General features: G+C 39.9%; 1 long non-coding RNA gene across 1 annotated transcript; it reads left to right on the forward strand.

The window, feature by feature from the left end:
• The first annotated feature begins 31,689 nt into the window (after nucleotides 1-31,689).
• Nucleotides 31,690-110,670, forward strand: LOC137095955 (uncharacterized). Its single transcript, XR_010909099.1, has 3 exons — nucleotides 31,690-31,769; nucleotides 77,455-77,528; nucleotides 110,268-110,670. It is a non-coding gene; the product is annotated as an uncharacterized lncRNA (long non-coding RNA).
• The last annotated feature ends 33,509 nt before the right edge of the window (nucleotides 110,671-144,179 follow it).

Raw genomic sequence — 144,179 nt, forward strand, 5'->3', positions numbered from 1 at the left:
TAACTAGACTTGGGCCACCCCTGGACTCAAGGGTGACATGTATTTTATTTGTAACACTAGCTTACAAATAAATCTGAAGAGTTTTGATTGTACCTGAGAGCTACTGAGTTCAGATCTGGTGGTGAGAAAGTACCAAATATGAGCAGGGTCATCTTAGTTTGATATGCTTGCTTAAATCTTAATGTTGCTATCGACTCCATGTTTTTGTCTTCACAGCAATCCCATAAGGTTGTCTAGGATGAGATATCATGGCTGGTCCATTGAGCTTCCTAGCAAAAAGGGGTTTGACACTGGATCTCATTTGGCCCAACCTTCCAGCCCAGTGGATATCCTGGCAAGACGAGACTCAGGAACCTTTGTAGAACTGTGGCTGAGACCATTATTGCCATTATTGGACAAGTCAGAGAAGGAGCACAGAGGGCTAAAGTCCGGTGGGATGAAGACTTGCTTTTTAATGCCAGAAGTTAACCATCTGACCATGCTGCCCTTCGTGGATTAGGGAAAGTCCCCAGGGAAAAGCTCTTAGATTTTGATGACACCTTGGCCTTTATGTTCATTTACTGTCTATCGCACTCATAGGACTCATTGCAGCTATTTATTTTAAAGATTAATTACAGACATTTTCCCTTCTTCTTAATGATGAAACCAGCAGGAGTAGAGAGATATGAGTGAAATAAATGGGAGGAAAGAAATAGGACGTGGGGTGTTACTGAACACAAGATCACAGTACTTGAAACATCCTACTGAGATCAGAAGAATTGTGAAGCATACAGTGGTAGTACAATAGCTATTCATTAACTGCCTGTATCAGCGGGTCCGGAGATTAGAGCTTAATGCAATGGTGAAGTAAGTGTCCATATCACAGTAGCCATGGAGGAATAGCGAGATGTAATGAAACTGAATAGCTAGCCATTGAAAGTTGAAAAAATATATTGATTTTTCAGTGCTTGATCACCCAGGAGGCTTTATCAGGTATGAATACTTGGGAACCATCTGCTGACTCTGTAATGGTATTTTAGGATTTGTGACAGACACCAGGGGGAAAAAATAAACTATATGTTTGAAAATAACACAGAGTGAAGACAGATTCCCTCATAATAAATCCCATTGCTGCCCATCTCTTTGCCACAACCCATGTTTTTATGAGCTCCAGATGAGACAATTACTCTTTTAACAGCAAATATAAATGTGGCTGTATTGTTTAATTTCTGCAGCCATCTTTTAACTAGGATATTGCTGTGGAATATTTCCAACTTTCTTTGGAAAGGAGGGGACAATGTTCCAAGGCCAGGGCTACAGATGTATTTCAGCTTCAGAATTTGAACAGTCTCCTGGAGCTCACCATCTCATTCCCTGACCTGGAATTGACAGAGCCTCTGGATATTATCTTTAACTTTTGAACCAATTGTCGACATTTCTAAACATCCATTTGCACAATTCGCAGAGAAACTATGAAAAATAACAGGCACTGCAAAACCCTCTCAACATTGTCTGACGTACAGAACACTCCTGGACATGATTGTCGCTCTCTAAACAACGCCATTGTTATTGAAATGTGCCTCTGTTCCACTTGTTTTACTACGGAAGATGATTATGAAATCTCTTCGGGTTCTATAAATCAGCTGAAAGATGTAATAACATGTTTCAGCTGTTGGAATGGATGTTTGATTACAGCTCTGAGGCGCTTTTTTCATCTCGTTTCTAGTTTAATTCCTAATCCATTCTGTGATTTAGAAGACCAAAAAAAATCCACACAACAGCAGCAAATATTCATTCATGTTTATTATTGAATCTCTGGGAAGGTTGCATGGGAATCAAGTTGCATTTTAAATGATTCAGAGGAAGAAATATTTTATCTATTACAGAATTGGATAAAATAATAAGCTACGCTGTCATCTGAAATAACATTCAGCAAACATTCAGCTTTAGTCCCTGATATGTAATAAAGGAAATGATGTTGCCGAAATGTTTAATTTTAAAAATCAGGAGGTTTTTTTTTTACTGAAGAACAAACATTACAATTTCCTTATTTTTCTTTTCCACTTAGTAATTCAGCAAGTTTCTCTCTCTTTTGTTAATTAAGTGGCATTTGGAAGTAAAGTAATAAAAATGAAGACATGTAAATGGAAGGAAAGTATTTATTTTCCTTATTAGGCACTCTTAATGGCAGTATACAAAACATCCTGAATATCAATTGACATGATGACAGAGAAAAAGAGAAAGCTGAGTACCACTCCTTGGAGGATAATGTCAAGACTCCCTTTTCACTTTGAGATTTTCTTTTATTTCAAAGGTTTGTTTTGTTTAAAAAAAAATCTGAAGACCAGAAAGTACACATCAATCTGTTTTATTCAGAGTCCTTGAAACGGGGGAAAAAAGGTTGCTTGTTCTTTAAATATGGACAATTCAAAGGGGAAAATATAGCAAGCCTCTACTGCAGTGCTGCACAACCTGTGGCCCTCCAGGTGTTTTGAGCTCAGCATGTCCAATGGTCGGGAATTCTAGGAACTAAAGTCCAAAACATCTGGAAGGCCACACGTTGTGCACTACTGCTCCCTACTGGCTCAATCTATCTGCTTACACTCATGATGGCCAACCTATGACACGCGTGTCAGTACTGACATGCGTAGCCATTTCTACTGACACGCACCTGCTGGATATTATTTATTTATTTTATGCCATTTTTTAAAAAATAGATAGGAAAGAAAGTAACTTATTCCATAGAGAGAACCCCAGGCTGCAGTAAGCCTCCATAGAATCAATTCCGCGCATGCGTGGAAAGGGGCCTCTTCCCTACTGCTCGCAAAAGCAGGCCGAAGCCCTGCCCACTCTTCATTCAAGTAAAAGCCCTGGGCGGGAAAGGCCACGCCTCTTCCCTGTATCTCCATTCCCATTGGCTTCCTGGAAAGAAGGCTCCGCCCATTTCAAACATTCCTGGGTCCACCTCTTCAGCTGCACATGGTTCCTTTCTTCCTGGTTACACAAGTTTTCTCTTTTTGCAAAGGTTTATTGAATTATTACATAAATGAATATTATTTTGCATTGTTTCCTAAATATTAAGGAGTTACATATTTAAATTAAATTAAATGATAAATAATATTACTTTTCTATATTACGCAAATATTTCAGAATGTCTTAAATGAAATGGTAAATTGAATTTTTATTTGACATTTAATTTAATGCATTTTAATTTAATGCATTTTAAACATTTTTTAATATATGCCTTAAATATATATATGCCTTAAATGAAATCGTAAATTAAATATCAAAATATTATTTTGCAACGTTACTTTATTATTATTGCATTATTATTATTAGAAATACATTAAACAGCATATTAAATGCTAGAAATACATTTACATTAAATTAGAAATAAATAATATTTTGTTGGGTTTTTAAAATTATATTTTTATTAAACACGCCAAAAAGGATATTATTTACATAAAGAGAGGTAGAACAACGTGATAAGAGAGAAAGTGGGAATTACAATTATATATTTTTTGTTATTTAAACTAAATATTGCGAAATTATGGTTTTTTTCTTGAAGTGACACACCACCTGAATTATGCTCAGTTTTTTGGCAAATTTTGACACACCGCGCTCAAAAGGTTGCCCATCACTGGTTTACACTGAAAGGAGCTCCATTGACCATACTGAGATTTCCTTCTAAATAAACTGGCCTAGGCAATTCAGCCCTTCTGTTGAGTACTTGACAATATGGATATCAATCCGTTGTTCCCAACTGCATTCTTCTGCAGTCTACCCCTCTCATTTCTCAACCCATGAAAATGCAATAAGTAGGATTTCTGGTTTCTTAATGTGGGCCTTGGTTCTTAGGGTGTATGAAGGAGCAAGAGATATTATGTGAAAGTTACAAAAGGTGTTCAGAGTGGCTTTAATTTTTTTTCTCTCTAGAAAAACCTGACTTGATTTATTATGTGCCTCACAAAAAAAATAATAATAATGTAATCATAGCCCCCCCCCCCCAAAGAACAAACAAATATTGTAGTTAAAGCTGAAATGATCTGAGGTTTTGTCCTACATCTCTTTGTAATGTTCTTATTTGAACTTTGGGAGGAATTAAATGGAAGGAATAAACTACTTATAGTGGTTGGCCCAAACAAAAAGGAAATGGGTAAGATCTGATTATATCATCCAGGTTGCTGCCTGTACATCACAAATATCCTGTGGAATATGCACAAAGGCACTTGTATTATGTTTGCTTCAGGGAAGTGTTTATATTTGGGTTAAATATTAAATTTATTTATTGTTCTCAGAAACTTGCTGACTGAAAGGTCGAAGGTTAGAATCCTGAGAGCTGTTAGCCCCAGCTTCTGCCAATCTAGCAGTTTGAAAACTTGCAAATGTGAGTAGATCAATAGGTACTCCTTCGGCGGGAAAAGGCAAAGAGATGCTCCTTGCAGTCGCGCTGGCCACACGACCTTGGAGGCATCTACAGACAATGCAGGCTCTTTGACTTAGAAATTGAGATGAGTACCACCTCCCAAAGTCGGACACGACTAGACTTAAAGTCAAGCGGAAACCTTATAACTATTTTAATTTCAGCTGATAAAAATACATATTTTGAACTGTGATCTTATGTCCCTTGTCTATTCCAGACAAATAGAAAGAATAGATATTGTCCTTTGGTTTCAAGCTCAGTTATGACCACTGCCTCTCTTTCAGCGGATATATTTATTGGTTATTTTCAGTGCTCTCTTTTTTGACCTTTATTTGAAAGACAGTCTGCCAACTGTTCAAAAACCTGCCAACTGCCAAAAGCTTAATTGGGAAGATTATGGTCTGTGTGTAACACAGATTATTAAAGCATCCTTGGACCTTTCAGAGCTTCCCCCTTGATTTGGTAATAGCTCATATGCGTAATACAAAACAGATCATTCACATTTCTTTCCTTAAAGATAATGGGGTGCCCAACACCTTTTTAAAATCACATTCAAATTATTATACATGGCCTCTTGAAAAAAAATGTTTCAATTACAAAAGCAGCATATGTGTTGCAACTCAAAGCAGGTGTCATTAAGAATACTATTTACCCATAATTAGTGCTGATGTTCACAGGGAGAAATACATGTTTAAAAATACAGAATGCTTGGAATAATCTGATAAAGTAAACTTACAAAAGGATAAATGCTCATGATTAGAAGAAAAAGGCTCTTCAAGGTTGATCTAAGGGAGCATGAGTTCTCACATCATGGCACCTTGGGTTATGCTAGCACCACCCCTCTTAAATCAGTAATATCTGGGGGCCCTTGGTGCTTTTTATGGTTTCATTAATCTATGGTCATATCATCTTGTTTTATGCTCACTATGTGGCTGTGTATGGCAACATGCTGAAATATAAATACTATTTTAACTATCTGCATCCACATTCAATATTACACGGCCATTAAATGAAAAGGTATCCTATTTGGGAATTTGCTAGGTCCTTCAACTCTACTCTATGGCAACCTACAGTGGAAGTATGGCCCTAGAAAATTCCTAGAGGGGATACATTTTCCGTTAATTTTCAGCCATGAAAGGAGTTAGCCTACGTGTTAAAATCTATCCCATAAATAGATTCAATTCTTTAGTTAACCCCTTTATGGTATGGAAAAAACCTGCATAGGAGTTAATCAGGGTGTCAAACCTATTTGGGGTACATTTCAGGGCCTGTGAGACCTCCTTTTCTGCCTCAAATCAAACCTACACCACACTCTGACATGGAAGGTTAATTATCTTGTTGTTGTTCATTCGTTCAGTCGCTTCCAACTCTTTGTGACCTCATGGACCATCCCACCCCAGAGCTCCCTGTCCGCCGTCACTACTCCCAGCTCCTTCAAGGTCAAGCCAGTCACTTCAAGGATCCCATCCATCCATCTTGCTCTTGGTCGGCCCCTCTTCCTTTTTCCTTCCATTTTTCCCAGCATTATTGTCTTCTCTAAGCTTTCTTGTCATGATGTGGCCAAACTACTTCATCTTTGCCTCTACTATCCTTCCCTCCAATGAGCATTCGGGCTTTTTTTTTTCCTGAAGTATGGACTGGTTGGATCTTCTATCTCACGGACCAAGGCACCCTCAGAACTTTCCTCCAACACCACAGTTCAAAAGCATCTATCTTCCTTCGTTCAGCCTTCCCTATGGTTCTTGTTCCATGGGCAGTTCTTACTGTTGCTACTTGGTCCTTATATAGATCCCTCAGGAGAGAGATAAGGTGATTTGGTATGCCCATACCCCCAAGAAGTTGCCACAATTTATTATGATCCACACAGTCAAAGGTTTTAGAATAGTCAATAAAACGGAAATAGATGTTTTTCTGAATTATGTTGTATGATTACATTAAAGTTTTGGATTTAAAATCAGAGTAGATTCAACATAAGCCTGGTATGGAAACTACCAGCCACCATTCATGTTTACAGATTTGAAGCAAGCCGCATTCATGTTTGTCAACATGCTTGAATATTAACACTAAGATTCATTTTTGCTATATCCCAAGAAAGAAAGCATGTTGATCACTTCCTAAAAGTGTACACAACAAAGAGACTCTGGGTAAAGTTATGTTACTTATCACATTTGCCTGGTGAGACTCTTTGATTAGGTACACATGTAATAGCATGCTTGGGTCCTGCTTCCCCAGAAGCCATGACCATTTGCATTTTGTAGCGGATTGAATCAAGCCACTATCTAATTTTTCAAATGTGTTTTCCTCCAATGGTGAAAATGTGATGGGTTTTAAATTATAGAAACTTATCAATCTGAAGCTCAGTGAACTGAAAATCCAGGAAGTGGACTGTTTTTAAATTCTTTGCTGGCATCAGAGTGACACAGAGATAAAAGCCTATTCAGATTTCACAAGTAAAGCCAATCTTTTCCCCAAAGAGTTACAAGAATGACTGATATAATTCTGAACAGAACTGGCAAGTGAAAGGAGAAGGGGTTTTTTATATATATAAAAGCAGCAAATTATAGCTTTTGTTGTATATAAAAGCTCTGCACCACAAGATGTTATAAGTGCTCCTCTGTTACTGCATCAGTAAGTCACCTTCCTTAATGAGATATCACACTGATGCCCCAGATTCATGTGATTATTATTGCTATTAATTATTTATATAGCCCCTCAATGTACATGGTGTGTTACACGAAGGAATAAAACAGATCCCTGCTGTAAGCTTACTGCTGAAAAACTAGACAAAAGAGAAACTGTAAGGTGGAAGGGAGAAAATGGAAAAACAAACAAATAATCATGGCCAAGGGCATTTCAGTACACTTTTCAGAACAGTCTTGCACTAATGCCACTTATGATCAGACCTGGATGTACTTGTCATGAATACGAAGAATAGTCAAGGAATAAATTGTGACGGCAAATTCTTAAAGCACTATAGGGCAGGAACTGTGGGATTTCCCCTGAAGTTAAGTGAGACAAGAGCTCTCTGGCTAAGAATTCTAAATGTTGTTATTTATGTGCCTTCTTGTCAATACCTACTTATGGAGGCCCTCTTCTAATGTTTTATAGGCATGATTTATTATTCAGAGGGGGTTTGTCATGGCTGTGCTCTGAAGGTGAGAGAATGTGCCTTCTCATGGATCTTCCCCAGAGAGCTTCCAAGGCTGAAGGAGGGCAGTCTTAGTGCAACACTCAAAGCACAATAAATACCACACCCACTTTAAAATGCAGATCTCAAGATGTCATAGGTGTTAGAGTTTTTATCATTTCTTAAGTAACAAGTAGTGCAAGGATCGGGACAGCAGGCTGTGGGAGCCAGGCCACCTGGCAAGCATTGAGTAGTTGCAATCAGGGTGGGGTAACTGTTGGGATAATAAAGGAGTGAAAAAAGAGTTACTCCTTGGTGATGTTGGTGGGTTGTGGTGGTGTTAAAAGGAGTTTGGTAGAAGTTGGTGATGTTGGATGGTTGGAGGTTTTCATGAAGGTATTGGAGTTCTGAAAAGCTTGTGGTTAGGGGAAAAAATTGGATTCTGTATATATGTTTCTGCTGCAAGACAAACGTGAGAGTTTGCTCTTTGGTTGGAGGGAGAAAGCTTCTGTGTCTGTGTGTGTCTACACGTTAATCTTCATCGCAACAATAGGATGGAACCATGAATAATCAGGTGAATAATCGTGCTATAATTCCAGTGTTAAAGGACCTCAGGTCTGGGATAATCAAATTTCTCAGTCACTTTCCAATATTTTCATAAAAACTGGAAACATGCTTAAAGGAAAGAATAGAGGTGGCTTGGACGGGGGGGGGGGGGGGGGGGAGAATTAAGGTTATGAAGAATATATGTAAGGTTGAGTTTTTAAAAGCTTTAGGAACTCAGACTTTATTTACTGATATAAAATAAGACTTTATTTGTTTAGAAATAAATTACAACCCATTAAGAAATGGCTTTATTTCCTCATACGATCCTACCTCAGGGTTTTACCATCTCCCAGGAGCAGTCTTCTTTCAGATTTACAACCCTCACAGATAATGTTAGATGAGTATATAAATGAGGGACTCAGTGTAACCTGTCACTTATCCCATGGCAGAAAAAGCCCTTTTTATTCAAGTACAAACCCTGCAGCAAACTTCACCATTAAGATATATAAACATCTTGAAGCTGCACCCTCAAGATATAATTATGCTGAGCAACCAATAATGTAATATGAATAAAAGCAGAAATAGACTTCTCATTTGTGAAGGAGCTTTACTGAATATGTTGTTGTTCATTCGTTCAGTCGTCTCCGACTCTTCGTGACCTCATGGACCAGCCCACGCCAGAGCTCCCTGTCGGCCGTTACCACCCTCAGCTCCCTCAAGGTCAGTCCAGTCACTTCAAGGATGCCATCCATCCATCTTGCCCTTGGTCGGCCCCTCTTCCTTTTGCCTTCCACTTTCCCCAGCATAATTGTCTTCTCTAGGCTTTCCTGTCTCCTCATGATGTGGCCAAAGTACTTCAACTTTGTCTCTAGTATCTTTCCCTCCAGTGAGCAGCCGGGCTTTATTTCCTGGAGGATGGACTGGTTGGATCTTCTCGCAGTCCAAGGCACTCTCAGCACTTTCCTCCAACACCACAGCTCAAAAGCATCGATCTTCCTTCGCTCAGCCTTCCCTAAGGTCCAGCTCTCACATCCGTAGGTGACTACAGGGAATACCATGGCTTTGACTAGGCGGATCTTTGTCGCCAGTCTGATGTCTCTACTCTTTACTATTTTATCGAGACTGGACATTGCTCTCCTCCCAAGAAGTAAGCGTCTTCTGATTTCCTGGCTACAGTCTGAATATACAAGTCTGAATATACAGTCTAAATATACAAGTAAACAAAACATAGGCCATTTAAGAAGAGAGAAGAAAATCAACAGGTTTCCTATCATTGAGTGTGTGTGTGTGTTTTTTTTTTTAGCTGTCCAGTGATATACAGGGAAATGTTAATATTCTAATAAGAATATTCATTAATTTTCAGCATCATTCGTATATCAATTTTAAGGGATAGAAATAATTTTCTGCTTAGACATGATGTGAGATCCTGCATTCCTGACACATGACAAAATAAATCAAAGTCTCTGGTTAAGACTATTACAAGAAGTTTAGCTGTATATGAGTTTTAAAAAGCTGTAGGAACACATACTTTACTTACTGATATAAAATAAGACTTATTTGTTTTAAAATAAATAATAATAATAATCTTTATTTATACCCTGCCACCATCTCCCCGAAGGGGACTCGGGGCGGCTAACATGAGGCTAAGCCCGAAGATACAATACAGCATAATAAAATACAAAAATGTCATCACAATAAAATACATAAAATAACAAGATAAAATAAATAGTGCAAAAACAGTGCAAAATAACATAAAGTCGAACACAATGGGCAGACCAAATGCACAAGATACAATGATAAAATCCTGGTTGAGATAGGAGTGGGAAAAGTGTATTTGTGAGGGAGGAGTCCAAAAAGGATGAATAGTGGGGTTAGGCCTTCATTAAGGATGGGGGAAAGTGCATAATGAAGACGGCAGTGTAGATGGAACAAACAGAAATGGGATGTATGGTCGCTCCAGTCCAAAGGCACATCAGAAGAACCAAGTTTTCAGATCTTTCTTAAAGGCTGCCAGGGCGGGGGCTTGCCTAATCTCACCAGGTAGCAAGTTCCAAAGTCAGGGAGCCACAGTAGAGAAGGCTCTCTCCCTTGTTCCCACAAGTCATTCCTGTGATAGAGGAAGGGGCGAAAGGGGGGCCTCCCCAGAGGATTGAAGGGATCATGCAGGTTTGTGGTAGGAGATGTGGTCATGAAGGTAGGCAGGTCCCAAACTGTTTAGGGCTTTATAGATGATAACCTGCACCTTGAATTGGGCCCAGGAGATGAATGGCAGCCAATGGAGCTTCTTAAACATTTAGAAATAGGCTGCAATTTATCCATGAACCAGTTCGTAGATTAACATCTTCAAGGGAGGTCCTGCTCTTGGCCCCACCAGCCTCACAGGTGCAGCTGGTGGGGATGAGGGACAGGGCCTTCTCGGTGGGAGCCCCACGGCTGTGGAACTCCCATCTGAGTGAGATCAGGTTGGCCCCCTCACTTCTGACCTTTAGGAGACATCTAAAGAACTGGCTGTGGAACCAAGAGTTTGGCCCATCATAAGAACAATGAAAGTGAAAGTGCAATGACCCAGAACTGTTTATGACAACTGCTATGTCTCTGTGTGATAAGTGATGTTATTTTATGTGATGTGGTTAATAATGTTTAATGTTTTATCAATTTTAATGTTTTATACTGTTTTTATCGATGGCATTAAATTGTTGCCAACACTGTGAACCACCCTGAGTCACCTTCGGGGTTGAGAAGGGTGGTATACAAATATTGCAAATAAATAAATAAATAAATATGAAAAATACTCTGGTTTCTATTCTCCTGTTTCAAAACAACTCTATAATTGTAGAGTGGACCTTGAACAGTACCTGCCATACACCCCATGTCCCAACATCTCACTTCAGCACTCTTATCCATTCTTGCCTTGCTTCACATTGCTGCACAAGCAGCAGTGCAAAAGAGAGAGGAAAGCAAAGGAGATGAGGGAGGCAAGGTCATGTGGGTGATCATGTCTGCCCACCTCAGTTATGGAGGCTACAGAGAGATCACCTTCATCATAATTAATTTGAAATAGGAATTGGATTCTGTTTCCAAAAATTACTCAGAGACCACCTGTTTCTCAACACGTGGGAAAGCCTGCCTTTAATGTACTTATTTTCTTATTTAATAAATCAACTGACAGTGTAATATATATATATATAAATCTGTTAGGTTGGTTCAACGGGACAGCAACACTCTAAAAAGCCCCAACGAAACTGCACCAAAATTGCCATGCCCATAACACAACCCACAAGGTACAAACATATCTACTCAAAATGAAAAACAACACAACAACACACTCACAAAACAGCAAAACAACAAAACTCAAAAAACCCCAACGAAACTTAACCAAAATTCCCATGCCCATAACACAACCCACAAGGTACAAACATATCTACTCAAAATGAAAAACAACACAACAACACACTCACAAAACGGCAAAACAACAAAACTCAAAAAAAACCCAACGAAACTTAACCAAAATTCCCATGCCCATAACACAACCCACAAGGTACAAACATATTTACTCAAAATGAAAAACAACACAACAACACACTCACAAAACGGCAAAACAACAAAACTCAAAAAAACCCAACGAAACTTAACCAAAATTCCCATGCCCATATCACAACCCACAAGGTACAAACATACTTACTCAAAATGAAAAACAACACAACAACACACTCACAAAACGGCAAAACAACTGAGCATGCGCATTGGCGCCCAGCCGCAAGTTCCCTGGCGCGCGCACACAGCCTTCCGGCCAACGTTCCCTCTGCAGAAGCCATGCCCACTCCAAGCCCCGCCGCTTCCCGCACACACACCCCCACCGCACGCACACACACAACCCCACGCTCCATCACTCCCCCCCACCGGCGCACACACACGCAACCCCATGCTCCATCATTCCCCCCGCCGCCGCACACACACATGCAACCCCATGCTCCATCACTCCCCCCGCCGCCACACACACACATGCAACCCCACGCTCCATCACTCCCCCCACCGCCGCACACACACGCAACCCCACGCTCCATCACTCCCCCTGCCGCCACACACACACACGCAACCCCACGCTCCATCACTCCCCCTGCCACACACACACACGCAACCCCATGCTCCATCACCCCCCCACCACCGCACACACATACACAACCCCACGCTCCATCACTCCCCCCACCGCCGTACACACAAACGCAACCCCACACTCCATCTCTCCCCCCGCCGCCGCACACACACACACAACCCCACGCTCCATCACTCTCCTGCCCCAATCTTACCTCCTTTTACTTCAGGCCACCTCCAAACCCCACCCCGCCCCTTCCCGGCCTGTCAAAATCCAGGAAAGACAGGAAGGAAGGAAAGAAGGAAGAAAGAGAAAGGGAGGTAAAGAAAAAGGGGGAAGGAAGGACAGTTAGAGAAAGAAGGAAGAAGAAAAGGAAGATGGAAGGAAAGAAAAGAGAGACAGCAGAAGAGAAAGAAAAAGGGGGAAGGAAGGAAAGAGATAGAGAAGGAAGAAATGAGAGACAGAGGGAGGGAAAGAAAAAGGGGGAAAGAAGGTAGGAGAGAAGGAAAGAAAAAAGGGAATGAAGGAAGGAAAGAGGGAGTGAAGGAAGGGCAAAGATGTAGAGAAAGAGGGAGGGGAGAAAAGAAGGAAAGAGAGAAGGAAGAAAAGAGACCAGAAGAGAAAGAAAAAGGGGGAAAGAAGGAAGGAGAGAAGAAAAAAGGGAATGAAGGAAGGAAAGAGGGAGTAAAGGAAGGGGGAAGATGTAGAGAAAGAGGGAGGGAAGGAAAGAAGGAAAGAGAGAAGGAAGAAAAGAGACCAGAAGAGAAAGAAAAAGGGGGAAGGAAGGAGAGAAGGAAAGAAAAAAGGGAATGAAGGAAGGAAAGGGAGTGAAGGAAGAGGGAAGATGTAGAGAAAGAGGGAGGGAAGGAAAGAAGGAAAGAGAAAAGGAAGAAAGAGACCAGAAGAGAAAGAAAAAGGAGGAAGGAAGGAAAGAGATAGAGAAGGAAGAGGAGAAGGAAAGATGGGAGGGAAGGAAGGAAGGAGAGAAAGAAGGAGAGAAAGAGGGAAGGTTGGCCACAGCAACACGTGGCGGGTAAAGGTTGTTATTTCTATTATTATGATTATGCTATTATTCCTATTAGACCCTGGAGGAATGGGAGAGGTGTCAGGTCCCAGAGGCAATGCATTGCATTATTGTGATTGTTATGATGGTGGTGAAATAAAAGGAAATAAAAAGTGAAAGAAGGAAGCAAACAGGGAGGGAAGAAAGGCAAAGGAAGAAAGGGGGAGGGAATGAAGGAAAGAGAGAAGGATGAAACCAAGTAGTGAAAGAAGGAAAGAAAGAAAGAGGTAGAGAAGGAAGAAAGGAGAGAAAGGGGGAGGAAAAGGGGGAAGGAATAGGTAGGTACCTCTCTTTCATAATAGTCCAGATATCTACCTCAACTTTGATAAGTGTTACTATAGGCCACAGCAACGCGTGGCAGGGCACAGCTAGTTCTTTATATACGGCAATGTGATACAAGTCTACTTATAATTAAGCTCCACTGAATTTATGTTTGTTTACAACATTGTCTAAAAGAGACTTCCCAGTCTAATAAAATGGGGAGCCTGGTCTGTGCAGATTTGCCTGTGCAGGGATATTTGGCTTGTTCTTCATGTACAGACCTGTGGAGGTCCTGAATATATCAATAGATATCTTGAGCAATGATTAATCAATTTGCCCCAAGGAACTTGGAAATTTTTTCCATTTGATGTTTGATATTTTGTCTCATGTCTATTATAACAGGCTGTGTTTTTATTTAATTTTAGTTGTTAAGTCATAATTTGTGTTTAGATTTAGATTTGGGTCGTTTAAATGTTGTTAGTATGAATGTATTGTTGTTGTATTCAGGCATTGAATGTTTGCCTTTAATGTTTGGAATCTGCCCTGAGTCCCTCCTGGAAGATAGGGCGGAATATAAATAAAGGGTTTTTTTTTTATTACATCAGTCAAAAATCAGTGTCTTCACTTATGGGGAGAGTACACAGAAACACAGTAAATGACTCACTTCTCCCAAAATGGTGGCTGCACATTTTGCCCCATATCTTAGCTTTGACAAGGGCTAGAGATTTGCTATAAAAATTAAGACTTGAAATCCAGGGCAGCAGATGATATCAATGGGCATCAGGTATCCTATCGGATAAAACCCTGTCAACCAGCCAATATGCAACATTATATACAAAACAAAAATATAATCCAAAAAGATGACATTCATAAAAAAATTAAAAACCACAGCAGTACAACAATCAAAAGTAAAGCATAAACTAAAACTATAACAGGTATCAGGTAATGCAAAAATCTTAGACAAATACAAACGCACAGCTGCACAAATATTCAGAATTTTAGAAGTCATTGAGAATAAATAACTACTTTGCCAGCTGTCAAAAAAGAATTAAGGAATTAAGTTGCACCAAGATGACATTTCACTGAAGGACATTCTGCAGTTAGGCAGTCTATAAATGTGTGTGTGGTGGTGGGGGGGGGGGGGGGGACTGATATGAAAGTGCGCATCTTCAGTGTTTCAATACCTGCTCCTATTTTTCCATTTCTGTTCTTCACTTCCTGGCAGGAGCTGGTGTGGTATGTCTGTAGTGAATCTTACGAATCAACGACAGCAGGAAAAGGAATCTGAACTGAAACATTAATTCTATATAATAAAAGCGTACTGCATCTTTCTACGAGGCATTCTTTCTGGACAGTGCTTTCGTGCAACTTCATCTACTCCACAATGGTTATGGTTAAAGTTCTTTTCCTTTTCCACATTTTCTTTTGCACTTTATTTAGTCCAGCACTGTGCATGGTTATATCCACAATTGCATAAACCAAGAAAATTCATTTCACAGAAAGAAAAAATAAAGGAGTAAACATGAGGGAATATGAATGAAATTTCATACTAGGACAAGGTCTAAAGTGACATGAAATGAAAGGCAGTTTGAACATCAGGAGTAGAAATGCAACCTTAAAGTCAATGCTAATATTATGTAAACCATTTAATGGTTTTGGATTGTTTTGTCTCCCACTGACAGCTGACCCTCCTAATTTGTGAGTTTATCATTTGTGGATATAATTATTAGTGTATTTTATCAACATATTCTCTCTAGGACATCTAGAACTGTTTTTAATTTGCTTTAGGTATTGTATTGTTGTATTGTGTTTTGAGGCCTTGGCCTATGTAAGCCGCATCGAGTCCTTCGGGAGATGCTAGCAGGGTACAAATAAAGTAATAATAATAATAATAATAATAATAATAATAATAATAATAGATCCTCCAGGGTTACTCTAGGGTCAGCATTTGCCAGAAGTTGACCATAGTGTCACCCTGGGGGACATAGGGATTCTTAGACACATCAATTCTCTAGGAATCTATAGGTCCTCCAGGGGGGTTCTGTAGTCAACTTTGGAGTGTCCTATATCTCAGGGATGGAAGCAAGAACAGGAGTAGGCCATTTTGGTGAAGCCTGATTAAAGACAATATGAAACTGAATTCTCACAAATCCTTACCTTATAAGTGAATTAATTATGAATAGTTAGACTAATCTATTTTTGTTGGATTAATGAAAATGCATTCAGAATATCATCATCATAATCCCTACCACCATCTCTCCCTTTCTCTCAAGATTTGGACTGAAGGAGGCTTAAAAATTAAAATATTTTTGATAATTTCAGGAGTATATGTAGCAAACATGGTTATGGATAGGATTGTGGTGAAATTAAATGTGAGAAGTAATGGCAATAATAATTCCACTATTATCACTGACTTTTCATAAAACTGTAGAAACAACATAAAAACATCCTGGCACCAGGTAAACTTGTAATGTGATAAGAATCTCTAATTCCAATTCAAAGTTCTGTGATAGACAGTGACTTCCAAATGAATGATAACGCTGCAGTCACTTGGACTAATTTCTTTTTAAAGTATCTTTACTCCACAGTGGCTAATCTAAGGTCAGTGACTGACTTTAAGGTCACTGTGTTGATTTCTATGCCTCAGAGATGAATCAAGCAGGACCTTAAACAGGACATGCAAGGCCATTAGGTAACTGACCGACTGGTAGGTTGATGTGTGTATGAACTATGCTGCAAAAATTCAGACATTAAGATTTCTTTCCTGTCTTGACAACAAATCTGAACTAAAGGGAGATCACAAAGTTTTTCTATCAGACATCAGCACTTCTTCAAGTGGCTTAAGCCATATACTTTAATGCTTGAAAATATGAGCAGTGCCTTATTTCAATCTCGATGCAGTGATTTCCTAGACTGACTGACTGCTTAAAATGTATGTGACTGCTGAGGGAAGGATTCTGTCAGCTCTGCCTTTTTACTCGCTTTCCAATAACACCTTTACATAAAACATACTTTCTTTCAAATATTGCAGTAGCTACCACTAACTCTCTTGGAGGGTGGATTCAAATTGATCTTCAGTTCATGAATTTTTCCATCCTCTACATATGTTATCTACATACACATAATGGAAGCAAGGAAAGGATAGCATAAATAAAATGTAGCACTGGCATCAGACTCCAGAACAGGGGTTGTTCTGCTTCTTTAAAAGTCCATGATGAGAAATGATCTTATGTATTGCCGAAGGCTTTCATGGCCGGAATCACTCAGTTCTTGTGGGTTTTTTCGGGCTATATGGCCATGTTCTAGAGGCATTTCTCCTGACGTTTCGCCTGCATCTATGGCAAGCATCTTCAGAGGTCTGCTGGAGCTGGGAAAAAGGGGTTTATATATCTGTGGAATGACCAGGGTGAGACAAAAGGCTTTTGTAAGTTGGGCTAGGTGTGAATCTTTTCAACTGACCACCTTGATTAGCATACAATGGGCTGACAGTGCCTGGAGCAAACTCTTCTTGAAAGGTGATTAGATGTCCCTGCCTGTTTTTCTCTCTGCTGTTTTAATTTTAGAGTTTTTTAATACTGGTAGCCAGATTTTGTTCATTTTCATGGTTTCTTCCTTTCTGTTGAAATTGTCCACATGTTTGTGGATTTCAATGGCTTCTCTGTGTAGTCTGACATGGTGGTTGTGAGAGTGGTCCAGCATTTTTGTGTTCTCAAATAAAATGCTGTGTCCAGGTTGGTTCATCAGGTGCTCTGCTATGGCTGACTTCTCTGGATGAAGTAGTCTGCAGTGCCTTTCATGTTCCTGGATTCTTGTTTGGGCGCTGCGTTTGGTGGTCCCTATGTAGACTTGTCCACAGCTGCATGGTATACGGTAGACTCCTGCAGAGGTGAGAGGATCCCTCTTGTCCTTTGCTGAACGTAGCATTTGTTGGATTTTCCTGGTGGGTTTGTAGATTGTTTGTATGTTGTGTTTCCTCATCAGCTTCCCTATGCGATCAGTGGTTCCCTTGATGTATGGCAGGAACACTTTTCCTCTGGGTGGATCTTCATCTTTACTCTTGTGGCTTGTTCTTGGTCTTGCAGCTCTTCTGATGTCTGAGGTGGAGTATCCATTGGCCTGTAGAGCCCAGTTGAGGTGGTTCAGTTCATCTTGGAGGAGGTGGGGTTCGCAGATTCTTTTTGCACGGTCTGCCAAGGCTTTAATGGTGCTTCTTTTTTGACTTGGGTGATGGTTGGAGTTTTTATGTAGATATCTATCTGTGTGTGTGGGTTTTCTGTAAACGGTGTGACCCAATTGTTGATCAGGTTTGCGGATGACTAGGACATCTAGAAAAGGCAGTCTTCCTTCCTTTTCTTTTTCCATAGTGAAATGATCTTATGCTTAGGAGATCTTATGCTTAATGATCTTATGCTTAGGAGACTACTTGAGATAAGAGGCATCATCAACAAGCAAAGATCCAAGTCAAAATCCTTTCAAAATGTATATGATCTGAATAATGTACTGTATAGCATTATAGGTTTTTCTTTTATTGTCGTTGTTGGAATATATGCATGCCTTCAAGTTAGATAACACTGGCAATCTGCAAGGCAACTGGAAGTTCTGGAATTTTAGTTCTGTAAACTGATATCACTATCTATATAGAGTAGAACCTCGATTTAAGAGAGCCCTAATTTAAAGGTATTTTGAGTTAAAAATGCCATTTGGCCTGGGTTTTGCTTTGACATACAAGCAGTGTTTTGAGTTGAGCACTAGCACCAGAGGGAGTGTTCGCATGAGAGTACAGAGCTTTAGGACTTCAAAGAACCAGACTGCATGCCTCGTGCCTCCATCCACTTGTCCACTTAGGGGGCTGGTATCTGCTTTGCTCTTTTTCATTTCGAGGAACTTTGGTTTAGTTGATTTTGTGTGGTTTTTATTCCTGATATATTTAGCTTCATGAAGAGAAATAGGGAGAGAGAGCAAGAGAGGAAGGGAGACTGGAATGAGTACAGTGTGAAAAAAATGATGCTTCTACCCCTTCAATTTGTTCTTCCTTGCCACAGCTTTGTACTTCTACCATTTTAAAGTTGATCTTTCTTTTTATTGTTCCATGTGGATGTGCATTTACACATTATTGTTATTTATAACGTACATTTTCTATTTAAAAACATGTAACAAAAATGGAGTGGGGGGTTCGGTGGGCCAGAACAGATTAATAGCATTTCAATGCATTTTGATGGGATAATTTGCTTTGAGATAAGACCTATTTCAGTTAAGAGCTCAGTCATGGAACAAATTAAACTTTCAACACAAGCTATTACTATACCATGTATTGTATCATGAATTCCATATTCATGGAGGATGGATTTCTGGAAATAGAAAACTGTGAATAATAGTGAACTTTGCTGAGATGAAGGATTTCCACAAGAGGTTAATATAAAGTCACCCTGGAGAAAACTCCTAAAGAGGTATCCTCTCTAAGTATTTGTTAGGTCCTCCAACATGGTAACTTCTGGTGGAAACATGCTACAGAGTCAACTGCAAGATGTTAGAAAATTCCTAGAAATGACACATTTTATTGGATGCCATTATGTGTATTTGCTATGTGTTGTGGAGGTTTAAGTAGTGAATTTAACATGGAGGTTACCATTTCAGTAGCAGAACGATAGTTATGTATTTACTGGCAGAGTTTTACATTTATATGCAGTCTTTCGTCCAAAGTATACACCAGGGGTCCTTAAACTAAGGCCCGGGGGGGCAGATACGGCCCTCCAAGGTCATTTACCCGGCCCTCGCTCAGGGTGACCCTAAGTCTGAAATTATTTGAAAGCACACAACAACAACAATAATCCGATCTAATCTGCCAAAAGCAGGCCCACACTTCCCATTGAAATACTAATAAGTTTATATTTCTTAAAATTGTTCTTCATTTTAATTATTGTATTGTTTTTAAGTGTTTTTTGCACTATAAATGAGACATGTACCGTGTGCATAGGAATACATTCATGTTTTTTTCTAAATTATAATCCGGCCCTCCAACACTTCGACCTGGCCCTCTGTTGAAAAAGTTTGAGGACCCCTGGTATACACCGTCATTTTCTCATTTTGTATCCTCACAACAATCTTGAGAGGTTGGTTACAATGAGATCAGGCAGTTTGCCAAAGGTCACCCAGTCAACTTCATGGCTGAGTGATAATTTGACCCTGAGTCTTCTGAGTCCACGTCCACCATTTAACTACATCTCACTCTTTTTATCACAGTATTGAACTATACTGAATTCCTAGTTATATACAGAAGCATTCTCCTACACCTGTTGGGTTCAGTCTTGAATGCACTTTAAATTAACCCCCTCCCCCAAACATTGAAAATGTGCATAATGGAAGGAGGAGAATGACATGCCATGGAGAAATGGCTTTGGGATTCCAGCTGCTGCAAAACAAAGGGAACTATTTCTAACATAGCACAGCTATTTTTGTTCATAAGTTCCATGTCAACTGAAGAAGCTGGATTTCCTTTGCAGAAGGGAGGTGTCTTTTTCACAATCTCCACCTAACCGTCTCCCCCGTCTCCATATCCTAAAGAAAGACTCCCAAGTGCCTCCATTCAAATGGACTGAAAACAGAGCCAGTAGGGGAAGAGTTCCCGCAGAACACATTGTTGTCACCGCTGACCTATTCAACAGTAGTGACAGCAACCTGCCTTTGTTTTCTACTCTTCTAAACAAACTGATGACAGACTGGGTCCTGTGACAGAAATATCACGAATTAAAGCATACACAGTGGGAGCAAGCAACAGGGTTGGTACACCGACAGAAATAGGGAGAGATGGTCAATAAAAGGGGATGGGAGACAGGATCAAAAGGGCCTGGCTCACAATGGGCTCTTGGCTCAAAAGAGGAGCACACAATTGCATAGGTCAGAATTTACAAAAGGGAGTATTCCCTAAATGGCACCTTCAACGCAGCAGGGAAGGATGTGGGAGTGAGAGTAGGACAGACAAACAATCATTGGGGGTGAGGGGGGGGGGTTGTAAAGGAAGAATATTATTTCAGTCTGACAAATGCCTAAAAGGAGTGACGCAATGATAGAAAATTTGCTATGCAGCTCTGTAGCCTTCTCAGCCAGCCACATAAATTCCAGACACTAAATCAGTTTGGAAAACAGGTTCTTGGGCAATTCCTGTTCCAATATAAACCCACCATCCATTATTCCTCACTGACACACGTACATACACAGGCACAGACATGGAAGCCCTTTTGATTTCACATACTCTGCTTGGCCTAGTAGGAGCTGCCTTTCAGACAAGTGAGGCACACAACAAATGTTATGTTACAATGAGATCAATGAGCTTATACTTAAGGTCAAGTTCATGATGTGTCACAATTGTTAACTACCTCTAATCACAGACTTATGAAGAGCTTAGAATATGACTTGTGAAAGAGGAACTTGCTGCATCCAGATTCCATGTCTGATCACCCAACAAAGTATTACTACTTCTTGTACTTCCTGTACTTCATAAAGTAATTCAGCAGATTATTCATTATGAATGTATTACATTTACTGTGATTATAGTATAGTGCCCTTGAAAAATATGGATGAATGCCCTCCTGTTGCCCCATCTATGAGTGAACAACCCTATCTGGACTCTTCCTTTCAGTCACAGCATAGCACCACAACTGTGAAATATACTAGGCAGGTGTGGAAAAGTAGTACCTCGCTGAATCCCTCTTCTTACAATCTTCTGTCCCACTCAAAGAATTTGCTCTAAATCTCAGCAATGCAGGGGAAGCAGCAGGAGTCTCTTTAGTTTGGATAGAATGGAGGAAGGTGGGAAAAGGAGGTTGACTGCTTATGCTATAAACTTTCTCTCAGGGCTCATCTACATAGCCAGAAAATGTAGTGTATCACATTAGCCAGGGATATCCAAATGATGCACCCTGACTAACGCAGAGTAACCCAGGAGTAAATCTTTCAATGTTCACACCTGAGTTAAAAAAATGGAAAAGATCAGGATCATTTCAGGAACTCAGGCAATGGAGACATGATCCCAGATGTCATCCCCACAGCCATCCTGTGTTTCCCAGGCTCAGGCAGTCAAGGAAGTGGGATAGCAATGCCACCATACCCTCTCAGTTCCTTGTTTTGGCCCCCAAAGACAGAGAAAGCCTCCTTACCAGTGCAGGGGCCCCTTCTCTCCTCTCCAAAGCTCCATGGTATCAACCCTGAGGCTGTTACTCCACCAGAGGGGCATAGGATGTCATATATCTATGTTGTTATATCCTGTTGCATTAGAAAGCAAATCATATTGTTTCTCAGATTTGATCAAATGCTGTTCTTTCTTATCTTTTCTCCCAAAAGCATCCATTTTCAGATTTATCACTTAAGTAAAGATCCTGCCCACTCAATTTTGTTTTTTGTTTGTTTTTGTTTTTTTTTAAAAAAAAAAAACCTTGGGAAAAAACTTTGGGGATACAAGACTTTCCCTTCTAAGCCTGTGACTCCCAAGTAGGCAAAAGACTATTTGTTCTACAAACGTGACTGAGGCAGTCATTTAAATGATATTGGCTCATAGTTACTCACATGAGCACAAGTAGTTCTTTACCCTGGTTGAGATCATCAGGATGTATGATCTGGGAAGAGAAACACCACTTTGGATATTTAGACTTTCCCTTCCAATCCTGTGACTCCTGAGTATAGAGGAGGAATTGATATGGGAAGAGAAACACCCCTTTAGAGGTTTAAACTTTCCCTTCCAATCCTGTGACTCTTGAGGAGAGAAATTACCATGACAGGCTCAGTAGGATTTCAGGAGAGAAATGTCAATGCTTGGTAGAAGACCACCACAGGAGTGTCCCAAATTTACTCGGTGTCTCTGATACACTGCACCACTTGTAATCTGGAATAGTTGCCTTCCAGGCATGTAGATTGGAGCATGTATTTAACAAGGGTTTGGGAGAACTGAAATTAAAGAATAGGTAAAGAGTGTGTGTCCCATTTGAAATCCTGTGGCTGCCTCCTACAGAATTCTGGAGTTTGTAGTTTAGGGAGGGATCGTTAAACTGCTCAGCCAGAGAAGTCCTGGGTTTAATTAAACTACGAACCTCAGAATTCTGCAGGAGGCAGCCACAGGATTCCAGGTGAGATGCACACTTTTTACCTACCCTTTAAGCTCTAGTATAATAAGGACCAGTTCACCCAATTATTACCATTCCCTGGAAATTTGTCAAAAAAGAATAAGCTATTGCTGTGAGATGAGCTGCATCCTTCACCAAATGACTTACCTTTGATTTCTTTCATTTTAAAAATAACAAAAATCCTCTTTCCTGGCCTTCAGGAAGTATGAGGAGGCATTTGTGGCCAAAGAGGAAGATCAGTTAAAACATTTTAAATATTCAAAAATGTGAGCAGAATCATAGAATCATAGAATCAAAGAGTTGGAAGAGACCTCACGGGCCATCCAGTCCAACCCCCTGCCAAGAAGCAGGAATATTGCATTCAAATCACCCCTGACAAATGGCCATCCAGCCTCTGCTTAAAAGCTTCCAAAGAAGGAGCCTCCACCACACTCCGGGGCAGAGAGTTCCACTGCTGAACGACTCTCGCAGTCAGGAAGTTCTTCCTAATGTTCAGATGGAATCTCCTCTCTTGTAGTTTGAAGCCATTGTTCCGCGTCCTAGTCTCCAAGGAAGCAGAAAACAAGCTTGCTCCCTCCTCCCTGTGGCTTCCTCTCACATATTTATACATGGCTATCATATCTCCTCTCAGCCTTCTCTTCTTCAGGCTAAACATGCCCAGTTCCCTAAGCCGCTCCTCATAGGGCTTGCTCTCCAGACCCTTGATCATTTTAGTCGCCCTCCTCTGGACACATTCCAGCTTGTCAATATCTCTCTTGAATTGTGGTGCCCAGAATTGGACACAATATTCCAGATGTGGTCTAACCAAAGCAGAATAGAGGGGTAGCATTACTTCCTTAGATCTAGACACTATGCTCCTATTGATGCAGGCCGAAATCCCATTGGCTTTTTTTGCCGCCACATCACATTGTTGGCTCATGTTTTACTTGTTGTCCACGAGGACTCCAAGATCTTTTTCACACATAGAATCATAGAATCATAGAATCAAAGAGTTGGAAGAGACCTCATGGGCCATCCAGTCCAACCCCCTGCCAAGAAGCAGGAATATTGCATTCAAATCACCCCTGACAAATGGCCATCCAGCCTCTGCTTAAAAGCTTCCAAAGAAGGAGCCTCCACCACACTCCGGGGCAGAGAGTTCCACTGCTGAACGGCTCTCACAGTCAGGAAGTTCTTCCTAATGTTCAGATGGAATCTCCTCTCTTGTAGTTTGAAGCCATTGTTCCGCGTCCTAGTCTCCAAGGAAGCAGAGAACAAGCTTGCTCCCTCCTCCCTGTGGCTTCCTCTCACATATTTATACATGGCTATCATATCTCCTCTCAGCCTTCTCTTCTTCAGGCTAAACATGCCCAGTTCCCTAAGCTGCTCCTCATAGGGCTTGTTCTCCAGACCCTTGATCATTTTAGTCGCCCTCCTCTAGACACATTCCAGCTTGTCAATATCTCTCTTGAATTGTGGTGCCCAGAATTGGACACAATATTTCAGATGTGGTCTAACCAAAGCAGAATAGAGGGGTAGATTACTTCCTTAGATCTAGACACTATGCTCCTATTGATGCAAGATCTAGACACTATGCTCCTATTGATGCAAGATCTAGACACTATGCTCCTATTGATGCAGGCCAAAATCCCATTGGCTTTTTTTGCCGCCACATCACATTGTTGGCTCATGTTTAACTTGTTGTCCACGAGGACTCCAAGATCTTTTTCACACGTACTGCTCTCGAGCCAGGCGTCACCCATTCTGTATCTTTGCATTTCATTTTTTCTGCCAAAGTGGAGTATCTTGCATTTGTCACTGTTGAACTTCATTTTGTTAGTTTTGGCCCACCTCTCTAATCTGTCAAGATCGTTTTGAATTCTGCTCCTGTCCTCTGGACTATTGGCTATCCCTCCCAATTTGGTGTCGTCTGCAAACTTGATGATCATGCCTTCTAGCCCTTCATCTAAGTCATTAATAAAGATCTTGAACAGGACCGGGCCCAGGACAGAACCCAGCGGCACTCCACTTGTCACTTCTTTCCAAGATGAAGAGGAAGCATTAGTGAGCACTCTCTGTGTTCGTCCACTTAACCAATTACAGATCCACCTCACCGTAGTTTTGCCTAGCCCACATTGGACTAGTTTCCTTGCCAGAAGGTCATGGGGGACCTTGTCGAAGGCCTTACTGAAATCCAGGTACGCCACATCCACGGCATTCCCCGCATCTACCCAGCTTGTAGCTCTATCGAAGAAAGAGATCAGATTAGTCTGGCATGACTTGTTTTTGATAAATCCATGTTGACTATTAGCGATGACTGCATTTGTTTCTAAGTGTTTGCAGACCGCTTCCTTAACAATCTTTTCCAGAATCTTGCCCGGTATCGACGTGAGGCTGACCGGACGGTAGTTGTTTGGGTCGTCCTTTTTTCCCTTCTTGAAGATTGGGACCACATTGGCCCTCCTCCAATCTGCTGGAACTTCTCCCGTTCTCCAAGAACTCTCAAAGATGGTTGCCAATGGTTCCGAAATGACTTCCGCTAGTTCCTTCAGTACTCTTGGGTGTAGTTGATCTGGCCCTGGGGACTTGAACTCATTAAGAGCGGCCAGGTATTCCTGGACGACTTCTTTCCCAATTTGGGGTTGGATGTCCTCCAATCCCTCATCCACTCCATCTTGCTGAGGTTGAAGACTCTCTTTTTGTGAGAAGACCGAGGCAAAGAAGGCATTAAGTAGTTCTGCCTTTTCCCTGTCCCCTGTCAGCATTGCCCCATCTTCTCCTCGAAGAGGTCCTATCGCCTCCTTGTTTTTCCTTTTTCTACTGACATAAGAATAGAAGCCCTTTTTATTGTTTTTAATGTCCCTGGCAAGTCTGAGCTCGTTTTTTGCTTTAGCTTTGCGGACCTTTTCCCTACAGGTGTTGGCTATTTGTTTGCTGCTCTCGAGCCAGGCGTCACCCATTCTGTATCTTTGCATTTCATTTTTTCTGCCAAAGTGGAGTATCTTACATTTGTCACTGTTGAACTTCATTTTGTTAGTTTTGGCCCATCTCTCTAATCTGTCAAGATCGTAATCTTAGTGACTCTGAGGATGCTCTTGGGGTGCTCTCCAGTCCTTGGGTCCCACTTTCCCCTCTTTTGTTTGTAAAGCACTAGATATGTTATCTGAAGTTTTTATCTCTTTCAGTTCAATGTCTCAATTTCATGGCTTCTATTTTGTCCACAGAGAATACAAGTTAAAATCTAACTACTAATAAGTTTAGTAAACCTTTCTATGATGAGTTATCTTGCCAATGTGCCAACCTCTCTATTCAACTATAAGATAGCCTAGAAAAATAAAATGCAGAGGAGCAGCTGAATAGCTCCCTTTTCCTAAAATATAAATCTGACAACAGTTAAACACTGGATTTGAGACACTCTGCAGAAGCAGAGAGAACTTTCTGTCTTTTCATGGTATATTAAAGGTCACACAATTATTATAAATTCTTGCTCTGGCAGCTCTAAGAGCAATGAAAATCAGTCTCAAATTTCCAGCGAACAATGAAGTCCCCACAGAGTTTTCAGCTTCTCCAGGAAATCAGGCTATCTCAAGCTGTGTTGACTTTAAGGATGTCCTGAATGCCCATCATAAAACATTTGCTACTTGCTGCACACACACTGCACTTGCAGTCTTTCCACAGCTAAAATTAAGCTTTATATTTCATTGCCATTTGGAATATCATTATTGTCGCTGTTCTACTAGATATAAAAAGGCAAGCTGTGTTCTGTTAAGGGAATGAGACAGCAGACGGACACGTTTTCCTTTTACTTATGAAATGACTTCCTTGTGCAGACAAAATTAAACTAATACACTAACATCTGTTTTAAAGAAAACTACCAAAGAATTATGGAGTTTTTGAGTTTTTGAGTGTTTGGACTAGAAGCCCAGAGTTTGAATTCGTGCTCAGCCATGGAAACCCCTTGGGTGAACCTGGGAAACCCTTGGGTGAACCTGGGGAACTTAGAGTCTCTTCGGCCATATAATCCAGTTTCCGAATGCAGATTAGTGACATTGAACAGATTATATGACAGTGTAAACACATAATCCAGTTCAAAGCAGTTAATCTGCATTCATAAATTGGATTATATGGCAGTGTAGATCCATCCTATGTCACAAAAGAAAGTGGCAACAAACTTCTTCTGAATAATATTGCCCTTCCCCTTAAAAAAAATCCAAACATATTGCATATGTTGACCAATGGGAGCTCGTACCTAAAATATAACGCGCAGGACCAGATTGTTCATCCTTTTCTGGATCAGTGTAAAGATAGGATGATGCAGTAGATAGATCTTTGGCTCGAGGATGTGGACAAGATACTTGGAGAAATGAGGCCAACACATGCATCCTAGACCCCTGCCCATCCTGGCTTTTAAAGGAAGCCAGAGGGGGATTGGCCGAGTGGGTAAAGGTGGTGGTTAATGCCTCGCTTTGGAAAGGCAACATTCCAGCAAGCTTAAAACAAGCTATAATAAAACTGCTCTTGAAGAAACCATCACTGGACCCTACTCAATTTGACAACTATCAGCCTGTTTCCAATCTCCCCTTTTTGGGCAAAGTCCTGGAACGTGTGGTGGCCTCACAACTCCAAGCATTGTTGGAAGACATGGATTATCTGGATCCGGCACAGTCTGGCTTTAGGCCGGGACATGGAACCGAGACAGCCTTGGTCGCCTTAGTCAATGATCTATGCCAGGAGCTAGACAGGGGGAGTTTGTCCCTGTTGGTTCTGCTGGACTTCTCAGTGGCCTTCGATACCATTGACCACGGTATCCTTCTGGGACACCTCTCTGGAATGGTACTGTCTCTTGGAGGTACTGTTTTACAGTGGCTCTGGTCCTTTCTGGAGGGTCTGGTCCTTTCTGGAGGCATCCAGAAGGTGTTATTGGCAGGCACCTGTTCTTGTCTTGTGGGGTTCCTCAGAGCTCAATACTGTCTCCCATATTGTTTAAAATCTACATGAAGCCACTGGGGGAGATCATCTGGAGTTTTGGGATGCGGTGTCACCTGTATGCAGATGACGTCCAACTCTGTCACTCCTTCCCACCTGCTACTAAGGAGGCTGTTCGGGTCCTGAAGCGGTGCTTGGCCGCTGTGATGAGGGTGAAAAAATTGAAACTGAATCCAGACAAGACAGAGGTACTCCTGGTCAGTCATAAGGCTGAACAGGGCATAGGGTTACAGCCTGTGCTAGACAAGGTTACCATCCCCCTGAAGGCGCAGGTTCGCAGCTTGGGTGTGATCCTGGACTCATCACTGAGCCTAGAACCCCAGGTTTTGTTTTATGATGTTTAAGCATTGAGTTTTTGCTACTGTAAACCACCCGAGGGCTGAGAAAAGCAGTATGTAAATGGAGTAAATAAATAAATAAATAAATAAATAAATTCTTCTTGCACTAGGCACTTAAAGAAGGATGAGAAAGGGAACCCTGAGTGCAAAGGGTGCACAAAATACAAACATAAAATAATGTTGAAGGATACATTTCCATAGTCAAGTCTTCTTCTTGAAGAGGTGCTAACATTTCTCATTGATACCCATGCTGCAGATGGGTCATCTGACCTAGGGCCCTTGTACACCGGCCAAAATGGAGTTTAAAATGCCAATTCTACCCTAAACTGGTGTCTGTTATCAATAATTGACTGGATGAGGGCAAACAAATTTAAACTTAATCCAGACAAGACAGAAGTACTCCTGGTCAGTTGGAAAGCAGATCAGGAGATAGGGATACAGCCTGTGATGGATGGCGTCACACAAACGCAGATCCACAGTTTGGGGTTCCTCCTGGTCTTGGCACTGAACCTGGAGGCCTGGTATCAGTGATGGCCAAGAGGGACTTTGTACAATAAAAACCTGTGTGCCAACTGCACCGTTCCTTGAGAAGCCAGATCTGGCCCTGTTGGTCCATGCCTTAGTTGCCTTTTGTCTGGATTACTGCAATGCACTCTACGTGGGACTGCTTCTGAAGAATGCTCAGAAACTGTGCTTGATTCTGGGTCTGATATGGCACTGGCATACTTTGTCTCAAATAACATGCCCCCTTCAGTTAGAATAGATGGACCTCCAAGAATGCCTTTAGAACGTAGATAGGGCAGACTGGAAGTCCAGGTATCTGAGCAGTTAGACTGATTGCCCCACATCCACTTGGTCTATCATGGTTTTGGGGGGCTGTCTGCATCCACCCCAGAAAGTGCGCATTCTGGGGTGGGTTGTCCACAAGTTCTCTCAGGACTAGCCCTATTCCCTACTCCCCCCCAAGCCCCCAGACGCTTTAGAAAAGTAAAAAAAAAAGCTTACGTAGTCTCCATTAGAAATCCCAGTGAGCCAGGAGAGCGGAGGGAGGGAACGACTTTCTCCACTCCTCCCCCCACTCCCCGCTCTCCAGGCACATCATTTCTACATGCCAGGAGAGCTTGCCGGGACTTCTAGTAGAGATCACATAAGTTTTGCTGAGTTTTCTAAGGGATCTTGGAGCTTGGGGGGAGGGGGCGTGGGTATTCCCACAGTTTACAGGGCTTATTTAGCCTACTAAACTGTGGGAATACTGTCTAGACAGTATTTTTTCTGCAGTCCAGACTGTCCGGGTCTGAATTGTCTGCAGTCCAGACCCAGAAATAGTGCATTTCTCCCATACCTTCCAAGAAGGCGCAAAATAAATGCACTATCAAATTAATTCGTTATAAACCAGGGTTTCCCCTTCCCCTCACTTCCCTCCCCGTCTGGATCTTAGTCCCTCCCCCCCCCCCCCCCATACCCATGGAAGGAATAGCCAAGAAGCTACATCTTGCCATCTTCCAGACAGATTTCCCAGGGCTGGTGTCTTCCTACCTTCCCTGCCTTAATTATTTTAGTACAACACTGCTGATCACTTATCGCAGGCTCAAGGACAGTGTCCTCCCAGCTCTTAATTCCTCCTGATCCAGAGGTAGTCCCTTTCCTTAAACAGTATAAAGCATATAAACACCCAGCAGCCCTATAATTGTGAGCTGTTACTTATGATTATTCAAACAACAACAACAACAACAACAATAAAACAACTTTATTTATACCCCACCACCATCTCCCCAAAGGGGACTCGGGGTGGCTAACATGAGGCCAAGCCCAAAAATACAATACAGCAAAATAAAATACAAAGAAACAAAATTACATCAAAATAAGATACATGAAGTAACAAAATAAAGTAAAGATTAAACAATAATTTATTGAGTCAAATAATCCTCATGGCCCATTAGTCTTAAAGGTTATTTAAGACCATGCTCTAGTTGGTATGCATTGTTGTTGAGGCTTCTTCCCTGTTTTTTCTCTTTTTCTTTTTCTTTTTTTCTTTTTTACTTTCTCCTCCTCCTCTTGTGGTTTGCCCATCCTAGGACAGTTTGACATCACAGAGACCACGGGGCATGGAGAGGTGGGTTCCCCATGCCCCATTTGCCACAATCCATGGCAAACCCCCCTGCTATCACCTGCAATTGTGACATCCACATTTAGAGGGCATGCTTATCAAGTTTGCAGATGACACCAAATTAGGAGGGATACTAATACTCCAGAGGACAGGATCAAAATTCAAAATGACCATAACAGATTAGAAAGCTGACCCAAAAATAAATAAATGAATTTCAACAAGGACAAATGTAAGATCCTACACTTAGGCAGAAAATAAAATAAAATGCAAAGACACAGAATGGTGATGCCTGGCTTGACAACAGTACATGTAAAAAAGATCTTGGAGTCTTCGTGGACAAAATATTGAACATGAGCCGATGGTATAATGCAACAGCTAAAAAAGCCAATGGGATTTTGGGCTGCATCAAAAGGAACAACTAAAAAAGTCAATGGGATTTTGGGCTGCATCAAAAGGGGCTGCATGGCCACCTGTCAGGGATAATTTGATTGTGCTTTTCCTGCTTGGCAAGGAGTTGGACTACATGGCCTATGCAGTCTCTTCCAACTCTATCATTCTATGATTCTATGAAGTCCTGAGAATCTGTTGTACTTTGCCTATATGAAAAAGACAATTGTAGTTCATAAATTATGGAATTATAGAGTTGGAAGAGACCTCGCTGGCCATCCAGTCCAATTCCCTGCCAAGAAGCAGAAAAATTGCATTAAAAGCACTCCCGACAGTTGGCAGCAGGAAAGAGAAAGACTACATTACAGGTGGGAAAACTCAATCAAGGAAGCCACAGCTTGGAGTTTGATTTACCTGAGCACAGTTTTTAATAACAAAATGATTTGAGGTCTTTCAATCACATGATCACCATAAGTCAAAGTCCGCTTGAAAGCAATTAGCAACATCTTGCTGATAACTTTTAGTTTACTTTCAGCAAAACTCAGAGTGACTCAAAGTGGCACCTGATTTAATGTTGATCATTTTTTTCTAATTGTTACATTGAGTGTCTGTCTGGACAATGTTCAGAAGTTATATGTCTGTTAGCATTGTCTAGTTTTATTTTTTTTTTAGTTAAATGTCTATTGGGTATTAAGTTTATAGTAATGGCTGTTCTATTTTCTGTGTTGTGTCATGTTTTGATGTAATCTGTTATACTTTGCTTTGTTGTCATTGAATGTTTGTCATATGTGTCGGAAACCGCCCTGAGGCCCTCCAGGCAGATAGGGTGGTTATTCCAGACAGGAATTCTGTAGAGATGTGCATTTTTTTCATTTGTCGTCATAATTCAGATCAAATTAGTTAAATTCGTACTTACAAGGCAATATCCAATACATGGGCAGATATTGCCTTGTAAATTTAAGAATTGAAACTTACCCCATGCTTTTTGTTTAGTTTTGTAAATCTCAGAAAGCTCCCAAAGTCAGTTTCATATTTAGTGCAAGGAAGCAAAGCAAAGCCAAAAACGCAGCCTTTTCTCTGTAAATTAATGGAGTCTCGACATTAGGAGTGGGGAAAAGAGGGAGCACTATTTTCTGGGAACAGCACAGAACTCTGGGAAATGTAGTTTGGGAAAGGAGGAGCTCTATGCCAGATAATTCAAAAAGGCCCTGCCCTAAACTACATTTCCCAGAATGCAGCAGCTCAGAAAGCACCAATCAGGATAGTGGAGAGAGTGATTTGTCCCTCCCTAACAACAGCCAGCCACAGCCTGTTCCAATAAATGTTGACTCTACAAAGAGGAGGACTGACTGATAATTCTCTAGTAAGTAAGTAAATTTATGTGCTGGAAAAAAAATCACTAAATTGATGGCCCTTGGGATGTCAGGAGAGTTTGTATCATGCCTTTCTGCCATGAAAAAGGGGTTTGGTCTAGATGGCCTTTGATGGTTTATGATATATTTTTATTTTTGTTCCTGGGTTAGAAATGTCAGTTCCTAATTGGTTCTATCATAGAAACGTGGGGAAAGTTTATTAAATTGCAAAAACTTTGTCTTTGTGGGAGGCAGGCCCGTAGCCAGGATTTCGTTTCGGGGGGGGGGGGGGGGCTGAATCTTTTTCAGGGGAAGTTCGGGGGGGCTGAGTTTCGGGGGGCTGAGTCTGAGTGAAAGAGGGTCTAGCCTAGCAAACCTTTTGTATCATTACCCCAATACCCTCATGCATATGGGATATATTGAGTATGGTTATCAGATTATGATATGAATAAAAATAACAGTTTAAATAATGCACCAGTAAGGCCTTTTCGCGAACCACCATGAGAATTTCGGGGGCGGCTGAAGCCCCCCGAGCCCCCCCCCCCCCCCCCCGGCTACATGCCTGGTGGAAGGGACATTGTGCTATAGCACATTTTGCTTTGTTGAGTTTCCACCAATTTAACATAGTTTGTGCCACAAAAAACAAAGTTTCTCGGGTCCAACAATGACTTTCAAAATAAGGACTACACAATTAAACAGGAAACAACACTTTGAAACTTGTTGTTGTTCATTCGTTCAGTCGTCTCCGACTCTTCGTGACCTCATGGACCAGCCCACGCCAGAGCTCCCTGTCGGCTGTCACCACCCCAGCTCCTTCAAGGTCAGTCCAGTCACTTCAAGGATGCCATCCATCCATCTTGCCCTTGGTCGGCCCCTCTTCCTTTTACCTTCCACTTTCCTCAGCATAATTGTCTTCTCCAGGCTTTGCTGTCTCCTCATGATGTGGCCAAAGTACTTCAACTTTGTCTCTAGTATCCTTCCCTCCAATGAGCAGTTGGGCTTTATTTCCTGGAGGATGGACTGGTTGGATCTTCTCGCAGTCCAAGGCACTCTCAGAACTTTCCTCCAACACCACAGTTCAAAAGCATCTATCTTTCTTCACTCAGCCTTCCCTAAGGTCCAGCTCTCACATCCGTAGGTTACTACAGGGAATACCATGGCTTTGACTAGGCGGATCTTTGTTGCCAGTCTGATGTCTCTACTCTTTACTATTTTATCGAGACTGGACATTGCTCTCCTCCCAAGAAGTAAGCGTCTTCTGATTTCCTGGCCACAGTCTGCATCTGCAGTAATCTTTGCACCTAAAAATACAAAGTCTGTCACGGCCTCCACATTTTCTCCCTCTATTTTCCACTTGTCAATCATTCTTGTTGCCATAATCTTGGTTTTTTTGATGTTTAGCTGCAACCCAGCTTTTGCGCTTTCTTCCTTCACCTTGGTTAGAAGGCTCCTCAGCTCCTCCTCGCTTTCGGCCATCAGAGTGGTGTCATCTGCATATCTGAGGTTGTTAATGTTTCTTCCAGCAATTTTCACCCCAGCTTTGCATTCATCAAGCCCCGCACATCGCATGATGTGTTCTGCATACAAGTTAAAAAGGTTGGGTGAGAGTATGCAGCCTTGCCGTACGCCTTTCCCAATCTTGAACCAGTCTGTTGTTCCGTGGTCAGTTCTGACTGTTGCTACTTGGTCCTCGTACAGATTCCTCAGGAGAGAGACAAGGTGGCTTGGGATGCCCATCCCACCAAGAACTTGCCACAATTTATTATGATCCACACAGTCAAAGGCTTTAAAATAGTCAATGAAGCAGAAGTAGATGTTTTTCTGAAACTCCCTGCCTTTCTCCATTATCCAGCGGATATTGGCAATCTGGTCTCTCGTTCCTCTGCCTTTTCTAAACCCAGCTTGAACATCTGGCAACTCTCGCTCCATGTATTGCTGGAGTCTTCCTTGCAGGATCTTGAGCATTACCTTACTGGCATGAGAAATAAGGGCCACTGTACGGAAGTTTGAGCAGTCTTTCGCATTTCCCTTTTTTGGTATGGGGATATAAGTTGATTTTTTCCAGTCTGATGGCCATTCTTGTGTTTTCCATATTTGCTGGCATATGGCATGCATCACCTTGACAGCATCATCTTTTAAGATTTTAAACAGTTCAGCTGGGATCCCGTCATATCCTGCTGCCTTGTTGTTAGCAATGCTTCTTAAGGCCCATTCAACCTCACTCCTCAGGATGTCTGGTTCTAATTCATTCACCACACCGTCAAAACTATCCTTGATATTATTATCCTTCCTATACAGATCTTCTGTATAGTCTCGCCACCTTCTCTTGATCTCTTCAGCTTCTGTTAGGTCCCTGCCATCTTTGTTCCTTATCATACCAATTTTTGCCTGAAATTTACCTCCAATGTATCTAATTTTCTGGAAGAGGTCTCTTGTCCTTCCTATTCTGTTGTCTTCTTCCACTTCCATGCATTGCTTATTTAAAAATAGTTCCTTATCTCTTCTGGCTAACCTCTGGAATTGCGCATTTAACTGGGCATATCTCCCCTTATCCCTGTTTCCTTTTGCTTTCCTCCTTTCTTGGGCTACTTCCAGTGTCTCAGCAGACAACCATTTTGCCTTCTTGGTTTTCTTTTTCTTTGGGACGTACTTTGTTGCCGCCTCCTAAACAATGTCGTGGACTTCTGTCCATAGTTCTTCTGGGACTCTGTTTACTAAATCTAGTCCTTCAAATCTGTTCTTCACTTCCACTGTATATTCGCTAGGAATGTTAGTGAGATCATATCTAACTGGTCTGTGTATTTTCCCTGATCTCTTTAGTTTTATTCTAAATTGAGCAATAAGAAGTTCGTGATCTGAGCTACAGTCAGCCCCAGGTCTTGTTTTCACCGACTGGATGGATGTCCGCCACCTTTGGCTGCAAAGGATGTAGTCAATCTGATTTCGGTGTTGACCGTCTGGTGAGGTCCATGTATAAAGCCGTCTTTTAGATTGTTGGAAGAGAGTGTTTGTTATACACAGCGAGTTTTCCTGGCAAAATTCTATCAGCCTGCGTCCCGCTTCATTTTGTTCTCCCAGACCATGCTTGCCTGTGATCCCAGATGTCATTTGACTTCCCACCTTGGCATTCCAGTCTCCTGTAATGAAAATAATGTCTCTTTTTGGTGTATTATCCAGTAGGTCCTGCAGATCCTCATAGAACTGATCTACTTCTGCTTCTTCAGCAGCTGTGGTTGGGGCGTATATTTGTATCAGTGTAATGTTGAAAGGCTTTCCTTGCACTCGAATTGAGATCATTCTGTCATTTTTTTGTTTGTATCCAAGCACTGCTTTAGCGAATTTCTTATTAACTATGAAGGCTACTCAATTTCTTCGATGTTCCTCTTGTCCGCAGTAGTAGATCTGGTGGTCATCTGATGTGAAGTGGCCCATTCCAGTCCATTTCAGTTCGCTGACCCCCAGAATGTCTATCTTTAGTCTTGACATCTCACCAATAACAACATCCAATTTGCCCTGGCTCATAGATCTTACATTCCAGGTTCCTATGGTGTGTTGATCTTTAGAGCATCGGATTCGTCGTTCATCTCCAGTACCGTCGGCCGCTAGCCTTCCTTTCGGCTTTGAGCTAGCTGCGTCATCACATCTGGGGCTAGTTGAACTTATCCTCTGCTCCTCCCCAGTAGCATTTTGGCCATCTTCCGACCTGGGAGTCCCATCTTCCAATGGCATACCGACATATCTCTGGTTGTACTGGTCCATTTGGTTTTCTTGGCAAGGATACTGGGGTGGTTTGCCATTGCCTTCCCCAGGGATCACGCTTGGTCTGACCTCTCTGCCACGACCATCCCGTTTTGGGTAGCCCTTCACGGTTTCGCTCATGACATCATTGAGGTGCTCAAGCTCCAACGCCACAACAAGGCGGTGATCCTTTGCTGGAGACTTTGAAACTAGGAACAGATTTTCTGGATGGTCATCAGTCAGGAGTGGTTTGATGGCATATTTGCTAAGATTTTTGTTCCTGGGTTATAAATGGCAGCTCCTAATTTGTTCTATTATAGAAACATGGGTAAAGTTTATTAAACAGCTAAAACTTTGTTGTTGTCAGAGGGACATCATGTTATAGCACATTTAACTATATGATCTTGTTGCATCTCTACCAATGTAACAAAGTTTGTGCCTCAAAACAAAGTTACTGGAGCAGAACAACTACTTTTAAAGTAAGAACTACACCATTAAACAGAAAATAACACTTTCAAACCAGGAACAAATTTTCTTTATTATTAAAATATGTTGTTTATAAAAACTCTGAAAATTTGCCAAAAATCCATGAATAAGTGAAATATTTTTAAATTGGGTGTGCTAACAATGGCAAATTTGCTCTACTATTCTAGCAAGTTTTACACCAAGATCTGTAAAAATGATGGAGAAAGGAGCCACTGAAATTTCCCCAATTATAGTAATTTAATTATACACCATTACTATTACAAAATAGTAACGAAATTTTGCTATTCTCGTTGTAGCAACTAACTTTTTATTAATGATACTGTAGAAACACTTTAGAAATGAAGGACCAGCATGCCTCCTCCATTTTATAATGAATTTTGAAACATTTTTAATTGATCACACATCCTTAGAATTCAGCTATCCAAGGAACTCAGTCCTGTTTCCAAACAGGTTGAGTACCTTGGAGGCCCTTCCCTACTAGACCTTTATATCTCTGATCTAACTGTAATAGCTGCAGCATCTGGAATTTGGGGTTTAGTAGTTTATTGAAACACAGCTCTCTGACTAATAATAATAAGGTAAAGGTTTTCCCCTGACATTAAGTCCAGTCATGTCCGACTCTGGGGGTTGGTACTCATCTCCATTTCTAAGCCGAAGAGCCAGTGTTGTCTGTAGACACCTCCAAGGTCATGTAGCTGGCATAACTGCATGGAGCACTGTTACCTTCCTGCCGGATTGGTACCTATTGATCTACTCACATTTTCATGTTTTCAAACTGCTAGGTTGTCAGAAGCTGGGGCTGACAGCGGAAGCTCACACCACTCCCAGATTCAAACCTGTGACCTTTTGGTCAACAAGTTTAGCAGCTCAGCAGTTTAATCCACTGTGCCACTGAGGGCTCCTAATAATAATAATAATAATAATAATAATAATAATACCCTTCAAATCCCAATATTCCACAGGATGGAAACCACAGCAGCTGAAATAAAATCATACCACTATATTTGTGTGGTGCTCCATTAACATCCAGAGTAAATTCACTACACGACTGACACTTCGGCTGCCCCTGTCCAGGATAGTAATTAACATAATCTGTCACATCTAATGCTAGTCAAGAAATAACTCATCTGATTTTTTAAAATCCAAGTACCAAGCTGGGTTCCATGTCTGAGCTGTTAAGACATGTTTCCCATCTGGTCACTGGAATAAATACAATCTCTAATAGCTAGCATTGGGAGAAAAATGGGAACAAGATACTCAACCCATTAGTAATGTAACAGTTCCTTTGGGGAGAGAGTAGCCAAATATTCAGGAAGAACTGAAAGATATAACAAGCTGCCAAATGTGGGTATGAATATCCCACAATGATGACTAATTCTGAATAGTTTTAGAAATTTAAAATTGGGGAGAAATTTGGATGAGAAAATCTCTCTTAAGGAAGCTGAAATAAAGGGAAACTGATTCAGAGAGGAATGGAGAACAATCGCAAGCAGCCTGCTGTGGTGTGTCAGTAAGGGTATCACAAACATGTGCGCTTTACCTATTTCTTTTTGATGCGATGCCATTGTCATGCCTCAGACTGTGGCTGAAAATTGTTTGTCTAGCAGTTCTTGTAGGTTTGATTCAATAACTCTTATAAGAGGGCAGGCAGGATATCAATGCTGTTTTATTGCCTTTTTCTCTGCCTACAATAGCAATGCTCCAGTCATACGGTATTATAAAGTGCCGTCACTGGGGCTCAGCGTCTATTGTAGTCAGGTTTCATCACCCCCATCACTGCGAGATGGGGTTTGTAATGGAGAAAGGCTCATTTTCTAAAATGTTAACTAGCAGGAGCTGATTGGCTGGCACTGGGCAAGGGGAGACAAGATTGGGATGCTCTATTAACCCACTGACAGGCATGGGATGAACTAGGAAGACATTGCTAACAAGAAAATGAGCCGTTTGCTATTGCTTCTTGACAAAAATCACTGCATGGCATGTTGAAGTTTTTGACCTCAGCCTTGAAATCTGTTATTTTAGAGGAAGCCTTTTGGCCCCTTGAGTATTTCCAAAGTAAGAGGTGTCAAAGATATGGTCTTTTCTTTCATAACAAGGGCAAGGGGCAGTGAAGGATAAGGGTGACCACTGTTAAAAGAAAATTAGCAAGTTATTCTGTTCTGGGCAATGGAATTTCACTGAGGTTATATTAAGGAGTCCTATACTACTCATCAGAATTAGCTGGCAGAGTCAATGTGTTGATGCAAAAAGTGATTAGAGTTTAGCAAAACCAAATAAAGACCAGTTAACATTTTATGTGGTCAGCTTAGTGTCTGTCAGTGTTTGCTGTGGCCAATGTGAAAAGATGGCCAAAATCACACATAGTGGACTCATGCTGGGAAATTTTGATCAATCAACAGCAAAAACATTTTTATTATGGTCCAAAGACCCTTATTACAATGTAGCATACAGGTTATACAGGTAATGAGAGTAAGAACATCTAGTTGATTGAGCACACAAATGGATAAAAATTGCAAACAGTAAAAACTGCTTAAAATACATGTTGGGTAAAAACAAGGATAAAAGACTACAAGAAGTGCTGGCGTGTTTCAGCCTCAAGGTATGCAGGTAATGAGATTAAGAACAGCCAGTTGATTGAGCACACAGATGGGTAAAATTTACAACAGTTAAAAACAGCTTAAAATACATGTTGGCTAAAAACATAAGTAAAAGACTACAAAAAGCGCCAGTGTGATCAATCACAGAAATGACTCTATCATCTCTTTACACCAGTGGTTTTTAACCTGTGGGCCGTGGACCACTAGTAGGTTGCAAGGACGAAAATCTGGTAGTTTCCTTCCTCTTTATTTATTTTATTTTATTTTATTCCACTCCTTTCGCACCACCTGCCACTCCTTCCCCATCGCCGACCATGACATATGTTCTGTATCAGAAACTAGAGCTGATGTGCTCTATCCAGTGCAATTTTCTGAATCAGCATCCCAAACCGAATCTAAAGTTGACCAAAAACTGATTCGTAACCCTTTGGGTACTAATGTTAGAGAGTGGTCCTTGGTCAAGTGGTCTCTGGTGAAGTGGTCCCTGGTCAAAGTAATCCCTGGTCAAGTGGTCCCTGGTTTTAAAAAAAAAGAAGGTTGCATACCACTGCTTTATATCATATGAGCTTCCCAAACAAATGTTGTATGGAAAACACAAGTACCCCCTAAAATGGAGAGTGCCCTTTGAAGGCTGAAAAATAAATAGTAACATATCTTAGACCTGTTCCATACTTTACCTGAGGAATTAGTGCAGTAACATGCAAGCTTTTGCCCCACCCATCTATGTGGGTAATAATTTCTTATCCAATCAGCAGTCTTTTGGAATGTCAATACTATATTATACCTGTCTGGTTGAATAGTCTCATCATGCTTTAATTTGTTACTTCAGGTAGTAGATATAAAGTGGAATTTGATACTCTTAAAGCAGAACTTATTCCCCCTCCCCACCCCCCAAAAATAATGATGATAAAGCACTGTTTTTGATGCTCCTCAACTCCCTGGATTTTCTGGGTTAAATGAATAGCAGAAAGAATGTTGAGTGTTTCCAAAGTCATAAAGAAAAATGAGGAATAGTTATATAGGAAGATGATCAAACCATTTTCCCCTCATAAAATTCTATATAGGCTGTCCTTTTCTGGTGTCACAAACTCATAACGGGGTGTCTTTAAAATCTCATTTTTCATAACATTGTCACCTACCTTTGCAGTTTGTCCCATCTAATTCCAGTTATTTGAATCCTACTTATCTCTTGGATACTCATAAAAGATTTGTTGCAATGGTCCCTCCAGTTTTTGAGATATAAATTACATTGGAAAATTGTTCTCATTTCTCTTTTCATATAAGATTTCTCCTCCACCACCCGCCGTCCATCCAGTATATGCTAACTTCTTTAATCTATTTTGCTTCCCTTCTTGAAAAGGATTCTTAAATCTGCCATTATATGATTTCCATAGAATAGATCCTTTTAAGGTGAAAATGCAGCTTATATTTTAAAGGTAAGAGTCCTGAGTTTCACATTCTAGGTTGTAACAGTTAAGTAAACAGAGATTATCAACACACTGAGTGAATATTGGGTGTATTTTATTAATAGCCCATTCTTTATTTCTAATTTGCAGATTAATGGAATTGAAACAATGAAAATAGTAAAAAAGGGGCATTTCTTAAAAATCCCAAGAAAGCAATCATACATTTCCCTTGAGCTTGAGTTGGATACATCAGAAGCCCTGATCTTTTGGGAAAGAGGGAAGCCCACTTAGTCCCCGAAGTATGATGATAATGACAATAATGACAAAAAAGAAACCAAAAAGGAGAAAGTTGGCATGCACATAATATTGTCATTATACACACACACACATGCTATCATTCTACTTCTCTCTCTCTCTCTCTCTCTCTCTCTCTCTCTCTCTATATATATATATATATATATATATATATAATACACACACACACACATACACCCATACACATGCATACATGGCTAAAATTAAACTAAGACTAAAACACAATTACTAGAATAATAAGATATAAAGATAAACAGAGTAAACACAACTGACTTAAGGCACATCTATACAGACTCTTTACCTGGAAGGGACACCAAATCAGGTCCATGGTAGCTGCATAGCAGTTCATAACAAATGAACTGTGATAACAAAAGTCATAGGATACCCCAGAGTTTCCCTTAAACTCTAAAGCTCTTCTGAATTTTTGACAAGTGTACAGTGTTGTGTCATTTCCAATTCAGAAAGTGTTTGTGGTTGTTTACACCAGCACCCTGCTTTCCACAGGCTCAGGTAGCTCAGGGACAGGAGATGACAGCTACCTTGCCCATCATTCTGGGCCAATGGATATAGAAATGGCAACGTGCATTGCTCAGCCCCTGAAGTAACACTAACCTGAGTAATGAGGCAATTGGAGAAGGGTAGGATGACAGGGGGAAGCAATTCTTCCTTCCCACCTCCCCTCTCCCCCATTGCTTCATCACTCTGGCTGCTGTTATTACAGGTGCTAAACAACAAACACTGCCATTTGGGCCCAGTGGACAGCACAAATCTCAGAATGACAGGGGCAAAGCAAGGGTGCTGGTCCCACAGTGCTGAACTGATTCTAGAACCGCTGGGTCAGGTGGCCACTATCCAACCCTGAAGCTGGCTCAGCAGAATGCAATGTGTATGCTAACTTACTCCAGAGCTGGTTCAGTGATGGTCATGCAGGGCATGGCAATGCTAATCTAGAGTACCACAATCTGGTTCATCATCAATATTTCTGGCTTGTGTTGATGACCTCTCCAGCCCAGGCTGTAATGAAATCATAGAATCATAGAATCAAAGAGTTGGAAGAGACCTCATGGGCCATCCAGTCCAACCCCCTGCCAAGAAGCAGGAATATTGCATTCAAATCACCCCTGACAAATGGCCATCCAGCCTCTGCTTAAAAGCTTCCAAAGAAGGAGCCTCCACCACACAGAGAGTTCCACTGCTGAACGGCTCTCACAGTCAGGAAGTTCTTCCTAATGTTCAGATGGAATCTCCTCTCTTGTAGTTTGAAGCCATTGCTCCGCGTCCTAGTCTCCAGGGAAGCAGAAAACAAGCTTGCTCCCTCCTCCCTGTGGCTTCCTCTCACATATTTATACATGGCTATCATATCCCCTCTCAGCCTTCTCTTCTTCAGGCTAAACATGCCCAGCTCCTTAAGCCGCTCCTCATAGGGCTTGTTCTCCAGACCTTTTATCATTTTAGTCGCTCTCCTCTGGACACATTCCAGCTTGTCAATATCTCTCTTGAATTGTGGTGCCCAGAACTGGACACAATATTCCAGATGTGGTCTAACCAAAACAGAATAGAGGGGTAGCATTACTTCCCTAGATCTAGACACTATGCTCCTATTGATGCAGGCCAAACCAAAATCCCATTGGCTTTTTTTGCCACCACATCACATTGTTGGCTCGTGTTTAACTTCTTTCCATGAGGACTCCAAGATCTTTTTCACACGTACTGCTCTCGAGCCAGGCATCCCCCATTCTGTATCTTTGCATTTCGTTTTTCCTGCCAAAGTGGAGTATCTTGCATTTGTCACGGTTGAACTTCATTTTGTTAGTTTTGGCCCATCTCTCTAATCTGTCAAGATCGTTTTGAATCCTGCTCCTGTCCTCTGGACTATTGGCTATCCCTCCCAATTTGGTGTCGTCTGCAAACTTGATGATCCTGCCTTCTAACCCTTCATCTAAGTCATTACTAAAGATGTTGAACAGGACCGGGCCCAGGACGGAACCCTGCGGCACTCCGCTCGTCACTTCTTTCCAGGATGAAGAGGAAGCATTGGTGAGCACCCTCTGGGTTCGTCCATTTAACCAATTACAGATCTACCTCACCGTAGTTTTGCCTAGCCCACATTGGACTAGTTTCCTTGCCAGAAGGTCATGGGGGACCTTGTCAAAGGCCTTACTGAAATCCAGGTACGCTACATCCACGGCATTTCCTGCATCTACCCAGCTTGTAACTCTATCGAAAAAAGAGATCAGATTAGTCTGGCATGGCTTGTTTTTGATAAATCCATGTTGACTATTAGCAATGACCGCATTTGTTTCTAAGTGTTTGCAGACCACTTCCTTAACAATCTTTTCCAGAATCTTGCCTGGTATTGATGTGAGGCTGACCAGACGGTAGTTGTTTGGGTCATCCTTTTTTCCCTTCTTGAAGATTGGGACCACATTTGCCCTCCTCCAATCTGCTGGAACTTCTCCTATTCTCCAAGAACTCTCAAAGATGGTTGCCAATGGTTCCGAAATGACTTCCGCTAGTTCCTTCAATACTCTTGGGTGTAGTTGATCTGGCCCTGGGGACATGAACTCATTTAGAGCGGCCAGGTATTCCTGTACGACTTGTTTCCCAATTTGGAGTTGGATGTCCTCAAATCCCCCATCCACTCCATCTTGCTGAGGTTGAAGATGACTTTCTTTTTGTGAGAAGACCGAGGCAAAGAAGGTATTTAGTAGTTCTGCCTTTTCCCTATCCCCTGTCAGCATTGCCCCATCTTCTCCTCGAAGAGGCCCTATCGCCTCCTTGTTTTTCCTTTTTCTACTGACATAAGAAAAGAATCCCTTTTTATTGTTTTTAATGTCCCTGGCAAGCCTGAGCTCGTTTTGTGCTTTAGCCTTGCGGACCTTTTCCCTACAGCTGTTGGTTATTTGTTTGAATTCTTCTTTGGTGATTTCTCCCTTTTTCCAGTTCTTGTGCATGTCTCTTTTGTGTCTCAGCACAGTTAGAAGTTCTTTGGACATCCATTCTGGCTTCTTCGCACTTGCCCTATTTTTTCTTTTTGTTGGCACAGTTTGCAACTGCGCCTTGAGTATTTCACACACACATACACACATGTATATATATACTCCTACCATTACAGATTAAACTATTTTGAACTTATGGTATTTCACACTCTTGCAATAGCAACATGTCCGATAATTAGGATATACTAAATAACATACTCTAAGTGTATTGTTGAAGGCTTCCATGGCCGGAGTCACTGGGTTGCTGTGAGTTTTTTGGGCTGTATAGTCATGTTCCAGTAGCATTCTCTCCTAACATTTCACCTGCATCTGTGGCTGGCAGTGGTTTTGTTGGCAGTGAGGCAAGTGAAATGTCTGTCTATCTATCAATCAATCATCTATCTATCTATCATCTATCTATCTATCTGTGGAATGTCCAGGATGGAAGAAAGAACCCTTGTCTATTTAAAGCAAGTGTGAATGTTGCAATTAGAAAACTTGAAGCAGCCATGAAGTTTGCAAAGTCAATCAGTGAAAGTCTGCATAGAGGTAGCCTAGCTTTTGTTGGCTGGAGGCAACAACAAGTCCTTCAATCAGCACCAAAAAAAAGCCCTGACAATTGCCCAAAGATGGAAAGAAAAAGACCACAATACAATAATTAAAATGAAGAACAATTTTAACAAATATAAACTTATTGGTATTTCAATGGGAAGTGTGAGCCTGCTTTTGACTGATGAGATATGGTTGTTGTTGTTGTTTGCTTTCAAGTGTGGTCAAAGGATTTCATGGCCAGAATGACTGGGTTGTTGTAGGTTTTTTCGGACTATATGGCCATGTTCTAGAGGCATTCTCTCCTGATGTTTCGCCTGCATCTATGGCAAGCATCCTCAGAGGTAGTGAGGTCTGTTGGAACTAGGAAAATTGGGTATATATATCTGTGGAATGTCCAGGGTGGGACAAAGAACCTTTGTCTGCTGGAGCTAAATGTGAATATTTCAACTGACCACCTTGATTAGCATTTGATGGCCTGGCAGTTTTTTGGTTTTTTGGGAATCTTTTGTTCAGAGGTGATTAGCTATCCCTGATTGTTTCCTCTCTGTTGCTTTCAAGTAGTTTCAGACTTAGTTTGACCCTGAGTGAGGGCCTGGTAAATGACCTTGGAGGGCCATACCTGGCCCCAGATACCCCTGCTCTAACCACTGCAGGAGTCTACAGTATTCCATGCAGCTGTAGACAAGTCTACATAGGGACCACCAAACACAGTGTCCAGACACGAATCAAAGAACATGAAAGGTACTGCAGACTAATTCAACCAGAGAAGTCAGCTATAGCAGAACACATGCTAAACCAACCTGGACACAGAATATTGAAAACACAGAAATTCTGGACCACTCTGACCACCATTATGTCAGACTATACAGAGAAACCATTGAAATCTACAAGCCCATAGCCAATTTCAACAGAAAGGGGGAAACCATGAAAACAAACAAAACCTGGTTACCAGTATTAAAAAAAAAACCAGAATCAAGACAATAAATAATGAACACCACTCAGAAACAGAGGAACTCCAGACAGCAAACAATCAAGGGCCAGTTAACACCTCCCAAACAAAGGGTGCCTGCAGACAACAAGGCCAGGCTATCTCTATGGAGATACCGCACAGGTTGGCTTTGCAAACTTCATGATTACTTCTGACTTGCTAATTGTCACCCTGGCTTTAAACAGACAAGGGTTCTTTCTCCCACCTTGGGCATTCTACAGGTGTATATACGCACTACTAGCCTCACTGCAAGTAAAGAAGATGCTAGCCACAGATGCAGGTGAAACATTAGGGGCGCATGCTTATGGAACATGGCCAAACAGCCCAAAAAGCTCACAGCAGCCCATACTCTAAATGAGTGTTTTCCACATCTGTAGAATGAAAGGGGGATGACAATTCCAATTGTACTGTTTCCATTTATGTTGTCATCAGCATCCACATTCTAGAAAAGTAAACAAGGTTTGATTCAACAACTGACACCCGCCCCCATTCCAGATCACTAAAATTGCCAAAATGATGACAATACTTTGATAGCAACTCTGCAGATGTCCATTAGAGTTGAATCAGCAATGTACTATTTATGAAGAGAGATGCTGCAATAATGGCACCATCTATTCTTCCCAAACAATGCAGCTATTTATCAAGTGATTAAACTGTAGTAACATACTCGGATTTTACAAGCCTATTTCCTCTTGGATCTTAAAAAGGTTTTACTGCCTCAAGTTTGGCAGCATGATTCCTAATAATTTTGATTTTATTACATTATCATATTTTTTAGATTTATCTCCATGTTTTGCATAAGATTCAAATTGTTGCTCGGTTTATAAAATAAGATATATTTATCTTGGTCAAAAATCACATTAAGATAATTATCTTGCCCTTTTGGCAGATAATTTTGTTTGCAATATATTGAAAATACTTGTTTTCTTCAACTACTCATTCTTGTTAAAGTAGCTATTTTTTTTTACTCCTGTGGTCATGGCATCTCTCTCTTCCTACATCTTCCTGCCTCCCAGCCTCATCTCTGCCTGCATAATTTGTCAGCCCATATTTTATTTCCACTAAGAATTATTTATTTCCATGTGCAATTATTTTTGGTGGTTTGTCTAACTTGGGATTCAACAACCTAAACAGAGCCAGTAAGCTATATGCGTTGACTTTCTCAGTTCACAGCAATGGCAGCAAGGCAGTAAAAACAGGACCTTTGTCTTGGTGCACCAACATATATGGCAGGTGGATGACTCGGTGGATCACAGGTTAAGGGCAAGTCCCCTTTAGGAACATAATGATACGGTTTTTGCTGAAAGAAAATGTTTGCAAAAAATTCCCTACGTATGGAAAAAACCATGAAAAGGTGTACCAAAATTCACATAAACTTGCACAGTGGAGAGGGAACTTTTTATGAACTTCATTCTTGTGTGGAAGGCAAAATAAGTAGGATTTTCATCCTTAGTACACTCTCCAATTCCAGGTATAAAACTCAACCAGATGGATGGTTACATCTTTTTTCATCATGGGTGATGGGACCTCTATCTTCCAAGACAGGCCATTTAACGCACAACAATGAGTCCACTGTTGCCTCATGCTATTTGATGTCCAGGGCATCATTCACACTCGTTTAAATGGGAGAATGGGCAGGAATGTGAAAACATTGAATACTATTATGTCCTCCTTGTTTATCCTTGTACTACGTTAGTAGCTGAACTGTGATAAGGGGTGAATGGTGGTGAATGGTTGTGGATGACCATCTGAATTAGGCTTCTTGAGCCTTTTAATTCCATTTTGTTTTGTTTAATAGTCAATAATCTTCTTCTTTCACTTTCTTGTTAATTTTTCTTTTTAACAGATCAGTATATGTGTTGTAGTAGAGCTTTTAAGTAACATTGCAAGCAGTAGTATGGGCACTAGAAGGGGAAAAGGGGGTACTTGTGAGCAGGAATCGGACGAGGAACAACGGAGGAAAAGGATCTGGGATATACTTATGGCACCCACTGATGAGGACTCATTTTAGGGATTTTCTGGGGATGAAGGGTCCATGAGTAAAGGAGATACAATGGATGGGAATCGGGGAATAAAGAGGGTTATTCAGGAGCAGGAATCGGATGAGGAGCAACAGAGGAAAAGGATCCGGGATATACTTACTGCTCCTACAGATGAGGAATCATTCATGGGTTTCTCTGATGGGTTGGGGAGTGATGAAGACAGAGATGACACGTTGGACTGGACTAAGGTAAAAGAGGTACAAGCTGTATGTGCGGAGCCGACGTCTAGTGATACATTTGTAGGGTTCTCTGCTAATGAGGACTGGCAATCAGGGAATACATCTGAGTCTTGGGGGGATCTAAGTCTTGACAGAAGATGGAGAAGTTGGAGACATGGGAGTAGGAATTCACGTGTGGAATCAAGAACAGCTGCAAGGGATAATGATGGGGCGGAGGTCAGCTCATCCTCTGATGATGATGTGTAAGATAAAAGTAGGCTCTGAAATGGGGAATCTTTGCAGAAGGCAAAGTGTTGGTATACGCTCGTGCATTGGGTACTGTCTGGACTTGTCGCTGCCTGTTCCGTGTTGGCGTTGGGTTTGGGATCTGCTGGTTGCTGCTCCTGTTCGTGTGTACTTCGGCTTGGCTTGGATTCTCTTGAGTGTGGATTTCCCCTTTCCTTGACTACGACACTGCTTCCGTGGACTTTGGAACTTCACTACTTCGGATTCTGCTTGATACAACCCTGGACTTCATTTGTCTACGCTTTCTTCCCTGCGGCTTCTCTGTTTTGTTAACCGTTTGCATGCTGTGCTTTTTTGTGTGACTTTCGGAAGTACTTTGTTTAATCTGGTTCTTTTCTCCAGATAATCCGGATTATAACTTTGGTTTACCTTTTTGAACCAGGACTGGTTTTTACCTTTCAGTTTTGACCAGAGACATTGAGTTAAGTGTCTCTGAGTCGTTTTCCTTTGCTTAATAAACTTTGTTTTGGAAATTAACTCTGAGTCTGGCCCTTTAAAGCGTCTGTGTTCCGACAATATGCTTTTATTTTTTCCTAACTCAGTTGTCCTTAGCTCTTCTTGCTACTTAGTGTTGTTGTTACTTAAAAATTATATGTAAGTGAGGTAGTCTGAATCACCATAAAAAGGCAGAACATTGCCTGGAATCAATGTAAAGTACGAGGAGCACCAGGAGTGCTATCTGCCTTCCCTATAAGGAACGGATCAACAGAGATTGGAGGCAAAAAACAAAACAGCAGTCTATTATAACACAAGCAAGTTGCCTTGTTCAAAGAAAAAAGTCCACCATCTTGCCACTATTAAAGTATGGATGCATTCAATATATCATTTTATTAATTCTTCATACAAGATAATTTCTAAACTCTGCTTCTGCAAACATTGGGATCTCACTTTGTTGTGTTGATATCTCCATGTTATACATGTTTGTCCTGATTGCTACTCACTCATACAAACGTGAGTAACAGGAGACAAAAAGCTGTAATAAAATGGCCATGATCGTAATTTTAATTTTTTATTTTAATTGTATTGATTGTATTTTACCTGTGTTATAACTTCTGTATCCATGACACAAATATGTAATTGTTTTCTTTTTTGTATTCATATGTATTTGGCTTGTTTTTAAATTCATTGTATTGTGTAATGTCATTGATCACCTTGAGTTCCTATGGGGAGAAAGGCATTATAAAAGGGAAGGGGAGGGGAGGAAGAAAAATTGTTTCAGACAGCCTATACCAACAGAAAATAAAGTTTGTAATGAAATGTAATCAAAGAAAAGTAATGGTGAAGAAATGCCAGGCTGAATGAGGTCAGTTGTCTTCATTCTAGTACTGTTGTGGATTTAAATCTTAAGTCTTATATCTTCACAGAACTTGCATAACTAATACAGATCTCACTACAGAGCCCCCCCCCCTCCCCCGACTCTGGAATGCTCTCCCAAGGAAATAAGACAAACATCTTCTTTGTTAATTTTTAGGAAGGAGCTAAGAACTTGACTATTTAAGCAAGTCTTTGAGAACGGCTAGACTGTATCTATTGGACAGGATTTGAATGACCATGAGACTGTAATCATAACTGCTGGATAGCTCGCCAATAAGAATAAGTGGTTTAAGCAGTGATATATATCTAAATTGTTTTAAAGGGCAAATAGCTTTTAATTGTTATTTATTCATACCTATGTTATTTTAAATTATACTGAGTTGATAACTGTTTGTTGTTGTTGTTTATTATTTTTCCTATACTATTATTGTATCTGTTGCTTGTTGTAAGCTGCCCCAAGACCCTTCGGGGAGAGGGGGCAGAGTATAAATAAAAATTATTATTATTATTATTATTATTATTATTATTATTATGCATAGTAATGTGGCTAGTTACTAGATAACTATACAGTGCTTTTTTGCAGCACTTGCTCAGATACCTTGTGGCAGCAATTTTGTAGAAACTGACTAAATATAGTGGCACCTGTAGCACATATGCGTTTGAGATGAGCACATTCCATTAATATTACTCCAGATTTGACATGAAAAGCATATCATTTCATTCTCCCACCCCCACCCCATCTCTAAACAACTCATTGTCTTTTAATGCTAATGTACCCTTTCCTATGAGAAGTGGTTGATCATTAACATTAATTACATCATATTTTACTTTTGCAATACCTTATCAATCTTTTTCCCTGATCCTCTAATGTAATGCATGAATCTCAAATATGTAGCAGCAGTTAATTTTCAGAGTTTAAAAGGATTTAAAGACCAATAGTACTATTATTTTCTTGTCAAAATACTCTTTGATATTAGAATATAATTTATTTATTGTGAAATAAAGAGGGTTTTTTTACACAAACAATAACACATTTAAAAGAATATCTATCTACCTATAACACATATAATAAGAAATCCAAATTCTTGATATGTAGGAGTCTACTTTCCAAAATACTTTAATCTTAGAGGCAGCCCAATCAATGTCTTCTTTTTACAATGCTTGCCATTGTGCTTGGAAGTATATCAGTCAGGGTGGCTCTCCTATTCCACCCTACAATAGTAAGAAAAACTGTGTCTGTTGAACTTGTCCTTACCCCACTATTAAAGCCATGGGAGTTCTTTCAGGTTAGGAGCTGACCAGAAGTTTCTATCCTCCTGTAATAATGGGTTACACTCCTCGCTCTTTATTTCACATGGGTACTGCTTCATAGTTAGACAAAAGAATGCATAGCATTTTGCAGTAAATGCTGTAAATAACCCATGCCATCTATATATCTAAGCCTTTTCTAGGAAGAAAAAAAGTACAAGCCTATCTCAAAACAAATCTTAGAGTGCTGTAATAATACTAGAATGACATGTCTCTTAAGCTGTTTACAGCTGACAGACTGAGCAAAGCGTCTTTACAATGAAGACTACAGTCTGCGTTGACAGCTGTGCTTGGTTCATCTCTGAAAGGCCAAATAAAAGTCATAATTTTACAAGGTGCCAAATTCTGCCCTCTTGAAGGACATCCTGTTAAGAAAAGTACAGCACACATTGTCCTCCTTCCTCCTTTTTGTCTTCAGGCCACTAAGTGATATCCCTGAGAAAAAACAGTTCTCTGACTCCATAGTTCTGTAATTGCCTGTGAACACATATCATTTCAGAGGGATGTGAAGAAAGAGCGCCAGTCGCAGTGGCTATAAGTGTCCGCTCTCCATAATTTAAGGACATAGAGGCAGCATGTGGTGGGCAGTTATGCATGAAAAGTACAAAGAGCAAACAAAGAATACATCTATATCCCCCAAGGACGGAAATGGGAGAGGCTTTTCAAAATATTGAGAATAAAAAGGAAGTGGGCTTTTGACCAGGAAAAAACTTATAATAAAAAGAATAGAAAAGGGAAAACCATAAACTGGAAAGGAGGCTGCATTTTCAAGCAATTTTTGAAAAGCCTCATATTTACCTTTAAAAAAGGTTTAAGAGAAAATAGAGAGGGGGTGAGGTGATAAACTCATTAACATGTTTTATATTATAACATGTGCACAACATAAAGGAATCTGTGGGACAGTTCCTTATGACGTGGAGGCGATGACAACTGTTGCCTTTTATGTCAACCCACTCTGGGTTTCAGGCTGAGCTAAAGTACTGGACCCTATCTCCAAAATAGGTTCAGCGTCTCACCTAGTTTCTTAAATTTCAGAATAAAACCCAGAGTAGATTTTTTAACTGTTCCAATTGCATCAGGGTCATTAGCTTCCTCTGTTTGAAGGTGAGACTTTGGATGGAGAAGTCTGCAGTATTCATGTTGGATCTTGATTTAGAATTAGTCTAGAAAGTGTTTTTATTTCCACTACTGCTCCCAAAATTGGGGAATTGGGAGGAAACAAAGAGAAATTGGGAAGCCAGAATTAACAGATTTGCTTATCCCTTGTAAAAGGCCAGTTCTTTAAATACACATTTCTTGCCAAACTGAGAAATGGGTTTCTCTCTCATAAGGCTATGTGTGCCTTGCTTGAAGGACTTTAGTTATTGGGAGGCTTTACCATACCATAAACAGACATGGGTTAAAAGCTTTTGAAACCATGTTTTGCAGTTGCAAGACTAGTCACGTAGAAATATTCATTCTATGGTGAATTGTTCAACTGCATCCCAACACATTCCAGATAGCTAGACTCAATCAAGGAAGCCAAACTTGAGTCTTCAAGGCTGAGGATAGTGTGACTTGGAGGTTTCTCATTCACGTGATTGTCATATGTCAAGGTCAACTTAATGGCAGTCAGCAGCAACAAGTCCCACAAAGGAAATAAATATCAATATTAAGAAAATTAGTATTGGAAACCATGTTTTCTTTCATGTACAATGGTTCCACTTTAACTGTCATGGCAACATGGGTTTTGCAGTTTAGGAGTATTTATCACCATGGCAGTAGAATCTTCTAAACGTAAGTATGAACAGGCCATTATCTCAATTAGCAATGAAACAAAGAGGAAGGTAAATGAAGCACTACTTAAAATATCTGTCAAATACCAAAATGGCAACTCAGTGGTTCCCAAACAGTGGTGTGTGACCCTCAGGAACATGGCAATAGTGGCTCAAGAGGAGAAGCTCAAGAAATATTTCAGACTTTAAATTCTTATTTATTTATAACTTCATGGAAGCAATTTCTCATCAGATTCTGCAATGGCCTTGCCACATGGTCCAAACCAATTTCACATGATATCCCTTTCTTAATGCTCCTGAACCACCAATAGGAATAATTGTTTCACTCCCTTCTGCTAGGAAGGAGCCAGTGGAGTCTCCTCTCTAACTACACCAAACATTTTTATTTTATTTTATTACATCAAGGGGAGGGGGGCAATATCCATCTGTAGGTGTAAAGGGAACCATAGAAGTAAAAATTTTGAGAATCACTGTAATAATGAATTAGGTCAGAATGAAACAGCAACCAAGAAGATGCTAAATGTCATTTAAATTGCTATTAGCACAGGAAATATCATGATTCAGTGCAACCTTTTGGCTATTTTGTTTATTTTTTTACTGTCATAGATTATGTAATATTGCTAAAGTTTTTTCATTTTGTTTTTTAAAAAAAGTAAAAGAGAAAGAGAGAGAAATGGGCATGCCTTTCTCATGTAAAGATAAAGGTTTCCCTGACATTAAGCCCAGTCATGTCCGACTCTGGGGAAGATGCTCATCTCCGTTTTTAAGCTGAAGAGCCAGCATTGTCCATAGACACCTCCAAAGTCATGTGGCTGGCATGACTGCACGGAATACCATTAACCTTCCCACCAAGGTGGTACCTATTGATCTATAGTATTCACATTTGCATGTTTTTGAACTGCTAGGTTGGCAGAAGGTGGGCCTAAAAGCAGGCATTCACCTTGCTCCCCGGATTCAAATTGCCAACCTTTTGGTCAGCAAGCTCAACAGTTCAGCAGTTTAACCAGCTGTGCCACCAGGGGGCCTCTTCTCGTATGAATAAACTCATAATTCTTTTTTTCAGCATTGAGAAAATTTTATATGATGTTGGGAAAGGTAGAAGGAAGAAACTCTAGTAGGCACCCCCCTTCCTATGACAGAAAGCAGATGGGATAAAAAAGAGTTCATTTCCTGTCCTCTTGGTACATCTTTGGCATCTGTGCCATTCAATTCACACGTCTTTCACATGTTGTGAGTTTAATTTCTGTGGCAAGGAGATTGCTCCTAAGAATGTAACATTTCTGTGGAGTTTAGAACCCTAGTCTTTCATGAATGAAAGTCCAAGACAGGGGAGAGGCAGGAATGTACAAACATTGCTAGCTAAAGATAAACATAATGGTAATTGGACTTCTACTGTTTGATTATACATCAGTGACTAAATATTTCCATCTCTGGATATACCTATTTTCGCTGTTTATAATGTAATGACCTTTTGTTTTGTTTTGTTTTGTTTTTTTACTGTGGCCACTCCACAGATCCTCTTCCTAGGCACTTGACAATCAGTTTAGATGCCACAAATTCATTTCTGATCTTTTTTGAGATAGATTAACTTCTATTTCTCTTTTTTCAAATCTTATAGCTATTATTTGCTTTATACTGGACAAAGATCAATAGGTACGTGACCAATAAGTACATGATGAAAAAAAAGATTCATAGAAGTAATGCTGAAACAATCCAGCTAATCCCCAAATACACAAGCAAATTGCCCCTGAGTAAAATTTGCCAGTGCTGTGGAAGGAAATGCATCCTTGGGGAGCTGTCAAGCATATGGAAAGATTTGCATGGCATCAGAAATCACTGTGCCAGAGCATGCAAAGTGAGGCTTCAAGAGGCCCCAAAGGCACATTGGCAATCTTCTGCACATCACCAGCTGATGTGCAATTTATTCATGGGGCTGGCAAGCCATGCCAGTTCCAAGCCAACCATAAACCCCAAGGATCTGTGGTGTGCTGAGCTCAGTGTGAGGGCCTTTCTCCAAAGTTCAAAATTGCTACAGGAAATGAAGATTTTTCTTTGGGTTCTTCTGATTCCATACTTGGCCAATATAAGGTTCTTGACTGGCAACTAAGGGCAATCAGACATCTTACCAAAGAGAGCTTCTTTCATTCAAGGCCAGGTGAAGAACAAAGCATTCCATGATGATCCCCAAATGTCTCCTATAGTATGTGGATAATGGTTAAAAACTTGATAATTTCCTCTTCTTTCAAGGAGGACGTGTGATGATTTATGATGAAACATGTTGAAGGACTCCAAAACTATGGGAGGAGGGTTATATTAGCAGGCAGACTATAATTAATTTTGACTACTTACAAGTATGTTTTAACCATTAAAACAATTGCCCTATTAAAGCTGGCAACAATCTGTGAACCCTGAAAGCAGTAGCAAAATGATGACCTCCCCCCCCCCCCCCATATCCCCAGGAGACATGTTTCTGTATTCATTGTGGTTATTGAAAGCCACACACAATTGAAAACTTTACTGACCGAAAGATGTCTGGTGTGGCTTACCATAGAGTTTCACTGAAGGGCCTAACAAATGCCTAGACACAACACCTCTGTGGTCTCAGGTCAACTTCCACTCCCCTCTATGGTGTGACTCTATATGGTCAACTTCTGGTGGATGCATCCCATAGAGCAGGAGTCCCCAAACAAAGACCCATAGGCCAGATGCAGCCCTCCAATGTCATTTACCTGGCCCCTACCCTAAATGTTAGACTTAGGGTCGCCCTAAGCCTGAAATGACTTGAAGGCACACTACAACAATAATCTTAATTAACTTCAGTATCTCATCAGCCCATAGCAGGCAAACACTTCCCATAAATATACTGGTAAGATTATGTTGGTTAAAAATGTTCTTCATTGTAAATACGTTATTGTTTTCATGGATTTTTGCACTACAAATAAGATATTTGCTGTGTGCATACAAATTTATTTGTGTTTTTTCAAACTATAGTTTAAAACAGTATTTTGTTTCAGTATTTTGTCAGATGGGGGTAAATGAAACCAGGTACTGATCCCATGGATAATGGAGCCATACTGTATTATGCTTTTGATTTATAATCTCTGAAGGTTCTCAATTACATTGGAATCTTCAATTTTGCCTGATCATTTTAAGGACCTTTCCCCCTCCACCAAACACCACATGACAGAAAACTTAGCTGGACTCAGCAAAGCAAAATGCTAATTCTCTGTGTAAGGACAGAGGGATCACTGGTCCATCTAGTATAAATCCTATGCAATTCCCACACATGGGAGAAGAGGTTCGCCTTTTCTTCTGCCTCTGCAACACATTCCAAAGGACAACAGTGTTGCACTCTTTCAATTTGATCCTGCTGGCTCTTTGTGCCTAAGTACAAAATAAATATCCTATGAGAAATGGTCCTCAGTCCCTCCACACTGTCAATTGTGTTTCAGGGTCGCCACGTATAGCAGCAGTCCATAATCTCCACATTTGTAATCTCTACCTGGTCATTCATTCCCATCATTTATTTCAACTGAGCTTAACCTTGCAATCTGACTGTCTCTGCATGCTGGATTGAGCATCCTTGCACACAGAGTAAACCTGTTGCGTTTGGACAGATGGCTTGTCTGGGTCCTTCTTTCTGTGATGTTTCCTTGATGTTTGGATCAAGGACAGCCGGGTGTTCTATTTGCTTTGTCAGGAAAATGTTTTCAGAGTTCATTAGGATGGCATCCATTCTAACACTTGGCACAAAAACAATTGATGTCCTTGATGTGGGGAAATAAATATATAGGCAGACCTTCCATTAGTTTGAAGAAGGAAAGAAAATGCTTCAGCTGAATATCATTCAAATTTGTGAATTACGGCTGATATCCGCCTTTCTTTAAGAATGTCTAGAACTGTGTGGCTGGCAGGTACTCAGTATCAGCTGATACTATTGAAGTACTTAGAATGTATTGCCATTTACAGCTTTTGTAATAATCTTCTGCAAAGAAAATGCAATAGTTATGAAAATAGCAGCTAAGAATATCTTTGTGTTTACAGAATTAAATGGCAATCATACAAAGGTGTCTTGTTTATGAATTGTGATGTTGCACAAATGAATGCACAACCAAATGTGCATGTGGATTTTCAAGTGAAATGTGCATCTATGTGCAGTGGGCATCCATGTGTAAGCTCGCTGCATACATAAGTCCACTTCTGAAATCTTTAAATGAATATGCCTGTTGTGAATCAGATAATTATGTCCATCCAATGGTTTCCCTACAGAAAATTATTATTTTCAGAATATGTTAACAATAGTAGCACTTTCTAAGTTTAAAACCTTATGGGCACAATTTTAACCTCATTTCAGAGAAAATCAGTTGGCCATTTGGCTAATTACAAGTGGTACCAGCAATAAAGTGGTGTGTTGTGGTGTGGAGTGCTTCTCCACAACATCACATGGAGTATTTCGCATAAATTGTATTTCCCTTTCTCCTTAAGTTACCTCCTCACAAAAATCCACTAAATTCTGAGGCCAATTCAAAAATTTGGTGCACCTTCTGAGATTGAGCAGCTATTGACTCCTCTTCCTTCCATGTTACAACAACTCTCTCCTCTTTCTGTAACTTGTCAACATTAACTGCCACATAAACCTCCTAAGCTGTGCAGGCCATCTCATACACCCATTACACCTTATGTTAAGGAAGAACCCTATCTTATGACTTAGTGTCCTTTCTCGAGGTATGGCAAGATTGCACTGCACTGTTTCCCCTTTGTAGGCAAGTCATGTCCTGCTTTAAGGTTTACAGTTATGAACATTGGAGTTTAAGAATTTGCTAAAAGTGGAGGTGCTCGCCCATTCTGAAGAAGAGCCTTTTCTGAGAGCAAGATGTGAGCACTGACCAGCCTAGCAGGAGGTGTCTTAGGAAAGGTACCAGCCAATTTGCTATAACATTAGATACTATTTATGCTGGTATTGGCACAAAGTGACAGTGGTGTTCCAGTGGTTGTAAGGGAGCATATTCCACCACGGATATACTCATACATCCTTGTTATATCAATTTGATACCACTTTTATTGCCAAGGTGTCATCTATCAAACCCTGAAATTTGTAGTTTGACAAGGTATTTAAAAATCTCTATTCCATTCCCATAAATTGTATGATTACAGACCCATGGCTGAGAATGGTAAATACCCCATGAAACTACAAATCCCAGGACTCCACACTGATGTTAAAGGGGAGCTATAATTGTTCTTGGCAAGGTGCAGCTAAGTTCAGTATTGAAAGGAGCGATTTTTTCCTAACAGCACTTCAAAGATTTGCAACCAACTGATGTTTCAAAGAAATGCCAAATTGTATCCCATATTATTTCCAGGACACATTGTATCCCATCATGATTCGTGTTGTAGCATTTCTTTCATTACTATCATTACGTGTTTTTCCCCACTCCATTTTGCTATAATCTTTTTACAAGGAAAAAAAGATACAAAATTTCCTGTCACAAAAAACCAGAAATAATGATAAGGAAAAACAGATAAAAGAACAGTGTGGGATCCTTTACTTCACATATTAATACATAATACCATTGCTGATCATACTGTTGATCAGATCTGCCGTGATGACTTTAGGCTTCTAATGAAGATTTCTGTGTCAAAATACATTAAATTTGAGTTTCAGTATTGGAGTTGATTGGAGTCTTATTATTCATGTGGCAATACATGTAATTATTAAATCATGTAATATAGTATTTTGATTTTTCTTCATTTCTAATCCAGTGTAACATAACCAGCAATCTTGTGATTCTCTCTTGCTTGCTTGCTTTCTCATCACAAAGAAAAGACCAACATCCCTTCATTTTATTCTACAGTCTCTCAAAACGGCGACTTTCTCTCATGTCTTGCCAAATCTTGAAAGTGTGCAGAGGGGGAAAAAGAGCACCTCCTCTAGAGAATTTTCTATGAGAGAGAGAAGAGAAAGAGAAATATGCACAAAGTATCCTATAATTTAGACATCTAGAAACCCTTAAGGCTAGCAGCCCATAGCCTTACAGCCTAATCACACCAGAGCATGGATCCACTCTAAATCCAGTTTCTGCCTCCTGCAGAATTCTAGGGTGTGTAGTTTAGGGAGGCCCAGAACCTGTCTGGCTCAGTAGTTTAAAGGCTCCTCCCTAAACTACAAGCCACAGAGTTCTGCTGGAGGCAGAAATCAGATTTATAGTGGATCCATGCTCTAGTATAGTGGTTCCCAACCTGTAGTCTGAAAGAACTAAAATATGGTCTGCAGTCTACACCACTGCAACAAGAGTGACTGGTCTTGCAAAACCCTCTTATAGTGCCAAGGCTTCTAGAATCATAGAATCACAGAGTTGGAAGAGACCTCATGGGCCATCCAGTCTAACCCCATGCCAAGAAACAGGAAAATCGCATTCAAAGCACCCCCGACAGATTGCCATCCAGCCTCTGTTTAAAAGCTTCCAAAAAAGGAGCCTCCATCACACTCTGGGGCAGAGAGTTCCACTGCTGAATGGCTCTCACAGTCAGGAAGTTCTTCCTCATGTTCAGATGGAATCTCCTCTCTTGTAGTTTGAAGCCATTCTTCTGCGTCCTAGTCTCCAGGGCAGCAGAAAACAAGCTTGCTCCCTCCTCCCTATGACTTTCTCTCATGTATTTATACATGGCTTATTAAATATGGTTCTCTGTAGGCAAGCAGATGGCAACTACTGGATGGCATATGTGCTGTATCAGAAACTAGAGCTGATGTGGTCTATTCAATGCAATTTTCTGAATCAGCAACCCAAATAACCAAACTGAATCTAAAGTTGTCCGAAAACCGATTCATAACCCTTTCGGTACTAATGTTGCCGAGAGTGGTCCCTGGTCAAAATGGTCCCTGGTCAAAGTGGCCCCTGCTCTAGTATGATAAGGACCTTTCTTTATCCATCAATCCAATGTATTTAATAACCATATAACATATATAATATTATATATATATATATATATATATATATATATATCCAAAACCCCTTTATTCAATCTCTATTTTGTAATATTTCAATATTTTCTCCATTTTTGTTATAACAAAGTTAGCTTCTTCTAGCAAATTATGGATCATTTATTTGGACAAAATCTGAGGTGTATGAGTAGACACTCCTGTCCCTTCAAACAAAGGAGCTTTCCACTTATTTTCTGAATTCCTAACTTTATTGATTATCTTAATTATTGTATAAAGCCACCTATATGAAGGTTGTTTGCATTTCTGTAAAGAATTCATAGGAAGGGCTCATTTTTCATAACTATACAACATCAATTTGCATAATTTATTGGGTTTTCTGATTTTACTATCTGTTTATTATCAAGAATCGCCATAAACATATTAATGAAATGATCAAATCCACAAAAGTTTAACCAGAAACTGTGGAGGGGTGACTGCAAATTGAGAAAACCCACATATAATCTTTCTGTCAATTGATTGAGGTACAATTTTAAGCAACCATTTCAATCTTTCTTAGAATTGAATAATCAATTTCTGTCTGGAATTTAATGCAGAGTTACTTATTAACAAAATCTGTACAACATTGAAACAACTTTTCAACATAGCTTTTCATGCAAAATTATTTACAGGTTTTAAAAGGAAATGGCTCAACCCATATGAAATGTCATGAATTTGTACTTGAAAATGTTGTTTGATTTATTGGTTATTTTACAGAGTATTATGTAAGGAGCTGTTGGAAGAGGGAGAGAATGGGATACTGATTGGTGAAATGTTTGGGAAGACTCCTTTAATGTCTGGGGACAGAACTGTTGCTTAATCTGAGGTTCTTCACCCACAGAGAGATCTGCTTCTATGTGTCTGTGCTTTCTAGTCACTTGTCAACTTATGGTGACCATATGGATTTCATAGGGTTTTCTTAGTCAGAAATACTGAGAAGTGGTTCCCATTTCCTTCCTCTGAAATAGTACTAACTAGGGCAGACCATGCTTAGTTTCCACAATCAGAGAGAATATGATGTTTCAAGAGTAGATAAGCCCCTGTCTGGATTTTAGAGCTCCAATGTCAGGAGAGATGGGGGAAATTGTTGTGGGAGGAAATGGCTTTTGGGGAAAGGAGTGATGAACATGTTCCTTCTGCCCTGCCAGCTGGAACCCAATAAACAATAACTTGCCCCTCTTGTTACAGTCCCTTGTTTCTATTGTGAATGTTTCTCTGCAGCAATAACAGACAACCCCCTCCCCCCCCCCCACCCCGATCTTGTGCTGCTATTCAAAGTGGGTTCTGCTGGAATACTGGGCATTGTTATTGAAGAAGTTTCCCTAAGATGATATTGGGAGTTGGATAAAACCAGTCTCCAGTACCAAAGAAACCAGCTCACATAGTGGATTTCTATTGGAAATTTGTACTATTGGATTTCTACTGTTCATCTTATGGATACAAAATCTACTGTTGTATGTGGTAATGAATGCATGTGTTCATTTGTTCATTACAACACAAATCTCCTGTGTGGAGCATAATTAACTCAGTATAGTGAGCATTTTGTTAGAGCCTTCCTCCCTTCTTGTAATATGTATGTATGTGTTGATATCATTTACATCTATATTTATCATTTGTCTGCCTGCCTGTTTAACTACCTGTCTTCCATATCATATCCTACTCTGTCCTACCACCTCCAATTACAAAAGCCTCATGGTATCAGTCATTGTGCCTTGAGTAATAACTGGAGAAGATGAAAAAGGAAAGAAAATTCCATTCACAGAGAGGCAGAGTTCAACTCTGAAGCTTTCTGTGAATCACAGGAATGGCCATGCACAGAGACAAGATAATAAACTACAGTAGACAGTTATTTAATCTGCTCCAATAAGTCAATGCCTACATCAAACATCATTGTGTAAGGTCCACCTATCTGCCCAATTCCAGACTTTCCATTTTGAAACTACAGAAGGATTAGCCAAGATGATATTAGAACAACTCGGTTTCCTGTGAGGTTTGTCAGGATAATTGAAACCATGAACATATTGTTCCAAGTGGCAAGAATCAGGGGGATCACATGGAAATGTTTGATTTTACAGCTCTTCAAGTTTCAAGTGGCTTCTGCTAACAAAAGCACCATTGATATACATGTAAAGGAATGGCAGGCACTGAAGTGAAACCTATTTTTAGCAACAACAAAAAAAAAGAAGTTTTGCTGAAGTGGCTAAATAGAAGTATGAGGACATGACAGTGGCTTGTTTTGACTCGATAACATATGGAGTACTTGTAATGCTATGTTTGACAACAAGTATTTGAGAGAGAAGTGACAACTTCTTAAAAGTGTGATGTGGAGGCAGTCCAAGGTTATGTCAGTAGTATGAATTTGATGGCATTTTAAGATATACCTATATTGTCCTGTTTCTGCTATGTCAAGCTCACAGATGGATATATTCCTCCTCTCCTTGTACAGAAGATTGGCAGGTGTTACATAGAGGAGGATAATGGGCCTTATAGAATACTGAAGTTGGAAGAGACTACATATGAATAAGGACAGCTTACACATTCTGTTCATCCACATGGATGCAATCACATTTATGAACATCACCAGCACCTTAGGAATCTATTTTGATTCCTTCACACTTCGGAGAAATTGTTGTTTCCCACAGTTTTAATTCCCTTCCAGTTGATATATACAGCTAAAGGAATTCTTTTGCTTTTATGTTTTCATCAATGTTGTATTTCTCTAGTGATCACATGGGTATATCAATAGAATAGTCATGAAAATAAATAGTAAACACTCTTCAAAGGTGCTGCCGTCTGGACATTTGGAGTTGAGAGATGCCCCAGGTTCAGTGAGGCCATGTGAACCCGATGGAAGAATAGCAGAACAAAAAAAAATGCAATCATTTTTTATAAAGGGATTGTTCCAGAAAGCAAGTTCACAAACTTTCAAAATCTGTCTTGAAAATGCAGTTTAAGAGGTAAGTTAGAGATAGATTTCTCTACCTAGTCTTTAAATTCTGGAAGCCCTATTATATTAACAGCATGTCAGGTCCTAGTTTATGAAATGAGGATAAATACCCACAATTGTTCTTTCAGATGTAGAAGCAATATGCAACCCTTGACATAAAAACATGTGACCCTGTACACTTTTGACTCTCTGGATACTCTAAGGCCCCTTCCACACCACGGTATAAAATCTATATTGAATTAGGTTATATGGCAGTGTGGATTATCAGTCTTGATATTCTGGTTTATATGGTTGTGTGGAAGGGCCCTAAATTTGTTTTAGAACTTGAGATCACCCTTCTTGGACTTGCTTCCTTTTCTGTTTATTAAGAAGAAGTGATAGGAGAGATAGAGGGTAATTTAATCCTTCAAATTTCAAACACTTTGGCTATGGTTCCATCCACCAATGGTTGCAAGCCTTAGTTGACTTTTCATTTAAGTAAATAGTGTTTCATAGGACAAAGCCTCCCCATTCTGGGGTTCAGTAATGTTTTTAGTGATGGATGATAGGGAAGACATAACATGGAGAATAACGTTGGGGGAGACAGATAAAATTTTTCAGACTTTCCCCTTCCCCTGCCTATTAACCATGGTGGGCCTACAGATACATTTAAAGAGAATTTTTCAGAAGAATGAAAACAATGTCATTTTGAAGCTACCCAAAATAGAACAGTAGCACAATGGATACTCTCAGATAATGAGATTTGTGCTACATTGTTGTTATACATGGTTTAAGCATGTCTTTACTTTTAAGAAACAGTTAATGTCTTTCCACAGGGAATGCTATGTGGAAAGATATGAAATCATTGATTTGTTATACTCACATGAATTCAAACTAGAACATCCCATCTACTCTCTCTAAGGGCCCTTCCACACAGTCATAAAACCCAGAATTTCAAGGCAGAAAACTCCCACAATATCTGCTTTGGACTAGGTTATCTGAGTCCACACCGCCATATATTCCAGTTCAAAGCAGAAAATATGGGATTTTATTCAGCTGTGTGGAAGGGGCCTAAGGCTAATGTTATGCAAAATAACTAAGTACACTTCAGCACCAAATCAAAATGCACTAGATATTAGGCACATACCCTCCTACTGTCTCTAGTTGAAAGGAACAGTCCTGATTAATCCTCTGCCTTTCCATTTTCTTGACTGCTCTTCAATTGTCCCAATTTTTCTCCTCTCACCTTCCCCCTTTGTTTTTTAGATTGCTTCAGTTGCTACAACTTAAATTCACAGTACAAAAGTAGTTTGCACTCAATTAATTTGGGACAGAGGAAAGGACAGCAAGGAATCCCCACCCCATAGGTTCAGGCAAAAACAAACTGCTGAAGTCTTTCCTACCTTGTCTTTTTTTTTTTTACTCCTTAATTACATCTGTTATCTTGACCATACTGTGATGTTACTTACCTAGCCACAAATGTTCAGGTTTTCATCTGAGAAATAGGAGCCCCTGCCTGTGCAATGCTGCCCTTTGTGCTGGCTAGACTGACGGCCGACAGGTCAATGGTTCAAATCTGAAGAGAGTAGGTTGAGCTCCCTCTGTCAGCTCCAGCTCTCCATGTGGGGACATGAGAGAAGTCTCCAACAAGGATGGTAAAACATCAAACATACAGACATCCCCTGGGCAACGTCCTTGCAAATGGTCAATTCTCTCACACCACAAGTGACTTGCAGTTTCTCACATGAAAAAAAAAATTCTGAGAAATGTTGAAGGTTACTATGTAATGAAAATATCTTTAATAGATTGGGAGTAGGTAGTGCTAAGAGAGGGATTCATTACCAGTGGCACTCTATGTTTGAAATTCCCAAGACACCTAGTGCCTACATTATGGTATTCAATAGCAGATGAAACAATTCTTACTGTTTCAGTCACTGTAAGATTCAGAACCAAAGAACTGGAAGTGTCCACAAGGACCCTCCATCCCAACTCTCTGCCATGCGTTTGGTTTAGTCTTTTAAAATATTTGTGCAGTTTTAGATTTTTTTTGTTGGTGATTTTACTGTGATTTTGGTTGGCTTTAGCATATACTGCACTTTTTTACCCGCTGCTGCTGACTTTACTTTCTCCTATATATATGGAGGTAAGATCAGTCCCCTCGCTAATGGTGTTCCGAAGAAGATTAAAAACTTGGATGTTTGAACGGGCATTCGGTTAAACAGTGCAATGAATGTGATGATTACAGGAATGGAAACTGGACGACGGATTGGATCATGACTCTAGTTATGAGATGCATTGTGTTGTCTATTGTTGTGTCAATATTGTATATTATACTTTTATGGTTTTAAATTGTATATCGTTGATTGATTCTTATCCTTGTTGTAAACCGCGTTGAGTCGCCTGTTGGGCTGAGAAACTGCGGTATACAAGTAAAGTAAATAAATAAATAAATAAAATATATAATGATGCACTTATTTTTCATGTTTATGAATTCTGATTTTACTTTACAGCAGAGTTTCCCAATCTGTGCTCCTCTAAATGTTTTGGACTTCAGCTCTCACATTCCTAACAGCTAGTAAACCGATTGAGATTCTGGGAGCTCAAGTCCAAAACACCTGGAGTAGTATGGTTTGAGAAACACTGTTCTACAGTACTCGAGATAATTTTGGGTGGTCTTAATGTGTAGTGAAAAATGCACCACAAGCTCAGTTCATGTCCTACAGATATAAATCCTTGAGATGCTAACAAATGTCAACTGAAATGGAATTAGGGAGAGGGAAGGGAAGGGAAGGGAAAGGAAGGGAAGGGAAGGGAAGAGAAGAGAAGAGAAGAGAAGAGAAGAGAAGAGAAGAGAAGAGAAGAGAAGAGAAGAGAAGAGAGAGGAGAGCAATTGGGGCAGGGAGTTAATGGAAAGGGAAGCAAAGGAAATAGAAGGGGGAAGGGGAGAGGAAAGGATAAAGAAAAGGAACCATATCCAACAATAACTATAATGTCAATGAATCAATTACCAGTTTCTACAATAGGCTCTTGGAAACCTGAGCTGTGGGGTACTGATGACAGCCCACATAAGGCTGTCCTCAGTGCCTTAGAGAGCAATAAGCCACAAGACTAGATGCCTCTCCACCATCACATCCTGCTTAAAGTTCATGCTAAAGTTTTCCCAACTGGAGCCATTGAGGGATCTCCCAGCGCTGCCACCCAGGTGGTATCCTCCAAGATCAGGCTTAATGGAACACCACGACCCACCCCTGTCTCTGCGCTGCACAGGGTTCCTTCAGCACGACGGTCCCTGACTAATTAATGGCAGAGCCCCCCGAGGGGGAGCAAAATGGGGGGAGCTCCATTTTCAAAGCAATCAACCTGCACTTCAATGAAGATTTCTCTCATTTTCCCCCTTTTAAAAAAAGTTTTAATATACACACTAAATTAAGCGGGGGGGGGGGGGGAGGAAAAGGAGGGGGTATTTCATCTTTAATCTATTTACTTCTGAATATTTAACATACAATTCTGGCACCAATCACCAGATTTAACTGGAAAATTACTCACTAATCTGTTTGCTTATTTGGAATAATTGGGTAGGCTGCCAAGGAAGAGGATTTCCTACCCTGTTTAATATCTCAGTTAGTAGTCCAATTTCAGCTTGGCGGCATAATTACTCTGACAGAGCTGTAGCCACAGGGCCTGTGAGTGGGGCTGCTTTTTAAACCGTAAATTATGGAGGATTAGCATTTATGAATTTTAAATCAGGGCTGTGGTAGGAGACACTAAAGCTGCTTAGAGATTGCAAACCACGGCATTCAGGCACAAGTTATTAACACTTTCCTACCCAGCCCTTCCTCCCTCTTCCAAAACCCACCCCAATATTAATGATCAATGGGATAGTGTTTTAATTCCACTTTTGTTTTCATGGTGTTATCATCTTATACGGCACTATACATCCTTGGGCTTTGCATAACAGATAATGGCAAGATGGGGGCCCACCCAAGGATACTTGTGGCGATGGATACATGGATCCTTCAAAATTTGACTTGTGTTGATTCTTAAGACCGTTTTTGTCCTGTTTCGGCATCCATCTTCACATTTTCTATAAATTAAGAGAAAGCTGCATGGAAATTCATTTTCAATTTGTGTGTCAAATACACATTTATGTTTGCATTTGGTTCTAAAACATACCTCTATGCATTTTATTCTTTGCATTTTTGTTTTAAAGTTTATAACAAAATTCACCTCTGGTATGTATTTTAACATATGCATATTGTTATTAATTCTTTTTTTCTCAGCTGAGAACTTCAGCACTTTAGTGTGTAATTTGAAAGATAACTGGATGCAAATATTTTGGTGTGTTATGTTTGTGTAAGTTGCCTTACAGAAGAAATTGGACATGGTTGTCTGATACAGAATCTGCATATTCAGTTCAAAGTAGAAAAGACAAAGTTACCCATATGGTGCCATTTGCACATGCTTGTGCACTGATGCACATGTGCATTCTTCATGATTGCTCACTGGTGTATATTTGATACCATGCATGATTGTGTATGATTGCATACTGGTGCAAATTGCGCATTTGTTTGTTCAATATTACAGTTCAAAAATGAGGTCACAGTGGGCAACAAATCAGTAATCTTGTGAGTGTATATTACGCTATCTCCTTGATGTAAGGTCTCAGTCAACTGTGTTCCAATCTGTATGCAAGTCCAGGAAGTGTGAATTGGGGCACTTCTAGACAGCACCAAAATTCAGGATTCATATCTGGGATAAACAAACCTGAGACCTCAGAGCAGTTCCCCACCCAGACCTGCCAGTCTCAGAAGTTCTTACCCCACTGTCCTCACTGCCTTTCTGTGTCTTGTGATAAAATGGAAGGTGGACAGGGAACAGCACATAACAGCAGATTTCTCTCTCTCCAATTGCTTATTAAATATTATAAAGTTTAAAATAAATACTTCAACACTTCTCCTCTGTTTTGTAACCAGCTGGAAATCAGCCATGTCTCCATGGGAGCCTGAACAGCCGATCAACCAGCACAGGCGCAAAATAGTCTCCACAGAGAGTAGAGGAAAATCCCAAACTTTACATGACTGCAGGGCCAATCAGTCATGGGAAATTGGCTTTTTTTCATCTGGAACTGGAATAAAGGAGGACCTTTTTGAATCAGGTTTTTCCTCTGTTTCTGTGATTGAGAGCACATTTAGCACAAATGTTATCTGCCCTCCACCCTTTAACTAGTTATTTCCTGAATTATAGATACTGCGTGGAAGCACCCTTGCTTAGTTCACTTTAAAGGGAAGAATGAAGTCCTCATGTTTGCTTTGCCAGCACCTTCTAAATTCAGTACTTTCAAAGACTGATCATCCCTATTTTCCTGTTCATTTATTTCCTTTCACAGAAATAAACACTATTGGGTTGACTGAAATTTACTATAGTGTTTCACAGGCAGATAGCAACATGGAACTAGCCTTACTGAATATAGTCATACAGTCATTTTGCAGCAGTCCTGGGGTAATTACAGTGGAGGGGGGAATCCGCTCATTTTAATCTGAATTTTAAAAGAGCTGGAATGGAATACTATCCTCCAAATTGGCCCAACACCTAGATGCTTTTGAAATTTTTGACTAAAACGCAGAATAGCTCCATTCTCCCAATGGTATAGTTACCAAAACAGCAAAACAGCATCTTCAGCCATGTATTATTTTACTCACCCCTTTATCCTTCTGAACCACACCTATACATGTTTCTGTTGTTGATACACATTGCTCCTGTACAATTTTCTTTCAACCCTCACTTCCTGTGGTGTGGCCACACACAAACAAAATCTAGGCTTCTAAATTCTTAATGGTTCTATGGAATGCCTCTAGTAGCAATGCTTTCCACCTCTGCAATACAAGGTAAATCTGCCAAAGGTCTCTCTTCTACCCAAGTCTTAGAGACTTGTTCTTCTTTTCATCATTGTACTCCTCTTAATTGCTTCTTCATTTGTTTCCCCAACATTTCTTCTTAAAAGGAGAACCTGTCATTTGGTTTCTAGGACAGCTAGTGTTTAAACAGTGACCTATATTTAAAACTTACAGACATACGTAGCTGCTGAAAAAGTGAGCTGCTGCTTTGAACTCTGCCACACTGCTGGCTCAAAAGCTGTAACTACTGAGCTTGCTGCTGTTGTCTTTGCCCATCGGGTCTCTGGATGGGGTAAATCCTCCCTTTGATGTATGCATTAAACTTCTTTTAAGGCCAATGAGAGCAATGTACATGCACAGAATGTGCTATGCCCTGAAGAGAGAGATTTAAAAACACTCTGCCAAATGCTGCACTACTTTGAACATCGGGAATGTTCTTTGTGGGAAAGACCATAGATCTTGAATGTTGCAGGATGTGCAACCCAGTGAGGAGCATGTACGTTTCCCCTCCAGGCTATGATTCAACATGCCACCTTCAGGAACAACTTGAGGGGTCACCGGCACTTCCAAGTGGATAGTAAAATGTGTGTTGGTAGGATGGTGGGTGATTAAGGAAGAGAAAAAGAGAGAGAGTTCAGTAAGTGGCCACAAATTAGATGTGACATTGTTGCACTTAATGTACGTATGTTATAAATACAAATTGTAAATCAGTGGTGGCCCCCCGTCTCTGGAACACCCTTCCAAAGGAAATAAGACAGGCCCCATCCCTCCCCTCCTTTCATAAGAGCTTGAAGACCTGGTGGTTTCAACAAGCCTTTGAAAATGACCAGTTCTAACTCAGCCGCACACATTGTCTAATATGGCCTTATTCTTCCTAACAGTTACCCAGATTCTTTCCTCTAATCGGCCCCGGAATGGACAGCCACAGACCTAATATTATTGTTGCCTGCCATAGCATTGCACTTAATTCCCGGGCCCCCTAGAATTTTTGGGTTTGCACAAATCTTGGTCTGACCTTTTAAATTTTTAATTGCCTTGAACAGGCAGGATTATTTTTAATATATGTGTGTTATGGTGACAATTTTTATGTTTATATTTTGTTTGTTAATCTTATGGTTATGTTGTTTGTACTCTGTATGTTTTTGTGATATTACTTGGGAACCGCTCTGAGTCCCCTCAGGGAGATGGAGAGGTATAAATAAAGTTTTATTATTATTATAAATGGGGGAGTGCTGTGGCAATTATTAGAATTGAAATAGGTGATGAGTTGAATTTAGCATATTTTCCCCTTGCAATAGCCTGTTGAAAATTAGTCTTCCAATGCTGTTAATTACAATGAGTGACAAAGACTACTTTCCATGTTGCCTATCTACAGAAATCTTTTCACACTTGAGATCCTGCATTGTCCAGTTATTGCTCTCCTCTTACCACTTCCAGAATTCATGGTGCAATGATAGCCACCCTGAATGGCATTCTGTGATTAGCAGAGAATGGACAAATTTGGAAGAGCAGAGAATTATTACCCTATACCCCTTTGCCAGCCAAGATCAGTAACATCTTCTACTGAGATTTCCCAGGGCATCAGCAGATGATGCAAATAGTATTCTCATCCCCTCACACTCTCTTCCACAACAAACATATGTGTCTGGGAATGGGCAGTATTAGTTCTTGTGGAAGATGGAAGAGAATACCAACTCTGTCTCAACACTGACAAGAGGTGTATGTCCCTGTTGGTTCTTTTAGATCTCTCAGCTCTGTTAGATATCAGCAACCATGTTATCCTTCTAGTTTTTGAATGGTAGCAGTAATATGCTAGCTGTTATGCTTTTCCTTAGCAGAATAATTACTGTACAACACTTTGGGGTATTCAAATATGGGAGAATGGGAAAATATTTGTTTTCTCCAGCTGTAGGAAGAAAATTGTGGTAATAATTCATTCTCAGATGTGAGGATAGAATGGTTGAAGCAAGATGTGTGTGTGTGTGTGTACGCGCATACGCGCAGAGAGAGAGAAAGGGATGAGGAAGTTGCCTGCCAACTGCGGGTAATCTTGAATGGTGCACACTTCCATGACCCATTTCAAACCAGCTTCAGAGCTGGATACAAAGTTGAGACTGATACGGTTGCCTTACTGGATGATCTCCATCTTAACACTGACAAGGGATTGGTGACACTGTTGGTGCTTTTAGATCTTTCAGCCCTGTTTGATACCAGTGACCATGGTATCCTTCTGGAACACCTGAGGGGGGTGGGAATTGGAGGCACTGTGTTGCAGTGGTTCCAGTCATACCACTCAGGCAAGGTACAGATGGTGGTACTTGGGGTAGCTGCTCCTCAAAAAGGGAGCTGTTCTGTGGCATCCCAGAAGGGGCCATTCTATCCCTAATGGTTTTTAACATTTACATGAAAGCACTGGAAGAAATCATCCCAAGGCATGGGCAAAACACTGTTAGTATAGTAACACCCAAATATAACACTCCATGTCATCAAAAATGGTCTTAGCTAAGGATAGCACTGTCTCCTCTGAATTAATGCCTGGAGGAAGTAATTATCTCTGCTGTAAGGAATAATTCCTATAGTGGAGGTAATTTCAGCAAATGGAGAACATCTGACTCATTCAAATTGTTAAGCTGATATTTTGTTATTAACTGCCATCACATCAACTTTGACTTATGGTGACACTATGACTGAGAGACTTTGAAGTCATTCTATCATCAGCGGGTCTTGCAGACTTGGCAATACGACTTCCCTGATGGAGTCTATCCTTCTGGAATGTGTACTGCCTTCCATGAATCAATATTATATTTTTTTTCTCCTGAGTGATGTTTTCTCATGATATGACAGTTTTAGAGTGCAACTATAATGTAGAAGTAATGTAGTTTGATACCACTAGACTATGAAATCATGGGAATTGTTGTTTGGTGAGGCACCAGCACTCTTTACACCTCATCACACTGGGTCAAATTGCCGCTTTGCAGCACTTTGGGGACGGGGCCTGGTGAGCGTCAGCCCCTGCCCCATTGATGCTTGAAGTTCTGAGGAAGTGTTACAAGATGCTTCCTTGGCCATGACAAAAGGTAAAGTGTGTGTTGTGTAGCTCTAATGAGCTACCTGCTTTTTTTTTTTTGCCCCCTTTCCCCCATCTGATGAGGGACAGGGCACCTACACACCTTGTCCTGTCTCTCCATCTAATGGGGGGAGGAGTGAGGGTGAGCAGGGTGCTGTGAGGCACCCCACATGCCTGCTGTTTCACCAGCAAGTGCTGAAATGACATGGAGGGAGTGAAATGTGAAGATGTCCTTTGGCAAAGGAGGTTAAATACCTTGAGAATGACAAATATTAACCTTCTACATGAATAAGTAGAAAAGACAACAATATTGATAAGCGGAAGGCAATATTCCCATGGCCTTACATCCACTTTGTGAGATGTCCTGATCTAAGTGCCAAAATTGTGCCAAATTGACTTAATTCTACTGTGTAGGATGCACCCTAAGTTTAGTCATCTTCACTTTAAGGGAGAGTGCAGGCTTAATTTTATTTAGGACTTGTTTATTGGTTATATAGTATTCATAGAACTGTTCTGTAGCACCACGTTTTTAAAAAGTTGTTTTTCTTCCTGTCAGCTTTCTTCATTCCAGCTTTCACATTCATAGAAATGGGAAATATTATGGCTTGGACAATCCTCACGTCAGTATTCAATTATGTAGCTTCTTCTTAGCTGCCCTTCCAAGCCCTAGTCTTCTGGATTCTTGGGTGCAATCTCCATTCTGATTACTGACTTAAGCAAGATATGAAAATCTTTTAAGTGGACATTTAAAGAGATAATCAATTTATATATCTCTCATCTAATGCAAATATTATTCTCCTCTTTATAAAAATTTCCTCCTAATAAACCAGATAAAGAGATAGCAATTTTACCAAATAACATTATTATTCTTGCTAATCTGTAACAATTCACATAATTAATCAAGCAATTATTTTAGTTCTTGTCACTAAAAAGTTATAATAAAGTCTTCTCAAATAAATTATTTACAGTGAGGCAGATTTTACAAATGTTAATGGTACTCCTCTTTCCACTTCTTCGAAACATATTTCATTACAAATATTATATTACCTCTTCTAGATATCTAATAGCTCCAATAAAGGCACCAATCAATTGTATACACACACAAAAACAGTAATCTCCATTCACACACACATACACACAACTTTTATCTGACTTGTCTCATAGATACTAACATCACATTTTCCAAACCCTTCTCTTAAGTTTAATATAACCCAAAGAAATCTTTATATAGAAATTTATATTTTTGGTAGAACAGGCATCCCATATCGGATACCAATATAATGTACATATTATCCCAAAACAAGTTCAAGTTGGCCCTTTAAATTCTCCCTTATAAATGTTTATATACAGCATAATCTGAAGTTTTCTTCTAGTTCTCAGCTATTATAACAGTTGGGCACAAATCATCCAAACAAAAAAACTGTATGTGAGTCATTACCTTCAGAGATCATTCATCTAGTTCTTGGTCACTTTTTTCTCTTTCATTTGTGCAACTCTCTGGACAAAATGCTGCCCTTCTCCATCTTTCTATCAAACAATTTCAGGTAATTACATCACCATCCAGTTAAACTTTTTTCATATATGGTATGATTTATGGATTATAATTAAAGAGATTTTTTAATTCTGCAATGCTGTCATTAACTTGGTGAGTTTCCTTCTTTCTGGATTTGGAAGAGAGAAAATCTTGAATATTTCAGGACCTCATTACAAAGGCCCATGGATTCGCCACAATGCATAGAGAATCCATGGGCTCCCAGCTGTCCCAAATTGCCCCACATTGCGCAACCTGCCTTTCCCCCCATCCCATGGGGTGAAGCATCACTACCCTGCTTCCCCCCATTGCTGGAAGAGCCGCTTGCTCTTCCATTCCTGGATGGAGCTCAACTGGAAGTACATGTGTACATGTAGTTGTCTCCATCTTTAAAGGGAAGAACAAGCAGTGTAGGATGAACCCAGTAGCCTGTCTGATGAGGTCACCAATGTCTTTTTTGTCTACTTAAAATGTATGCCAATAATCCATGCTCATTATTGCATTTTCTAGTAATATATTGCCATCTGAATATCTTAAATTGTTGATGTTCCTTCCTCCAATTTTCACACCTCCTTCTGCTGAACCAAATTGTGCTTTTTGTATCATATCTTCAACATATAAGTTAAGCAGATAAGTTGATAAAGTGCAGGCTTACCTAATTCCCTTGCCAATTGTAAGCCATTCTGTTTCTCCTTATTCTGTCCTTAATGTTTTGTTTTGGATGCAAGTTGCAGCCCACATGGGTGATCAACAGGGGCACCCTCGGGCACCTTGACCACAGGAGGATGTCTCTATTGTGAAGCCAGTTCATCACCACTGGGCAGGGGTCCAAAGTCATCTACTCTCCCTCCCTGTTGCTACCAGCTACAGCAGTGACAGAAATTCATATTTGCTGCTCAGCAGTCTCTTCCTGCTTCTGTGCCACATGACTGGCAAAGGAACTTGGTATGAGTGAAGGAAGAAAGCCAGTGAAATGGCACAGAAGCAGGAAGTGAGGCTGCCAATCAGCAATATGTAGCTCTGTTGTTACTGTAGCTGGCAGTAACAGGGAGCAAGAGGGCAGAAGAGACAGCCATCCTGCATCTATGGGATGTGATGTGGCTTCCTCCTTGCTCTCATAAGTGAAATATGAGACAGATCCAAAGGAACACTGCTTTAACAGGTCAGTAGTGATGATGCCACCCAACAGAATGCCAGGGAAGCTGAAGGACTCTCCTTCCTCTGAGAAGTGAATAAGGTGTTAACAAATCTTTCAGGTTATGCTATTGTTTGTGACATGTTAACACTAAGGAAATTAAAAGATCAGGAAAATAATTAAGCAGAGTTTGTATGCTTCTTTCCTTTTTTTGATGGGTGCTTTTCAGCTGCTCATTGTACAGGGATGGAGGAGCATGGAAATTGTGAGTGTGTTGTCATGTTACATGTATTCTTTCACTAATCGCTGTCAGAGAGAGCTGAAGAGGATATGTAGGGCTGCTAGTCTCTGTGGAAGACCCATATCCTCTGAGACAGCTAGTTTCACTCTCAGCCTTATAGCGACACTTTGAATAATTGAATGCACATATGCAAAGAGAATCTTTTTAACCACCAAACGAGAGGCCTCCTATGACACTCTTGTTTGTACCATGCTCTCATTTCTGTCCTTAAATGAAAGCAGTGTCCAAATTTTGTGGACCAGTTACTAAGTTTAAAGTTAATATTGTGTCAGTGTGATTTTGATACTCTGTAGTTAAATTCTTCAGTGTTTACTGAACAAAATTAAGATAAAACTAATCTTACAATGCATCTATACTTATAGTGTACATTTGTATAAGTCTAGAAATTTTACTCAACGAATCATATACTACAGATATATATCTGCTATATTGCTACTTTTATATGTGTGCATGTGTAACATATATATAATAAAAGAAGCAATATATGGGTACATATATTGGAGCATCACCCTTTCTTCACACATTCTTCCCAGTTTCCCAGTTGTTCTTTATCAAATTGTTTTGTGCCTCCATGTTTTCACAGGATCAAACAGTTCTACTTTACTTCATGAGCTGCTGGCTTTGTTTTTGGGCAAAACCCTCTTTTACTATTGCTCTGTTACATGGTGATGTCATTTTGGGTGAATAACTGTGACCAGAAATGCAGTGTTGCCAGCAAGTGTCATAGCTAGTGTTGAGATGAAGTGGAAAGGTAAGGGATTCTTCGCCCAGCATCTGAGTCAGGGCAAACATAGATCCACAGCATGAGCAGTCTGACACTGAGGAACCCATCTCTGCAGAGCAGGAGCTGCAGCCCCAGGAAGGTAGGGATACAGGGTCAGGGAGAATCAGGGGCTTCAGGAAACAAACCAGGAGCTAAGTATTACAGGTAGTCTACAATTAAGAACTGATGCCATTCAACTGAGGCGATCCAGTCAGTTGACTGAGAGGAGGGCCAACAGATAGAATTACTTAAGAAAGTGGGAGAAGTAGCTGGAGGTTATATCAGTTAGGTGCTGGAAGTAATGTCAGTGAAATTGTTACAGCATGAATCTCAGCTGGTGAACCTTGACTTTGGTATGTGGAACATGTTTTGGCTTACAGTCGCTGTTGGGGTTCAGCCTGTGTGTGAACCTGAACCTGATTCTCTGATTGTATTTCCTGATGCAACTGAACAGGCTACTGAACATGAATTTGTCCCTGATGGTTTGGAAAATGTTGATTCTGAGGTCAGTGGCTTGGAAAGTGAAACTACGCATCCTGATGGGAATGTTTCTGAATCAAGCGGTGATAGCTCTCCAGAGGAGCTAGCACCTGCCTTTTTTAATGAGGATAGAAAAGGACAGATTTGGAAAAACAGGAGTGAATAGCAGAGTCTGCGAAGGTCAAGCAGATTAAAGGAAAGGGAGGCACAGGCTTCAAAGCCTGGAGGCGTGTCCCGAAACAGTTTCTTTAGTTTTAAATGTCTCTCCCCGGGCTCTCTCGTTAGATCAAGCATCGTTTAGACTGAGGCATTACCTTGGCAGATTTCCCGGTTCCCATGGCCTGCATTCCCAGAGGCTTCTAGTTTCCAAGTACGGTTAGTGAAATGCTAACAGGTTCCAGGTTTTTATAGTGTTGCTTTTGGAATTTTGATCTAGTTCATAGATATTCCTGACTGCTGAATTTTACTGTGGCTTTTTGGGCTTTGTAATTTTTTCTATTTTGTAACCATTTTTCATCAATAAAAAAGGATTGTTTTTTCCTACAGTCAAGTGTGGTGGATTAATATCTTATGGTCTTGTTTCCTGATCTGGGTTGCAACAGTCGCAGTGTTGAAAAAATTATTTGACTTTGAACATTTTGAAAAGGACTTTGGACTACTCTTGTATCTCACCCTTATTTTGGCTGACTAGATTTAGTGAGTGAGCACTGCAGTGGATGTAGATAGCCATTGGATACTTCTGCGATATAATTTCATGTGCACCACTAATATGACCACTTATATTAGTAGCTCCTTCTGATGACCAAGTGAAAGCTCAATTAGTGCAAAATTCAAGCACTCCGTTACCAGGATATGTTTTTCCTGTGGATAAGAAGAGGCATCTAAGTTTTCAACCCAAATGGTTCAACAGATTTTCATGGTTAATCTACACATTTCATGTTCAAGGTGCACTCTGTAAGTACTGTGTGGTTTTTGGAAGTAGCCATCAGAAGCTAGGGGCAATGGTTGCTTAACAATTTTTATGTTGGAAATATGCAATGCAAGTCTTCAAAAAAGAGAGTACAATCAGAACAACTTGTGCTTGGCTGAGAACTTCTTGCTAATTCACAGTGGAAAACGTCCTGATGTAATCCATCATCTTAGTAAAGGAAATAAGAAGAAAGCAGAAGGAAACAGAAAGAAACCTCTGCCATTTGTGGAAACTATTGTTCTTTGTGGTCAACAAGAACTGGCTTTAAGAGGGGGCAATGATTCAGGACCTATTACCTGTGAGGAACCTTTGCACAATTATGGTAATTTCAGGGCCTTGTTGAGATCTCATGTCAGATCAGGAGACACTGACCTGAAAAGTAATGTTGAAGCTGCAGCTATGAATGCCCAGTATTGCAATGTAAATTGGAAGAAGGGTAGGTAATGATAGTATGAATAGGTTGTTGTAGGTTTTCCGGGCTATATGGCCATGTTCTAGAGGCATTTTCTCCTGACTTTTCTATGCATCTATGGCAAGCATCCTGACGTTTCGCCTGCATCTATGGCAAGCAGGCAAAACGTCAGGAGAACATGCCTCTAGAACATGGCCATATAACCCGGAAAACCTACAACAACCCAGTGATTCTGGCCATGAAAGCCTTCGACAATACATAGTATGAATAAATTATCAAAATTTGGTTGAGCTAGTGGTTGCAGTTCTGGAGGTACTCTAATTGTTGCTTCTCATAGACTTATCATGGGGATTTGGTTAAACAGTTAAAATTCATGAGTAAACCAGTTTTTTTAACCTGAAAAAATTGGGGGTGGTTTGAACCCCTAAATCACCCCCTTTGCTCTGGGCTTGCCTCCAACTAATTATGTGGATGGCCAAGGGGCTCCAGGGATGCTCCTTGCCTATATTGGAGTTGCTTAAGTCCTTTACATCGCATGTATCCAGTACATGTCAACATGGCCCCAATATTGGAAAATATCAACAACAAGAAGAACTACTACAACTACTATAGTACTACTGCATACTCCAGAATTCTGACTGGATAGCAAAAAGCAAAAAGAGTTCGCGCTAGTCAAGCTACGTGATAAGACAAGTGAATAAAATATTGCTTATACTCTTAGGATGTGAACATACCTCACAAGTTATTTTCTTTCTTTTAATTTACAAAATGAAATAATTGTTTCCAGGAAGACATTTCTAGCTTTTGAATTTAAACCAAGAGGAATTGTATATGGGTGACCTATAATTTGTGAGGGCACCAGATTCAATTATGGCTCTGAACCTACATTCTGCAAAGAGATTCCACCAAAATGGCTCAAAGCCCTCTATTTAGCGTTATATTTTTTATTTGGTTTTAAAGCTTGTGTCCAGAAATTGTATGTTAGGAAATGAATTCAAAATATGCAATGAATTGCGAGAAAATACATTTTTCTTGACTTCACTTTAAAAAAAATATAGAGCACCATAGTGTGATAATTATATAAATAAAATAATCCTCTCAACTCCCCACAATTTGTGAATGTCAGGTTGCAGCTACCACAATATTCCCTATTGTGCCTGTAAGATTTCTTGCTGAGTTCTTTGGGGAATATGCTAGAATGGGTGATAAATGGGAGAGGGCCCCTTCTAGAGTCCTTGCTGTGTTTTGTGATAACTCATTATATTTCTTTCTTTACAAATAGCCCCATTAACGCTCTGGAACTGAATGGAATCATAAAACCTGAACCATCCCGCTACCATTGGAGAGAAGCTAGAGGTATTGTTTTATGAATTACAAGGCTGCCAAAACTGATTTATTCAAGCAAAGCCTTCAGTGCTGAGTCACAGATGTGTTTGGGTGTGCACAGAAAAAGAAAATATTTCTTCCCCACCTGCCTACAATAAAGGCAATATAACTTAGCTATCACTTTATTGAATTATACGGTGGGTGGGTGGGTATGTACAGTTTCTCCTAAAAATGGCAGGAGAAAGCATTGAAGCTCACTCCCCCCTCCCATTTGCTGGACCAGAAAGCCCCAGTTAAACCATTTATAGGCAAATTTACAAAATAGCAGTGAGAGTGCTGAGCTTTTTCAAAGACTTTGCAGCCTCAATAAAACCTTCTATGTTCCGAAATTAAATGTCACTCTTAGTCTGATGATTCTAAACAAGACTCCTATAATCCTCTCTGTTATGGGGCTATTTATTTTTGTCTGGGAAAAACTTCAAAGCAGCCCATGACAGATAATAAAAATCAAAATTAGCATTCCAATGAGGATTTTTTAAATATATAAAAAAGAATTACTTTTACAGTTTCTCTGCAAAGGAGAACTAAAGTCAGTTTCTTCAAGTATATTTTTAATCTTACTCATTCATCATTTTTCAACTAAGTTTTTTTAACCACCATTGGGCAGAAACAGATTGTCATGAAAACCAATTTCGCCCTCTAATGTTTTTCTTGAGAAAACTTCAGACAGCCAGAGATGTATTAAAACAATCCTGGACAATGAAGTAGCAGGGCTGAGTGAGTCCAGAATATTCACACAAGTGGCCCTTATGCACCATGTCTTGTGAGCTGCAGAACCAGGAGAACCAGCCCTACTGTTAAGCAGAGGGAGGCAACCATCCCAAGAGGCTGTTTAGGATGTCACAACAGGGTTGTCTTGTTGTCTTTTTTCAACTGAAAAACAACAACCTCCCATCAGACACAGTACTAAGATTCCAGACAGTCGGACAGCTTAGTCATGTGACCGGTAACTTTATCAACAGGTTGCTCTATTTTCCTAGTTTCCAGCTAGTTTCCAATAGACCTCACAAACTCTGAGGATGTCTGCCATAGATGCAGGTGAAACGTCAGGAGAGAATGCTTCTAGAACATGGCCATACAGCCCGAAAAACCCAGTGTTCTAGCATCTTAGGCATTCTTGTTTCATCCCTAAAATATCCTTCTCCCCATTTCAGTTCTTTGTGACTTTTTCATTTCAACAAGACTTCAGACTCCTTACTTGTACATTAATAACAAAATAGAGAAAATATGAAGAAAAGATCTAATCTGGGGTACCCAAGAGGATCATTTTACCATACAGACAAGTTAATAGAATGATTATTGGACAGGCAACTATCAGCATAAGAAAAGCTTAAATTCTATTTTTGATAATAAAGAGTTAGGAGAGGCATGTATGTTTGGAAGAACAGGCAGAAGCCAAAGCAATAGATGGAAGAAGAGGAGAAGATGGGATAGGGGACCTAAATACCTCAAAGGCATCAGATCCCATCTGATCTTGGAAGTTTAGTAGAGTATTTGGATGGTAGACTTCCAATGAATACCAGGTGCTGTGTGCCACTTTTCAGAGGAAGGAAATAGAAAACCTACCTCTGAGTACTCGTAGCCTAAAAAACCCCTATAGAATGTATTGACAACTGGGAAATAGAGGGAGAAAACGTGGAGGCCGTGACAGACTTTGTATTTCTAGGCGCAAAGATTACTGCAGATGCAGACTGTGGCCAGGAAATCAGAAGACGCTTACTTCTTGGGAGGAGAGCAATGTCCAGTCTCGATAAAATAGTAAAGAGTAGAGACATCAGACTGGCAACAAAGATCCGCCTAGCCAAAGCCATGGTATTCCCTGTAGTAACCTACGGATGTGAGAGCTGGACCTTAGGGAAGGCTGAGCGAAGGAAGATCAATGCTTTTGAGCTGTGGTGCTGGAGGAAAGTGCTGAGAGTGCCTTGGACTGCGAGAAGATCCAACCAGTCCATCCTCCAGGAAATAAAGCCCGACTGCTCATTGGAGGGAAGGATACTAGAGAAAGACTTAAAGTACTTTGGCCACATCATGAGGAGACAGCAAAGCCTAGAGAAGACAATTATGCTGGGGAAAGTGGAAGGCAAAAGGAAGAGGGGCCGACCAAGGACAAGATGGATGGATGGCATCCTTGAAGTGACTGGACTGACCTTGAAGGAGCTGGGGGTGGTGACGGCCGTCAGGGAGCTCTGGCGTGGACTGGTCCATGAGGTCACGAAGAGTCGGAGACGACTGAACGAATGAACAACAACAGAATGTACTGGTTGCCATCAGCCTCAAAGGCACAAACACACACAGACACACACAAATGCAGTTAAAAAGAGAGGGGGAGGTAAAGTAGAAACTCAGCATGCTAGGACTTTAGACCATTCAAAGCAGAACTTGGACAGGTGATTTTTCTTTCAAAAATCTGTAACTCCACACTTTTCTAGCCAGTGTGGTCACTGCGTTCCATTGGCTACCAGATTCTGGGAGATGTTGTCCCTCCTCCACCCCAACAAGTTATCCAAGGTATGGTACAGAATCCTTTAGTACTTTTTTAACTATAATTTTATATTATGATTCTGATAAAGAATATTGTCCTTTTAGGGCAAAAAAAAAACTGTAGTGAGTCCTATAATAATGATTTCAGAGTTGGGTGGAACAAGATGTGTGGCCTCTGACAAAAAAGCCTGGCTGGTGGAGACAATTTGTTGTTAAGGCAAAAAAGGGGTATCATTTCCAGGTCAAATGTTGAAAGTAACATGAAAGTTCTGAACAAAGAGGAAAGTCTGTTTGTAAGTCCTCTTGGGAAAATATTTAGGAATTACTCAAGCAATGTACTGCAAAGACAAGGAGACAGTGGAGAGAGGCTTCCATAGAATTCCAATTAGTGTGATAACAATTGTGTTGGATGAGGTGGCCCCCACCAAAATCAAATGGTTGGGGGAGGGAGGGAGGCTGCACATGTTAGTGAGTGAGTCATTGTGAGGCCATTCAACTGCCTGCAGTCAGCTTCTCCATTTAAGATGCCTGAGGCATATATGGTATACTGGTGAATTACACTTTATTTTCCCAGTTGTAAGGCTGACACACCATGAGCAGCAACCACCAAGTTTACAGATCTCCAGTGTTTAAATGTTCTGCATTGCTCAATTGTTTGGGAGCCCATGCAGTCTGTCTCCTTGTCACATCCCAAGCAAAGCTGATTTTGTGATGCCTTTGTTATGCAAATATGATACTAAAAGAGTCCTCAGATCCACTAAGGCGAAAAGCACACTTCTATAGAATTGGAAAAGCTCACTTCTGTGTGGCAAGCTTTTCAGATCCTCCAGCCAATCGCCTTTTCTATTTACTAGCATTTTGATTTTATTTTTTCCCCCCACATTTCCTTTCCATGCACAGCCAAACCAAATTTGGGTAATCCCATATGGGATACTTATACTTCAGCATTTACTCTCCATTATATTGTAATTACTGGGTAAAAAGAAGTTGTTTTCATAATCAAAACAGAGAAGAAGGAAACTTTCTCTCACACTCTCTTTCTTGGCTGCAACACTCTAAAAGCTACTCTGATATTCTAAAAGCTAATCTGATATTCTGATCTCACTCTTACTCTCAAGTACATTCCTTGAAAGCGAAGGGCAGTCAATCACTTAAATGCTAGTTTTTACCCATTTAAAGACACAACGATCACTCTTGGCTGTGTTCACTCAAATCACTTTGACCCAAATTAAGCTATACAAAAAGAGGAAAAGGAATTCTTATGAGTCAAAGGAACCTTCTCAACTGTAATTGAATGTGTGTGTGTGTGTGTATGAATGTATACATTCTCTTACAATTACTGCTTCTATTCCATGCACCCTCCAAGGAACTTTGCAGGACAGGTCATAATTTTTTTTCAAAGTAGAATAGACAACATAGTCAAAGGGTTGGGTCTCATATTAACAGTCACAAAGCATCATACCATGGAAAACTCACCTTTTCTTCCAAGATAAGCTTTCTGAACCCCTGAAGTTGATGTCCAAGCTAGTTTGGAAGAAAGTCACCAGAGTGACTTATTTGGGATCCTTTTCAGGAAAACTCTTCAACTTCCTCCATTCATTCTACATGGCCCCTGAAAGAAAAGAAACATGACATTTTTTCTCTGTCAAAACACAAGCCTAGCCTTTTTTTTCTTTCATTTCCCATGTAAGTCTTCTAGCCAACACTAATTTGACTGACAGCATCTCAGTATTACTTCTTGCTGTTGGATATGATGCCCTCCACATTTTAGCTCTTGTGTCCTTTTCTTCACAAAATACTTGACTAGTGGTAAGTGAAATCCTGATTTTTTTCAGAGCATAAAAAGTAATTTGTTTCAGGAACTACATTCAGCAGTATAAATGTATTTCCTGAACCCACTTGTTCCCTAAATGTTTGGAAAGACTCTTGTCTGACTTAGGAGGTTTAAGAGAGTTCAATAACAAAACAAAAAAAAACTAAGCCCTGGGCGCTCATGCTTGTCCTTATTGGCTTTTCTTCCCAAAAGTCTTCCTCTCTTATCTAGCTGAACAACAGTCTCTCTTCATCTAAATTACAAAAGAATAAAATGCAGGTTGCTTACAAATGGCACATGGAAAGAGAGAAGACTTAGTCATCTGAGGGATTATCATGTACGTTCTTCTTGGGAAGTGGAGGAGCCTAATTACAAACAAAAAGGCAACCAGGGTATTGCTATTTCAGAAGGGATGGTGGGCTTGACCAAACCTCCAGTGGCATCTCATTTAGACTCAGTGGTGCTTCCATTTCACAATAAAATGACATCCAGTAATGAGAAAGATAAGATACAGTTCCTCAAAGAAAGTCCTCTCTGCCCAGACTCCATCCCAATCCAGAATACTTTAAGCCATTTGAGCAATAGCAATAACTATCAGTAGGCTGATTTGATGCCTCTTTAATCTCCTCCCCCTCCCCCTGCTCCACACAAAAACAATTTCCCTTTTTGAAAATTTGAGCATGGCTTTCCCAAATGGGTTAGGCCTTCTGAAGACAGCATCAAACCTTCTTTTCCTTGCTTCCCATGTCAGCCTGAATCCTGATAGTTATGAAGCATAAAAAAGAGAGTTCAAAGTAAAATATAAATTACCATCCCCTTCAAACACAAGTAGAAGTCTTATTAAGTCTCCAGTGCTTGAATCACGTCCCATGTCTGTTCTTTAGACCTTTCTTCCTTTGTGAGGCATAAATGGACACATCTTATTGATTTTCTTTCAACCTGGATCACCTCTATTGCTGTGAATATGGCAGACAAATCCTACTCATTCTCCCACAGGGAATGATGAAGAATGCAGACGAGAAGCTAGGGAAAGACTTCTCACAGTGGGGTACCAAGAGTCATTACGCAAAACCCTGAATCTAACTGCTTGTAATTCTAAGTCTTTTTTCTTTTCATCTCCTTCACACAAAAAAAAATGTTTTAACACAGAGTGTTTTTTCTTAAATTTTTCATGAACACTATTTTGGCTGTGGGATGAACTGCTATGAATGTTTTTGTTTAAAGGGAGTTGCATCAAGATGGGACAGGGAGGGCTTCCAGCCCCTTTTAACAGCCAAAAGACCATTGTGATCAAATAGGTAAGCAGATTCCCCTTCTGGACAAAATGTTAGGATCTCATCCAAACACTGTTTGAAGCTTAACATAAAAAGCAAGTTCGAACTTTTTATATTCATCTAATGTAGACACATGGAGTCCCCAGTGACACAGCAGGTTAAACCCCTGAGCTACTGAACTTACTGACCAAAAGGTCAGTGGTTAGAATCCAGGGAGCAGAATGAGATCCTGCTAATAGCCCCAGCTTCTGCAAGCCTAGCAGTTCGAAAACATGCAAATGTGAGTAGATCAATAAGTACCACTCCAGCTGGAAAGTAACGGCACTCCATGCAGTCATTCTGGCCACATGACTTTGGTGGCATCTACGAACAACATCAGCTCTTCAGCTTAGAAACGGAGATGAGCATCACCCCCCAGAGTCAGACATTGACTAGAATTAAAGTCAAGGGGAAAACTTTACCTTTACTAATGTAGACATACAGACCTATATATAGATAATATAGATTGGATTGACTTACCTTTTCTTTTTCTCCCAAGGATAATGGTGAAAAATAAAAATAAATGTAAAAGTAGAAATGACTGGAAGTGCATGGAAGAAGGATTTTGTGCATAATCTGAATTATGTGATTTCTTTAAATCAACTGAATGGCTATTACAAAATCTTTTTTAAAAAGATGGTAAAATAAGGCATGCTCCAAGCTTTGCTTCCCAAAGAAACAGCAAAAGTTAGAAGTGAAATACAGTGGGATGTTTAGAAATTAATCACACAGGCTGTATTTGGGCATATTCCATTGACAATTTCTGAAAGTAGATATATTAAGGGCAAACTGTTCTGCTGTTGTAAATTTAAAACATGATATGCAATGACTAATTTCAAAGCATCCCCCTCCCAACCTTGTTAAGTGAATTACCCAAAAAGATGGATTTAACAGACTTTGTTGTGCGTTAAAGGATTTAAACTGCACCTATCGGTGGAGTTCTCCAGCAAAGCAATGCCAGCCTAATCAAAACCGTGGCTTTCTTTCATGTAGCCATCTACTAGGCTGAGCACCCCTACATTGCAAGGAAATGAGTTTCTCTGACAGCCCTCAATGTGTATACAGCACTTTTAGCTTGTCAGCGCACAACAGATCCCTTATAAAATTAACTCTTCAACATTAACATCAAAGGAAGAGCAGACAAAAAATCTTTTCTCCCCATGCTTATTTTATATTTTATTTTATTATGAATTAGCGTAAATGTAATGCTAACTTGAATGCACCAGATGTGTGACACCAATGCAATATTCTTCTTTGGTGTTAGTGCATTTAGCATCCATCCTGGTTCATCATCTCCTCAAAAGCAACAAGGAAAAGTGCCTTCGGAGAATGTGGAGGGAGGGAGGAAGTCGTCAGTCTATCCGCATATGATTCCATCCTGAAACTCTGGTCCTTTAGCGCAGAGCTTGGAAATATTGCTTTTGGTGATTATAACATGGCAACTGGATCCTGGTAGGGTAATTCTTGGACTGGCTGTCCAAAACAGAACATTTCTGGGCTCTTGCCTAGCTACAGCATAGTCCTAGTTTCAAGGGCAGCAGAAAACAAGCCTGCTTCCTCTTCCTTATGACACCCTTTCACATATTTATACATGGCTATCATCTTCCGCTGTCAGCCCTAGCTTCTGCCAACCTAGCAGTTCGAAAACATGCAAATGTGAGTAGATCAATAGGTACCGCTCCGGCGGGAAGGTAACGGCGCTCCATGCAGTCATGCCGGCCACATGACCTTGGAGGTGTCTATGGATAATGCTGGCTCTTCGGCTTAGAAATTGAGATGAGCACTACACCCCAGAGTCAGACACGACTGGACTTAATGTCAGGGGACTACCTTTTATCATGTCTCTTCTTAACCTTCTCTTCTGCAGGCTAAACATGCCCAGTTCTTTAAGACACTCCTCATAGGGCATGATCTCCAGATCTTTGATCATTTTAGTCGCCCTCCTCTGGACACCTTCCAGCTTGTCAATATCTCTTTTGAACTGTGTTGCCCAGAATTGGACACAGATTTTCAGGTAAGCTCTAACCAAAGCAGAATACAAAGGCACCATAACTTCTCTCAATCTAGACACTATACTCCTTTTGATGCAGCCCAAAATCTCATTGACTTTTTTAGCTGCTGCATCACACTGTTGGCTCCTATTCAACTTGTTGTCCACGAAGACTCCAAGATCGTTCTCACATGGACGGTTGTTGAGCCATGCATCACCCATCCTGTATCTTTGCATTTCATTCTTTCTGCCTAAGTATAGTGCCTTACATTTGTCCTTGTTGAAATTGATTTTGTTAGCTTTGGCCCAGCTCTCTAATCTATTAAGGTCAAATTGAATTCTTATCCTTTGGAGTATTTGTTAATAGCGATCCCTCCTAATTTGGTGTCATCTGCAAACTTGATAAGCATGTTGAACAGAACTTGGCCCAGGCCCAAACCCTGTGGCACTCTACTAGTCACTTCTTTCCAGGATAAAGAGGAACCATTGGGGAGCACCCTTTGGGTTTGGTCACTTAACCAATAACAGATCCACCTAATAGTAGTATGGCCTAACTCACATTTGACTAGTTTGTTTGCAAGAGGGTCATGGTAGACTTTGTCGAAGGCCTTACTGAAATCAAGATATGCTACATCCACAGCATTCCCTGCATCTACCAAGCTTGTAACTCAACCAAAAAAGAGATAAGATTAGTCTGGCATGACTTGTTTTTGAGAAATCCATGTTGACTTTTAGTAATCACAACATTTCTTTCTAGTGATTGCAGACTGCTTCCTTAATTATCTGCTCCAGAATCTTTCCTGGTATTGATGTCATGCTGACTGGACGGTAATTGTTTGGGTCCTTTTTTCCCTTCTTGAAGATAGGGACAACATTTGCTCTCTTCCAGTCTGCTGAGACTTCTCCTGTTCTTCAAGAATTCTCAAAGATTATTGCAGTGGTTCTGAAATGACTTCTGGAAGTTCCTTCAATACTCTTGGATGTAGTTCTTCTGGCCCTGGAGACGTGAATTCATTTAGAGTTGTGGTATTCTTGAACTACTTTATTTGTTTTGGGTTGCATTTTTCCTATTACCTCATCCACTCAGGTTGAACCCCAATGTCCTTTTGGAAGAAGACTGAGACAAAGAAGGTGTTGAGTAGCTCTGCCTTTTCCCTATCCCATTAGCATTCTCCTCGCAGAGGTCCTACCATTTCCTTTTTCTTCCTTTTTCTACTGACATAACCAAAGAACCCCATTTTATTGGTTTTAATCTCTCTGGCAAGCCTAAGCTCATTTTCTGCCTCAGCCGTACAAACCTTTTCCCTACATACTTTGGTTATTAGTCTGAATTCCTCTTTGGTTATTTCCCCCTTTTCCATTTCTTGTGCATGTCTCTTTTAAATCTTAGCTCAATTAAAAGTTCTTTGGACATCCATTCTGGTTGCTTTACACTTCTATTTTTTTCCCCTTGCTGGCACTGTTTGCAATTGTGCCTTCAGTATCTTGCTTTTAAGAAACTCCCATTTATCATTTACTCCCTTCTCTCTGAGTATTCCTGTACATGGAATCACTCCTAGTATTTCCTTACATTTCCTGAAGTCAGCTCTCCTAAAGTCTAGAATTACTTCTCTTACCACTTTATCACACTAGAGAAAAATCCACTTAAAATCCAGTTTCTGCCTCCTGCAGAATTCTGGGGTTTGTAGTTTAATGAGGCTATTAAAGACTCCTCCTTAAACTACAAACCCCAAAATTCTGCAGGAGGCAGAAACCAGATTTTAAATAGAATGTTCTCTAGTGTGATGAGTTTCACCCTTTCATTGTATCACAAACTCTAGGAGCACATGGTCACTCCCATCTAAGGAACCTACCACTTCTACTTCATTGACCAGATCCTCAGTGTTGGTTAGGGTCAGATCAAGAATAGCTGATCCCCTTGTTGCCTTTTCTACTGTCTGGACAATAAAATTGTCTGCTAGACAAGTGAGGAATTTGTTGGCCTTTGTACGCTTGGCAAAGTTTGTTTTCCAACAAATATCAGAGAAGTTGAAGTCTCCCATTACTACTATGTTTCTTCTTTCTGTATGTTTGGTCATCTGGTCAAGGAAGATTTCATCCAGTGACTTGGAGGTCTGTAGTATACCCCCACAACTACATCCTTTTCAGTCCTTGCTCCCTTAATTCTTACCCAGATACTTTCAACATGGTTTCCAGGATTGAAGTCTTGCACCTCTTCACCGGTGTAAATATTTTTGACATATAATGATACTTGACCACCTGCCTTTCTTTGCTACATTCCAATCATAGGACTTGTCCCAACAGGTTTCAATTACACCTATTACATGGTAACTATTTTGTTGTGCTAAGAGTTCCAGCTCATCTTTTTCCCATGCTCTGGGCATTCGTGTAAAGGCATCTAAGCCCGTGGGACTTTCCCCTTAGCTGTTTATTTGAGATTATTGTCCCCTCACTGATTGGTACTTGTTGTTTTACTCTGGGACTAGATAAACTACTGTTCGCAAGGATACTGTCATCCTCCCCCACACAACCTATTTTAAAGTCTGCCTGATCAGTATTGCCAGTTTTTGAGCAAAAATATTTCTTCCTGCTTCTGTGAGGCACAACCAATCCCATGCCAGTAGGCCATCTTTTTGGAAGAGTGTACCATGGTCCAGGAAGCCAAATTGTCCTTCCTGATGTCATCTGCAGAGTCAGTTACTCACCTCTGCTATTTTTCTCATCTTCTTTGGCCCCATCATACAATGAGAAGGAGAGATGAAAAGACCCCTTGTACATTAAGATATCTTAGCTTTCTTCCGAAAGCTTCAAAATCCTTTCTGATATTTTGAAGACCATGCTTTGCAGTATCGTTGGTTCCTACATGAACCAACATGAAAGTGGGGGGCAGTGGGCTTTATCATATCCACCAGACCATATCCCCAGTCATCTCCTTTAACCAGGAAGACACAAGTCAGTACTGGCTTTCCTGATTTTATTCTTTCTGCCACATAATGGATATATTTTCCTAAGCATGCAGCACAAACCATTCTGTATATAGAAAGTTTGTCTGAGAAAGAATTTAAAGAATTTCATTGTATGGTTTGTTACAATCTACTGAGAAACAAACTTATTTGAGAACCACATAAAATGGATGAACATCTCATTCATAAAACTATGGAATTACTAAAATATTAAGGTACTATGTTCCAGGCAGGTTGTAACACTTGGATGAGAATAGCATATTTGTATAAACATATATTTTCATGTAAAGATCTCCTTTCATATGGAATGGTCTCAATTGGTATACTCACATTAAATTAAAATGATATTTAAAACCCAGTGTATATCTAGCATTCTGTTCTACAATAGCCTTATAGGAAAATAGAAATGATGATATCATTCTAATAGCACTCTTCCATTCACATATCTCAGCAGCTGTTGTTAAGAAACATACTGCCACTGAGACCGGAGGTTATATAGAGCCATCACGACTAGTACCACTGATGGCCTCATTATCCATGAATTTAGATTCCTCCTCCAAGTTATCTAAGATGGGCATCATTATGTATTGCCTAGTTTAATTATACACCAGTTGAAGACATACAGCGAGTTCACCATTTCCACAGATGTTGAATTCCAGGACCCACTATGGGTAAAAAAAAATCATAGTTGACCACACTCAATGTTAACACATTACTCCTTGGTGAATTTCATATGGAATGTGATACCCACAATCACTGGAAATCATGAATCTGGATCCCTCTGGAGGATCCTCTGAACTTCATTTTCCTTTCTGAGATGTCCTTTCTGAGATGCTATGAATAGACAATGGAAGCACAAAAGCTGCTTGTCCTCAATCACATAGGAAGTTAACATGATTTCAGGGAGTGTACATGTTTGCTCTTCCAATTAGCACTAATCAATCATTGCTCCTTTGTTAAAACACAACCAATAACTTTGAAGGTCATGTTGAATGGCATGTGATAAAGAGTCTTCAGCAATCACGTCCATTATCTTATAATATGATCCTCTTCTGTGATCATCCAGAGACATGTGCAACTCAACATCCAAGCTGACACAGATGAGTCCCAAGGGTAGGAAAATGTTAATGGTCCTGGAATTGGAATCCATCCCTAAAGATAGACCTGGAGGTCTTTTTCTTAATAGGCTGTCTCGGAACCAAACAAAGTGATGCCTGCTTTCATCTCTCTCTCTCTCTCTCTCTCTTCTCTTTCTCTCTCCTGTCATTCCAATTTTGGGCCCCTCTTTCTCTAGCAATATGGCTTGATCCATGACTATTGACCTTTTACCTTTAGAATGCTATCTTCGTGCTCCTGCCACTTGGTCTCTCACAAAGATAATTGTTTTCTTTAAAAAAAAAAAAAAACAGCCCTCCCATCTAAAGCATGATCTATTTGATTCAATAGAAAAACTCTCACTGAGTGTCACCAGCACTCAGATGTTTCCTAAACCTCCTTTCTTCAGTGACCACTATTCACTGACACAATTTAGGATTTCCAGATTACTAATTTCTGATCTCAGAACAGCAATGATCTAATTTATTACTACTTTTTGAAACTTTGTTTTTAAAAAAATGACTGTTATGACTTGCTATGGCAATTTGTAATTGAGCACTGGTAGTGTAGTCCCATCAGGTCCCATTTATATGATTATGCTCTGGGTACAACTGCTCAGTTATGAATGGCTTTATACCTAACGGTCTTAATTTCCCAAGCTCTTACATGGGTGATGCTGAGTCTTGATGCAGCTCCCTATTACTTGCGTTCTTTCACATATTCTTCACTTTCTAGTCATATTATGCTTAGTACCAGCCATGCACATCACATAATTTTCTAAAAGTTCATTCGCAAAGTAAATGGGAAAGATAAAGCAACCTACTTCAGGCAGAATCCTGACGAAGGGGGGTGGAAGAAGATAAAAATTGGCACCTAAGCAGTGGGAAAATATTTTTCAAAGCGTTCACTCCAACAGGCGAGGTATGAGTGGAATATACCAACTAGACAAACAGCAGGGGCTGGCAGGGGGAAATCAGTTTCAATATATCTTGTCTGCTCTACTCACAGCAGATAGTAACGCATGTGAATACACACTAGAGAGGGCCTTCACCAACCACTCATGTTGGTCTGGAGACCACCATAACATGGAAAGTAGGAGGGAGCATTAAGGATGTCTGACCAACAATGCCAAACCACAGTGGGCTGATCCATTATACTCCACAGGGCTGACCAGTCCTTAGAGTCTAGTTCAGCTTAGGTAGGCTTCTTTTCCACTGAGTAAGAGTCCACAATGCTCCTCTGATATGGCAATTCCAGAGTGTCAACAGGTTCTAGGACACTTCTCGAATGTCACATTTGCAAAGATCTCTCTGCTATTAGGTAGGTTCATCCATTAGAACCAGATAATAAATTGATAACTTCAAGCTCAGGATCATATTCCTTAACTGAAGAGTTATATTTTAACAATGTTTTCAACTAGCATTTTGACAGCAGACATACTTAAACTCTCTTGACTTTAAACATGTCTGCCAAAAACAGATTGTTAGCAAATAGCTTCCTACAGGAAATGTGAGGAGGGGGAAGAAGAATACAAAATCTGTTTGAAGTATGTTTTTTATCTAATGCGAAGGACCTATAGCTCTAAATCTACTTAACTTTTATATTATTTTCACACTGCAAGCATAAATAGAAATCACCAGACAAAAACATGGAATAAATATGTGCAAAGTTTTCAGACTGTAAAATATGTTCTTATCTAGACAATAGCTGGAAACTAAAGGGGAAAAATTAAACTTATAATAAATGATAAAACTGCTTTCTCTGGATTCCAAAAGAAAGAACTGTATAAATTATTTGTGTGAAAATAGCAGTATGACCAAATATACGGCTTAGAACCCTACTAAAAAATTCTAAAAATTAAACAAAAGAAGCCATTTTTAAAGGTGATAGGGCTCAGAGGGATTTATTAATGCACATCTTTCAGGGATATTCTTCCTGGTACAATGCAAGTACTCTGTTAGCTTGGACTTCCAAATTATATTTAATTGGACAATTATTCAAAGTGAAAAACCCTACACAGTAAACTAAGAAGGTCCTTAATAAACACCTTGTCTCTTCAAGAAAAACAGAGAAGTCGTTTGCTGACCCAAGAGGCACAATTTTGTCTTTGGTAAATTTATTTTAAAGTAATTGCCGACTTCAGGAGTAACAATTTTTAAAGAAAAACTTGGCTCTTCCTGGCAGAATAATAAATTGTCTACTGCCCTGTATGAAGGCCTAATCACATTAGAAAGATGTACATTTAGTTGGCTGAGGCAAACAGTGGATGTATTTCACCTGGTCCACAGGCCCAATAAAACTCATTAAGTGACATATCGCTTTTTCCTCTCTCTACATCACAGCTGAATTAGGGGAGGAAGGCAAATGGTAATTTACAGGCTAGTTCTACATCTCTGTCTCCCTGTATCCCCCACCCCTCAAGGGGAGGGGGGAAAGGATTCTTCCCATTTGACTTTAACGCTATTTGTGGTGTCCTAAAAGAGTTCTCAGTGATTAACCTCACTATCAAGCAACCACTACAGAGATTTTAACTGGGCCCTTGGGGTCCCACAGCTAAATTCCAAGCAAACTCTAAGCAATCTGCTCAAATCAGATTAACAATCAGCCTCTGTTTCCCACCCATAAACTGGAGATATGGACACACTGCTTCTCCGCTTCTTATTGAAGACATGGGTTTTTCTGGGCACTTTGTAGAACTAAAAGAACTATACAGAATGTGTCTGCATGTTAGTGGGCAAAGGGAACTTGTAGCACCTTTGAGACTAGCTGAAAGAAGTTGGTAGCATAAGCTTTCGTAGACTTGCTCTACCTCATCAGGTGTGAGTTCGAGCTGCCTGCCAAAGGAACAGGAGAGTCTGGTGCCCAGCGCACCTCACTATTTTGAAGACCAGATCAACATACAAACGGGGTCTGAAGACAACAGGTTTATTACTTTCAGGCCTGAAAGGATGCCTAATACAAAGTCTGTGCTCTAGAGGATCAGACATAAAGCATGCAGTACAATATATGACATTTTATTTATTTATTTATTTATTTATTTATTTATTTGCTGCATTTGTTGACCGCCGTTCTCAGCCCTAGGGCGACTCACGGCGGTGTTTTTTTATTCTCTTTGACCGCTATTCAAAACACTTGCTCACTCTCCTGATTGGTCAGAAGCCAACCTCATTTCTAGTTGGGATCTCTTGGCTAGGGAATCCTCCTAACATCAGAGGTGCTCTGCGTTTCCTCTGTGGTAAGAAAAATAAACAGCTGTCATTTGTTGGTTTAAAGCCATAGTTGCCTGGAAAAGGGGTGATAACACATGCTGAGGCACTATGTCCATAATGAGATTATTTGGCGTCTAGCGATGAGAAGACCTTGAAAAATGGGAAAATTGGGGGAAAATGGAATAATGAGGAAGGGGGGTAGAAAAATGGGGGGATGGGAAAAACCCTGCTTTTCCCCATTTTTTCTGTTTTTTCCCGGCCTTCCTATCTCTAGTCAAGTCCAGTACAAAAAGTGAGCCTCAGAGAACACAATGGACTGTTATGTAAATATGAACAGTTCAGTGTAAAGCATACAGATTTTATCTATTTGATGCTGATGACTGGCGGCGAGTCATCTCCAAATTCTCTTGGGAGATTGGAAACTGCTTGATAGAATTAACTTCCCAGGCTAGCATTGTCTCCTCCTGATGGACCCACCTCACTGTAGGTGGGGAGCTCAAAAAGCCCTGTAGGGATACACCCACAACATGTTATATTATTTAAGTCTTTTCCAAGGAGGAAGTACTGGACTGCATGAGTACCGCTTTGAGTCACCTTCGGGCTGATATGGGTGGGATACAAATGTCGTAAATAAATAAATAAATAAATAAATATGATCCCCCACTTCATCACATCTTAGTTATCTTTAACATACAACATATATGTGGAGGTTCCAAAGGGCCATGTCCATGCGGGTTTTATGAATGATTTTTAAGAGGACAAATGTATAATTCTGAGACATTGAGGAAAACTCCTTTTGGTAGGAGATTTATACATATGCTTTTTGTCTGAGATTAGTGGGCATGCATTCCCCCTTCAGCTCCCTTAAGGTGTTTTATTTGTGAAAAGTTTGGAATGTGTAGTTTCCTGGCCAGACTACTGTAAATGAAGTCAAATGTGGAGAATGGTATTATTTTGATATTGCAAAACTTTTAAAATGTTAAAAAAAATATAATACTTTCATGCATGACTTCTGAATTCCTGTGGAGTCCATCTTTTGGGAGGGGAGTTGGTTTTTTGATAACAGATGCATGGAGTATGGTCTATGAAACCTATGCTACTAATTTATTTCTCTCAGTTTTAAGGTATTACAAGATCTCTTTATATACTGATCAAGTCTAACATGTCTATGACTCTGAATTCTACTATCTTCTACTATTAGTTATTAGAGAATGAGAGATGGAAGATGCAGTAGCACTCACATTATGTTGGCAGGCTCCCCATAGGCAACTGGCAGGCCTTTGGGTGAACACAAATTAGACCCTTTCGTGAGATACAGCAGAGTTCTTCTTACATTTGTATGCACTTAATCTTTTTTTAATGTAAAACAACAGCACATTCACTGTGCATGCAGAGAAGGCAGATTTACCTTACTCAGTTAGCATAGCATTGACTGATCATGCAAACTGAGTCCTTGAATATTTACTTGTATGTGTGATGAGCTCTATCCACATGAACCGTGAAGCTTGAGACATTAGGAAGGGCAAAGAATCAGGAAGTCAGTTGGTTTATCTATCATGTATATTTCCATCTAAAGTGTAGTCATATAGGCAACATTCCCTTATCCCCATTTTTGTGGCAGCAGAAGCCCCTTGGAATTTCCAAAGCCTTATTTCATCTAACTTTCTTGCCTCCTCAAATGGCCAAAATGCACCAAGCCCCCACAAATGCAGACATTTAACTCACCACCTCTCTCAAAACTGCAACTCTCAAATGCTCCAAATTGCTGAAATGAGTGAGTGGATGTGACTAGGGCTCTTTCCACACAGCTAAAGAAAATCCCACATTATCTGCTTTGAACTGGAATATATGGCAATGTGGAGTCAGATAACCCAGTTCAAAGCAGATATTGTGGGATTTTCTGCATTGATATTCTGGGTAATATGGCTATGTGGAAGGGCCCCAGGAGAATCAAGCATGAAAACAGCTCCCACTCCACACCTAGTTGCTCACACTGATCATTGAGAACTTGAGCCTTGGAGAATTGGATCTCCTAAGTCAGAAGTGAGTAAGGTATGCTCCTGAGGTCATATGGGGCCCCACAAGAATGATTTTGTGTGCCCTGACACTTCAAAAATGATAAGTTGTTTCCTTTAGTACCTTCCTGATGCAACCATTACAATGCCTCCCTGGACCATTTGCTCCAAATGGCTGAAATGAGTGAGTGGATGTGACTAGGGCCCTTTCCACACAGCTAAATGAATGGGAAGAGCATTCATTTTGAGAGCAGTAAGTGGACCTCCAGTTACTTTACTTGTTTGTTTATTGATTTTTTAGTCGCCCATATTGCCTCACTGAGGATCTTAGGGCATAAAAGTGGCCTCCAGGCCAACTGCAGTTGAGCACACCAGTCTTATTCATTGGTGTGGTGATGGGGAGGGGGGCACAAAAGGTTAAGATTGAGGACCAACTCTCTATACACACACACACACATCTTTAGAAGTCCTCAATATTTCTTGGAGAACATCATTCACAAGCCACAAAGGCAAGCAATCATTTTTCCTTCTATCAGGTATCAAAAGAAAAGAGAGAGCCACTGAGATTGAGTGCTAGACTAGCATTCTAGGAGACCAGGTACTGATTTCCCATTCATCGCCACAGAGTAACCTTGAACAAGTCACACCACCTTAGCCTAGAGTAAGGCAATGACAAACCTCGAGACAAATGCTACTAGGAAACCCCCATGATAGACTTGCTATGGGTCAGAATTCACTTGAAGGCATATAACCGCACCAACGATATGCCCACATACCATTCAAAAATAAGAAAAACAGAGAAAAGGAAGCCAGAAATTAGGAGTTGCTGAAGTGTAAGTAGGGTCATATCTACAGAGTGGTGTGACTGGCCCATTACTGTTGTATTCCTCCTCCTTTATTAACTAACTAGATGTTATTCATGTGATATTTATCTTATGGATTTTATCTGCAATTTTACTGCCTTGAGTGATGATGATATTTTCCTACTTTTTGATTATATTTCCTTTTCATGATAACTATTCTGGGAGCACTTAGAATTGATCAAGTGATTGGACTTAAAATCCAACAATTAGGAGAACACTCGTATGTGTGCTCCTAATTGTGCACTCCACTTGTATTTTACAATCCCCTCCCATTGAATATTCACTATCTGCCTCTCTGCCCTCCTGTCTCTCTCAAATGCACACACACAGCATTACTACTGCAACAAAGACTGGGAACAAACTGATCTTTAAAAAATCACTCACATAAATATCTGCATATGGGATGGAGTTATGTAATGAAATTATATGGAAGTTCAGTTCTCTGTAGTTTTCTAAATAAAATTGCTTCAATTGGTAGCACACATTTTATCTATAATATTGTGCTAAACAAAGAGGTGCAATTCACCTTTAAATAACTGCCTTGTTGGGCATCATTAAAGAATTTAATAATCCACCTTAAAAAATTTCAAGTGACTGAATGAGAAAGGTATTTCATATAACCAGTTCTGAGTAATCTAACCTTTGCTAGGGATAAATGAATCTGTCACTTTCATTTTCTCCCCACATTCAGTTTAGAAAAATGTCCAGTTTTTCCCTTCCCACTTATGACACATTTTGCAAACTTTGGCAAATCTATATAAAAACGAATAAAACAAAATTCTCACACACCTGCATTGGCCAAATTGAATATGCACAGCTATGCTACACATAGAGAGGCCATGTTGTACCTGCCAGACATATAGCTATTAAAAGGTGAGCAGCCTGTCAAGAAAAAGAAAGAAAAGATGAAGAAATGAGAAGCCTAAGGCAGTACTGAAAGCATATCTGAATATACAGAGATTCAAACCCTTTCAAAGCTAAAAAGCTTCTGCTCAGTGAATGAGACGTGGAGCCCCCGGTGGTGTAATGGGTTAAATCCTTGTGCCTGCAGAACTGAAGACCGACAGGTTGGAGGTTTGAATCCAGGGAGAGCATGGATGAGCACCCTCTGTCAGCTCCAGCTTCCCATGCGGGGACATGAGAGAAGGCTCTCACAAGGATGGTAAAATATCAAAGACCTCCTAGCGTCCCCTAGGCAACGTCCTTGCGGTCAGTCAATTCTCTCACACCAGTTTCTCAAGTCCCTCCTGACATGAAAAAAAGTGAATGAGACAGCATGGTGTACTACTTTGAACACTGAATGATGACCAGAGTTCAAATCCTTGGTTGGCCTTGGAAACCCACTGAATGAACTTGGGCAAGTGACACACTCTCAACCTCTGAGGGAGGCAATGAAAAACCTACTCTAAACAAATATTGTCAAGAAATCCTCATGATAGTTTTGTCTGGGTCACCATAAGTCAGAAAGAATCTGAAGGCACACAACAAAAGGAACAAGTGGATGAAGCGATTCTGTCAAAAGTGATTCTGTCAAACTCTGGCTGACCTCTGCCATAGAGAAATGGTGGACAAAATCACTCCTGATCATCCTTCCTTATGGAATCTCCCTGGTTTTACAGAGAGTTGTTGGTGAAGAAGTAAATGAGACAGAGACTATAGCTATGTTTGTGGAAGACTTGAAGCAAATCTGACCAAACACAGGTTAGAGCTTATTTGAAGGCTACTGCATGGCAATGTGCACAGCAAAAAAAAAATCATTTTTTTTGCTGCCGCTTTAGCATATGCAAAGAATCACTCAGCAAGGAGTCATCCTAAAGAGGGAAATTCTAACTGATTTTCAGACAAAGTTGCTCAGATTCACTCTGACTTGGATGCTGTTGTTGATACAGTTCCAGTGAATGTAACCAGTGCAGAAGAAAGGCTTTTGCATCGCCAGTCAATCAAGGCTTCCAGAAACTGCCTACCCCACCTTCCTATCTCTGCCATGTAAGGAGGGAGAGGGGGCAAGAAGGCACAAGGTGATGACATTAGTTGCTCTAGTGGACTTTGCATACTGAGAGAGAAGGATTTTACCACTGCAGTCTTTCGCTTCTTTTCATCTTTTTTCTATGTTTAAAAAGGGCTCAGAAGAAAATGCATGTGTTTTGGGAGGTTCAGAGGAAGATGCATGTATTTTTGGTGAAGAATAGCTATAATGACTTTTTGTTTCAGGACCCTCCTGGAGTTAGGAGACACTGAAGTTCTATTTATTTTATTTTTTGTTATAGGCTACCAGACTTTGAGCTTTACCACTAGTGCTCTTGTTCATATGGCCAGAAAAAATGGGGAAATATGGCCCAAACCTCAGAAAAACTTGATTTTTCTACCTAGCATACAACAATGGGTGCCATTTTTCTGAAGAATGAACATCTTCGGATTATTAGATCAACAAATTATTTTTCAACTAAAATGAACAAGCCACACTTACTCAACTACAGAAGTAAACAAAAGATAAACCCTCTGAACAAAAAGAAAACCCTGTGATAAGGTTGCTTTAGGGTTTCTATAAGTTAGAAATAGCTTGAGGACATGCAACAACAACAACAACAACAACAACTTACTGACTTTTAACAAAACCCCCTCAAACTTCCCAGGAAAAAGGCACACAAGCAAATGGTGGATTGCCATTTTTTCATGAAAAGTTTCTAGCTTTTCTCCTTTCCAAGGACGTCCTAGGTTGGGCAACTCTTGTCTATCTGTGTTTCAACCTAAAACAAACATTCGTCAAGATGAAATCTCCTTCTTCATTCCAAGCGTAAATTTGAACTCTTACTCTTAAGGTTACGATAACTGCTGAACAGGGAAGAGGTATTTTAATAATTTTAAAAGCTTTCCATTTTAGATGTTTTCATTACAACCACTGACAAATCTTACGAGTAAAGTGCATGTAAGAGTAATGAAGAGTTGAAGAGCTCATCGGCACCACTGTGATTATCTCTTGCTTTCTCCTACTTTATTGCTATGGGACATTGCTATGGTTTCTAAATTTCTGCCTGCGTTGAGCAGATCTGAAGACCAGCCTACACAATTATACATTCGCATAGGTTGTAATAAATCAACAACAGCCGAACTCTGACAAGGTGATGGCTGTTGACAGATAAAAACGATACATGTCTGTGCTTAACACTTCAAAAACAAACACAAGCTTTTATCAGATTTTTTTCTTTTAATCAAAAAATTGCCTCCTTCAACATAAGCCCACCTAATTTTACAAAGGACTTTGGCTACACAATATACCCTGCTTTGTTTAAACTGGAGCAGCATGCAAAAGTAGATTGCAAACAAGAAGGGATGTGACTGTTATGGAGTCAAAGGCAAACGTGCCATTTACTTCAGAGACAGCCGATCTGTATATATGGGAGTTGTTTTGCAATATAGAAAGCAAACAATGCAAACTCCAAACATAGGAAGTAAAAATAGATGAGGTACCTCCTGTGGGAACCTCAAAGTTTCTTCCTGCTAAATGACAGGAAGACCCATTGAAATGAATGGCAGCTATATGCTACCTTTGCAAAATCAAATAGAACAGCAACAGCAGCTCAATAGTCATCCTAGGCTAAGAGCAGATCTTTTCAGTGTTTCTGTTCCAGAAGCCCCTGGTGGCACAATGGGGTAAATCCTTGTGCTGATAGGCCTGAGGTTCGAATCCAGGGAGAGTGCAGATGGGCTCACTCTGTCAGCTCCAGCTCCCCATGCAGGAACATGAGAGAAGCCTCCCACAAGGATGGTAAAACATCAAAACATCCAGGCATCCCCTGGGCAACATCCTTGCAGACAACCAATTCTCTCACACCAGAAGCATATTGCAGTTTCCCAAGTCACTCCTGACACACACAAAAAAGTTCCAGAATCCCTACTCAAGACAGCTCATATGAAGTGATTGTGGGAACCCTACTTCAACACCTTTGAATGTTGAAAGCTCCCCTGTTCCAGCCAAAGGCAATGGTTTGGGATGCTATTAAAGACAAAAGCTCTGACTTACAGGTCGTAAATTGTTAGGAAGTTAATGGTAAGCATTATCCATTATTTTGGACCTCATCTTGTTTGAAGGCCGCATTATCTATAACACCAACGCCTTGTGATAGTAATTTCTTTACTATGAAATAGGCATAGGGACCTTTGGGACTGGGGATCAATCTTATTCTCATGGTGTTTCAATCAGACCCTTTGCCTCTTCCTCATGATGCCTTTGCTAGGAGCTTGTGAACCATTCTAAAAGGCTGAAATGCTTTCCCCAAGGTTTACTCCCTGTCCGTAAGAGCTTGCAAACTAAAATATGATGGTATTTTAGTCTATTTTTTGCCTTTGGTTCCACTCAGATATTGGAAATCTTCCTTTGAACTCAGGAGATATCAATGTACCAGTGAGATAGAATCTTGCCTCCAAAAAAATCTGTCATTTGCTTGCTTTCTTGTCATAGCAGGGCACGTCCCAAAATAATAGAAACATTAAAAATGATATATTATGACTGCGACTTCAAGTGGGAAATCTCCTATTCAAGTTGAATTCAGGTCATGGACAATCCTCAGCATGTGCCTCATAAGCATATTCTTGCTGGATTATCTTTCAGAATGTTAAATCTGAATTTTCCCCATTACTCTCCCATAGGAATGTCTATTAGCTAGGAAATTCTATTGGTACTGGAGCCAATAGGATTGGCCATGTTTTGTTCTTACCTTTCTTTCCTATCATTCCACCCATGCACTTTAAATGCAGTTTTAATCCTTGAACTCTTGGAGCCTATTAAAAAATATAGCACTACACAAGCAGTTTGAAGGCTGGGTTCTATCTTTGCTAAATGAATTTCCACTCTTTAGACAGGCTTTCTCCTTTTTCTCATCTATAATGTTGAAGAGGTCATTAATTAGCGACGATCTAGACAGAAAATTAGGCTGTATTATGATAAATGCCACTCACCTTTACTTGACCAATTTATAGAATCAGTCATTGAGACTTCAAAGCATGTCCTTTTCCACATTTTACCTCCCCTCATGTAAGTGGAGTGCTCTGAAGATAATAGCTGCTATTCACCGTACTTAATATTTCAGCGCACCTTCTATTCACCTGAAATCTTTATTCTTCAAAAGATTATTAAGGCCAATGTATGTTGGTGGGTGTATTGAGCATACAAATTGCCCTGAATAAATACATATTGTTGGGTAAATATTTCCCTAATGCCAACAGTTCTTGAGGGCAAAATGCTCAGAAGCCCGTGTCGATTTTGTAAGAACTTGTAAGTCGTTTTAGAATTTCAGCCTATCTATATAGGAGTTTTTCCCCTTGCCTCCCTCCTCCACCTCAGATTCCTTTGTTTCTAATAAGATTTGCAGAGGGAGTAGAAGCAAGGAGAACTTGATCTTCCATATCATAGGAATATCATGAATGATACTTTTAAAGAGGTTTTACACATTTGAGAACAGGCAATTCATTTTACTTGAGAGTTTTAAAAATAATTTGAAAGTCATGTGCCAACTAGAATAAGGTTTGGCTAGACCAGCATAAAAGCCCAAGTGGTTAAGTGGATAGAGAATCAGATGTAGTTCAGGCCCCTTCCACACAGCCAAATAAAATCCCACATTATCTGCTTTGAACTGGGATATATGGTTGTGTGGACTCGGATATTGCAGTTCAAAGCAGATATTGTGGGTTATTCTGCCTTGATATTCTGGGTTAAATGGCTGTTTGGAAGGGACCCAGGTTTTAAAAAAAACCAATTTAGTAGCAATTGGCCAAGCTCTCTGTCTCAACCTAACTTATCTCACAGGGTTATTGTAAAGATAAAATGGGATAGGCAGAATGTGCATTTTCAGTAGAGGCAGTTAAGATACAAAATGTACTTGACTAATATGCTGAGGTCAGGAAGCGCATGTGGGATTTTTTGTATATGACCAAGAATGTTTTTGGAACCCCTGGTGGCGTAGTAGGTTAAACCACTGAGGTGCTGAACATGCTGACTGAAAGGTTGGTGGTTCAAATCCAGGGAGTGGGATGAGCTTCCACTATTGGCCCCAGCTTCTGCCAACCCAGCAGTTCAAAGGCATGCAAATATGAGTAGATCAATAGGGTACCACTCCAGCGTACTTTGGAGGCATCTACAGACAATGCTTGCTCTTCGGTTTAGAAATGGACACAATGAGAGTTAATGTCAAGGGAAAACCTTTACTTTTACCTTAAAGATATATATACATGCATGCATGTGTGTGTGTGTTTTATTACTGGCAGACCTACCCATTCAATTTTAAAATATGAATTTTAAATTAATGTGTTCTAATCTAATGTTTATGTATTTTAATATATGTTTTAATTGTTTTATGTTTTTAGCTATATCTTTTAACTATGTTGTACCTGCCTTGAGAAGTGGGTAAGAAATAAATTAGTAGTAGTAGTAGTAGTAGTAGTAGTAGTATCTTATCTACCGGTCTGAGCCCCTCTACGGAGGTTGAGAGGATCGGAATATAAAAGTTTTAAATAAATAAATAAACAAATAAATAAATAAATACAATTCTTCCCAGCACAGGATTTAAGATGGCTTACAATCATTTAAAAACACAGCACAACTATAAAAACGATTAATGCAAATGTTAAAACACATTTAAATCAGAGTTCTAATTAAATACAAGTTGAAAAGTAGACTAAACAGACCTCCCGGGAAGGGAATTCCACAACTTGGGAACAGACAACAACAAAAAAACCCATGTAGCTTTCTTGGCGAGTTTTATTCAGAGGATATTTTCTACTGCATTTCTCTGAGACTGAAAGATTGGGACTTGCCCAAGGTCACCCAGTGGGTCTCATGGCCAAGTGGGGATTTGAACTCTAGTCTCTTGAGTTGTAGTCCAACACCCAAACCATGTGTCACCACAGCTAGTAAAATAGCAAGGAATTATTACATAAATCCAAAACAGGAATTACAGTTGAGTTACAGTGAGAACAAAGGGCCTTCTAAAATACCCAGGAATTAATTGCAAGAAATAATTGTTCATGGTGAATGGCCTTTTGTTATTTCTATTCTTTCAGTCTCTCTTGTCAATGTATAACCTTCATCGGCTCAGCAGGTCAATGCAGCCCTGGGCTTTGGGAGAATAATTTCTTCAAAGAAACCTTGCAGAATGTGGCAGCAAAAGCAAGAATTCTGAGGCTATTCTAAACTTAAAGAGACAACATGAATACATGTGCAAGCTTTGGTAAACTTTGGTTTTCCTGGTCCTGACAAGTGCCAAGACAATGGTTCACTTTTTCCTCACAACAATGGGAAACTGCCCAACTTTCCCATGAAAGCTGTGCAACTTACCTAAAAAACAACACAATTTATCACAAACTGTGCCCTTTCTCCTCAGAATAATGTAATCTTCCCTATGCATCTTTCAGTACCCAAGGTAAGAAGGATGAAACAAAAAGCAACCAAGATGCAGAAAAGTCAACTTAGGAAAGCCAAACAGTTGTGCAGTTTAATTTTTTCCTGTCTAATAAATATTTTAGAAATCTAATAATAATAATAATAATAATAATAATAATAGTAATAGTAATAGTAATAATCCCTTATTTATATTCTGCTCTATCTCCTTGGGGGGACTCAGAGCAGATTACAACATACATGGATACGCAAACCTTCAATGCCTTTAATAACAGAGAAATAACAATGACACACAAAGACACAGAACAAAGGTAAAGGCTTCCCCTTTCATCTCCAGCTTCTGGAGGTGGTGCTCAACTCTGGCCATGGGGAGGTGCTCTTTTTAAATTTCCAAGCCGAGGAGCCTGTTGTCTGTAGACAATCTCCTGGTCAAGTTGCCAACATGGCTGCATGGGCATCTTTATTACCTTCCCACCAAAGCGATACCTATTGATGTACTCACATTTGCATGTTTTCAAACTGCTAGGTTGGCAGAAGTTAGGGCTAACAGCAGAACTCACCCGATCCGTGGTTTCGAACTCCCAACTTTCCAGTCAGAAGCTCAACAGCACAAGGGTTTACTCCATTATGCCAACTACAGCCTCATATATATGATAGAGAAGAGGATTCTTGTTGTTGCTCACCTTTCTCACTGGGCCATCATTTACACTCATACACAATGTAGAACACATGCATTAATTTCAGACAGTATGTTAGTTTGACACTTAAAGGAAGAAGCTACACAACCTTTTCATAACAGTCATTTTTGCCTCCATCACATGGCAATAGGAGCTATATGTTGAAATTGCCAGAAACTGCTTAACATCCACACAACTGACACAGGTGGACAGATAGACCGAGAAAGAGTAAGATTACAATTTAATATATGGTGCTTTGACAGGAAATTGGTAAAGCCCCACCACATAGGCAATCATTGTGTAATGATGTCATGGTGGCCCATTGTGAACTGTATTTCTTTGGAAAGATTCATCCACTTTGCCCTTCATGACCAAAATTAAGATATATCCTTCACCACAGGATAAAGCATACAATCCAGTTTTTCATTGTTTACTTTTAATGTAGTTTGTAAAGGACCTTGGACAGCTCCAATTTAGCACAGACATCAGTCTGAGGAATGTGAGATATTCTAGATCAGTGGTTCTCAACCTGTGGGTCCCCAGATATTTTGGCCTTCAACTCCCAGAAATCCTAACAGGAGAAAATGTAGCTTAAGCCCCCCATCCCCTGGCCTTGTTTTTTAGGCCCCAGTTTCATTTCATTTTCCTTTCATTTTCTGTTTTTTAAAAATGCATCTCCTGGGTCCAAAACAGTCTGCCTTCCCCCAAAATTCGGCAAAATTACTTTCCCAGCCCCACAGTTGTCATAGGGCACACACACACAGAGTGTATAAGGTTGTTGGAGTATGGATGTAGGATGCATTCCCTAAAGGTCCCCCGGGGGGCAATGAAACTCCCACCTCACTCACGAGAGTTGCCCAACTCTTCTCTAAACGTCTTTCCAATGAAGGCCCTGCAAACCATGTTTTAGAGTGTCAAAATAACTCCATTAGAGTACCATGCTTCATATGCCCTAGGGATTTATTTGCAATTTAAATCTGACAGGGTTTTGCTTATTAATGTGTATATTCTCCCTCTTCAAGTAAAAGCTTTTGCAAAGTAATTATGGTCCAAGGTAGAACATAATATTTTTGACCTGCTTGTAACATTCCCTTGGGCTGACCTGATTATAAGAGATGTTCTAAACGGGGGGTTCATTGGCCTCTGAGGGACCTTTGGTCGAACAATTCCTCCTTGTTCTCTAAGTTAAATGTAATACTCAAAGTCAGCTTACTGAGGCTGGAATTCTTTTGGGGTTTCACATTATTTTAACTGGGATCCGAGAGCCAGCGTTGTTAGACCTGCAGCTCCAGATCACTGTTCAGTCACAGAATCACACAGAATGGCTTTACGCAGGCCAGACTCTCTCAACCTCAGAGGAAGGCAATGCAAACCCCTCTGAACAAATCATAAGTCAGAGTTTACCTGAAAGTATACAATAACAACTCAAAGTTATACTACTGATCACAATTTTATAAGACTGTGGAAGGAGTATGCAGCGTCACTTAATTCTCAAATAGTCCATAGTTGGCTGCAATGATGAATAAGTAAAGTTTCCTAGTGCTGCCACCTGGCTGGCTCTGTCTCTGTCCTCTCCCTTATTATCTATATGCTAAGATGTTGGCAGATGTTGAAGCTTTATACAGGGTCTAGTCTTTGTCTGTAAAATGACTAGAGAAGAAAGGTAGAACTGCATTCTTTTTCCTATTCTAGTCAATCTATATTTGAACAATGTAATATTTGCCTTACCAGACCCTCACAGACCAGCTCTGAAAATTGGAACTGGTGGGGTAGGATCACTGTTCTTCTTTATGCAAATAACAATAATTTAGTGGGTTCCATATCTGTTGTGTGCTTTCAGTGACGACCTAAGGTAGACCTATAGCAGTTTTCTGAGGCCAAGAGAGTCTGACTTGCTCAAGGTGAGCCAGTGGTTTTTCATAACTCAGCCAGTCTAGTAACTGAATATCTAATATGTATTTATTAGTGTGTGCGACTAATGGGTGACTAATGTGGTTTATTTTAGAGTGACTGTCTTAGATATAGTTGTGTTACTTGTTTCTTGTTTTTAGTTTTATATATTCTGAAAAAAACTGTTTTTCTTATATTGTTTTTGATTTTTCTAATAGTTTCCTTTATTTGTAAATAAAAGTTAATGTAAAAGTAAATGGGGTTCTTTGCCAACTATGTCACAACAAGATAAATATGCCTTTGGGTGGCAGTTGTTGAGTAGGAAGGAAGCAACCATATTAGTCCATGTGAAATAACTAACAGACAAGAAAAGACACATCCATTTGTGTCTGTGGGCATGTGTATTATATTTATATTTTATGGATACAATGATCAATAATTTCCTTTGCTATGCTGTTCCAGACTAGGAAAAATAAACAAAGCAAATATAGAAAGAAAATAGCACAACATTAAAACGGTTAAGTGTATGTAATATAAAATATAAAAAATTACTGATATCCTAGATCACCTACTTAGTTACACATTTATAATTAAGTAATATCTTCTGGCTGCTCCATACCATCCAAATCCACTTTAACAGCCAGCAGCTATACCAAAGTAAAGAAGGCACATTCGGCTGGTGGCCAGGGCAGAGGAGGAGGATATTTCCAGCTCCTTCCTGCCAGCAAGTGAGGCTGTGATGAAGAATTGCAACATGGGAGCTTCTTCCGATTGTTGCAACTTTGCTTGCAGATGAGAGGAGGTTGGAACAATCATCCTCCTTGTACCCCAGTTGGCACCAGTGCTGGCCTCCACTACTTGGTGTCGCTGCAGCCTGTTAAGGAAGGTTGGGGGGGGGGGGGGGTTATTGTGGCAATAGTACTAATATAATAAAAATATAATTTTACTGAATATAAAGCAGTTCCTATTTCATAATTCAAGGTTATGGATCCGTAACTGCAATACAGAATGTCAGCCATTATGTAAAACATATCATGACTATGATTTACAGCACTGTATCTTAAAATGTGAAAATTAAATGTAAATAATTTAACTGAATTGATTAGGTGAACTGGAATGTACAGTTGATTAAAATAGCAGCAAAGGTTTAAGTGAAGGAAATTTCTTTCCATGTCCTTCCAGAAAATGAAATCTGGCCAGTGTCTGTTATTGATTTGTTCCTTTCTGCCAATAAGTGGACCAAGTACCATTCAAAAGTCCTTCCTGGAAATTTCATGTAAATGAAAGCAAGCCATCTGATTCGGTCATCTTTACTAAAATTATAGCTGAAAAGCACATGAACAAAATCTGCATACCACCTTCTCCACAGGACAAAGTTATTACAGTTAGTACAAAGGCCAGATTACTAACTGGAGCTGGTTATAGGAAGCATACCATGCCCCTATTAAAGCAGTTCCACTGGCTGCCAATGAGTTTCCAGGCCCAATTCAAAGTGCAGGGTATCACCTATAAAGCCCTATATGCTTTGAGTCCAACCTATCTTCGAGACTGCATCTCCTTCTATGAAGCAGCGCAGGCACTAAGATCTACCAGGGAGGCCCTCAGCTAGGTTCCACCTCTGTCTCAAGTGTAGTTGGTTGGGACAAAAGAGAGGGCCCTCTCAGTGGTGGCTCTGTGGCTTTGGAATGCCCTCCCAAGGGAAATTAGGCTAGCCCCCACTCTCCAAGCCTTCTGTACACAACTGAAGGCACTTCCCTGACTAATGTGATGAAGTGGAAAGTCAGTCCCCCATAGAAAGTATTGAATTAATCCATACAGTATGTAACCAAGATTTCTACCACTGTGACCAAATTCAACTTTTCCAGACATGGATGCAGTTCACATACCAGCTTTAACTCCTGCCCACTGCTGAAATCTGGGCCTCCAGATTCAGAGCTAAATCCCAGAGTATCCCCAGTCTGTGAACCTACATTTTCAGAGGCTGTGTATCCCTATCTAAGGCTGGATCTACAGTGCTATATAATTCAGATTATCAAAGCAGAGTATCTACATTATCTGCCTTGCATTGGATTATGTGAGTCCACACTGCTGTATGATCCAGTTCAAAGCAAATAATCTGGATTTTATATGGCAGTGTAAAAGTTCAAGTTCACTTTATTATGGTCAATGACCAGCTCATCCCACACTGACTAAATCCCTATTCCCAGATTCAGCTTCAGTTTGTTTGCCCCATCCAGTCCATTACAGCTGCCAAGCACTAGTTTAGCATAGGGAAAGCTTCCTTGAAATTAGGTGGATAGAGCATACTGGGGATAGCTGACCCCAAAACTCCAAACAAGTTGTATGTAAATGTTAAATAGCATAGGGGAGGAGATTGAACCCTTAGAGATTCCACAGACCAATGCTGCTGTCTGGGAGTGCCCCTCTAGGAAAGAATGGAGCCCCTGTGGCAATGTCAATCCCCATCCCAGATAGGTGACTCAGCATGATATCATGGTAGATGATATTGAAAGCCATTGAAAGGTCCAGCAGAACTAACAGGAACACATTCCCCCATCCAGTCCACTGCATACGTCATTCACGAAGGTGATCTGACTAGATCTACAATGGCTCTATATCCCAGGATCTGATCCGAGATTATCTGCTGTGAACTGGATTATATGAGTCTACATTGTCAAATACCTGGGATAAACAGATAATCTGGGATTAGATCCTGGGATATAGGGCAGTGTATATCCAGCCTAAGTTGTCTCTATTCATACCCAGGTCTTAAACTATACTGAAAAGGATCTAGATAATCTGCCTGATCTAGGATCCTCTGGAGTTGGGATGGAATGGAATGTTGAAAACTAGCTATAGTTATCTAATATCGTTGGATCCAATCAAGCTTCCATTGGAAGAGCTTCCTTCAAGCGTATTGGGCCCCTCCTTTGTTGTAAAGAGGCATTAATTGCTTCTCTTACCCACTCAATCAGTCCTTCTCTGGCCTGTTTAATGAGCCAAGTGGGGCAAGGGTCTAATACACATCTGGTGACTCTTATCCCTCCAAAGATCCTGTCCACATCCTCAGTTTACACAAGCAAAAAATATATAAAACCCCACCAACACAAGAAAAATCCAGGAACTCTGTAACATCTTTGCCATGTTGATGGGTCAAAATGGTTCAAGCCTGATCTAAAGCAAAACATGGCACCCACATGTTCTTACTTACACAGTCCTTTGATGACAGAAAAGTAACGAAGAAATAGGAAGAATCTCTGTTGTTTATCACATAGAGCCTTAATAGTTCATCATGGATGAAGAGACTAGTTCTGGCTGACTTGTTTCTATTCGTGTGCATGTTAATGCTCTTTGCATTCCCAGGATATTTGTCTTTACAGACTGCAAGGTGACAGTACCTGTGCCTAATGCCTCTAAGTGCTCCTTTGCAGGATGCACCATGGTCTATAACCCTGAGGCACTAAAGTGTTTAATGATGTTACTGTATGTACCTGGTTAGTATTCTCTGAGATGATCTTATAGGAATGTGTAGTATACGAAGTTATACATCTCAAAACTAATTTAAGATTAGGGATAGGAAATCTCTCAAGGGTGTGACATCCTTAGAGCATAAAAACTTCTAACAATACAGACAATCAGGGGCCTGCCTTTTTTGCAGTCCCAAAATATACTAGAAAGGTTTTCAACAAAAGAGTATATGTAAATTTGGCTATTTAACAAACATGTAGTCTTCCTGAAACTAAATAAATTTTCCAACCCTGTTCTTTGTAGCAAAGCTGTTTACTTTGGGGTTTTTTAATTATGTTTTTAATGGTACTCCTTTAAATCTGTTTTCATTTTGAATTGTATTACTTAAATTGTTTTTAATATTGATAGTTCAGAATGTTTTAAATCTTTTGTATGTTTTAATTATACAATGGCCCTTGATATCTGCTGGAATTTAGTTCCAGGATACACACACACATCCTGTGGATACCAAAATCTCTAAATGCTCAAAGTTGCTTGAGGCACATACAATCCCTTTCTGGTTCATTTTGGGGGTATGACTATCTTCTAGGGCTACTGCTAGCCTATTTTGTGTGCATTGGGTTTGGTTTTATTTACAAAAAAATTCAAAAATCCCCCAAAATCAGGAGATGTGCTAATCTGAACTGGGTTATCTGAGTCCACACTGCCATATATTCCAATTCAAAGAAGATGTGGGATTTTATTCAGCTGTGTGGAAGGAGACTAAGAAGCAAAATCCTCACCCTATCTGTTGTAGTAGAACCTGTAAGTAACGTTGGAAGCAATAGTATGGGTGCCAGAAGGGGAAAACGGGAAAACTTGTGAGCAGGAGTCAGATGAGGAACAACAGAGGAAAAGGATCCAGGATATACTTATGGCACCTACAAATGAGGACTCTTTTGAGGGGTTTTCTGGGGATGAAGGCTCAATGAGTGAAGGAGAGGAGGGAGACACAATGGCTGGGAATAGAGAAAGAAAGAGGGTTACTCGGGAGCAGGAATCGGATGAGGAGCAAAAAAGGAAGAGGATCCAGGATATACTTAGGGCACCTACGGATGAGGAATCATTTGAGGGTTTCTCTGGGGATGATGGGTCACAGAGTGGGGAAGATGGGGGTGGCACTGTGGATTGGGCTAAGTTAAAGAAGTGCAAGCTATTTGTGTGGAGCCAACATCTAGCAATACATTTATGGGATACTCTGGAAGTGAAGATTGGCAATCGGGGAATACAGCTGAGTCTTGGGGGGATCTAAGTCTTGACAGGAAATGGAGAAGATGGAGGGATGGGAGTGGGACTTCACATGAAGAGTTGGGAGCAGCTGCAAGGGATAATCGTGGGGCGGTGTCAATTCATCTTCTGATGATGATGATGTGTGATGAAGTGGGTTCTGAAATGGGGAATCTTTGCAGAAGGCAAAGTGTTGGTATACGTTCGTGCATTGGGTACTGTTTTGACTTGTTGCTGCCTGTTCATGTTAGGCATTGGGTTTGGGATCTGCAGGTTGCTGTTCCTGTTCGTGTGTGCTTTCGACTCGGATTGGATTCCCGTGAGTATGGATTTCCCCCTTCCTTGACCTTGGACCGGCTTGACTACAACACTACTTCTGTGGACTTTGGAACTTTGCTACTTTGGATTCCTCCTGCTATGATCCTGGACTTTATTTGACTACATTTTCCTCCTTGCGGCTTCCCTGCTTTGTTAACCATTTACTTGCTGTGCCTTTTCTTTGTGTGACTTCAGAGTACTGTGTTTGATTTGGTTCTTTTGTCCAAATAATCTGGATTATACTTTTGTTTACCCTTTTGAACCAGGACCGGTTTTACCTTTGAGTTTTGACCAGAGGCACTGAGTTAAGTGTCTGAGTCCTTTTCCTTTGTTCAAATAAACTCTGTTTTGGAACTAACTCTGAGTCTGGCCCTTTAAGGCGTCTGTGATTCTGACAATGTCCCACAATAAGTAGAGCCATGATAACGCTCACCACCAGTTTGATAAAGGACATCATTGTTAGTTACTAACAGGGGTTTTGGGAGGCAGAGGGAGGGTGGTTGTCTACTTCATGCTTCCTTTGGGACGGGAAGTATTAATAATCCATGTAATGAATTGGCATTACTCTCCCTCTTGTGTATAATAAGCAGATGCACTGCAGGACAGCAAAGGCCCAGGTACCTTGGTAAGCAAGATTATCTGTGCTGTGAAAGGGCATTAATCTATTATTATCTCTCCAGTATAAAGGAATATGGAATGGCAACTACCATTAAGCTCTTGCTTATCAATGTGTTTTGTATTTGTGGTGCCAAAGTGTCTTTTCTGTGAACTGGTAAGAACAGCCACCTAATAATCTTGACTCAGGGATGCCCATTTAACCCAGTTCAGGTCTCTGGGTCTCATTCCTGTTTGGAGGAGTTGAGCAATTAGCAGATTTCAACACACTGTTCGGGATTTCTGACTCGTAGCAAATGGTTCAAGTTGAAGCATTGGAAATGAGAGACAGTGCTAATTCTACTTTGACACTGAGCCACATCAAATTAGGAGAGAGAAATGCATTTAATTAAGACATCCAGGGAATCATAACGACCATTTTGTGATTTATCACTGAATTTTTAAAAGTTAACTTTGTTTCAGAGTGACTTTTCTTATATTAAAATTCAGGACCATTTACATCAACTTTCTCCGTGCATATTTCAAACTCTGGGAGAGCTAAGTTTGAATTAGTGCCAATGTGCGGACATTGTTCATTAAGACATACTATGTGTGCCCTGAGGAAAGGTCAAGAGATCCTGAAATACAGAAACAGTCTTATCAACACCTGCTCCAGAATAATGATTAGATCCCAAACCACTTTTTAACACCCTGGGGATTAAGATTGGTAACAGTTCCTCTGACCTGCAATTATTTGGCAAGTTGGTGGTTTCCAACATGCTCTCTTGTGACAAGACAATGATGAAGCATTCCATGAAAGCTCTACTTAGCTACCTGATGTGTAGGGGCACTGCTCTTGTAGTTGCTCAAGGGACAGCAGACAAACAGAGAAGAAACAAAATTGTCTACTGTGGTGATGAGAGATCAGAGGTCAGTGCCCTTGAATTAGGAGAAATATAAAAGAACTCAAAAGAAGTCAAATAAACCGACCATAAACACTTGATCACACACATCATAGTCCTTGGTTAGTTTGATACCTAGTCGCATTTCTTGCCTCCTTGGGAGAGAAAATATTGGGTAGTGGAGCAATTGCTCATAGGTCAAATACAAGGTCACTCAAAGGCAGACTTTTTGAAAAAAAAGGAAAACACTGGGGGGATGTTCCTTTTGTTAAAGACATCATGACACATGATTTAAATTGAAATGGCTCATGACTTCTCTCTGCTTCTCCATCACCATTTTTACAACTGGAATCAAGTTCTTTCTAAATTTATTAGCCTATTTATAGAATTAGTTCTTATAATCACATAGAGCATTATTTAACCTGGTTATGATATACAGAACAAGTCCTCCCAGAATCCCCTGGATTTAAACAAGTGTAGACTAGTATCAAATATCATGAGTGTAAGATGTTTAAGACGACACCCTCCTAACTCCAGGCAATCTTGGATGTTATCTAGACCCATTCAGAGTACCAGTACGGTTACCTTAGTGCACTGCGTCTTAAACTATGGATCCTGACCCCAAATATGGTCCCCTTAACTCAACGTTGGGGTCCTGAAAAATTAGTGATAATATAAAAATTCTGTGTGCCACCTATTGGCTGTTTTAGACATTCACACAAATATATTGTACAATGTTTATAGTGGACTCTGCAGAAGGTGCTTCAGCTGTACTTCATGAAAAGGAAAATTTGCCTGTTTAGCAAATATTGCAAATGCTGATTTGTTATCAATAAATGTTTTATTTACTATATCTACTTTAAATACCTATATACCAAGGGTGACATTAAAAATTCTCAATATGAAAAGAAGAACAGGAAGAATATTGACTGGAAGAATAAGTACCAACTGGTGCTTTTTGGCTCTCTCAACGGCATTCAATATCATTGACAATTGAATCCTTCTGGAACATCTGTGGGGGGGGGGGGGGGAGAAAATTGGAAGCATTGTGTTTCAGTGGGTCCAGTCCTATCTCTCATGTAGTTTCCAGATGGTGGTGCTTGGGGCTATTTGCTCCACAAAAAAGAGAGGAGCTGTTATGTGGCATACCACAAGGTAACATTCTATCCTCATTGTTTTCCAACATTTATATGAAACCACTGGGAGTGATCATCTGAAAGCATGGGTAAGAGTACTATTCTTATGCCCAAATATATTTCACCATGCCTTCAAAAACTGTCTCAGCTAAGGACACTGTGTCTCCTCTGAATTAATATCTGGAACAGGTAATGGGTTGGAGGAGGAAAAGCAAACTGAAGTTGTGCTGACCTGTTTTAGCGATATTAACCAGTCCTTGACTGGATTACTTTACCCTGAAAGACTGTGATCACGGCTTGTGGATGTTTCTGGGTCGGTCATTCCAAATGATGGCTCAGATAGATGTGATGTCCAGAGTGCCTATTATCAGCCTTAGCTGTTACACCCTAGAACCCTGATGTTCTTAATCTAACATTCGAACCATTACACTAAATGTATTTTTCCTTGAGAGTTACTGTATACTTAATAACAATGCACAACCCAAATAATAAGCCAAACTTGAATTAGATTTTTTTCAGTTGTAACAATCTTTTAAGCCAAAGGTGGGGCTCTCATGACTTCAAGGCTTAAATTTTACTGGTACAGTGTTCCCTCACCACTTTGCAGTTCGCTTTATGCGGACTCGCTGTTTTGCGGGTTTTTTAAAAAAATTTTTTAATAAATATGAATCTATTGGTGCTGGCAGGCCATTGATTGGCACTGGTGGAAGGAAGGGCACTGAGACATTGCTGTCAAGGAAAGAGAAGGAGGAGAGGAGGCTGCCACCAAGAGCAAAGGAAATACCACTACCTTTAACAAGCTGCCTTCTCTTCTCCCTTCTGCACCTCCCTCCTACTCCAGTGAGCTCTCCCTCCACCTCCCGGCCTGCCTGCCTGCCTGCGCCATGGGCCATTGTGCCCAGTAAGAAGAACCAGCTGGTCCCCAAAGAGGTAAACAGGTGGGCTCAAGGCCCAAAGGCACTGGAGGCAGAGGGGACAGGGTTGGGGACAGGGTCGGGAGGGTAAAGGCTACCTTTGGCAGAGAAGGCCTCAGCCAAGCAGGCGCTCTTTCCCTTCCTTCTTGCCTGAGGGCCCGGCCTTTCCATAGTGGCCTCATTGGCCTTGCATTGAAGCACTGGTGATTTAGGAAGGAGGGGGGAAGAGGAGGAGGAGGGGGGAGGGGAGCCAGATATTCCCATTTCGCAGATTTTCACTTATTGTGCGAGGTCCTGGAATGAAACCCCCACAATAAGTGAGGGAACACTGTCCAAACCACAGTGAAATTAAACCAATTGCTGAATGGGCAGTCAACATGTACAAAGCAGTTTGTCCACTCCAGCTAAGGCTGCCAATAGTACATAGGCCTATATGGACTACAATGTCAAGCATCCCTAGTCAGCAAAGTTAATGATGAGAAATTATTTATTTACATTATTTCTATCCCACCCATTTCAGCCCGAAGGCGACTCAGGGCGGTATACACAGTCGGCACAATTCGATGCCGAAACAAATTACAAATTACATACATTGATAAAGCAAAAACATCAAGTGCAATTAAACATAAACGACAGTGCATAATAAACAATTTAAAAAGAAACTATGTCCTCTCGTTCAAATCTTCATCCGTTACATTGTCTTGGCCGTTCCTGGGTCAATTTCCAACTCTAGTTTGTCTGCTTACTCTAGGGTTCCGAATGCTTCCAAAATTCTGAGAGCTTCAGCCCAATATCCATAAGGCCACATAATCCCCATCTTAGCACTTAGCAGGTGACTTTATGATAATAAGTCTAACACTATGGGAGTGCGAGGAAACAATAAAATATACTAATGGAGGTCTAACAGGACAAGGAGAAGACCTGGTTATGGCTCACGAATGGAACACTGAAGAAGGAGACAGAAGGCTTCATCCTTACAGCTCAGGAGGAAGCAATCAGAACAAATGCAATTAAGGCCAGGATTGAAAAATTAACTGATGACCCAAAATGCAGACTCTCTAAGGAAACTGATGAAACCATCGATCATATTCTCAGCTGTTGCAAGAAAATTGTACAGACAGACTACAAACAGAGGAAAAGAAAAAAAGTTTTGATTATTATTATTATTAAAACTGGAACATGTATGGCCAAGCAATATCAATGTGTGGTCATGATGACAAAATATATTAATGAGGAAAAACACATAAATTGTAAGAAGCTGCAGAAGTTTACTTTTGGCTGAGCTTTCTTGCAAGGGCAAGATTTTGTGACCTCTTTTCCTCTGTCTTTGCTGAGTTAATTGAATGGACACTACTTTTGCACTTTGAACTCAGATTAGAGTCATAGTAGTAAATTGTGAACAAAGAAAAAAGTGGGGGAAGGAGAGAGAAATATTAGGATATTTTGAAAACAGATGAAAAGTTGGGACAACGGAGGATTATTCAGGACTATTCCTCCTGAATCAGAACTGTTGTAGGGTACGTATTACATAACAACTACAGGCATGAGCAAACTTCAGCCTTTCAGATGTTTAGGATTTCAACTCCCAGAAATCCCAGCCAGCTTACCAGCTGTTAGGAAGAATCTAGGAGTTTATTTCTGCAGTAATATACAGAGGATAATAATTCAACAAAAGTAGAATCACATTAGTTCTGAGGCCAACACAAGCCTCTAATATGCCCTTAATATTAATCTGATTATTTCTATCTCTGAAAAAAGGGTCCTGCCCTCTGTTTTTACTCTCTAAACATTAGCATGCCCATGGGCTGTAACCCATTGCAAGGGCTGTAACCCATTGCATGTTCAGCATTAATGGAAGTAAACACTATAGCTGTAGACACATAGAAATATACATTGTTCCTGATTATTTAAAAAATGTTACAGACATACAAATGGATGTCTGTGGGACCATCTGAATGTACATCTGTAGAGGATGATAGTGAATGAACACGAGTGTCCAAGAAACAACATGACGCTGTTACCATTTGCGAGAGTAGCAGCAAATGAATCAACGTACGTTGTGTTTACAGTTTCCTTATTATGGAAAAACCAAAAGTATTAAGATGCTCTAACTGCATCCTGCACTGCAGAGCCAGCACTAGGCATAAGATTTGAATTCGTGATGTTCACAGTACTTTCTAGTTCCATGTTTCTAGAAATGATTGGCAGATATCATAAAGAAAAACGAAAGTAATGAAGAAAGCAATTGCTTGCTTTAAACAAACAGCCTGAAGAAACAAAAAAAAACCGTGCAGAAATATAGACTTTTCTATATTTTTATGGAATGCTTTGATTTTTATCTGCAGGAATAAGAGTTAAAAGTAAAAAGTGGGGGGGATGGAAAGTTACATTCACAGTGGTGGTTCCCTGAAAAACATTCAACTCGTGCTTCCATACCTGGCAATCAAATAAAAGAACTCTGTTCCTCTGTCTTTGTTACTTAATTGGTCAGCAATAAAAGAAAACCGGCTATGCTCTAAGCCCCTAAAACAGGGCTACTGTGTAGGAGGTCATATTTGATGCTTTGGCTGCACCTGATGCTTCTTTTTTGCAAGAGTTACAAGAAAGGTCAAAATGGATGTGGAAATCTCAAATACTTTAAGCATACTGTTTGGGAATGAGGGTCTAAGGAAGGTGTGAGAGGGTTAGTTTTTTCTCCATACCCTCATGGTGGGCAACTCCACCAGCCAAAAAACACACCAGAAATGGATTTTGTTTTCTATTTTCAACCCATGTGCTCTGTTGGAGAACTATTTCAAAGATTTCCACTACTGCTGGAGACCTCTGGAAGTAGAAATTGACCAGTTTAAGACCATTTGTGCTCTTTTTGCAATTTTTTTCCAGAGATATTTTGGTTTGGGTTCTTACATTTGAAAAACAAAAAAAGCCAAATGCAGCATCACGGGCTATAGTTTTCCTTGCCTTGCATTGTAATTTAAAACTGCATTGCTATGTGCATATTTGAACAATTCGCATATGTGCCATCAATTGATAGTGTTATTTCTATTATTTATTTATTATTTATTTATTTATTTATTTTCTTTGCTTATATACTGCTGTTCTCAACCCGGGGGCGACTCACAGCGGCGTGTGTCTTGAAGTTATCTTGCTTGTGTGATGTCGTGCAGGCCCGTAGCCAGGATTTCAATTCGGGAGGGGGGGGGGCTGAGTTTGTTTCAGGGGGGGGCTGAGTCTGAGTGAAAGAGGGTCTACCTTAGCAAACCTTTTTTATGGTTACCCCAATACCCCCATGCATATGGGATATATTGAGTATGGTGATCAGATCATGATATGAATAAACATAACAGTTTAAATAATGCACCAGTAAGGCCTTTTCGCGAACCACCATCAGAATTTTGGGGAGGGGCTGAAGCCCCCATGCCCCCCCCCCCCCAGCTACATGCCTGATGTCGTGGTTTGAGTGTTAGATTAGGACTCTGAGAGGTCAAGGTTAAAATCCCCACTAGAATATGGAGATTCAGTGGGTGACTTTGGTCAAATCAGATGCTCACAGCCTCAGAAGAAGGCAATGGCAATCCCCCTTTAACAAATATTACTCTTTCCCCTCCCAAATTGATAGGGTTGCCTTAGGGTTGCCATAGGTTGGACACAACTGGAAAGCACACAACCAGCCAAACAACTCACACTATTCCAAATCATAACACTTAGTGGCATTATGAAGTGACAGAAATTTCCCACCTCCATTCCCAACTTTATATTTGATCTGAGGAAAAAACAAACAAACTGGAGCTTAGAGCCATTTTCTTCCTTGGCCTTTTTGAAAGAAGGATCATGAGTATGTAGAATGTTTCCATCAGTTCTGGATTTTGGAGAAATGAGGCCCTGTGCTAGTTAAGTTATGGGCCCTGAGGGAGGTTGACCCAGTAGGCCTACATTGCCTGCTTTGTGGCACACTCCCATAGACTATCAACTCTATCATAATGTCTGGAATTGCTCCAAAACAGAACACCTTCAAATTTAGAATAAGCAAAATCCAATGTAAAAAATATTTTTGGCAGGAAGATGGTTTTCCTGGCCAATGGGGTCCTGTGCTTAAGCTGGTTTCCTTTGCAGTACGTGATAAATGCGATCCTCAAAGAAAGCTCTTCCTTAAGATCCTCCTATCACTTCAACTGGCATGGCACTTATGAGATAAATGGAATGTGGGGTGGGAGGGAGAGGACTGGGGTTTCTCATAGGAGTCACCATTATACCTCATCTTGCATCACTGGAAAAATGAAAAGACATTATCAGATTCTGAGTTTCCAAAAGCAAAATATCATGAATTTTCAGTGAGGGCAATTGGTTTTGTTGAGTTCCTCTTTTTCTAAATTTAAAGTGAGTTGCTCATGATTAACTCACAGCATGTCTGAACTTGGATGAGAATTCATATTCTGCCATAATTCTTATGAAGGCAAACAGCTCTGTAAACAAATTTAGGACAACCACTATTTCTCAGATTAACCTTTGAAGGTTATTGTGAATACAGAATAGAAAATACCATGTATATCCCACATGTGCTGTTGTTCAGTAGAAAGATGGGATGGAAATACTAGTAAAAAGAAATGGTGATAACAGCAATAATGTTAGCCATTTCAAACATGTGATTCCATGACCAACACCACTCCACATACATTGAAGACTTGGTGACTACAAGTATCCACCTGTTCCTATTATGGGTTGGGCCACATTGACTAATCAAACATTAAAAATAATCTTGTATGGCTTTGAATGTTGATGTGTACCAGATGGAACTGTCCTATACAACAATTCCATTGTATTCACATTTTGGAAAGCTACTTGTAAGAAAAACCGAACATAACAGTATGCTGAAATCATATATAAATCAGCAAAGGATAATGCTCTGGATCTTAGAGCACCATTCTGCTCAATTATGGATGGCTTCAGCTTGTCATTATATTCATTCTTCTTAAATCGCCTTCACCAGGATGAACAAATATTGTATTGAGTAAAATATGGGGTATTTTCTGACCCCAATGAAAATTCCAGGTTTTTTCATGATTAAGGTCAAGGCAAGGATACAATATACACTTTTTTTTTATTTCCTGTCCCCAATGAGGGTTCCAGCATACAAACTCCTTTTCCAAATAGGTTCAAACTGTGGACAATCAGAGCATGTTACTTCACATTCATTGCATCATGGATTACCAAAAAAAAAAAAAAAACACCATGAAGAATTATTTTTGCCCCAATAATTTGCAAAAGTAGCCCAGTGGCAAAAAAAAGTAATAGATTGGGAATGGGAGGTTTACCCTGTACATTTTTTTGCTGTTTTGTCCTTTAGATAACTGTACATGGCAAGCATAATGAACTATACCTCAGTTAACAAAGCCTCCAACAAAGAAGTTCCTTTTTACAAAGTATTTTTGTGGCTACCCAGCCCCGCCCCCCCTTTTTTTCTTCTGAAAGGATAGTGAAGCTGGACTGAAGAAACAGAAACTTGTAATGTTGTTTTGCAACAATGTTTCAGCAGTAAACAATACGATAAAGCTTCAGTAAGAAACAGTGGGTTTCTACCTTAGCTGATCTTGCCACAGCCTTTTTCCCCTGTAGGCAACAGACAAGGTAAACAGCAGCAGAATCCCATTGAACATGCATGAACAGCAAAACAGTCAAGGGAAGAACAGATAAGCCTGTTTCACCAGTTACACCCCTCGCCAAAAAAGCATGGTGCTATTAGTTCAGACACCAAAATCATAAGGAAGGTGGAGGCTAGTGAAAGAAAATTGTTCCTTGATAATTGTTCCTTGACATTGGTTGCTGTGAGTTTTCCGGGCTGTATGGCCATGTTCCAGAAGCATTCCCTCCTGATGTTTCACCCACATCTATGACAGGCTACCTCTGAGGGTTCCTGCTGTAGATGTGGGTGAAAGAATGCTTCTGGAACATAACTATACAGCCCAGGAAATTAACAGCAACCCAGTCATTCTGGCTATGAAATCCTTTGACAACAAATTCAACATGCTTGTTTGTTTGTTTGTTTTAACTTGCATAAAGTTTGCCTGACTTAGTTGGTTAATTTCACCTGTAAGCATTATTCGTTTTGAAAAAGAGATCTATTGAAACATGTTGGCCACTTCTTCTCTTTGAGGTTCAAAAACATATATGTCATGGGGTTGTTGCTGCTGCTGCTATGTAAGTCTCAGTTAAAGAAGTGATGCTCAGGAACACATCTGCTTCATTCACTGAGGTCTACATGGAGCTGAAATCTGGGTGAAATTATTCACATCGGTTTTGCGATCAATGGGCCAGAATACCCTTTTTCTAGGTTTTGTGATGTGTAGATTCTGCAAGAAAATGTAACCCTTCAACAAAATGATGTACAGGAATTTAAAAAGTAACTTTCCAAATTCCCTTGCACACTAGTTTTAGAATAAGAGTGTAGCACTAGACTGGAAACTGACATTTCATATGAAAATGCAGATGAAATGAAAGCAGTGCCAAGCTCTTAATATGCAGAATGCTAACCAAATGAAAGGAAAAAAGGATGGGGAAGCTGTATATTCTTGATATGTACCAATGTAGATATTAGCAGTATTGCCATGTCTCTTCTCAAATCCTGTGGGTGTCCTCTGATAGGCTTTTTGGTCAAGCCATAAGGAAAACCCAAGCAGCTTTAAAAAAAATAACCAAGATACTGGGGCCAATTTCCTCTTCCATTTCCTTGCTAACACTAATGGGAGGGGGAAGAGGCTGAAACCTGGCTCACTGAGTGACATTCACTAAACTGATGGAAAATCCCATTCAGCATAAGAAAGTCAGCAAGAAAAGAAGGTTACTGAGATTTATAGTCATTAACCTATCTCCTGCTTTCAGGAAAAAGGTATATGGAGGGGCTATATAGGAAGAGTTGGACAGTTAACCAGGGGTGCTTTTTTGTACAGGAAGTCAAGTAGAAGAAACAGTTCTTATAAAAAGAAGTTCCTTCCACTGTAAGCTCAGGAATACAAAGCTCTTTAAATTCTTATTATTTTTCATTTGCATTTGGAATTGTTGGATTTTTATTATAAGGTTCAATTAAAAGAAGAGTTTCTCTTTTTACAAGACAAATTGATCAAAAATTCAAATAAACTCTTTGATGCATTTTCCCTGCATAAACCGGTCATGAATAAACATAATCCTGTTGCTCCAAGAACAGATGCCATCCCTGCAGCTCCCCCTGCCCCAACCCCCATCTTCCACCTTCTCCAATCAGGAAGCAGGATATGGTTTGGCCAAGTTTACAGAGTGAAACATAAATCATAGACAACTTTGCCAGAACAAACTCATGTTTCTTTTATGAAACAATTGCTCCTGAAAGAATTTATTTTCATTTTAATAAATTTCCTCTAGGAAAGAGCGAGGAGAAAGTGGAACATGCTGCTCTTAGCCTTAAGTAAGCCTTAGCATTCTGTAGTCTTCATTGTACACATCCATATTTGCATTCCAAATGTAAAGAAACATGGGAGGTAGGCTAATCATATGTAGAAGGACACTTTTTCTGTTTTAGATCCAAATTGCCATCCATTTGTTTGGAAATTGATATGATCTCAAGGGCTGCATTCTGGAGAAACTGGGAATACTACAGACTAGAAAAGGCAACCTTTTGGAGTATGTACGGTGAGAGCAAAAGAGCAGAACAACTATGGTTCAGCTTTCATTGGAGCAATTGATAACCTGAAGTTGCTCCATCCAAGCATCCTTCAGCAAAGAACTGCATCACAGATTTGCCTTGCTGTTCTAAGCTCATGGAACAAATAAAGTAAAAACAATGGTACAGTACAATTGGTCAGAGGGTATTTCCCTGGACTTTGCATGGATATGCTAAACTGTGGACAACCGTAATCTCTCTTGGAATGATGGACCTCAGGTCCAAAAATATTGTAGAGTGACACTGGGGGATCAAGGAAATGCCTAATTTCTCAGAAGTGGGAAAACCATGTGTACTAATCATGCAGACAAGGAAGTAATAATATACGTTGAAAGTGTCATGCCAGTGAAGGATGATGCTGTTGCTGCAAGTGCATCAGTGATGCGAGGGATGAGCCAGACATGCTTTACAATGGTGCTCAACTATGCATCTTACAGCCTGCAGTTCAAATAGCTGCCAACAGGATTGAAATGGCCACTATCTACATATTTACAGCAGATTCTAGACTCTGCTGTGGCCTTTGATTTCTCCAGATCTTTTCAATTTCCCCACCCACATTTTTTGGCCAACGAATCCTTGAGAACAGCAATACTTCTAACCATATTGTAAGCCCCAGTGCATGGTTTAAGATATTTTAAAATATTACTTTTCAAAATTGTAAGTAGACCTATACAATTGTTTTTCTGTTTTCCTTTCTTTTTTGTACTTTGGACAGTTCCTGTATGCTCTCCCCACCATTGCAGTTGTCCAGCCTAGTCTAAAGGAAATAGTCTTTAAAATAGTCCCTCGCAGAGGGCCAGGCAGCCATCAGCTTGTGCAAAGTCACAATAACACGAAGAACTATTAGAACTGTAAGCAACATGCTGCAGGAGCTGACACATTTCTTTATAAAGAAGGAACTAGAAGAAGTCCATGGTTAAGAACATTGGCAAGACAAAAATGTCCAGAGAATCCACTCCTGCCGGGTGCAGTTTTGAAAGAGACTGTGGTTTGTCAGTAGCCTTACGCTCCTGAACAGCTAAAGAAGAAGTTGTGGGAGAATCTTGCACACAGTTTGTACATGTATCTGTGCTTTCAAATTTCCTGTCAACTTATTGCATAGTGACATGGATTTCATAAGTTTTTCTTAGAGATAGTTGTTGCAATTCCTTCTTCTGAAAAATGCAGTGTACAACACCTGGATTTGTTAGCAGTCTCCCATCCAAGTAATAACCAAAGCTGATCCCGCTTAGATTTCATGATTAGATAGGAACTGGCACATTTAAGGTATTTAAGCTGCTTTCTCTGATCTGCAAGGGAGGGTTATACAATTGTCTCTTCACATTTGAGGTTTTGACTTTTGCAAATTTGATTATTCACTGATTTAATTTAAAATGTTCTCACTGGGAATTTCTAGATTTTCAATTCTGCTGGAGAACCTAGAGGTTTCTAGAGAGAGCATCACTTTAGGAATCTCTAGTTCTTTCAATGCTATTCTATGACCATCTTCCAATGAAAGCTGGCCAAAGAGTGCTTAGGAATTCCTAGAGAGGTATTTTCTCAGGTTAAAAAATTAGCAATTTCTTTATTTGCGATTTTTCAGTTTCATGGGGGCCCTGTGTCCCTAACCCAAGCAAATAAGTAGGACTGATTATACTCTCAGATCAGGAAGATCTACAAAAAAAACCCCAGATGTTTCTTTTCTCAAGGACTCTGACTTTTCTCAAGGAGTCTTGTTGGTTGTGAAGGCTTTATGCTCAGTTCCAGAGTTCAGAGGCCTGATTCCTGATGGACAAAAAAGATTCATCTCAAGGAAAGGTAGCTAGTAGAGAAAGTCTCCAAAGAAACTCTCTCACTTTTCAGTCTTTGCTACCAAATTTCTCTTCCTTACTTGTGATGTTGATGTCTAGCTTTTTTCTATCCTTTGCATTTCATCTTGGTTTTTATTACTGCCTCTTTTTTTTGTCTTTCCTTGGGTCCAGAATCTAGTTAACAGTGCCCTAACTGTTTTAGCATATTGGCAAGCGTCCACCTATAAAATTGCATAACAAGTAACAAGGAGTGATTGTCAAAGACTTGATATCTTCTATATTGATGTTATTTGTTCAACATGCCCTAAATTATTGTCAACACATTTTAAGCATTTCTGCTTAAAATGAGATACAGAGAAAGAAATCTGTGGATGACTCTGCCTGCCAGGTTGAAGTTACATTATCTGCAAATAAACATGGCATATAATATGTGTCATTCTGTGTGTGAGTGATTTCTCCCATTCGGAATTTTCATCCACTTGATTGTCATATAAACTATATGCATCCCCTGATTAAATAATTCCTAGCCCTATAAATTGCTAACCATAGGAATAATATGCCATTCAACTGTCTGGGGGAAAATGGGCTACAAAACAATATCAAAAACAACTTTCTTCATCATACAGTGTTCCAATGACCTTTCTGTCTAACTTTCCTGGCATGTTTGTTTAGTTAACTGCTTAAAAAATCGGCAACAATGTTTTAATGCTATGTTTTCAACCCTGCAAAGTCAAACTCATGGATGACAATCCATCAAAATCAGCAAGATAACTGAAAAGCACATTCTGATTCCAGAATTGTTGTCTGATCCTACATGATGGAGTAAGAAACAATGCAGGCATCTGATTCGCTGAAGCAAAATTGACCTTAGAAAGATGATAAAAGAGCAGCACCCAGGAGAAAGGATGTGAAATTTAAATAGGATAAGAGTATATGCAATAAGAAAACAACATTACACTCACATACACAATTCACCATGGTCATACCAATATAAGATTTTGAAAGATGTGTTTGTTGAAAGCTCTTAAGATAAATCTATTTAAGTCAATGACCATGTCCCCCCCCCCCTCTCCTGTCCCCTCAACCCTCCTTCTCCCTGCCCCCAGCCAAGATAGACTAAAATTGGTTTGGAACACAATGCAGAAGCTAAATTTTATTCCTAAAATATTGTCTCCTTCTCCTTTAGTAGCAATGTCAGACAATTCTCTATTTCCCAAAATGTGGATAATTGGTTGATCTACCTGTGAAACCATTACAGGTGTATTGGGCTGACAACAGCCATTGTAGCCATTTTCAGTTGAAACATATATCTGAACACCTATTTCCTGAAAGACATCTATATGCATTTGTTACAGAACATATATTCACAAATGCATTTGGCAGTTTTGTCATTTGCTTTTTATAAAAAAAAAGTGTAAATTAAATGCCATCCCCATATATCTGATGTAATGATGGAAAAGTTCCCTTTGACTCACCTTGTATCTGGTTTTTGGAAGAAAACAAGTCTTTCTTTTTTAAAAAAATGGAAAGATCAAAACTTATGAAGTTTTATCACAGTCCTCCTCATGATCCTTCCCTGATTTTCCAAAACACATCATGGTGTGGGGAAGTACCAAGAAGGACTGAAATGGGGAACCCTTTTATGAGAACCTGAGAAATAGAGCTTTTTCTGTGATGTCTGTCTTAGCCCATTAAGCTTATTTGAAATGTCCATATCCTATTCTACTTAGTAACCCAAGCATATTCAAGATTGGTGCCAAAGCTTTGAAAGTGAGACGAGCACCAGTTGAGTCTTTCCATAGCAGCTGTTCCTGATGTTGGACCACTTCATTAGAGTAAGTTTTAGGAACGTGCAGAAAACAGTGACATGGAGGTCCTCTGTGGCAGACAGTATTTTGTTGTTGCTGCTAACTAACTTTCACCTTCAATGTATGGCAACCCCATGAATGAGAGTCCTCCAAGTCACCTTGTCATCATTAGCCCTGCTCAACTCTTGCAATCAGAGCTGTCACTTCTCTGATTGAGTGCCTCCATTTGGAGTGTGGTCTTCTGCTTCCCCGCCTCCACTTTACCCAGCATTACTGTCTTTTATAGTGAGTTACATCTCCTGGCCAAAGTATCAATTTAGTCATCCTAGGTTCTAGGGAAAGTTCAGGCCTGATTTGTCCTAAGCCTCATTTATTTGTCTTTTTAGCAATCTATGTTATTCTCCAGCATAATATCTCAAATGAGTGGATTTTCTTCCTGTCTGTTTTTTTCATTGTTTTCCATTATACAGCTTTTGCAACCATGCATAAAAATGGGGAATACGATATCATGGACAATACTAACTATAGAATTCAGTAATATATCTTTACACGTTAGGATCTAGTCTAGTTCCTTCACAGCTGCCCTTCCAAGTCCAAGTCTTCTTCTGATTCCTTAGTTACAGTATCTAATTTATGATATAACCTCCAGATTCAGGAAGGTTGATCTGGCTTGTAACTGCTCTGTATTTATTGCAAATGTAGGCATCTTCCCTGATCTAAAGCCTCATTAAGCTTTTAATGAACCTCATCTTAGAAGCATCAAATTTAGAAAGGACTCAAGTGAATGGATTTTGCCAGTCTGTATTACTAGAACTTGTGTTGGAACACAGGTAACTAACATTTCCAACAGGTTTGAGAGATCAGGTCATGAAAGGTTACTTGGGGCACTTCTACACTGACACCATAATCCATCTTGAAGCCAGTTCAAATGAATCAGTTTCACTGTGGGTTGATCACATTGCCATGCCTGGAACCAGTTTGTGGCCAGAAAGGTTATTATATTTACCATGGAACCTGACCCCAAAATGCAAACTCAAAGCTGTTGATACAGTTGGCTGACTATACTCAGTTCATCCTCTGAATATCCAGTGATGCTTTCCCACCCAACTACTAACCAGAGCTGTTCCTCCTTAACTTCCAAAATCAGATGAGATTAAGTGCTTTTAGGTTATTTAGGGTAGGAGATACCAAATTTTCATGAATCAGGCCCACGTAGTCTTCTCCATTTGTCTTTCTTTAGATAATGGCTTTTGAATAAATGTCAAGTATAATCCCTTTGGACATTTGCCTTGTAAATTCTGTATTTTATTTATACAGTGTAGAAACTGATCCTTATTTAAAATTCTAAAGAGGAAACTGGGTGGGGAAACTTTATAAAAACATTGCCCAATATGACATTGCTAATGCATAATGGTGTGCAGAAAATGATTTTTGCATATCACTAAACTATTTTTTTTAAAAAAACCAACCTCACCCTATGCTAATGATTCCAACATAATAAAGTTTTAAAAGGCAATGATTTTATACGGATTTCTGTAAGGAGATATATATATTCCTGAAAGATGATGACCTTATCAGCAACTAAGTTTTTTGTTTCTCCTTTTTTTAAGTTTGTTAGTCAAGTTTGTCTTTTCACAGTTATGCTTTGTTCATGTATCTGACCCAAGGGAGGAGCTCGTGGGAACACGGGGGGAGGTCATTCTCAGCTCCAGCCTTTGGAACTCAGTCTTGCCAGATATGTGTCTGAGCCAAACTGTGACTCAGCTTTAAAAGTATTGCAATGAGAGGGAGGGAGGGAGGGAGAGAGAAAGGAAAAGTAGCTTTTCATTGTTCCAATCGTCTATACATGGCAGGCCCTGGAATTTCACTTGGCAATTGGTATCCTTCCTTGGCTCCTATAACACTCATTTAGGAGAATTCTATAGCTACTTTCAGGAGTTTGAAGGGAAATTGGGGATTTATTCCCTATTCTTTGGCTGGCTGAATTATGCAGAGAACCCAAGGGTACTGTAATCACAGGCAAAGTTAAACAAACAGAATACATAGTTTGCAATTCTGTTGGTAGGTCATTTTTGCAAAGAATGTCATTCGGGTAGTCTAGTTTCAAGGAAGGCATAATTTGAACAAATCTGGATACAGATCGTGTCACTGAGCTTTGCAAAAAAAAAAAACCAGACTGCCATCTGATTCCCTGCCCTCACTTTTTCATTACCATTTCACAGAAATACCAGAAGGGGAAGAACTGTTTTAATGAATCAATTAAAAATTAACAATACATGCTCAATTTTTCCCAATTAAAAGAGAACAAAGGTGTTCTGCAGCAGTTTTCTGCAACCTAATTGTGAAGATGACTTTCTGACTGAAAACCATCAATAATATGAATATAAGTTCAGTGACCTGGAATTCTTTGGGGCAGGGATGCTGACACAGAACCTCACAGCTAGGAATTTCGTTATTTTTACTTTTGAGAGCAATGTCACAATTTCAGTAATAAAATACACAAAGGCAGCTATAAAATATAAAATAAACAGAAAAGGGATAGCTCCGGAATAGTGAGGGGAGGAGGGGAGGGGAAGAAGAAGAAGAAAATTGACTATCAGCATGGCAGCACACAAGAGGAACAAACCCTGCACATCAAGGGAGCTGATGGAACATTGTAGGGTTGCAAGCAAATGATGGGTTTTGTCTATCAGTATCAAAGGTTAGGCTAATCATGGGGAGGGAGGAGATTAGCTGTGGGATGCACATGTCATCGTGCAATTGGGACCATCACCAAAAGTGCCAATCCAGCTTCAATACTGGGTTCCTGTCTGTGCAATAAAGTCCTACATAGAATCTCTTGGTCCAATCTCCTCAAATCTTATGGAAATGTCATTCACCCATATTCCAATTGCTGACAGAATGGACCTCCTTCTCCCTGTGTAGCTTTTATTTATTTCTCGTGTCAGGGCAGCCAGTCAATTATATTACATTTCTAACAGAACAAAGCAAACAAACTGAGAAAATACAAAATGTGTGAGTTTGATAGTTGATTAAATGTCCTTTGACCAGTATCTGGCCACTTGGAGTGCTTCTGGTGTTGCTGCAAGAAGGTCCTCCATTGTGCATGTGGCTGGGCTCAGGCTGCATTGCAGCAGGTGGTCTGTGGTTTGCTCCTCTCCGCACTCGCATGTCGAGGATTCCACTTTGTAGCCCCATTTCTGGAGGTTGGCTCTGCATCTCGTGGTGCCAGAGCGCAGTCTATTCAGTGCCTTCCAAGTCGCCCAGTCCTCTGTGTGCCCAGGGGGGAGTCTCTCATTTGGTATCAGCCATTGGTTGAGGTTCTGGGTTTGAGCCTGCCACTTTTGGACTCTCACTTGCTGTTCCAGTGAGTGTCTCTGTAGATCTTAGAAAACTATGTCTGGATTTAAGTCATTGACGTGCTGGCTGATACCCAAACAGGGGATGAGCTGGAAATGTCTCTGCCTGTGTAGCTGATTCCTAGTAATAGGGGGAAGTTGCCATCCCAGCTATAGTGTCAACATTGTGACTAAGTATTTATCATGAATGTAAAAGTTATCGAAATCTACTCATGCATAACTGCTTCATATTCATGATTGCTACTTTGTCATAATTGTGACACTATTGCCATGGCCATAACTCCCACCCCAAACTATCGTACTGAGAATCTGCTGCATGGGGAGAAGGAAGTCCATTCTGCTGGCAATCAGAGCATGAGCTGATATTGATTCCATCAGGTTTGGTGGGGGCAGTTTCGAGATAGAAGAGATGTGCTTAACTAAGTAGCTGATGGTGAATACACATTATTATATTTTATTTGTTCATCATCTCTGCAAATACGTTCTTTGTTGAGAATCCTCCAATCGGCATGGCCATCATGAGGATTCAAGGGGTTTTGGTCCAAAATAATGAGCATCCCCAGGTTCTGGTTAAGATGAAATCTTTGTTTCTGCATAACTAATTAGGGTGGACCTAGTATGTTTCCTGGTGATCCTGTGCAGTTTTGTGATTACCATTCTTTGGTCATTCACTGGCCATTCTTTTTAATACAGGGATAACCCAAGTAGGTGACATGAGTGCTCCAAGTATTCTGTCCAATGATTAGAGGCCCATCATTCCATTTTTTTACTGGAGACCTGGGAACAAGAGCATTAGAAAAACACAGGCTAAAACACACCTGAGGTGAGCACAACTGAACAAAGCACATTTCAAAACCTAGCCTGGGATCAGTGATAGCTACAAAGAGAGGTCTTTCTTACCTAATTTTGTCTAGTATAGTTGTTTTGGATTATTTTACTTTTTTTTCTTCTGACTGCTGAAGATAGAGTATTTGCAACCTCCATAGCAGAACAAAGCTATGGAGGATAAAATCCTTTACATTGGTTACAACTTGGGTGACATTGACTTTGGATTTGTGTTGTTCCAGTTCTTGGGAAGCCTCTCTTCTGATTTGCTTAAACAGATGTGCTTGTTGCAGTTTGAGAATGCTGTCACTATGATCATAGGGAGGAGCACTTACTTGAAGAAGAGTATTTGAATGCTTTGACCTTTGCCCGTAATCACATCTGCTGTGGGAGAATGGGTGATTAGGTACAGAAAAAGGGCAGTCCTGGCAGCCCTGGAGCAAATGGTGAAGAGATCACCCTTTAAGACCTCCTGCTTGATCCTTGGTGGTTTTGCTAATTATTGGCAAACACAAGCCTCCCTTTTTGGGCAGGGTAATTGCACAGATAGCAACTTCCAAATTCTGTACATTTGTGCAGGAAAAAACCCGTTCTCTTGACTGAATTCAATCTGGCTTCCAATCTGGCAGCCTTAAATGACTGAAATCATCACATCAGTGAACTGTTAAATACAGGCAGTGTAAGAAGTAAAACACATTGTCCTTGTTTAAACTGCAGGAAATAATACTGAATCTTTTGATAATCTGTTACCCAGTGATTTCAAGATGGAATTCTCTTTGTTCAGGAATGACCACCATAAGGTCACTGACAGACTGTCATTCAGTTCTATTTCCTGTTATTTGCACAAGGACAATGGCATTGGTTGTAAACAGATGATGTCAATTCTGTAAAAAATAAAATAAATATAAATATTAAAGAACCCCAAGGACAATGGTGGTGAGGTTTTTTAAAAAAAAAAAAAAGCCCATACTAGATCTAATCATTAACTCACTAATGCAATGATTTCATGTTAAGACACAACTATTTTGTGAACGGCAACTGTTAAAATAATTATCACAGTCTCTTCTTGCATGTCAGGTTCTTTTACCTTCACATCATATATCCCCATCCATCTCACTGAAATTTGACAATCTATCACTCCATAAATTTGAGTCAATGAATTCTGGTCCTTGTAAATGTATCCCATAATAGCTTTTTTAGTCTTGAAACTCCCTCTTACATGTTTCTTAGACTCTTTGTTGTTCTTGGGGGGACAAGTGTTGAGTGATACAGTAAAAAATATCAATATATTAAATCTTTCTGAAATCAAACTATAGCTTTTCTTGGGGAAAGCAAGATATTACATCTGTATACTTTCACTTTCTATCCTGTTCCCAGAAAAAATGTGAAGATATTAGTTGTTGAAATCACCTTTTAAATACATAGTTTCTTCTTCTCGATAGATAATTCTACTAGCTTCTAAAACAAATTGATCCAAGCCCATCTATGTTTGTTCAACTGATTTTGAAGCTTCTTTTTTAAAAAAATGTTCCTTACTTTAACAAAGTATAAACATAAGCGAATCAAAATTACTTTTAAAATATGATAAACTTAGCACAACAAATTATGCTTTTAGTAGTACTTGAATTAATGTTCCAAATTCATGAAAGAGGTTGCCCAGATAACCTGACATAAGGAATACACCAGGTAATAGTGTGGTGTAATAAAGACTACAACATTCTGCAAAAAGCAAATATTGTCTGCCTTCTGTATCCACAGATTTTATATCCACAGATTCAACCATCCACAGCTTGAAAATGTTTTTCAAAAATTCCAAAAAGTAAACTTTGATTTTGCCATTTTATATAAGGAACAGCATTTTACTGTTCCATTATATATAATGGGACTCAAGCATCCATTGATTTTAATATCCACAGGGAGACTTATAACCAAACCTCAAGGGATACCAAGTACCCACTATATTAGCCAATGTGAAGGCACCATTTGATGCTGGAAAGGTCACTCGCATAGAGTTCACCCCTTTGGGTGAACTAGGAGTGGAAACAATATTCAGCTTGAGGGAGCTTTACTGTGGTGTATATTTTGTGGTAGGTAGTTTTATTCGATGCTTAGACCATAGGTCTTTCACATACAAGTCTTTCACATACAAGTGTATATTTTGTGAGCCAGACTCTATTTTGTGAGCCAGACTCTATTTTCTGAAATGAAAAGAAAACTGTATTCCACAATAAAGTGTGGTAGCCTTAAAGTGACACAGGAAACTCATTTAAAAGCTTTAAATGTATCAGTTTTTGAAAGATAACTTGAACTCATTTTTGGAATGACTTGCAGGGATCTTTAATGCTACAAATTCCACTTCTTAACTAGATGAGCTAAGCTACATCAAAAGATGAGAATATCTTTTTTTTTTTAAAATAAACCTCAAATTTCCCACTAATTTAAAGAACAATCTTCATGTTTCTAGAATATTACAGAATCCAAATTTTCCACCAAGGCTTTCCCCTAGGACATCTTAAGTATGTTTCCATCAACCTCACATTTTCTGTGAAACTTGGCCTATGAAAGTGTATAAATGGCAAAATAATGACAGGGCTTCCTGTGACATCCAAGCAATGTCACAGTTATGGCAATAAAGCCACATCAAAGTCCTGGAGCTTGGCAACATCTTTGGAGTCACATAACTGTCACAATAGATAATGGGCCATTTGTAGTCGTGGCACATCACTCACATTTCACATTCATCATGCACCATAGTCATTTCCTAGGAAGATCACAGGCCTGTTGGAGTATCATTACTACTACACAGTAAAATGACACTCACATCATCTTGTTAAGACTGCATTGTTTTTTTTTTATGGTAAACTGAGTGGCTGAGTGACAATCTGCATATTTTACATTGCTTACTTGTAAAAAGTAGATGTTTTATAAATGAATCTGAAAAGAGAGAGAGAGATGGAAATGAAAAAGAAGCCTGATATTGGGTAAATTTTCAAAGAAGTACATGAATGGGGGAAATCTCCCTTATTTAGAAGTGACACTCAAAGAGCTGGTCAATTTGCTTGAGAGGCTTTAAAGGAGCTAGCCAAGGTACTGAGCACATTTTAGGAAACAGACTTCAGAAGCTTGACAAGCTCCGTCCTTTACCATTCAGGCTATGACACTATCATTGGCGCTGATTCTACTTCTAATATGCACTATTCATATGCTATCATAGAATCACAGAGTTGGAAGAGACCTCATGGGCCATCCAGTCCGACCCCCTGCCAAGAAGCAGAAATATTGCCATGCAAATGTAAAATAAAATGCTTGTGGGCAAGATGTACATTTCTTGCAAGAAGAATGACTCAAGCCCAGTATAATTTCTTTCTGTTCCTGTAGAGAACCAATTATGGAAAGAAGGTAGTTCACTGAATTGTATTTCTCTTTGTCCATTTTGCACCTCTCAAGAGTATGAATGGCATGAAGCACAACTTGCCTCAGAAACCCATTCATTTTTATTGTAGTTCTTGAACCAATTCTACCTCTTTTATTACAAAATCAACACATTTTGACTAAATTCTACTTCCAGTATTACTTCAAGATATCATTAAATTCTACTTATTTTTAACATTTTAGAATTACTTCTAGCCTCCATTTTCCCTCCAAATAATCAATTACCAAATTCAACTCTTTTTAAAAAAAAATCCCACATTCCTTCCTCTAGTCAAACTTGTTAATTGCAATTGAGATTTGACAAGTTGAAACTGACGTTTAGTTTAGTTAACTGTTATAGAGTAGGGTAGGAGGAGGTTTAAGTAGAAACATCTGACGCATTGTATGTGTAATTTTATTGTTTTGGTTTTTTATTACAACTTATATGTAGTTTTATGTAGTTAACATTATTATTATATATTATATAATTCTATAATAAAGCACTGTATATAAATATATATAATATAAATATTCCAAAGAAGGGGAAAATCCATCCATTACCAAGGATGACAATGCCATTTACAAAGAAAATATGTCCACGTATGATATACGTATTCAAAATATGCATGACTTAAAATGCATACATTTGAAAAGTGTGCAACAAACTTATTTCTGTAAGTGGGGAAAATGTACACAAATAAGCTAAGTTTAGAAAACTGGATAGGAAAAAATGCACATAAAAGTACCCATAGAGTTTTCAGTTAGGAAAGAAAAGCCTAACAACATGATCTAGGACCACAAAAGAATAGAAATGTCAGTAAGATTCCAAGAAATACAACAAATGTTGTAACCCACCTCAAACCACAAGGAGAGGCAGGCAAGAAATATTATTATTATTATTATTATTATTATTATTATTGGGTTGTTGTAGGTTTTTTTGGGCTATATGGCCATGGTCTAGAGGCATTCTCTCCTGACGTTTCGCCTGCATCTATGGCAAGCATCCTCAGAGGTAGTGAATAATAATAATAATAATAATAATAATAATAATAATAATAATAGTAATAATGAATATAAGACATATAGAATGTCACACTCTGTAAGGACTATCGCCCATATAAACATATACAACTGATTTGCATGGTATTATTTCTGAAATATTTCATGAAAGATGTTTATATATTATATATTTTCAAGTAGCATAACTGCAGAAAGTTCTACAGAAATGGTACTACCAGGCATGTAGCTACAGTGGGGCAAAATTAGGGTATTTCTTTCAAATAAGAATTTTCCCCAGTTTCCTACAATAGCAGTTGAGCATTTAGAAATGTAGTTTCGGCATCCAAAGGCAACAGATTGGCAAACAGACAAAAGGAATGTGCAAATATAAATCTTCTAAGAACAAGTTATTTTCAATGTCTCACCCTCTAAATGCTAGAAATTTGGAGACTGAAAGGAAAGGAAAATTTCAGTGTGAGAGGAATAGTCAACATGGATTTATCAAAAACAAGTCATGCCAGACTAATCTGATCTCTTTTTTCGATAGAGTTACAACCTGGGTAGATGTGGGGAATGCCGTGGATGTAGCGTACCTGGATTTCAGTAAAGCTTTCGACAAGGTCCCCCATGACCTTCTGGCAAGGAAACTACTCCAATGTGGGCTAGGCAAAACTACAGTGAGATGGATCTGTAATTGGTTAAATGGACAAACCCAGAGGGTGCTCACCAATGCTTCCTCTTCATCCTGGAAAGAAGTGACGAGCGGAGTGCCGCAGGGTTCCGTCCTGGGCCCGGTCTTGTTCAACATCTTTATTAATGATTTAGATGAAGGGTTAGAAGGCAGGATCATCAAGTTTGCAGACGACACCAAATTGGGAGGGATACCCAATACTCCAGAGGACAGGAGCCGGATTCAAAACGATCTTGACAGATTAGAGAGATGGGCCAAAACTAACAAAATGAAGTTCAACATGACAAATGCAAGATACTCCACTTTGGCAGGAAAAACGAAATGCAAAGATACAGAATGGGGGATGCCTGGCTCGAGAGCAGTACGTGTGAAAAAGATCTTGGAGTCCTCGTGGACAACAAGTTAAACATGAGCCAACAATGTGATGTGGCGGCAAAAAAAACCAATGGGATTTTGGCCTGCATCAATAGGAGCATAGTGTATAGATCTAGGGAAGTAATGCTACCCCTCTATTCTGTTTTGGTTAGACCACATCTGGAATATTGTGTCCAATTCTGGGCACCACAATTCAAGAGAGATATTGACAAGCTGGAATGTGTCCAGAGGAGGGCGACTAAAATGATCAAGGGTCTGGAGAACAAGCCCCATGAGGTGCGGCTTAAGGAGCTGGGCATGTTTAGCCTGAAGAAGAGAAGGCTGAGAGGGGATATGATAGCCATGTATAAATATGTGAGAGGAAGCCACAGGGAGGAGGGAGCAAGCTTGTTTTCTGCTTCCCTGGAGACTAGGACGCGGAACAATGGCTTCAAACTACAAGAGAGGAGATTCCATCTGAACATGAGGAAGGACTTCCTGACTGTGAGAGCCATTCAGCAGTGGAACTCTCTGTCCTGGAGTGTGGTGGAGGCTCCTTCTTTGGAAGCTTTTAAACAGAGGCTGGATGGCCATCTGTCAGGGGTGATTTGAATGCAATATTCCTGCTTCTTGGCAGAATGGGGTTGGACTGGATGGCCCATGAGGTCTCTTCCAACTCTTTGATTCTATGATTCTATGAATGCTTGCACATGCCCCCTCCTCGTAGCTTTATTTGTGTAGAAAGTTCTACAAAGCAGTTTATTTCATGGGCTGAAGTTTCATCTGGAAATAACACTTGGTCAGTCCTTGAAAGAGGTACAGAAACTGCTAATCTACATTTTCTTTAGGATTAGTTGCCCATTATGAAATCAGCTGCTTCATGCAATTAGTGCAGAGTGGGTCCCACATACTGTTTCTAAAACGGGGTATACAGATAATCCTAAATGCATTTAGGGGAGGCTGGCGTGGCATTGAGGCCTGCTGGGTGACAGAAGTTGGAAGTAATTTCAGTAGTTAAAAATCTCCATGGATTTTGAATCTGTGCTGATGAAAGACTCTTGTATGACATGGCAGTTAGACATTGTTTCCATACTAAGTTCCCTTGTGTCCTGTAAGGATCTTATTTGTGAAGTGTTGTATGAAGAAGAGATTATTAAGATTGAACTCCAAACCTTGTCTTTGTCTAAAATTAGCTGCAACTCCTTTCACAGTCACAGTCCTGGTTTTGTTTCTTGGTCACACTGGGTTTGTGACCAAATGCAAAGGGAGTGGAATCGGGCAGCTGGTTGTATATGTATAAAACTGCAATCCTGTACTCATCTGAGAGCAAGAACCCATTCAAATCTTACTTCCTGATACTCATAAATAAGTCTACACTGTAAATTTTATTGTCTACAAGTATTCATGCTCATCAATATCCTGCAAAAGAATAACACTCTGAACATAAATGGCAGCAAAACAAGTAGCCTAAGATTGGATTTTTGTTTGTTAGTTTATTGTTCATTTAATATCCTGCCTTTCTCCCAAAGTGGAACCAAGACAGTTCACAGAACAAATCAGTTTAAAACAATACAATATTAAAACAATTAAAACAGTATAGAATTGTTTGAAAAATACAAAAGTTAAAAATATCTACATTTTTTGTTGTTCCAGCATCTATATTTTTCTTTTGCTTGTCTCTTGCTCTTGAATTATTTTCCTGTTGCTCCATTGCAAAAATGATTGTATTCCTTCAGCTGTTGTTGTTGTGCACCTCCAAGTTATTTTTTGACTTGCAATGACCTTATTACTGGGTTTTCATATCAAGATTTTTTTCAGAGAGGTTTTGCTTTTGCCTTCCTCTGAGAGTGAGAGAGTATGGCCTAACCAAGGTCATCCATAGGTTTCCATTGCCAAGCAGGATTTGAATCCTATAGTCTAGCACTCAAACTATAGTTTAGCACTAAAACCTCTTCCTTATGGTTACTACTTAGAACAGGGGTCCTCTAACTTTTTAAACAAGAGGGCCAGGTCACAGTCCCTCAAACTGTTGGAGGGCTGGATTATAATTTGAAAAAAAGATGAATTAATTCCTATGCACACTGCACATGCAAAACACACTTAAAATACAATAATTAAAACAAAAAAAATTTTAACAAATATAAACTTATTTGTATTTCAATGGGAAGCGTGGGCCTGCTTTTGGCTAATGAGTTAGGATTGTTGTTGTTGTTGTGTGCTTTCAAGTCATTTCATACTTAGGTTGGCCCTGAGCAAGGGCCAGGTAAATGACCTTGGAGGGCCGTATCCAGCCCTCGGGCCTTAGTTTGAGGACCCCTGACCTAGAAGAATCCTCCACCTTGTGCAACTGTGGAGAGCAGAACAAATAACTCTGCATCTGTATGCTTGCCCACAAGGCCCTGCCTCATGCACAGAGGAAGAATTGTTTAAAGCTACAGATAATGCAGTTGCTGTTGCCCGTTTTTGGTCTAAAATTATTCAGCCGCTTGTGCTCCCTCTATTTTATCAGTTTTATACCTATTTACCAATGCTTTTGACATGAAATAAATAAAACGACTATGCAACATTGGCTCTCTTATATCTCTTCACAATTATCTGATGCGGCCTTCTTTGCTTTTAAGACTTCACTGTTTTACACACCAATCTTCCCAGCATAGTGCTCTCCACATGTTTTGGATTACAATCCCTGTGTTTCTGACCATTGGCCAAGCCAACTGGGATGCATGGGAGTTACAATACAAACATCTGGGAATCAAGTTTGAGGGGGGGGGGTTCTGTGTAGAACGAAAAAGGTAGCAGAATCTATAGATTTCAGTAGGACACAGGACTGTATATAAGTTCTGAGGTTTATCTGTTGGCCTACCTAATAGCAAAACTCTTAATAGTCAAAATCACAATGAAAGGGGTTCTCTTATTTGTTTTGATATGCTTTCAGTAGTGACGCTAAACATAAGTCACAGCCAATGCAGTGGAACTCAGATCTATTTCTCATTAAACACACATTGGATTGCATTCTAAAAGGGTTAACATGAATCTAAAAGCACTTTCTATATGTTTGGCAATTTTATTCTTTTGCTTGGCAGATTTTTCCTCCCCTATTAGACAATAATGGATAAGAAACCATCGTGAAATTAAAGGAAACTAAAGACCACTGCTTAAGGGAAAAAAGGCAAATGGAAATATCCTTCCAGGATCCATTTTATTTTTCTATCCCACATCAAAGAAAATATTTTGTCATATCTGTTTTACAGTACTAAAAATCCCATCGACTTAAGACACTATTCAAGACTCACTGGAGGCTAATTTGGACTTCAGCTACACCCAGGCAATCCCGGTGAAGTCAATTATTATAAATGTTAGAAAAATTGGACACAGTCCCCAGGATTATTTTATTTTCTTGATCTGCTTCACTGCTCTTTTCACAAAATCTCTCCTCCACCCCCAGCTCTCCCTACTCATTCCCTTATGTAACTTTTTATCCAGACATAACACACTATCCTCTAAGAGTGGATTCCATCGATCATGCCAATGACTTTGCAGCCACAGCATAGTGGCATTGATGTGAAATCATATTGCCACCATTGCACCATATTCTCAGTGTCACTAGTTTTTGTACACAGGTGAAACCTGGCATTTTATTTTGATGGTTCTTTCTCGTTTCTAGCTTGAGTATATCTGTAGATATCCTCATAATGTGGTTTGTTTCATTATATTCATTATACTGACAGTCATCAAAGCATATTTCAGGCAGCTTACAAACAAAACCATTAACTATACAAGATCAGCAACTATCAAAAAACTTACAGCTGAACTAGAGCTTCCAAAACTTACTTTTTGACTAGATTCTGAGAAGTTTGGGTTTCCATGCTCTCGATAGGACATGGGAGATCATCATATGCTGGCATTACCCCGCAGTTTAAAGATATTTTAAAGACAGAGTCCCACAGAGCCCATAAAATGACACAAGAGTGATTCCTGTCATTGTCCATGGTACTTCATTTATGAAGTGTGTAGAAATGGAGCAATCAACTCCAGAATTTCCCATTCGCTTAGAAATGCCTAAAGGTGATTATTTTAGGTGGGATGGCAACTCCATTTTCAATCATTTTAGTGATGTGAAAATGTGGGTGTTCTTGTGGTTGCTCTGCTAATGCTCATTATGTTTCCATTAGTGGTTGAAAGACCACAAATGATGGGAAGCATATCACATCAGAGCATGGATCCACTTTAAATCCGGTTTCTACCTCCTGCAGAATTCTGGGGCTTGTAGTTTAGGGAGGGGCCTTCAAACAGCTCAGACAGACAGATCCTGGACTCACTAAACTACAAACCCCAGAATTCTGCAGGATGCAGGCACCAGATTTAAAGTGAATCCATGCTCTCGTGTGATGAGGCTGTAAGTGGATGGTTGAGTTAGAAGCAGAAGGAGGTGATCCTGTGTGCAGGGGTGGCTCAACCCATTACGCAAAGTAAGCATTTGCAGTATATTGATTTTGCCCAGGGGCACTCTTGAGGCACTCTTGGGGGAAAATAGACCTTGACATATGCGAGTTGTAGTTACTGAGATGTATAGTTCACCTACAATCAAAGAGCATTCTGAACTCCACCAGTGATGGAATTGAACCAAATATGGCGCACATAACTCCCACAATGAACAGAAAATATATATCAGTGATTGGTTGGGGGGGGGGCAAAATACTGTTTGCTTACCGTTGAAAATTACCTAGGACCTCCTCTGCCTGTGTGATAGGGGTAAGTAAATTCTCCATCTTCTTTGAGGACGGTACCCCAGGAAACACCATACAAAGTGTTACCTAGCCCAACTTACAAAAGCCTTTTGTCTCACCCTGGTCAGTCCACAGATATATAAACCCCTTTTTCCCAGCTCCAGCAGACCTCTGAGGATGCCTGCCATAGATGCAGGCGAAACGTCAGGAGAAATGCCTCTAGAACATGGCCATATAGCCCGAAAAAACCCACAAGAACTGAGTGATTCCAGCCATGAAAGCCTTCGACAATACACCATACAAAGATGTTTTCCACCACCCCCTTCCCTTGTGGGATGAAATCCTAGAGTAGCATAGTAGCAAGTGAAACAATCTAATTATGTATTCTAAATTCATAGCAATAGCAATTTCAATAGCAACAAAAAAGGACTGACCAAATTCAAAAGCCTGAGAGTTAAACATGTGTCTCCTTTTTCTACCCACTATTGGTAGGTACTTGCCTCAGCAACCAGAAACAGAAAAGGGAAACAAATTGGCCTCAATAAGTCTTTGCCACACATATCTGGGTATACTATTCTTCAAATGCACCCAAGATTCAAGTTAAGCATCAATAGGGATTACTTAATTCTCTGCTCCGATGTGTGATGTGTTTTTCCATCTTTTTCTCAACCATTTTGTTCTGCCTTTGAATACATAAGCCCCATTTTAAATATTCAGTTAATCCTCTGATATTGATTTTAGGATTTCTACTTAACTGACCCCTCTCTTAACCCCAATCGCTGTGACTAGCCTGGTCTTGACCCAACCAGAAGAGTACACCAAGTAGGGAACGGTGGTAGTGAAATTTCCTGAGCAAACCTTGGGAATAACCACTCATTTCAAAGAACTTCCTAAACATGGGAATTGGGACACATTACAAGGTACAAAGATGCAAGTAACATGTTAAATAAATAGATGAAGCCCAGCTTTCATTATCTTACTCGAAGAGGGTTTTTTTAAAAAGTAACAGGGGCATAAACAAGCATAGGAATTGGAGATATTTTTCCATCTTCTTTTTTCAAGATTCTTTTTAAAAAAACCAAACCAAATGTTAGTTCTGTTTTACTAACACATTACTGTCAAAGTAACATGTAACAACCAATACTTTGCTTTTTGAAAGAAGCACTAATGCACTGTCTTTAAAAACAGCTTTTCAAGCTCTGTTATACGTATATATTAAATATAGAATCCTAATTACTACTGGATTTTAAAAACAGACATGTCACCCAATTTAAAAACATCTACAATTAATTCTCCACTTCAACTGATGAGTCAATCAATTTTCAATTGACTGACCTTCAATTGATTGATTTCAAAAATGTGCATATAGATAAAACAATAGGTTTTTCTTTGTGTTTAGTTGATTGAAGTCCAATTCAGTCATTGCAAGCACCATCTTAAAAGAAACACTCCTCTTTCTTTGAGGAAAGAATTCTTTTTTACAATGGTGCTTGACCTCTAAACTTTTAATATGTGTTGTATTATTAAAAAATTATACATATTTTCACTTCTTAAAAATGCTACCCAATTAATTGCAGGCATAATTTTAGTTAATCACAAGGTTTTAATTGAATAATTGAACTTATTAATTAATTAAACACTGCAGGCTTAGTCTCTATCTATGCCAAGGCTAAAGTGGGGTGAATGGGTGAGTGGATAGATGGACTGATGAATAAAGGTTTTAATGTATCATGAATAACAATTTTTTTCTTGCCCATTGTGTCTGGATTTGGGGTGTCGTACATTCAGAACTGATTGGATTCACAGCAAGCTGGCAAATCCACAGCACTTACAATCCTGAGCCTATGAATTTTAGTAAATGGTACTTTACCTATAACTGAGATAACAACTCCTTTAAATGTGTTTCATCTTTTATCAAACTTGGGTTTTTATATGAAACGTAAAACATTGATATTCCTATTACATCCCGCGAGGGAAAAGAAACATACCGTTTGTCATAATCAGGAAAAATGTTTTATTCTTGTAGATGTGCATTTATCTCCTTCACAAATAGAAGCCATAAAAAGAACATACAAGTGTTTTAATGTTAACGTGGTGTAATTTCATTCCTAGGTGGGCTCTTATAGGACTTGGGCTATAGTACAGAACCCTGGTAAAGCAACAAATATAAGTACAGAGGCTGTCTCACAAGCTAGTATTCCCATTCATTCTTTCATAAATGTAATCCATTTTATACAAACCACAATGCAGCTATAAGTGCAACTACAATTGAATCTAACCCCACAGCCCTGCTTTTGTATAATTATATTTTGGTATTTTAACAAAGCCTTGAATAATGCAGGTCTTATATAAACCATTTCAATGGATTGCACAACCCTAAATTTCTTACATAGTAGTAATGTTTTGGACAACGTTTCTTTGATATTTGATGCAGGGCTGCCAAGAGTGGATTGGGATCATGACAAACATTCCCCCTGTGCAATCCATTGAAATGGTTAAAAAATAATTACAAAACTGGAGGGTACTTGCATTTTGCTTCTAATGTGTTTCTAAAATATAGTTAGTAACAAAATTCCAATACTATTTCGTTATAGTAATTGCACATAATTACTATAATTAAGGAAACTTCAGGGACTCATTTCTCCCTCATTTTACAGCTACTGGAGTGCAACTCGCTACAGTGGTAGAACACATTTACCACTCTTAGCCCACCAAATTTCAGAACATTTCACTTATCCATAAATTTTGGGGAATTTTCAAAGTTTTTATAAACAATATTTTTTTAATAATAAAGAAAATCTGTTCCTAATTTGAAAGTGTTTTTTCCTGTTTAACTGTGTAGTCCTTACTTTGAAAATAGTGGAACCTTGTTTTATGCCAAAAACTTTGCTAAAGGGATTGATGGATGATGTTAAATTTGTGGACTGGAGACTCTACAAGATACTACAGTGCTATAACACTATGTCCCTTGCACAAAGACAGGGTTTTTGTGGTTTAATGAACTTTCACCATGTTTTTATGATATAACCAATTAGGAAATGACATGTATAACCCAGGAACAAAAATCATAGTGTAGAATATTACATTGGGTGGTGGCAGCATTACTAATTTACTAATGTCTTTCCTGAGCACTGCATTCTGGGAAATGTAGTTTAGGGCAGAGCCTTTGAAATTCGCTGGCATGGGGCTCCTTGCCTTCATAACTACATTTCCCAGACTTTTGTGCTTTCCCCAGCAAACTCTGCTTTCTCCTTCCCTTTCCAGCCTTTTATAATAGCAAGAGACCATTGATTTACAGAGGAAAAACAAGACATTAGGGCAGCCTTTTTGGCTTTGCTTTCAGCTTTTCTTCCTTGCACTGTATAACAAAAGTGGCGCATTATATCTTACTATGAATCTCACCGCTTGCCACCACTATAACGAAAAGGGGGGAATCCCCCTTATAATCTAACACCAAATATCAATGTATATCACGCCACTGGACACCAATATAAAGGAGCAAGCAATATACTATAATATATCCCACAGCTGAACACCACTGTAAAGGATTATATGTGATATCACACTACTGGACAATAGTATGAAGGAATTAAGCCCCAGCTGATCTATATTATGGTAGCGATATGATGTTAGATGTGTGTAATGGTAGAGTGAACACTGCTTCAGTCTTCTTTTGGTTTAATGCTGCCACCACCCAAGATGTCTTAGCATTTTAAAAATGGGTTTCTGAGGTAACCTTTTCCCTTCTCAGCCAACACAGCTCTCCCCTTAGTTCCTAAGATGACTGTTTGGATAAGAGACCTTTCTGTGGTATTAGGATGTTAAACTGACTGGAAATTCTACTCAAGGATTACAGATGGAATGAGTAATGATAGAGGCTTCTTCAAAGTCAAAAAGAAAAAGTTGTATTTATAAAAACAAACAGACTTCTTTTTTTGAGAGGCACAAACGCTTGACTTGTTACTATAGCACAATACCTTAATGGTTGCTTTAAAAGAGTTTCTTGACTTGGTTACAAACAGAGCTAATCTCACAGATATAGTTACTGGTTACAAACAAACTCCCTCACTCTATTTCAGCGAAATAGCAATGAGTTCTTGACTAACCTAACCCAGGCTGTCTTCTGAGCAATTAGCTAACTCTCACCAGAGTCCTTTACAGCTAACTTACTCAAACTAGAGAGCAAATCCCTTGTGTTGTCTCCCACAAGTAATCACGATGCTGCTTGGCCTTTCTTGCCACCTATCCAGCCCTGCCTGACCCAAATGCTCTCTCTCAGAAAAACCCAGTCTCAAAACCACTTCTTCTTCCTTCAGTTTCCAAATCTCTTCTCTCTTCTCTCTCAGAAGCTGAAATCTTTTCCCTCCTAAGACTTGGCTCCTCCCATCTGCTCTAGCCAATCCCAGGAGACCTCCAACTCCTCCCATCTTCTAACTATCCACCCTCAAGATGGCTGCTTTACTGGTAGACACTCTCAAAATGAAGGTTTGCCATACTGTCTTCCCAGGCTTCTACTCTGGCCTATTAGGTAAGAGTCATTACACATTGAATACAAAACTGATTTTGGGAGCATTCTGAGATTTACAACACTAAAACAAAAAAAGTATGGGGCAAGTTTTGATTCTTAAATTTTTGACATGGACTATGCCCACCTATCAGGTATCACC

This window comes from Anolis sagrei, chromosome 1 (assembly GCF_037176765.1).
Source record: "Anolis sagrei isolate rAnoSag1 chromosome 1, rAnoSag1.mat, whole genome shotgun sequence".
Taxonomy (NCBI): Eukaryota; Metazoa; Chordata; class Lepidosauria; order Squamata; family Dactyloidae; genus Anolis; species Anolis sagrei.